General features: G+C 37.8%; 1 long non-coding RNA gene across 1 annotated transcript; it reads left to right on the top strand.

The window, feature by feature from the left end:
- Nucleotides 1-49532: 49532 nt before the first annotated feature.
- On the top strand, nt 49533-126319 carry LOC140500839 (uncharacterized). The gene is made up of 3 exons (XR_011965908.1): nt 49533-49608; nt 50015-50122; nt 126271-126319. It is a non-coding gene; the product is annotated as an uncharacterized lncRNA (long non-coding RNA).
- The last annotated feature ends 8387 nt before the right edge of the window (nt 126320-134706 follow it).

Raw genomic sequence — 134706 nt, 5'->3', positions numbered from 1 at the left:
CTTGTTCAAAGTCACATAGATAACATATATAGTAGAGCTGAGACAAACCCGTTTGTTTTTTTCTGATTCCAAATCCAGGACTTTCCTCTACTCTTCTGTGCTTTAAAGAGGTCTTGCAGTGTTTGCAGAACTTGATGTAATTAGAACAATGCCATCTACAAAAAGAACATCTGGAGAAACTGACCAGCTACATGTACCGGTATACATTCAGATACACTAGGGATTAAATATACTGTTATGAACTCACCTGGAAATATAGTCACCATTTATAGTGTAAAGTTTCTATAAATTTGTATTCCAATGCTTACTAATACTGTGTTCCTTAGCTTAAGATCTGTATGTTTCTGTTTCCTCACGAAAAATTAAGATTATATCTTATTATCTCCCTCAGAGTTATTTTGAGGAATACATTTTATAAACTTCAAAGTACTAGGTAAATTTGAGTTGTAGTTGGAAATGCATTCATTCCAAGTTTTAAACAACTTACTTAAAGATGCCTTTATGGAATACTTCCTTTATATAAATTGAAGGCTATGTAGATCGATTTATATAATCACTGGTACTAGAATACTCTGGTATCACAGATCTTTGAAAATTAGAGTTTATGGTGGGAGAAAAAAAGAATTAGAATGAATTCTCTTGATCTTCTCTCTTTCCCAAGGGAAGAAGAGAAAGGATAGAAGCTGAGGGAGAAGGAACTATGTGGAACATAGGAGTAGTTTTTTAACCAATCAGAAGAAGAGGAAGGAAATTAAAACTATTTTCAAAAGCAAAAGGCCAATATTACCCTTTGTCATATCCCACATGCTGAAAATAGTACTTAGTGACAAGAGACCCTTGTGGAAGCAAACATCTAAGTATAGAATTCAGCTTCTTAATATTATCCTCCTATATTCAAAAACTTCACAATATACTTTTACCAGTTCCTGTCATTATTATTATTACTATTGTTTGCCAAACACACAGACACATAATATTTTTAAAAATACAAAAACAAATGTTATGGTAGCTATTTCTTTAAAATAAAGCCAAATTCAGGTAGGACAAATGTCAGAAACAGAAGAAAAATCTTGCATTTGCCTTTCATCTCTGTAGAGATCTTAAATATATACTTTAAACATAATCCTCAGAGTCAAGAGATTTTCTTTACGTTGAATCAGAGATAAGACAAAATTTCCTTTTACTGAAAATATAATTTCTACAGAGACACTGTAAGATTGAGAGAGCTCATATTCTTTGAATAAAAAGGAAATGAAAATTGCTTGGCATAATTACAAAAGAAAATACAATCTTTTTGATTGCTAATCCTAGAAATTTAACAATTCAAAAATTCTCAGGTCAGAAAATTTCCAAAATTTCCATCTCCCATATATTTAACAGGTTACCAAGTTGAAAAATCAACCATGAGTGATCTAGAGACTTTCTCTACAGAGAGGTGGAATGTTGGTTTCAGATAGGAAAGAGGGGGATCTGCTAACAGATGTACACATATACTCCATCTTTATCTTGTTCCTTCTATGATGTTGACATATCCTCATTGGTAGGAAGTATCATATAGGCATGTTTGGAATTTATAGGACTTCTGTCCCCTGTATCTTTCATCACAATCCTATGTCTCACACACACATACACACATGTACACACATATGTGTATATACATACATATGTGTGTATATATATTTATCTGCACGCATGATATCTGCACACATGATTGGCATCTCCCCATCCCTGATTTCTACATGATCTTGTTTAGTTCAAGATTAAATAAGAAACTCTAAATGGTTTGAATTTATGTATTGTCAGTCAGGTTGGAAGAAGAATTAGGAAAAAGTGATAACATGTCTCTAGTAAAGGAATTAAATTAGCTACTGGGCCATATGTATAAAACCCAAAAGAAATATGACAGGTGGCAAAGTGAGAAAATGTAAATATGCTATCTTTTCTTTTTAATTACTTTTTATTTGGTTTTCATGCAATCTTTGGAATTTAGGGTTAGGAAGTTAGAAATTAGAAAGGAGGATTACAAATCTTCCTCTATAGAGTTTTAGCACAGTGTCATGCAAAATTAAGTACTTAATAAATGCTTTGTTTTCTGATAATAATAATCTACTTAAAACTACTGCTTGGGTTCTCTGAATCTATCAGTGTGATACAGGCACTATCATTAGTATCATCTAAGAGTCTATTTGCTCATGGTATTGTTATAAATTAATTAAAACAAATACATCTCACTGATACACTCATAGAATTCTAGAGTTGAAAAGCATCTCAGAAGACCACTTTGGGTAGGCAGAGCAAAGATGGCACCTCAAGTCTACATTTTTGCCAAGATCCCCCAACTTCCCCTTTGCAATAACTTTTAAAAGTGCATCATACCAAATTCTGAGCAGAAAAATAAACCAAAAAGTCATAGTTAAATCATTTTTTCCATTCAAGGGCAGCTTAGGAAGAGGGAAAGTGAGGTCTGCAGACAATAGGGTGGGGATTGGCTGACAGTGATGTGTATAGCTCAACAGAAGTGGTACTGACTGTGGGGCAGAAGTAGTGCTCCAGGGACAAGTAAGGGAACTGAATACCTAGTCAAAAAAAAAAAAAAAGGATCCAGAGGCACAGGATCAAGTGCCATTTGGCAGCTCTGTCACCTATTACCCAGTTTCAAGTCACAGTTTCAAAGTAGAGTGGAGTGGTCATGATCATAAGGGAACAGGACCATATCTGGAAGGGACCAGAGTACAGACCAAGAAGGCAGTGACCAGATCTCTTCCTAGATCACACCATTTTGGAAGCAGCAAAGCTTGCAAGCAACGGAAGCTCAAAGAAGATAGAAGCTCAGACCAGACATCACTTTTCCTACCCAAAGCCAACCTTCATATTAACCCTCAAGTAAAAAAGTAGACTGGAAAAAAATGAGCAAACAACAATAACAAAAAATAACCTGACCATAAAAAATGTACTATGATGGCAAAGAAGCTCAAGATACAAACTCAGAAAAAAACAAAGACTTGAAGACTTGATTTGAAAACATGTAAAAGCAAAGCCTCAAAGAAAAAGTGCATATTGGACAGTCCTGACAAGAATTCCTTGAGGAGTTAAAGAGAGATTTTAAAAGGAGCAGAAAAATTTATTTTTTTATTTTAAAAATCAAATAAAAGTGGTAGAGAAAAATGGGAGAAGAAATGAAAGCAGTGCAAAAAAATTATGAAAAAAAAGTCAGGTTAGGAAAAGAGGCACAAAAAATACTAAAGAAACTTCCTAAAAGTCAGAATTGGCCAAATGGCATAAAAATTTTAAAAAGGTACAAAATCTCACTGAAGAAAATAACTCCTTAAAAATTAAAGTTGTTCAAGTGGAAGTCAGTGACTAACTCTATGAGCCAACGAGAAACAATTTTAAACAGTCAAAAGACTGAAGAAAATATAAAATATCTTACAAGAAAAGCAACTGACCTAGGAAAAAGAATTAAGGAGAGATAATTTAAGAATTATCAGACTATCTGAAAGCCATGATAAAAAATAAAAAGAGCCTGGACATTATGTTTCAAGAAATCATAAAGGAAAACTGTCAAGATATTGTGGAAACAGAAGGCAAAATAGAAATCAAAAGAAAACAGAGGGGGAGGGGTGGGGGGGGGTGATATGATGGAGGATAAGATCAGATTAAGAGAGGCAGTGGTCAGAAGCAAAACAGATTTTTGAGAAGGTAACAGGTTAAAAGAAGGAAAGGATAAATAGAAGAAGATAGAATGGAGAGAAAACCCCAGAGAGCAGTCATAACTGTGAATGTGAATGGGACAAACTAAACCATAAAACAGAATAGCATAACAGAATGAACAAGAAACCAAAATCAAACAATATCTTGTTTACAACAGACACATTTAACAGCAAGACACACACAGAGTTAAAATAAGGGACTAGAGCAAAATATATTGCATTTCAGCTGAAATAAAAAAGACTGAGTTAGCAATCATGATCTCAGATAAAGCAAAAATAGGCCTAATTAAAAGAGATAATCAGGGAAACTACATTTTGTAAAGGGGACCATAGACAATGAATTAGTACTAAAGATATCTGTACCAAATGGCATAGCATCCAAATTCTTTAAGGTAAAGTTAAATAAATTACAAGACAAAATAGACAGCAAAACTATAATAATGGGGAACCTCAATTTATCACTTTCAGACCTATATAAAATAAACAAGAAAGAAGTTAAAGAGATGCATAGAGTTTTATAAAAATTAGATATGATATACCTCTAGAGAAAACTGAATGAAATAGAAAGGAGTATACATTTTCTCAGTGGTATATGGCACCTACACAAAAACTGACCATGTTTTAGAGCACAAAAACCTCATAGATTATACAAAAAAATCAGGAATACTAAATGTACACTTTTCAAATCATAATTCAATAAAAATTACATTAAATAAAGGGCCTTTAAAGCATAGATCTAAAATTAATTTGAAAGTAACTAATCTAAAGAAACTAAAGAATGCATGGGTCAAAGAATAAATCATAGAAACAATCAGTAATTTCATTAAAGATAATGATGACAACAAGAAAACATACTATGATTTCTAGGACACAGTCAAAGAAGTATGTAGGGAAATATTTTTGTCTTTTAAAAACTTACATCAATGAAGAAGAGGTGGAGCAGATCAACAAACTGGGCATCCAAGTAAGAGAAACTAGAAAAAAAGTAAAAATCTCTAGTTAAGTATCAAAACATAACAATTGAAAATCAAAGGAGAAAATAAGAAACTCAAATTACCAGTATCAAATATAAAATGAGTGAATGTACAACCAATAAAGATGAAATTAAAACAATTATTAAGAGCTATCTTGCCCAACTCTATGCCAGTAAAATTGATAGTCTAAGTGAAATGGATAAAAAAATTACCAAAAAAAAAAAAAAGAAAACATATTGCCTAGATTAACAGAAAGGAATTAGAATACTTAAATAACCCTACCTTAGAAAAAGAGATGGAAAAAATGATAAATGAGCTCCCTATAGGAAAGAAAAATCCAAGACCAAATGGATTTACAAGCAAATTTTACCAAACATTTAAACAATTAATTCCAATATTATATAAATTGCCTGGAAAAAATAGGGAAAGAATGAGTCCTACCAAATTCCTTTTATGACCACAAATATAGAGATCAAAAACAGAGAAGCAAAAGGGCAGACCAATTTCCCTTAATGAATTAAGAGTATTAAATAAAACACTTGCAAGTAAATTACAGTAATGTATCAGAAAGATATATCACTATGACCAGGCTGGATTTATACTAGGAATTCAAGATTTGTTCAATATTAGGAAAATTATAATTAACCATATCAGTAACATAACCAACAAAAATCATATGATTATATCAATAAATACAAAAAACATTAAAACAAAACACAACACCCATTCTTATTAAAAAACAAAACAAAACAAAACAATAAGGAAAGCTAAGCAGGAAGCTCAAGGCGGTCTGGAGCAGCAGCTACACTGTGGAATCTCAAACATACCAACCCAGGACAGGAGTCCAGTGGCACCAAGTGAGAGAAAAGCTCAGAATCCCAGGTACTGCAGCAGTCACTCCTGAGACTAGCAACCCACAGATTAAATATCTGTAAATCACCTACTTGAACTTCCAGGAGCCAAGATGGCAGTAAATGCCCTATCCCTCCCCTTCTATGAAAAACCGACAGAATATTTCCCCAGGAAAAATCCTAGAACAGTAAGATCAGTCAAAAGGGCAAATAGTCTCTTAGCCGTGAGGCTAGGAAAATTGCAAAGGCAGGGGCGGGGGGGGGGGGGGGGGGGGGGGGGGGGGGTCCTTATTGCTGTGGCTGAAGAGGACCAGTGCAGGACCAGAGTTGTCCCAGATAGTCCTACCTCAGCAAACTGGAAGAGATCCTGAGCTCCAGGAGGGTGGAACCTGCAATCTTCAACACCAGGACCCCAGGCATACCTCAGCACAGCCAGAGGAAAAGAGAAAACACTAGTGCAAATGGGGGTTCACCAACCACTGAGACTACCTATGCTCAGACCTCCTGTGGCCAAACTACCCCTCTCCTACACTTAATGCAATTAGCCCCAGGGTATCTCCAGGAAAACTCGGAAAGAGTTCACCTGGCCTCTGCTTTGGCACTCAGCACCAGGTAAGATACAGCATTCTAGTCTATAGCTGAAAGAACCAGAGGCCACAAGACAAAAAACCTCAAGTTTTAAGCACAAGAATGGTGTGACAGAGCTCCCTATGCCCCAGAAGCAGAGATCCACTTTAAAAGCCAGGAAAAGGGTGATCATCATGAGCAAGAAACACACCGGAAAAGAAAAGACCATAGAATCTTTCTATGGGGACAAGGCCCATAACACAAATACCAAAGAGGGCAGCACTGAAACTTGAGAAGGGAATATGAACTAGTCTTAAGCCCAAAGAGCATTCTTGGGAAAGCTCAAGAAGGATTTTAAAAGCCAAATTAGGGAAGTAGAAGAAAAAACTGGCCAATGATTTTAAAAATATGAAAAAAGAAATTGCGGAAGAATGTAAAAGGAAAGTTGGACTAATGGAAAAGGAAGTACAAAAACTAACTGGAGAAAATAACTCCTTAAAAGGAACAATTGAGCAGATGGAAAAGAAGATGCAAAAGTTAATTGAAGGAAACAATTTGATAAAAATAATAACAATTTGATAAAAAAATAAGAATTGGGCAAGTAGAATCTAATGACTCCATGAGAATCATTCAAACAGAATTTAAAGAATGAAAAGATAGAAGAAAATGTAAAATATCTAGTTGGAAGAACAACTAACCTGGAAAATAGATCCAGGAGAGAAAATCTAAGAATTATTAATCTACCAGAAAGCCATGATGAAAAAAAAAGATGAAATCATCAAGGAAAACTGTCCGGAAATCTTAGATCCAGAGGGTAAAATAGTCAACAAAAGAATCCACTGTTCACTTCCTAAAAGGGACCCCAAGCTAAAAACAACAAGGAATATTGTTGCCAAATTCCAGAACTATCAAGTGAAGGAGAGAATAATGCAGGTAGCCGGAATGAAACAATTCAAATATCAGGGAACTACATTCACGGTGACACAGGACCTTTCAGCTTCTAAATTAAAAGATCAGAGGGATTGGAATATGGTACTTTGTAAGGCAGAGGATCTGGAACTACAACCAAGAATCAATTACTCAGCAAAGTTGAACATAATTTTTCAGTCAAGGAGATGGCCATTAAATGAAATAAAGGATTTCCAGACCTTCCTGATGAAAAGGCCTGAGCTCAGTAGAAAATTTGATCATCAAACACAAGTCTCAAGAGAGACATATAAAGGTAAACGGGGGAAAAACTTGTTATTCAATATGGGCAAACTGTTTACATCCCTGTAAGGTAAGATGATACTTGTAAATCTTGAGAATTGTATATTTATTATGATATATAAAAGGGATAGACATAGATAGAGGAAGTGGGTATAAAGTCAATGATGTGATGATAAAAATGTGATTTAAGTGTGCAAAGGGATTGTAATGGGAGATGTGAAAAGGAGGAGGCAGAAAAGGTAAATTATATGACAGGTAGAGGTACAAAAATATATTACAATAGAGGGAAAGGGAAGGAAGATGAGCATTGTCTGACATTTACTCTCATCTGATTTGGTTCGAGGAGAGAACAACAAACTCAGTTAAGTTTAGAAATCTAGATAGCTCTACAGCGAGCAGGAGGGGAAATGGGAAAGAAAATGGAAGGGAGGCTAAAAGGGAGGGAAGAAGTAGTAAGGGAAAAGGGGAGTAAAAGGGATGAGGGCTGAAAGAAGGGAGGGAAGACTGAGGGAGGTGGTGGTCAAAAATTAAAGGTAGGAAAAGAACAAACTGAAAATCCCCAAGTAAATATCAAATTAGAAATACTGAAAAGCAAAGAGAGATTAATAAAATTGAAATTAAGAAAACTCTTGAACTAATAAATGAAACTAAAAGTTGGTTTTATGAAAAAAATAATAAAATTGATAAACCTTTGATCAATTTGATTAGAAAAAAGACAGAAGAAAACCAAATTACCAATATCAAAAATGAACTCACGTCCAATAAGGAGGAAATTGAAACAATAATTAGAACTTACTTTGCCCAATTGTATGCCCATAAGTTCAACAATCTAAATGAGATGGTTGAATATTTTTTTATTTTATTTTTATTTTTTTATGTTTATTTAAGTTTTCAACATTCATTTCCACAAAATTTTGGGTTCCAAATTTTCTCCCCATTTCTCCCCTCCCCCCATCCCAAAACATTGAGCATTCTAATTACCCCTATCATCAATCTGCCCTCCCTTCTAACATCCCTCCCTTCCTTTATCCCCATCTTCTCTTTTGTCCTGTAGGGCAAGATAACTTTCTATACCCTATTATCTGTATTTCTTATTTCCTAGTTGCAAGAACAATACTCAACAGCTGTTCCTAAAACTTTGAGTTTCAACTTCTCTTCCTCCCTCCCTCCCCACCCATTCCCTTTGGGAAGGCAAGCAATTCAATATAGGCCATATCTGTGTAGTTTTGCAAATGACTTCCATAATAGTCATGTTGTGTAAGACTAACTATATTTCCCTCCATCCTATCCTGCCCCCCATTTCTTCTGTTCTTTCTTTTGATCCTGTCCCTCCCCAAGAGTGTTGACTTCTAATTACTCCCTCCTCCCACTGGCCTCCCTTCCATCATCCCCCCCACCCTGCTTATCCCCTTCTCCCCCACTTTCCTGTATTGTAATATAGGTTTTCATACCAAACCAAATGTGCATTTTATTCCTTCCTTTAGTTGAATGTGATGAGAGTAAGCTTCATGTTTTTTCTCTCACCTCCCCACTTTTTCCCTCCACTGAAAAGTCATTTACTTGCCTCTTTTATGGAGATAATTTGCCCCATTCCATTTCTCACTTTCTCCTCCCAATATATTTCTCTCTCACCACTTAATTTCATTTTTTTAAGGTATGATCCCATCCTATTCAATTCACTCTCTGTCTCTCTCTATGTGTGTGCGTGTGTGTGTGTGTGTGTGTGTGTAATCCCACCAACTACCCAGAAACAGAAAAAAGTTTCAAGAGTTACAAATATTGTCTTTTCATGTAGGAATGTAAATAGTTCAACTTTAATAAGTCCCTTTTGACTTCTCTTTGCTGTTTACCTTTTCATGCTTCTCTTCATTCTTGTGTTTGAAGGTTATATTTTCTTTTCAGCTCTGGTCTTTTCATCAAGAATGCTTGAAAGTCCTCTATTTCATTTAAAGACCATTTTTCCCTTGAAGTATTATACTGTTTTGCTGGGTAGGTGATTCTTGGTTTTAGTCCTAGTTCCTTTGATTTCTGGAATATCATATTCCACGCCCTTTGATCCCTTAATGTAGAAGCTGCTAGATCTTGTGTTATCCTGATTGTATTCCACAATACTTGAATTGTTTCTTTCTAGCTACTTGCAATATTTTCTCCTTGACCTGGAAACTCTGGAATTTGGCCACAATGTTCCTAGGAGTTTCTTTTTTTGGATCTCTTTCAGGAGGCGATTGGTGGATTCTTTCAATATTTATTTTGCCCTGTGGTTCTAGAATATCAGGGCAGTTTTCCTTGATAATTTCATGAAAGATGATGTCTAGGCTCTTTTTTTGATCATGGCTTTCAGGTAGTCTCATAATTTTTAAATTGTCTCTCCTGGATCTGTTTTCCAGGTCAGTTGTTTTTCCAATGAGATATTTCACATTATCTTCCATTTTTTCATTCTTTTGGTTTTGTTTTGTGATTTCTTGGTTTCTCATAAAGTCATTAGCCTCCATCTGTTCCATTCTAATTTTGAAAGAACTATTTTCTTCAGTGAGCTTTTAAACCTCCTTTTCCATTTGGCTAATTCTGCTTTTTAAAGCATTTTTCTCCTCATTGGCTTTTTGAACCTCTTTTTCCAATTGAGTTAGCCTATTTTTCAAGTTGTTATTTTCTTCAGCATTTTTTTGGGTCTCCTTTAGCAAGGTGTTGACCCACTTTTCATGGTTTTCTTGCATCTCTCTCATTTCTCTTCCCAATTTTTCCTCCACCTCTCTTACTTGATTTTCAAAATCCTTTTTGAGCTCTTCCATGGCCTGAGACCATTAAATATTTATTTTGGATGTCTGGGATACAAAAGTCTTGACTTTTATGTCTTTCCCTGATGGTAAGCATTGTTCTTCCTCATCTGAAAGGATGGGAGAAGATATAAGTTCACCAAGAAAGTAACCTTCTATAGTCTTATTTTTTTCCCCCTTTTTTGGGCATTTTCCCAACCAGTTACTTGACTTTTGGGTCCTTTGTCAAGAGTAGGGGTATACTCTGGGAATCTGTAAGATCTCATTTCCTCCAAGGTGGCACAATCAAGCATGTACACTGGTCTTGGAGCAGGTAGAGATTTTTGTGCCCAGTTACCTCTCCACAGCCACCTGGTCTCTATTTCAGCCAAGCCAGCACTGGGGTCTGATTTTCAGATAAGCTGGATGGGCAGGACCACCATTCATTGTGAGATAAAGATCAGTTCCCTCAGGGCCTCTACACAGGGCTGAGGTAATATTCAGCTCCTCAGTGCCGCCAGGGGTTTTTATGCTCCAACAATGGATGCGGGCTGCTGCACAGAAGCAGGGGAAGAAAGAATCCTATGAAATCCTTTTTATGATATAAATATGACTCTGATACCTAAACCAGGAAGAGACAAAACAGAGAAAGAAAATTATAGACCAATTTCTCTAATGAATATAGATGCAAAAATTTTAAATAAGATTTTAGCAAAAAGAATACAGCAGCTTATCAGGAGAATAATGCATTGTGATCAGGTAGGATTCATACCAGGAGTGTAGTGCTGGTTCGATATTAGGAAAACTATTAGCATTATTGATCATATTAACAACAAAACTAACAGAAACCACAAGATTATCTCAATAGATGCAGAAAAAACTTTTGACAAAATACAACACCCATTCCTATTGAAAACACTGGAGAGCATAAGAATACATGGAACTTTTCATAAAATAATAAGCAGTATCTACCTAAAACCATCAGCAAGCATTATATACAATTTCCAATAATATGCATTTCCAATAAGATCAGGCGTGAAACAAGGATGTACATTATCACCACTGTTATTCAATATGATACTAGAAATGTTAGCTTTAGCAATAAGAGAAATTGAGGAAATTAGAATAGGCAAAGAAAAAGCTAAGTTATCATTCTTTGCAGGTGATATCATGATATACTTAGAGAATTCCAGAGAAGCAAGTAAAAAACTACTTGAAATAATAAACAACTTTGGCAAAGTTGCAGGCTACAAAATAAACCTCCATAAATCATCTGTATATATCTATATATTACTAACAAAGCCCAACAGCAAAAGATAGAAAGAAAAATCCCATTTAAAGCTACGGTAGACACTATAAAATATCTGGGAGTCTACCTGCCAAAACAAACCTAGGAACTATATGAACACAGTAACAAAATAGTTTTCGCACAAATAAAGTCAGATCTAAGTAAGTGAAAAAGCATCAGTTGCTCTTGGTTAGGTGGAGCTAATATAATAAAAATGACAATTCTACTTAAATTAATTTAATAATTCAGTGTCATACCAATAAAACTACCAGATAATTATTTTCTAGAGCTAGAAAAAATAATATCAAAATTCATCTGGAAGAACAAAAGTTCCAGAATATCAAGGGAATTAATGAAAAGAGATGCTAGGGAAAGTGGCCTAGCCCTACTAGATCTCAAATTGTATTATAAAGGATCAATCATCAAAATCCCTTGATAGTGGCTAAGAAATAGAGGGGTAGATCAGTGGAACATGTTGGGGACTCAAGATACAGTAGTCAATGAATGTAGCAATCTACTGTTTGATAAATCCAAGGACCCCAGCTTCTGCAATAAGAACTCAATGTTAGACAAAAATTGCTGGGAAAATTGGATAGCAGTGTGGCGGAAACTGGGCATAGACCAATGCCTGACACCATACCCAAGAATAAAGTCCAAATGGATACATGATCTAGATTTAAAGACTGATACTATAAACAAATTAGGGGAGCAAGGAATAGTGTATTTGTCAGATTTATGGAGAATGGAGAAATTTTTGACCCAACAAGAGACAGAGAACATTATGAAGTGCAAAATGAATAATTTTGATTACATTGAATTGAAAAGTTTTTGCACAAATAAACCCAATTCAACCAAGATTATGAGGGAAGCAGAAAACTGGGAAAGAATTTTTGCAACTAGTGTCTGTGATAAAGGCCTTATTTCTAAAATATGTAGAGAAACGAGTCAAATGTACAAGAATACAAGTCATTCACCATTTGATAAATGGTCAAAGAATATAAACAGGCAGTTTTCCAAGGAAAAAATTAAAGCTATCTATAGTCATATGAAAAAAATGCTCTAAATCACTATTGATTAGAGAGATGCAAATCAAAACAACTCTGAGGTACCATATCACACTTACTAGATTGACTAAGATTACAAGACAGGAAGATGATAAATGTTGGAGAAGATGTGGGAGAGTTGGAACACTAATTCATAGTTGGTGGAGCTGTGAGCTGATCCAACCATTCTGGAGAGCAATTTGGAACTATGCCCAGAGGGCTACAAAAATGTGCATACCCTTTCACCCAGCAATATCGCTTCTGGTATTGTATCCAAAAGAGATCATAAAAATGGGAAAGGGTCCCACATGTACAAAAATATTTATAGTAGCACTCTCTGTGGTGGCCAAAAACTGAAAATCAAGGGGATGGCTGAATAAATTATAGTATATGAATGTAATGGAATACTATTGTGCTATAAGAAATGATGAACAGGAAGACTTCAGAGAGCCCTGGAAAGACTTATATGATCTGATGCTGATCAAAAGGAGCAGAACCAGGAGAACTTTGTGCACAGTAACAACCACAGTGTGCAAGGATTTTTTCTGATAGACTTAGAACTTCACTGCAATGCAAGGACTTAAACAATTCCCAGTGGTCTTTTTAGGTAAATGCCTTCCACATCCAGAGAAAGAACTATGGAATTCAGTCACAGAATGTAGCAGATCATTTTCTTTTGTATTATGTTTTGATTATATGATTTCTCCCATTCATTTTAATGCTTCTAGGCAACAAGACTATGGTGAAAATGTATTTAATAGGAATATATGTATAGAACCTATATAAGACTGCACACCATCTTGGGGAGGGAGTGAGGACCATGGCGGTAAAAGGGGGAGGGAGTGGAAAAATCTAAGATATATGAAGTGATTGTAGAAAACTAAAAACAAATAAAATTATTTTTAAAAACACTAAGAAGTATAGGAATAAAGGGACCTTTTCTTAAATGATGAGCACTGACTAACTAAAACCAAAAGAAAGCATTATTTGTAATGGGGATAAAATAAAAGTCTTTTTAATAAGATTAGTGGGAAGCTAAAATGTCCATTATCAAAGTATTGTCCAATATTATAATAGACATACTAGGTCTAGTAATAAGACATTGAAGAAATAAGCATAGGCAATAAGGAAACAAAATGGAATGTTGATCATCAGTGAAGGGCTGACTGAAGCTTTGTTGCATAAATTTGTATTGCATAAAATTGGGTTTGTATTTGTTCTTCCGTTGATCATTATGAGATAACCAAGCAAATAGAAGATGGCTCAGAATAGAATCTTGGGGTATATCCATACTTGGAGATTGGATATGGATAATGATACAATAAAGGCAACTCAGAAGGAACAGTCAGACTGGTAGAAAGATAGCTTAGAGAGAGTATCTTGAAAATCTAGAGAGGAAAATAGTTCATGAACATATAGATTATTCTCATTCAAATTTCATTAAGATAAGAAAGTGGAGGTATGTATTCGTAGTTATTTCTGGCCTCTTGATTCTCTTTAAAAATGGAAATAAGATTTAAGTTATCTTCCATATTTCTGGTATCTTCCCCTATTTCCAGATACTTTGAGAATTTATCCTTCAATGCTTTACAAAGCATTTTGCTTTCAGGACAGAACTCTTCTCTGATCCTTGTCTAATGGAAGGTTTGAAGCATAGTATATTTCATGGAACATACATAGAGATACAGCCATGACTATCTATCTCATGAAGAATGCATTGATTCCCCTAACAACTCCCTGTGACAAATATGCTCTGGCTTATGACTGAAGGACTTTCACTTTGGGTCACTTGGTCTCCATGATGACAGTGGTGGGATACTCATAGGATGATAGGTGATTTTTAGAAGTGTTATTCTAATTTTTCCTGTTTTCTCTCCTGTTATTAAGCTTTTGGTTTCTTTGTTCATTTTTGAAAGCTTATTTTAATCCTCTCTTGCAACTGGAATTGTTAGTGAGATTTTTCAATTTTGAGTCAATTTTTAGCCTAGTTTTTATTGCGAGCTGCCTGGAAGAAATTTACCTCATTCACTTTTCTTGTACCTTTATATTTCAAATATGCAGTTTTGAGTACGTTAATTCCTATTCACTAATAACTTTTTTTATTTTGATGTTTAAATCTTGTTTTAGTCTTTTATTTTACCTTTAGCTTTGTTTTGTTTACAATGGATTTCCTCTCTTAAATACTTCCTCCTGGACTTTTTATTTTATTTTACTTCATTTTCTCTCTATTTTGACCCCGCTATTATTCTAGCTTGTTTTGAATGCATTCTCCATTTCTGGTTTTATTTTCTAGATACACATATTTTTATGCTTTCTGCTTATCTACTTTAATTTTTATACTTTTGATTTTAGGAAAGTTCTACTTTTTTTCCCAATATTATGTTCAATTTTGTTTTGGTTGTATTCTCAGTCTCATAGGGACAATACTTTTTTCTCCCTACTGTCAATCCATTGCTATATAACATATTATTTACACAAAATATTTTGCCTGATTCTCTTCATTGATGTACTGTGTTAATGAGGCATTGTGTTGAGATGAGATGTGAACAAGTGTTTTTATTTTCAGCTTGCTGTTTGAATAGTTATTTGCCAGAATTATTGATATCGTTTTTCATGATTTGAATTTATGTTGTATTGATATCCATTTGCATATTTGCTTACTGTATATTTGCAATGGATCAATAGCATATAGCTTTGAATATTGTACTACTGATGTTTACTGCTCAAGTAAGCAGTATTGGTTTTGTTGAATATTTTAAAGATGGAACAATTTTTTTTAAGAAATGAGTAACAAAGTTGTTGAAATATATTGTCACCATGTAGGTACTGAAATGGATAGAAATCTTCTAATAACAGGAGCAGATGCAGAGTAGGGCCAGTAAGGGAAATTTTACGTCATCCCAAAGTGAAAGTTTTTCAGTGCTGAGCAAGAGCAGATGTCACCAGAAGGGGCCAGGACAGCTTGGTCCACCACCAGACATGTACCACGTGGGGTACACTAATCCAGTCCCCTGTTATACTGGATCTAGTCTGGGTTTGCCATCCTTATTTCTTCAGTGTCAGTTTCATTTCCTCATGCAAGACATCTAGCACACTGAAGTTTGAGCCCAAATGTGTCAGCTGCTCTCAATGGTGAAATAAGTTTGTTATGAGAGATCTTTTAGATCTTTGCCAATTTTTAGAGACAGTAAAATTCAGTACTGTAGTGAAAGAAATAACAAGGTCATTAGAGTTAAAGAGTTTGAGAATTGTAACATTGGTTTGTTAGGAGGGTCATCAAAATGTTAGAAATCACTGAAGGAAATAGCATTGGATGGAGTAGGGCAGGAGACTGAGTTAGGTGCTAAAATTATCAAGTCAGTAGACAGAAGCAGACAGCATGGACTTGAGAAGAGAAAAGGTCGTCAAAGGAGAGTAGTAGAATTATGACCTGTAAGTGACAGTGGAAAGCAAGAAGTACCCATCACTCCTCCTGGCTCTTGGGACAGGGGAGTAGGATGCAGGATGTGATGCTGTCTAGAGATCATTAGTTCAAATGACAGAGTAGAAGGAATATTTGGATCAAAAGTTCAAGGATTTAGAGGACTATGTTGGAAATAATGATTGATTTTATAGTCATAGCAAGCCAAATAAGTTTTTCCCCTTGGAATCTCAATAGAGGCCTAGTTTTCCATATTAGTCTAATCAAAACCAGATTAGAGGGATCTCTAGCATGGATATGGTAAGAATATTAAACTGTGATTAAGAAATCTCAGAACTGGAAGGCACCTCAAAAATTCCTTAGTCGAATCTTGTAGCTGATTAGGAATACCTTCCATAGCACCCAACAATGGTCACCTAGCATCTGCTGAAAGATATCATCTCCCAAGTGTGGTTTCATAAAGCAGGCTCAAATATTAATATTTACATAGTATTACGGGTAGTTGGAATGGAGCAGATAGACTTAGGGAATTTAAGAAGCAGGGTTCTGTCATAGGCTGGAGAAAACCCCAGGCACACGCAATCCTAATGCACAGGATTGGGAGGGGGAGGGCAGTAGGAGATAACAGTGAGGAAAAGAAAGTGGGATATTGCATTTGTTCTTAAGTTTTTTCATTCAATGACTGTTCTGAAGGGCACTGTTACCTTTAATGATATTCTTTTTGGTGTGTATATGTGTGTGTGTGTGTGTGTGTGTGTGTCTGTCCCATGAAAAACACAGTAGCTGGGCAGTGCTGATAATTATATCCCATTATTGATCTCTCTCACTTTAAGGTAACTCACTCTTTAGATATCAGGTTCCTCATAAGTAAAATGAAGGTGCTGAAGTAGAAGATGCCTAAGATCCCTTACAGCTCTAACATTATATGGAATTCTAAAATGAAAGAGGTAATAAGCATCCAGTAGAGGTTCAATGTTGCTGACTTATTCCAAGAGCCTAGGCCTTGATTAAGAAAAAATTGCCTATACTCCTCAGACTGACAAAACTGACCAAAAAAGGGAAAATGACAAATGCTGGAGGGGTTATGGAAAAAGTGATTATATTAATGAATAGTTGGTGGAGCTGTGAACTGCTCCAGCCACTCTGGAAAGCAATTTGGAGCTATGACCCCAAAAGCTATTAAAACGTACATTCCCTTCTAACCCAACTGATACAAACATGTATGTCTTTACCTGAAAGAGATCAAAGAAAGAGGAAAAGGAATATGTACAAAAAATATTTCAAGTAGCTCTGTTTGTGGTGACAAAAAAATGGGAAGGAGGTATCCCTCAATTGGGGAATGGCTGAATAAGTTTTGGTATGTGAATGTGATGGAATGCTATTGTGCTGTAAGAACCGATAAAGAGGATGGCTTCAGGGAAATGTCATATGACTTGTATGAACTGATGTACAGTAAAATAAGCAGAAACAAGAGAAAAATGTATGCAGTTGCAACAGAAATATTATAAAGACTTTCAGCTTTAAAAATTTCACAAACTTTGATCATCACAATGATGAGTCACAATTTCCAGAAGTTGAATGTTGAATGTTGAAACAGGGTTACACAGCTCCTGACAGAGGTGATGGACTCAACATACAGACTGAGACATAATCTTTTTGATATGGCCAATGTGGGTATTTTTTTACTTGACCATACATATTTGTGATAGGTATTTTGTTTTTCTTGCTTTCTCAGTTGGGGAGGAGGAAAGAGGTGGAAAGGAGAGAAGGCAGATCTTCATTTGAGAAAAATAATAAAATTTAATTAAAAAAAGATAGCCTCGAAAGAGGAGATTTCTCTGACCTGCTGCTTGCTGTCAAAGAATTGTTCAGAAGATTTCCTCATGGTTCCCACTGCTCCCCTCCCAGACCTGTGTCTTTCATGTAGACGGAAACACTAAAACTCTTTTCCTTGAATGAGGAGTTTCATGAAATGTCCAGCAGAGGGTGCATCACCCTCATTATCTGTGGTGCACTTTTTAAAATGGTCAAAAGAAAAAGTGAAATTGTCCATTGGCTATGTATGATGACTTGATTGTTCCATCTGAAGTGCTTTTGTGTTGCAATACTGGATCCAGTATTTAAGGTTTCTAGTGATCCTGCCTTCTAGGCGTATATATGTATACACACACGTATATATGTATGTATATGTATATTATATATACATATATATTTATATACAATATATGTATGTGTGCATGTGTATGTGTATATATGTATGTGTGTATTGTATGTGTATGTGTACGTGTGTATGTGTGTGTATATATATATATATATATATATATATATATATATATATATATACACACGCACACATACACATATAGTACATGGAAACCTTAAAGTACTAGCTGGTTGGTTGGTTGCCATCCTTCATCCTCAAAGAGCACCAAAATGACATTACTATGTTAGAGTCAAGTTACAATGTGCCCGACTGTGTCTGATCAGACCAATATGAGCTCAGAATGCTCTACCACAGGTTGGGCACAAATAATACATGTGAACATTTGGAGTGGATTCTCTAAATTTTCACATCTCATGGTCCTTTTGAGCTACTTCAACTGTGCTTTGCTCATAGAGTGTAGCTTCTTTTCTGATGTGGACACGCCATGCTGTATGATCCTGTGTCAGTGTCTCCCATGCCATACAATTCCGAAATTCTTAAGAGAAACCTTGAGAATGTCCTTGTATTGCTTCTTCTGACCACCACGTGAACACTTACCTTGTATGAGTTCTGTATAAAAATAGTATTTTAGGGAAGAGTACATTTGGCATTCAAAAAACATGGCCAGCCCATTGGAATTGTGCTTTCTGCAGTAGAGTTTCAATGCTTGGCAGTTTGGTTCAAGAAAGGCCCTCAATGTCTGGTATCTTATCCTGTCAGGTGATCTTCAGAATCTTCCTAAGACAATTTGAATGGAAGTAATTCAGTTTCCTGGCATGGCGTTGGTATACTGTCCAGGTTTCACTGGCATACAACAGTGAGGTCAGCACAATATCTCTGTAGACTGTCAGTTTGGTAGTCAGTTTAATAACTCTTCTCTCCCACATGTTCCTTGGGAGCCTTCCAAACACTGAGCTAGCTCTGGAAAGGACACTACCACAGCATTCAAAAGGTCTCCATTTGCTATAAACAATGGTTCCACCAGTGGGTGTTGTGATGCTAACTGATAGAGTACTTGGATTTTCTTGGTGCTAATTGTTAGAAAACCTTAAAGTATAAGTAGTTAGCTATAATCAGCTTTAGCTTGAAGTTTTACAAATATATATATATATATGTATATAATATATGTGTGTACGTGTGTATGTGTATGTATATGTGTGTATGTGTATGTATATGTGTGTATGTGTATGTATATGTGTGTGTGTGTGTGTGTACTTACTAGCTGGTTGGTTGGTTGTCGTCCTTCATACTCAAAGAGCACCAAAATGACATTACTATGTTAGAGTCAAAGCTATATATGTATTCAAGGCAGCAAGGTGACATAGTGGATAGAATGCTGGGGCTGGAGTCAAGGAGACTCATTTTTCTAAGTTCAAAGCTGCCTTAGCCATGATTGTTGGGTAAATTGTCAATGAAAAGATTTCTTTTAAAAAAAAGGTCCAATGACTATGCCCAAAGGGTTTTAAAAATGTGCATACCCTTTGACCCAGCAACATCGCTTCTAGGATTGTATCCCAAAGAGGACATAAAAATGGGAAAAGGTCCCACAAATATTCATAGCATCTCTTTGTGTTGACCAAGAACTGTAAATTGAGGGAATTCTCATCAATAGGGGAATGACTGAACAAGTTGTGGCATATGAATGTAATGGAATATTATTGTGCTATAAGAAATGATGAACAGGCAAACTTCAGAAAAACCTGGAAAGACTTATGTGAACAGATGCTGAGTAAAATGAGCAGAACCAGGAGAACATTATACACAGTAACAGCCACAGTGTGTAAGGACTATTCCTGGTAGACTTAGCCCTTCACAGCAATGCAAGGACCTAAAACATTCCCAAAGAACTCTTGAAGCAAAATGCTATCCACATCCAGATAAAGAACTATGGAGTCAGAATACAGAATGAAGCAGACTATTTTCTCTTGTGTTGTGTTTTCTTTTGTTTTGGTTTTTCTCATGGTTTTTCCCATTCATTTTAATTCTTCTATGCAAAATGACTAATGTGAAAATATGTTTAATAAAATTATATTGTAGAACTCAAGATTGCATGCTATCTCATGAAGGGAAGGGGGAAGGAGGGGGAGAGAATTTAAAACTTTTGAAAATGATTGTTGAAAACTGAAAACAAATTAATTAATTTTTTAAAAATGTCCAATGGCTATATTCGTCTAAAGAGGTTTTTCTTCTTCAGTTTGGTTTCCTTTAGAGAGCTGAGCCTGGAGTCAGGAAGACCTAATTTCAAATCTGGCTTTAGACACTTTCTAGTTGTGTGATCCTGGACAAGTCACTTAACCCTGTTTGCCTCAGTTTTCTCATCTGTAAAATGAACTGGAGAAGGCATCGGCAAACTATTCTAGCATCTCTGTCAAAAAAACCCACAAATGGGGTCACAAAGAGTTGGACATGACTGAAAATGACTGAACAGTGACAAATTACTTATCTCATTTGATCCTTACAATAACTACATAAAGTAGATGCTATTCTTCTCCTCATTTTACAGATGAAGAAACTAACACTGAGAGATATTAAATGATTTGCCCAGGGTCACATAACTAGTAAATGTTTGAGGCAGGATTTCAGCTCAGGTCTTCCTGATTCTAAGTCCATCACTATCCATGACACCACCTACCATTATCATCAGTATCATTGTCAATATCATCATCATTATGGGGAAGAGAGGATATTAAAAGGATAGATGACATGGCCTCTGCCTCCAAGGAGTTTATAATCTAGTTTTGGATAGACAAAACTAGTAGAAGCCACAAGAAAACAACTGCAAAGTAATTTTGAGCCTTATTATAAAGGCAGCATAATGAAATTTAATTATCTTCAATTTTTTTGATCATCTCATCATAAAAAATTTGAACATACTTCCCTATTTTAATATATATTTATAAATTATGTAATACTATTGTAATAAAATATTATATATATATTATAAAATTAACATTACAGAATATCCACAAATGTAACAAATTTTAGAAGATGAGATAAAGAGAAATATTTTAAACAAATTTTAATTTAGTTGGTAAGAGTTCAAAAAATTTTTTTGCTCTCACCATTATCATCAATAGTGAGGAAAATGGCATTGAATATGCTGCATTATTTTTTAAAATTTTACTTTTGCCATATAATGATACATAACAATAAGCTGAAAACAAATGATTAAGGGAATGTATCACTGTTAAACCCTCAGTTTTGTGTGGAACATCCTCCTCTTTCCTCAGGATACTTTAAGTCCTGTATATATCATGGGACCATCTTACATACAATCTGAGGGAAATTGTCATTGTCATATATTATCAGTAAAAAAAAAACAAAAACCTATTTCATTTTCCTAGATATATTCAGGCACCACTCATCCCTAGCTCTTGTCACATTCTATTAAAAGGCAGCACCTGATTCGCTGTAAGCAAACACTGAGAGTGAGGTAAAATCATGACTTGAATGTTGGTAGATGCATATGAGACAGCATTCCTCATGCTTAAGGAAATCAGGTTATTAGAATCCTGGTCCAGAAAGGATAAATGATGGGAATGACCCTCTATAAATTTTTAGGTCATCTGTCATTTGAAATGCAGAGGTCAGCATACTGAAGTGAGTCCGCTGGAACACAGACTTGGGTATACTTAAGAAATTGCTTCTTGGAGTATTGCCTTGTTCTGCATCCCCCTCTTTAATTTATCCACAAATAACAAGACAACAGCAATCCTTCAGGCACTTATTTCCTTTAGGAAATGATGCTGTCCATGAAGTTTTAAGGATCTTCCACTAGGGTTTTTGGAGGTTCTTGGTAATTACTCAGATTCCAAATTCTCTTGACACAGAAATTTTATTGGACCAATTTTTTTCTCTTGAGTTGCCTTTCTGTCTTTCTTGAATTTGGGGGACCTGAGAGCATCAGTGCCATTATCTTCCTCTTTAAATGTAGCATCTAAATTTCAACAACCAAATTTTTCACTCAAATGGTCCACAGCTGGCTGCAATGGGGAGTGATTGTCAGATAAGCCTGTGAAGAACATAGCTCAAGTCCATCTTTACTTGTGGGGACTGGAGAGTTGGGATTATCTAAGACGACATCAGAAACAGCCACCAAAGGCCATCTCATCTGCATGACATCTTCCATTTTCTTTGGTGAAAGCTCTACAGAAGCTATACCCTAAACTAACTCAGCAGTCCCAAATAGCTAGAATAATAAAGATAGATCTTGAGGGACCAGTGATATAGTCTACATAGAGGACTGAGATCTGTCTGGTGTATGAAGCTTAAGGAACCCATCCTTTTTCCTCTACAAAATAAAATTGTGAGAAGGAATTTTCAGTGAACTAATCAGGACACTGAAATCTGATTCCCTTTGTGATTTTTAACTTCTGTTTTTGGCTTCTTTTTCAGTATCTTCATATCCATGTCAGAGGCAATCTTTCTTTTGGAAAAACATCCCCATTTATTGTTATTTCTTTTATAAATTTCTGGATCATAGCTGTTTGACATTTAAATTTCTTCACTACCTGGCTCCAACATTCCTCTCTAACCTTATTACAGATTGTTCCACTTCATGGTCACAAAACAATTAAAAGTGACTGTTGTAAAATTACAAAGAACAAGCATGACCCCAAAGGAGAAAAATGAGAAGACATCCTTCCTCCAACCCCACCCATCCCTACTTCTTTGGAGAGTTGGTTGTTTTAAGGGTATGAAATGTCACATATATCTTTGTATTTTTTCAATGTATTGATCAGTTTTGCTGATTGCTTTTTCTCCTCTTTCTTTTTTATTTCTTTTTCTCTTTAAAAATGTTTTGTTATGTGACATAACTCTCTGGGAAAGAAGAGAAGAAAGGACACAGGAAATTTAAGCAATAGAAAAATAGAGATGTAAACAAAAATTTATTGTAAAAGCATATAGTGGTTTGGAATTTAGGGTTTCTGCTAATATTCTGCTAATAAATAGGTACCAAGTTTTGAAAATGTAGTTTCTGAAAACTGTCCAAATGCAATAGAATATATAACCCATATCATCCAGGGCCTGTTCTTGAAAAGCTGAGATGCTAATTTAGAGACTTGAGGGGAGGGAGGAAAAAAACCAATTTACTTCAACTTCAGGAAATTTTGGTTGCAATTATTCATATAACTTGTCTCAATTACCCATTTTTGCTTCCTGCATGTTGAATCAGCCTTAGAATCATAACATACATTGATGCCCTTGCTTTGTCAGTACAGTGGGTTTCTTAGTTGAAGATGTGAACAGCCATTTGTCTTCTTTTTTTCCTTTGTAAAAGACTAAAAATGTGTAATTTGAACTTGTACATTGAATCCATCAGAGTTCATAAAACTAGGACATAATGATATTCAACACCCAAAGAAATGCCAAGTTCCTCATTTCCTCAGCATTTACATTGCTGAGTGCAGTAGCAATCACACTTGGCAACGAGTATGAAACAGATTCAGTTTCCAAGGTTCACAGAAAAGATTCAATTTAAAAATTCTGTGTGAGAAGTTACCATATATCAAATCTAACATACTGACAGTCATCAGGGTCTTTAATAACCACATTGAACTCTTGAGGAAGGTGACAGAATTTTAAAAAAATTATAGGATTTCAGAATTGGAAAGGATCTTGCTAGCCATCTAGTCTAACCCAATACTTAAAACAGAATCCCGTCTACAATACACCTGAAAACTGATTATCGAGCCTGGGCTTGAAAACCTTTAGTTAAAGGGAATAATAATCATTAACGGGAACAAGCATTTATGTAGCACTTTATGCTTTATCCATGTAATCATACTGGACACAACAATCCTGGGAGGTAGATGCTGTAACTGTCCCCATTTTATCATTGTGGAAACTAAGGCTGAGAGAATAATTGTAATAATATCTATATAGGACTAACTTCATTTCAGGCACTGTGCTAAGAATGTGGCAGGTAGTTATCAGATGGACTGAAGGAGAAGAGACTAGATGCTGGTCAGTAAATCAGGAAACTAGTACAATAATTCAAGTGAGAAGGAATGACAGTCATGGGAATACAGAGAAAATATACTGATATACTGAGAGTTGTGCTTGATAACCCAAAGAGGAATATCTTCCTTAGCATAATAACACCAAAGGATGCAGAAGATTAATTGTGAGAAGACAGCAGTTATTATCTCATTTTATCTTCACAACAACACTGGGAGGTAGGTGCTATGATTGTCCCCATTTTGTTAAAAAGGAAACTGTGACTGAGATGATAAAAATAACAATAATAAATAACATTTATATAGCACTTATTACCTTTGCTAAGCACTTTACAATTATTTTCTCATTTGATCCTCACAACAACCTTGGGAGGTAGGTGCTATTTTCCCCCTATTATATAGATGAAGAAACTGAGGTTAAAAGAGGTTAAATGACTTGCTCAGGGTCATACAGCTAGTTAATATCTGAGGCCAAATTTGAACTCAGGTCTTCCTGACTCTATGTTGAGCATTCTATTATATCTCTTAGGAATCCATTGAATCACCATTAAATTACCATTATACCTCTGGATAGCTTTAATTCTTAGAAGTCTGTCTTTTTATCAAGCCTAACTGTCTCTTTGCCATTCCAATCATCAATTTAGATTATACTTCCTGAGAGAACAGCTACTATGTCTATGTAATTCTCTTGGTTCTGCACCAGTCATGGTCAGGAGACAAACTACATGCCCCAAAATAGAATTGGGGCTGTGATGTAGGACAGGAGCTGACTGAGCTAAAGATAATAATATAACAGAACACCAAAGTCAGGAAGGGGTAAGTCTCTGTTGGATGCCAACAAGAATGCATGAGTCACAGAGAAGATTAGCTGTCTTCTCAGAACTAATCTTCTGTATCCTTTGGTGTTATTATTCTAAGTAAGATATTCCTCTTTGGGTTATCAAGCACAACTCTCAGTATATCAGTATATTCATCTCATAGCCATCCAGTTCTCTGTATTCCCATTACTATCATTCCTTCTCACTTGAATTATTGCACTAGTTTCCTGATTTACTGACCAGCATCTAGTCTCTTCTCCTTCAGTCCATTTGATAACTACCTGCCACATTGTTATCACAAATGAAAATCCACCTCCCAGAAATTTTCATTCATAGCTCATGGTTCTGTCCTATAGAGCCAAACAAAACAAATCTAATCCTTCTTCCATAACATAGCCCTTCAAAATCATCAGGATATCCTGCTATATGACTATCAATTTATGTCTTTGGATTATGATTTAAAGCTGGAAGAGACCTTACAGTCACTGAATCTAACCCCTCCCCATTTTTCAGATTAAAAAACTGAGGCCAAGAAGTTAAGCAACTCACCTACAGTCATATAGATAGTTGTTTTTGAGTCATTATTTTTACTCACATCTGACTCTTTGTGACCCCACTTGAGGTTTTCTTGGGAAGGATAATAAAGTGGCTTGCTATTTCCTTCTCCAGTTCATTTTTCAGATGAGAAACTGAAGCAAACATAGTTAAGTAACTTGTCCAGGGTCACACAGCTAGTATCTCAGTCTGAATTTTAACTCAGATCTTCCTTTTTCCAGGTTGACTTCTCTGTCTACTGTGCCACCTATTTTAGGGAATAGTGGATGGATAAAACAATCAGCCTGAAGTCAGGAAGTTTACAGGAACCTTTTAGATTTGAAGACCAAGGAAGAACCTTTTAGAATGAGGAGTCACAGAAATGGTGAATGAAGTCACAAGGCAGTTGATCATCAGGTTCTTTCCAGAATGATGGTAGTATTGACTTGACTACTGTTCCTAGATCAAAGGATGGAAAGTGTGGGGGGGGACAGGAACACAACAATACAGCAGATGCCAAAATGTCTAGGGTAAATGGATGTGAAGTATTGTCTGAAGCCAGCTGGATAGAACATAGGTCAGTTTGCATTCAATTTACTCACCAATCAATACAGCTCAGTACCTGGATGAGGTTCCAAAGCTAAGTGGATTAATTGATTCTCCTGGGGTAGGAAGTATGGTCTCTGGAGGTCTGATCCAGAGGATCAGGTGGGGAAGGGGTCAGTGATGGATCAGATAGCAAGATGTCTAGGATAGGTGAATGTGAGATATACCTAATGTATCTTCATGGACTGTTTGGCTGAATTAACGAAAGATGGTGGTCCTATTGTCCTTTGCTCTGATCAAATCACAGCTGCGCAGCTGTGTTCTGCTCTGAGAAGCAAGTGGTATAATGATAGGACCATTAGTTTTGGAATCCAAAGACCTGGTTTCAAATCTCACCTCAGATACTTATTGTCTATGTGACTCTGAGCAAGTCACTTCTCTCCTTGTACCTTTATCCTGCCCCTCTCCATTTTCTCCAGTAGATTCACTAGCAGTACCCCACCCCAACCTTCCTCTGAATCTTTGATCTCTTCAGATCTACTGCTTCCTCACCTGACGTTTACATACATGCCTATGACTTTTCCATGTTTATGAAACAAGCGTCACAAGATTCCCTTCCCCTCTGCCAGCTATTGTCCTGTATCACTAGATGGCATAGCAGTTAGAGTGCTGGACTTGGAGTTAAAATGAACCAAGTTTAAGTAAATTACTAGTTTTGGTTGGGGCAGCTAGGTAGCCCAATGAATAGAGTGATGGACCTCAAGTCAGGAAGACTCTTTGTGAGTTCAAATCCGGCCTCAGACACTTACTAGATATGTGACCCTGGGCAAGTCATTTAACCTCAGTTTCCTCAATTGTAAATTAGGGATAATAATAGTACCTACTTTTCAGGGTTGTTGTGAGAATCAAATGAAAAAGAAATTTATAAAGCACTTAGCCCAATGCCTGGTACATAGTAAGCACTATATAAATGCTAGTTATCATTATGAGCTATACATATTATCTCTTCCTATTGCTCGTTGAAGACAACATTATCTCAATTTTCTATTTGTATCCCTAGTGCTCAAGGCACATTGTAGTCACTTAATACATGTATTTGTTACTCATTCATTTATTAATCCTCTAGTTATACCCCAGAGTAGTGAGAAATAACAAGTTTTCAATAATAGATGGATGAAAATATTTCTTAATATTATTCAAATCTCTTTGCTATGTCACCTAACAACTTTCTGACCATTTATCTCTCAAGCGGCCTTGATAGTGGAGCGTCCTGGCCAACGAACACAAGGATTTTGGTCTTTGAGGTAAGTGTATATCTTGCCACAAATTAGTAAACTTATTCTGGCTTTCAAAAAAGCTTTTTACACTTTTCATAAATTATTCTCAATGAGCCTCCAATGGTTTCTATGATTACCACTTCCCTTTTGGTGTGCTCACAAACTAACCATACTTTCTAAATTTTGAGAGAAATCAATGTAAAGCTCACCCACCTACTGCTTTCAGAATGCACTGCCCTTTTCCACATTTAAAAAACCAGAACATTTTCTTATCTATGGTCTCAGTACATTTCTCCTATTCAAAATAGTTCCTTCAGGGTCACTGTTAGTTCTTATAAAAGTGAATGTTGAAAACTATCTTTGCACATAATTGAAAAAAAATTACAAATAAGTGAAAAAATTTTAAAAAATTGAAAAAGATCATTATTAGTAATTCAATAATCACATCTGCAATCTCTTTGACTGCCATAAAGTACAGTTCTCATGAATCTGACATCTTCAGCTCAATGAAGCCAGGGAAGATTAGTTAATGTGAGTCAGTTAGGTGAGTGGATCATCAGTATTTAGGTCTTGCAGGACTGAGAAAGTATGGAAAGATACAATATTAATCCCATCTGACCTGAAACAGCTTTCCAGCCTAGTCTAATATAGTCACTGTTCCCAATGTGACATAGTTTAAAAAATATATTTTTCAAATAATCTAACCCCCCAAAGTTATCAAAATGTAGACTCCCCTCTTTTCCTTTGTGATCAAGGGATTTGGTTATGGATAATTATAAGGTCTTACTATCACAAATGTAAAGCTAAAAGGGATCTCAGAGGCAAATTTGTACATTTTACAGATTAGAAAATTGAGACTCAGAGAGGTTAGGTGACTTGCCCATGGTCACAAATGTTGGCAGTATCCAAAGCTGGATTTGACCCTGAGTCCTTTAACTGTAGAACAAATATTTTTTATGCTATCCTTTGTTTCTACTATATATTATATTTTAGTTATGTGGCAGAGAATTGGCACAGCAAACAGAGCACTAGATTTGTAGTCAGAAAGATCTGAGTTCAAATTCTGCCTCAGATATTTTCTGTGTGACCCTGGGAAACTCATTTAACCTTGCTCCACTTCAGTTTCCCCCTCTGTAAAATGGGGATAACAGTCTACATCTCAGGCTTGTTGTGAGAATCAAATGAGATGACCTATGTAAAGTTCTTTGCAAACCTTGAAGTGCTGTATAAATGCTAGCTTTTTAAAATTATATTTTAAATTTTTTAAACCACAGTAACTCCAAGTAGATCTCAAAAGAGGTGGCATAATCAGGTTCCAGAACTCTTAGGCTTCTTTCCTACACAAATAACCCTAGTCTTGAAGAAATCAAGAGAATTCATTACTTGCTGTTTTGATGACTGAAAATGACTCCTCCTTCCTTCTGGTCTGTCACATTGAGAAAGGGATTGTGGATGCTGTGGAGGCTCTTCTTGTTCCCTTGACCTCAAGCATTTCAAGTCAATTCAATAAACATTTATCAATCACCCCCTTTGTGTCAGGTTCTGTTCCAGGTACTGGGAACACAAAACTGCATAAGAAACTAGGAAAGACAGCAATCCCCTGATTACTTTCTCACTCTCCCTGGATGGGGGATGAGTTAGGGAAAACTTCTTAGGGGAAGAGGAGGAGGCCTATAATTTGAGCTCTGAAGCAAGGAAGAGATATCAGTAGATGAGAGGGGAGAGGAGGGGAAAAGTACATTCCAGGCATATAGATGGGAGAAGTCAAAGCAAGAATGGGGCAGAGGCTAAAGTAGTTTATCCAAAAGTCAGAGAATGTAAAGGGAAACAGAATTGGATAAAGATGGCCAAATGTCATAGTATCACAGATTTAGAGCTGTAAGAGAGCTTAGATGCTATCTAGTCCTGACTCTCTCATTTTACAGATAAAGAAACTGAGGCCTAGAAGGACCTAAGTGACTTGCCCAAGAGCCTACAACTAGAAATAGACAGAGCTAGGATTTAAACTCAGGTTCTCTGACTCCAAATCTAGTTCACTTCCCACTGTTTGACCTGCTTTTCCTGACTAGACTGTGAAGAACCTTGATGGAGAGTCATCATTTTTTAGTAGAATCATGACAATCAGAGCCATGCATTAATAAGATTACTCTGGCAGGAGTACGGAGGATGAATTGGAAAAGGACTAGACTAGAGGCAAAAAGCAAAACCAAAGATGATATTAAAATAGGCTAGATGAGAAGAGATAAAGGCTTGAATGTAGAGCTGTTGCAGTAGAATTGAAAAAGAGACAGATGTGAGGAATGTTTGAGAAGCAGAAATGACAAGACTTGATTATTCACAAATTAGAGGTGAAGGAAAGGAAAGAATAAGAAATGATTCCAAGGTTATAATCTAGATGATTAGTGAGGGGAAAGTTGCTGGTGCCATTAATAGAAATAGAACATTTGGAGGAACTGATCTAAGAGCAAATAGAATGAGTTTAGTTTAGGATATGCTGAGTTGGGGATGGTGATGGAATAGACAAGTGGAAATACACAGCAGGCAATTATGAGGTCAAAAGGGAAAGAATAAAAAAAAAAAAGAAAGACTATAAAGACATAAGAGAAGAGAACTCAGGACCAAGTTATGCTGCATGAAAAATGCAGATGTTAGTGAATTACCATTTACTTAGCACTTAATGATGTGCTAGGCACAATGTTAAGCATTGGAGATGGAGAGAAAGGGAAGCCATGGGAGGAGGAAAAAGAAGAGGAGGAAAATAACCAAAAAGATAAAAAGGATTAACCAGACATGTATAAAAGAACCTGTCAGATTGTAGTATACCCGACCTCAAAAGAGGAAAAGAAAGGAGAGGGTAATCTACAGTGTCAATGTTGAACAGTATTATGTTGCCCCTTCTCCTCAAGCACTCTCCTCTGGAAACAGAAACCTTCCAGCAAGCTCAGCTGTGCCCACAATTCAAATATGCTGAACTACAGAGAATTGGATCTTACAACCTGAATCACTATTCATTCTCTGCTGGTGTATACTTGGCAGGAGAATGAGGAGAAGGAGGTGAGAAAGGGAGGGATGCTACTAGAAACCAGGCCACAAGCCTTACCCATATGCACACCCACACCCACATCATGATGAATATATAGGGTAAGGAACTCCATGACAAGGCCTGTTGTAATGAGGGCTCCTTTGTTCTGAGTATATTATTCTGCATTTGTGGTAGGATGGGAATTGACTTAAACATAGCAACAATGCAGAAGGAAATTTTCCTTGAGTCACAGGTGTGAGTCCTTGGAAGTAAGGAAGGACATCTGAAGGAGAAGGGCCTCTCAGGAGCATAAAGTGGGTGCTCTGCCTGCTCCTCAACTATATCTAAGACCTGGCAGAATGAACCTTTCTCTTCCTGTAGGTTGCTTTTGCTAGAGGCTATTGGGCATGTTTTCACAGACAAAAGTCCCGTAATTCTCATACATGATCATGAATGCTTTCTTGCAGTAGGAGAGGGCAAATTTTGAGTCTCTGTTGAAGACAATATTATAGTTTTCTGAGGATTTGTCTTGTCCCCTGTTAGGGGGTGCCCATGGGGTCACGAACTGCATCTTACCTAACCTTGGTATCTCCTGTAGTTCCTCACATGGTATTCTGTGCACAATAATACATTTGTTGTTGTTGCTGAATTGAGTTGAATTAGACTGAATCCTTCTTTGACTTTGGTCTTTCTGTTAGCACTGTGGTTCATCCACCCTCCCAAATCTGAAGCCTTCATTGCTGCTTTCAGTTCTTCGTTTTTCTTCAACTGCCATAAGCAAGCAGTTTTCAAGTCCTATCAATTCTGTCTCTAGGATAGCTTTCCTTATCACACTGTCCATCTCTGTGGCCAACATTTGAGTCCAGGACCTTGTAAGCACCCATCTAGTCTACTGCAATTGCCTTCCAGTTGGTCCTCCTGCCACTATGTTCGTCATCCTCCAGTTTATTTTTCACAGAGAAACCAGGCATTTCTCTTATACATAGATCTTGTCCCTGTTATTGATTCTAGTTCAAAACTACTTAGTGACTTCCTACTACAATAAAGTCGAAATTTCCTTCAACTTCATTTGAATTCAAGTACCTTTGCAAGGTGGTAGCTTTTTTTCTAGTCTTTTTCCCCCTATACTCCTATCCATATATTTCAACCAAATTGGCTTTTCTCCATCCTCCACATATATCGTGCATTTTTTCCTTCTTTATACCTTTGCTCACACTTTTCCCTCTACTTGCAAATGCCTCATCTCCATTCCAGTTCCATCAGTATAGTTTAAAATAATAATAGGTAATATTTATGTAGCAATTATAGGGTTGCAAAGGATTATATATATATATATGTATATATATATACATATATATACATATATATATTATCATATTGGCTCCTCACAACAATCCTGTGAGGTAGGTGGTGTTATTATCTCCATTTTACAAATAAGAAAACTGAGACTGAAAGAAGTTAAATGCCTTGCTTAGTTTCACATAGTTAAGGAAGTATCTAAGGCATCTCAGGTCTTCCTGACTCCAAGTCCAGCACTCTATTCAATATGCCACCTGGCTGCCTCTCCTTTATAGCCTATCTCAAATGTCACCAACTGTAGAGAGTCTTCTCTAACTTCCTCACTTGGTAATAACGCTTGATAGAAACACACATTTGGAGCTAGAAGGGACCCTAGAATTCCTCTAGAACAACTCGTTCATTTTACAGATAAAGAACTAAGGCCCATCGAGTTTAAATGGCTTGCCCAAGATCTCACAGATTATAGGCATCAGAGGCAAGGTTTGAGCTCAGATCCTCTTTCCACTGCTCTTTCCACTGTACCACACTGTCTCTATCTCTCCAGCCCCTCCCCCCATCCCTTTAGATTGGAGATAGTGATACATGTATGTGATTGTATGTATGTGTATGTGTGTGTAATATATATGTGTATATTTTATTACTATTTGCATAGGCACATATCATATCTCCTTAATACAGTGCAAGGCCTATGATGGCTGGAATGGGTCAGAGCAGATCAAAATCCACCCATATGAGCTTATTTTCAATGATTGTTGCTTATATTTTCCATAAAATCAAAAATCTTCACCCAATCACATTCCAGAATGCATACATTTTCCCCCTCCTTAGCACCAGTAGCACCGAAGAAAGCTCAATCTGTCAATAGATTTCACAATCTGATGTTTGAGACAGCTAAGAAAGATAAGCTCCAGGCATTGGTAATCTACCCAAGACTACAAACAGAAGTTTCATCAATACCTAATATAAATTCTCATAGAACCACTATCCAACGAGTGCAAAGAAAAGTGGGAAAGTTGAGGACATACAACCAAAGTACCCTAATAGCAGTCATATCTCATTTTGAATGAAATAAGCCGGGAAGGTTGTATACAGATTGTGAATAAGTCCTATTTTGAATTGGACTGAACACTTTAGATGCACTACAAAAATTGGTCATGTAAAGAAATTTTAATGGTGAATCCTTGGGTACAGCAAAGAATTCTTTGTTAATATTTTTGCAAATAAATAATCCATCCATGAGGTATCAATTTGGAAAATACTTATTTTCATGGGATTTCTTTGTTCTTTCCTTTTTTAAAGCAAAGAATACCTGCACAGTCTTGTTTTCCCCAAGTCAGACGGTACTCATTATTGCCTTTAGGCACAATTCTACAATACAAACACCAGGGGGCACCAGTTCCTAACATTTTACAGGACCTACATCAGACCTGCCCTCAATTTCTCAAATATATTTTGAAAAAGCCATCAGACAGGGATGGAAGGATCATAGATCTTTGACCTGGAATGGACTTTAGAGATGGCCAAACCCTTAATTTTACAAATAAGGAAACTGAGGTTCACAAAGATTCAGAAAAATTAAATGATATGCCCTAGGTCGACAGGTAAAAAAGTGACTGAGCAGGGATTAAATTCAGCTTCTCTTGACTCTAATCTAAAAGGTTTTGCCTTGTACTAGACTACATATGGAGTCTTATATGGTTGCATAGTTGCCTCTTGTACTTTTGCTCCTTGCAAATAAGGTTTTCCTGGCAGGAGAGATCTTATTGGTAGAGTGGTAGGAGTCAGTCTTCAAGTCAGGAGAGACTGGAGTTCAAATCATGACTGACATTTACAAATTGTGTAAGCAAAGTCATTGAATCTCAGTTTTTTCCACTGCAAAAGAGAAGAACATCTACAGTACCTCTATCAAAGCACTGCTATGAGGGTGTCAGCCTTAAAGCATTCCTAAGACTGTAATAAAAGTGACATTTACATAGTGTTTCACATATATTGTTTCTTGTCTCTAGAAGTTCACTCCATCCACTCTCCAGTCCAGTCCACTGCACTCCTCACTCTGTGAGTTCAAATCCTACCCCAGACACTTTCTAGTTGTATGACCCTGAGCAAGTCACTTTTTGTCTCAGTTTCTTCATATATACAAGAGCTGGAGAAATGAATGGCAAACCACTCTGGTCTCTTGGCCAAGAAAACCCCAAAACGAGGTCACAAAGAGTTGTATACAACTAAAATGCCTCAACAATATCATCATTTTCTTAAATACAATCCCCCAAACAATAATTCAAGCCCTGGTTTATAGCATTTGCTGATTTCCAGGGGTAAATGATCACACTGAAAATTTAACAACCAGTTCTAGCTCTCCCGAGTTCACAGGAGCTGACTTCAGGACACCAGTGACTCTACCCATGGACTTTACACCCTGGGGAATTCATTCCACTCCCGAGAGGTTCGCTCCATCCTCTACTTCGCACAGTGGAGCTACCATGTGCCTCCGTGGTCTTTTCCTCTGATTGGCTGGTTCTTCCCAGAACCTCCATTTCAGGCAAAGTACTCAGGCTTCACTCCTCTCCAAGCTCCAACACTTTCTCTACCATACTTCCATGTGCCCATTCTCCTCATCCTGCTTTTTAGCTTCCTTTAGAAGCTAAATGGCCCCATTAGAATATAATCTCCTTGATGACAGGTACTAGCTTTTTTTTTCTTTCTGGTTTTATTGGTATTCTCAGAACTCAGCATAATACCTAGCACATAATAAGTACTTAAGAAGTGCTTGTTGACTTTCAAGTCTCTCTCATAATAACCACAGGGTGGGGATGAGGGAAGACACTGCTAAAATTAATAAGATTAATTGCTTTTTAATTAAACTAATATTGGGGGGGGCGGAGCCAAGATGGCGGAGTAGAAAGACACACATACACATAGCTCCGAACCCACAACCCACAGAACGGCTAGAGGGGACCAACTCATGGTGAATTCTGCACCCAGAGGCCACGGAATATTGGAGCGAGGGAGATTTCTGTTCCGGAGAGACCTGCAAACCTCTTGCGGGGGGTCCTTCGCACTGCAGACTGGGCGCCGGGACTGGGAGCTGAGTGCAGCCCTGCAGCGGCCGCGACACCGTGAGGAAAAGATCCGAGCGGGCTACGGGGACGGGATCTCCAGCGGCCACGCGGGTCCCTCCACCCACAGAGGGACCTGCAAACCTCTCACAAAAGGTCCGTCGCACTGCAGACGCGGAGCCCAGCCCAGACCTGCAGCGGCCGCGGCTCCGAGAGGTACAGATCCGAGCAGGCTTCAGGGACGGGATCTCCAGTGGCGGCACAAGCCCCTCCACCCACAGGTGACGGGGGTCGGTGAGAGAGTCTCTTCGGCGGGTTGAGAGGGGAGTGGGGTGCCCCCATGGCTTGGGCCCCCCCGGGAGATAGAAGCTGAGAGGCGGTTGCAGACAGGGGCTCCCCAAGCGGGGCGGGAGCCTGGATCCAATGTGGAAGGTCTGTACATAAACCCCCTGAGGGAACTGGGCCTGAGAGGCGGCCCTGCCCTGACCTGACCACCTGAACTTAATTCTCACACTGAATAGCAGCCCTGCCCCCGCCAAAAGCCCTAAGGCGGGAAGCAGCATTTGAATCTCAGTCCCCAAACACTGGCTGGGAGGACCAGGAGGTGAGGTGGGTGTGAGAATATTCAGAGGTCAAGTCACTGGCTGGGGAGAATGCCCACAAAAGGGAAAAGAAATAAAACTATTGAAGGCTACTTTCTGGGAGAACAGACATTTCCTCCCTTCCTTTCTGATGAGGAAGAACAATGCTTACCATCAGACAAAGACACAGAAATCAAGGATTCTGTGTCCCAGCCCACCCAATGGGCTCGGGCCATGGAAGAGCTCAAAAAGAATTTTGAAAATCAAGTTAGAGAGGTGGAGGAAAAACTGGGAAGAGAAATGAGAGGGATGAAAGAGAAGCATGAAAAGCAGATCAGCTCCCTGCTAAAGGAGAACCAAAAAAATGTTGAAGAAATTAACACCTTGAAAACTAGCCTAACTCAATTGGCAAAAGAGGTTCAAAAAGCCAATGAGGAGAAGAATGCTTTCAAAAGCAGAATTAGCCAAATGGAAAAGGAGATTCAAAAGCTCACTGAAGAAAACAGTTCTTTCAAAACTAGAATGGCACAGATGGACGCTAAGGACTTTATGAGAAAGACAGATATCACAGAACATAGCGAAAAGATTGGAAAAATGGAAGATAATGTGAAATATCTTACTGGAAAAACAACTGACCTGGAAAATAGATTCAGGAGAGACAATGTAAAAATTCTGGGACTACCTGAAAACCATGATCAAAAGAAGAGCCTAGACATCATCTTCCATGAAATTATCAAGGAAAACTGCCCTGAGATTCTAGAACCAGAGGGCAAAATAAATATTCAAGGAATCCACAGAACACCGCATGAAAGAGATCCAAAAAGAGAAACTCCTAGGAACATTGTGGCCAAATTCCAGAATTCCCAGGTGAAAGAGAAAATATTGCAAGCAGCTAGAAAGAAACAATTCAAGTATTGTGGAAATACAATCAGGATAACACAAGATCTAGCACCCTCTACATTAAGGGACCGAAGGGAATGGAATAGGATATTCCAGGACTAAGGAACTAGGACTAAAACCAAGAATCACCTACCCAGCAAAACTGAGTATAATACTTCAGGAGAAAAAATGGTCTTTCAATGAAATGGAGGATTTTCAGGTTTTCTTGATGAAAAGACCAGAGCTGAAAAGAAAATTTGACTTTCAAACACAAGAATGAAGAGAACCATGAAAAGGTGAACAGCAAAGAGAAGTCATAAGGGACTTACTAAAGTTGAACTGTTTACATTCCTACATGGAAAGACAATATTTGTAACTCTTGAAACATTTCAGTATCTGGGTACTGGGTGGGAGTACACATACACACACATGCACACACGTACACATACATAGAGACAGAGTACACAGAGTGAATTGAAGAGGATGGGATCATATCTTAAAAAAAAAATGAAATCAAGCAGTGAGAGAGAAATATTGGGAGGAGAAAGGGAGAAATTGAATGGGGCAAATTATCTCTCATAAAAGAGGCAAGCAAAGACTTATTAGTGGAGGGATAAAGAGGGGAGGCGAGAGAAAAACATGAGGTCTACTCTCATCATATTCCACTAAAGGAAAGAATAAAATGCACACTCATTTTGATAGGAAAACCTATCTCACAATACAGGAAAGTGGGGGACAAGGGCACAAGCAGGGTGGGGGGGAGGATGGAGGGGAGGGCATGGGGAGGAGAATGCAATCCGAGGTCGACACTCATGGGGAGGGAAAGGATCATAAGAGAATAGAAGTAATGGGGGACAGGATAGGATGGAGGGAAATATAGTTAGTCCTATACAACACAACTAGTATGGAAATCATTTTCAAAACTACACAGATTTGGCCTATATTGAATTGCTTGTCCTCCAAAGGGAAGGGGTGGAGAGGGAGGGAGCTAAAGAAGTTGGAACTCAAAGTGTTAGGATCAGCTATAATGTTCTTACCACCAGGAAATAAGAAATACAGGTTAAGGGGTAAAGAAAGCTATCTGGCCCTACAGGACAAAAGAGAAGAAGGAGACAAGGGCAGAGAGGGAGGATAGAAGAGACAGCAGATTGGTCACAGGGGCAATTAGAATGCTTGGGTTTGGGGGGGGAGGGGATAAAAGGGGAGAAAATTTGTAACCCAAAATTTTGTGAAAATAAATGTTAAAAGTTAAAAAAAAAACAAAACTAATATTGGTATTCCCATCTACAAAGCAGGAAACTAAAGCTGTTCTGACGAGGTCAAATTATTTGCCCCCAAAACAGTAGTCTTTACTGTTCCACAAATTAAAAATCAAGGGAAGTTTTTAAAAAAATTTCTCCTTCCTGAGAAAGGATAGAAATCTGCAAACTTATTATTACTTAAAGGACATTTACATTTTCTTTGCCCCATCTAGAGTCTGAGATGATGGTATAGTGATAGTATAGTGTCTCTCTTGATAGCAGGTTTATTTAGTCATCACCTAAAATTTTCACCCAAAGGGTCATAATTCAACTTGTACCACCAGTTCATTTTATTTCTTAATATTGGAAGTGAGACTTTTTTTCTGCTTGTTTTGTATAGTGAAATAGTCTACTTTCTGTGAAACATGTGCAGTATTTCCTATTGCAGCAAATTAGACAACTGGATTTTTTTGGAAAATATTATTTAATTCCAAATGAGCCAAATACACTCTAGGTTGTTAACTTAGTTCCCTTTCTTCTATTCCTTTCTTTCCTTCCTCCTCATTAATCATATTACTCAATAATTATATAAATGTATAAATAAATAAGTGATAAAATGAAAGACAACACAGTCCCTACCCTCCAAAGACTTTGAAACACCTGACTTAAACCAACTTCATCTCCTTGAAGTAGGTCACTAAAGAAGGAAAAGATGGCCATTAGTATTTAAGATTTTGTCAATTTGTTGTCTTCTTTGTGTACAAAGATGCCTCCTACAGTCTGATTAAGGAGTATAAGCTTTCAGCTAGGTGGCTCAGTATATAGAGCTCTCGGCCTGAAGTCAGGAAGTCAGTCATTTTTTCAGCCATGTCTCACTCTTTGTGATCACATTTGGAGTTTTATTTTCAAAGATACGGAGTGGTTTGCCATTTTCTTTTCCAGCTCATTTGGCAGATGAGGAAACTGAGGCAAACAGGATTAAATGACTTGCCCAGGGTCATGAAGCTAATAAATTCCTGAAGCCAGATTTGAACTTAGGAAAACTCCAGGCCCAGTACTCTATCCACTGTGCCATCTAGCTGCCTCAAGTCAGTGAGTCAGGAAGATGCGACTTCAAATCTGATCTCAGACACTTACTGTTTGCCCTAATTTACCGCAGAAGGAATGGTAAATCACTCCAGTATCTTTATCAAAACTCCATGGACAGCATGGTCCAGGAGGTCATGAAGAGTTAGACATGACTCAACAACAATAACAACAAAATATTTGAGTAGTAACACTTTTTGTTGTGGTTGATTATAATAGGATGATAATGACAGAATATTAGAACATGTTGTTGATTAGAACACAAGACCGAGAGTATGAACTTTACTTAGGGCCATTCCTGACCCATGGTCATAGTATACAACTTCACCCAAGCCAGTAGCCTTGCAAATATATACATTGACCTCAAGAGGGACTAGGAAGAAGAATGGGGACGAATGAATTAAAATTCATGTCTCACTCATGGTGGCTATGCAGTATCAATTTGGCTTGTAATTGGACTATAGAGCAGTGAGAATATGACTTTCCTGAAAATAAATCTGATGACTTTATATGATGTCATGTATACAAAGAATTCTTCACCATTTTAATGATCCATGATCTCATCAATTTGGGTACAGCCTGCAACTCCCCATACCTTCACATACCGAATGACTCTTGTTCATGTCCTCCCATAAATCTCCATAAAAGTCCACCCCATTGCTGGCGGCCTTCTTCCGTATCCCTCAGCATCATGTGACTATAAATGGAGTACAAGAACTGCCCATCTCTTGGATGCTATATACATGGAAAGCAATATATTTTGATCATTTTGGAAAAGATTCAAGTTAAGGTGAAACTCCATGGACTTTGGGAAGGAGACCACTAAATGATAAGTGTGACAATCAAGGTATTAAGTGACTGGGCAGAATTTTCAGGGGTATTGTAGACCTCTTGGAATAAGACAATTTGGGTAAGGGCAGAAGCAAAAAGAGCTATGAGGCCAATGAGTACTAGGTTCTCCTATCCTTTTATTTGAAAAAAAAAATTCAAGCTCCTTTACATGGAGGCCACAGGATAACTGTGTGAATACCCTCTGATATAGTCTAACTTTGTTTTTAATAACAGCAGCTTACATTTACATAGCACTTCATTATTTACAAAGAGATTTATGAATGGGGTTCTTTTCCTGGTTGACTGAGCCCTGCCTATTCCCTTTCATTTAACTAACAAAGAGGCCATATGGAGTCATTCTGTCAGTCAAGGGCTTTTTTCCAAGATCTTGTAGTAACAGTTTCTCAATAATGTGGCAGAGAGTGCTAATGAATTGGATCAGATGGTGACCACCTGGATAGGGATTATTTTCTCTAAGGACATAGCAATCATCCCTTTTCTTGCGTGATTCCTTTCTCATATTCCTCCCCTCCTCTACCTGTTCCCTAGGTTAATATTTATCTCCAGCCCCTAACCTGCCCTTCTGTGTAAATGACCTAGGCACTCTGTATGTGCATTTTCCTACTTAGAGCTACTCAACTGGCTTTTTAAAAATACTGTTAAAAGTTAAATATTCACTCTAGAGGGAAAATGTGCATTTAGTATTTTTCCTATGTCTTAAACATGAAATAAATTCTCTGATGGGAAGAATAGATGGGAAAGCTAAAGAGTGGAATTTACCAAAAGAATCTCATCTCTGAGACCACAATTGGGTATTTGGAAGAGGAGGCATTTTTAGTTCACTAGGCTACATGTGGCACTGGTCCTGCCAGATGACCAAGAACTAAGTGACCATAGAGTATTTGCGGAGAATGAAAGAGACCACACCTACACCTATGGAAATGTGTGTCTCTTATGTGTCAGCCCCTCAGGCATTGTGTTCTGTGCCTTTAAATATATGGTATACTAATAAGAAAAAGACTAGAATGGAGAATTTCAGGTTCCCTCAGGTTCAGTTTTCCCCTCTGGAGAATCTATGCATTTTCATTTTTCTTCTGGAATAGAGAGGCTCATGTCTTAGTTGTCTAACCCAAAAGAATCTCATTAAATTTCAGGGATTGAGAGGGTGTCATAGCACCAGTTTATAATTGCAAAATCTATCTTAAGGCAGGAGCGAACCTGCATTCCTCCCCACCCAAATCATACATATCATCTGGGCTACAGCCTATGAACATATCCTTTGAATACATCTCATTCTCAGGCCTACTCATAAGATACATTCATCAAGCCAGGGTCTTGTACTCAGGCCATCAGTGGTCCACTCTCATCTAGAAGATGTGTTTTTTATTAAAATACCATACTCAAGTTATAATTGTTCCAAGTTAAAGCTCACCATGGGATGTTCAGGAGGAAAACCAAAAGTCCATTATTGCTGTTCAAATGGGCAATTTGTGGAGAATGTTAAGTAATGGCAATGAGGTCATGGTCATATAACATTTTTGCTTAAGTACACTATTTTTACCACTGACAATTTGTTTAGAGTTGGTTCTGTGAGAGCTGCTAACAACATAACACTGCTGTACGTGGTTCCCTTCATAGGCAAGCCAGTAAAAATGTACATTCATAGTGTTGGAACCCATGTTACATACAATAGATTCAGTCAGCACAAGTGAGTCAAGTCTGGTCTGAGTAGGGCCAATGGAAAATCGTGAAGTAAGGGAAATTTATCTTCCTCATTCATTGCCAATACTGGCACATACAATACAGTACACATACCCCAACCCCACAACAAAGCTAAGGTCCTCATACTGCACTGGAGGCAACCCAACTAGACAAGACCCCCTCAGGCAGAAACCCATTTTTAGATCTTTTTTGACTCGATCACTATTCCCTTCCCATCATTAGATCTGATCTAGGTCCTATATTCATTAAAGCATGGAATAAAGAAACGGAAGGGAATGCCATCTGGTTCAACTTCCCACAAAAACACATGAATCCTCTTTATAATATTCCAGTTAAGTCATTTTTAGGGAATTTTGTGTATGTGATGAAGGAAAGTCCCAGAGACACAATTTCTAGGTAATTCATAATCAATTTATTAATTTTGACAAGCAAATGATTAATAGATTGAGGTGAGTGGCTTTCTCCCATAAACCAAAGAGAGTCATGGAAGCCATTCAACACATATACCCTTGGAAGAGAAGGTATTCCTGACAGGTGGAAATCAACTCTGATTAGTTAATAACTAATGAGAGAATGAATATTATAATGAGATGTAAATTTATTCAAATGAGGGGCTGGGGGATGTGACTTTAATTATGTCACTCTTGAACAAAGAGATTATTTCTACACTCAGACCCCTAACTGCCCCCAACCACTCACATACCCCTCCACCTCCAGAAGTCTAGACTAAAGGGATCCATCCAGTCCTGCCTGAGTAGGACACAAAGGGCTGGAATTCACCTAGATTAGAATTTCTTCATGCTGTCTTCTAGATGTACCCAGAGGATTGGGGTAATCTTATTTATCAGCAATGTCCTTCACATGACTGTGCTTTGAATGAGGGAATGGAAAGGGGAAAAAAACACCTGGGTCTCCCCAATATTAGTTGGCTACTAATTTTCTCATTTTCTTGAATGCCTCTACTACTAAGAAGCTCACTACATGAAGCAGACTTCATTATTGTATAGTGTTAATTGTTAGACAGTCTATCTATTAAACTAAAGTCCATCTCCCTATAACTTCCCATGGTCCAAGTGCTCTACTAGAAGAAATTTCATAGCTAGGAATGTGGTATTGTGGAAATAGCACTGAACCTGGAATTAGAGATGTGGGTTCAAGTCCCAACTTATGACAGTTAATAGTTTAGTGAACTCAGGCAAGTCAATTAACTTCCCAGGATCTAAATTTCCATGTCTATGAAATGGAGTATTTGGATCAGATGATTTTAAAGGTCTTTCCCTACCTTAAAATTCTCAGATTTCATCCATATAAGAACCTTTCAGAGGTTTGAAGACAGCTATTATTTTCCCACCAGATCTCTTCTCCAAGCCAAGCATCCCAGACCTTTTAACCATTCCTCATATAGCATTGTTTCCACTGTCCTCTGAGACATATTCAGTATTATCAATCCCCAGAACCAGGTCAAAGACTCTGGGTATAGTTTGACCAATGTAGAGAATGATAGGGTTAGTATATACAGTCCTTATTCTGTACTCTATACTTGTGTTTCCACAACTCAAGTTCACTTAAATTTTCTGACAGCACATCACCCCATTGATAGAGCTGTCTATTTGATAAGAAAGGCTAGTATGATGACCTAATTCATACTAATGGGCACTGATAAGTTAACCTGTGTTAACCTTTCAAAGGTATTTAAAAATGGATGTCTGTGTACTTAAAGAGGTTAATCTAAGGTCCATTAGGGGATTTAGATATTCTTTAAATCAAACTGTGAAGAGAATCTTCTCTGACTTTTCAGAGAACTAGTCCCATGAAGGTAACCACTGAAATGGGGGAATCTGGTTTACTTTGGAGCCATGGCAACAGGTCTGCCAATCTCTATCAAAGCAAATGCTATTGACATTCCAAAAACTAGACCCTCTCCCACCCAGTGCACAAAATAATTCCTACATTCTCCCACACTGACCCTAGACTAGAGAATGACTGGGGAAAACCTATCCAAGATTCCAAGACTCATGCAATATTTAGCCCATACACAGTGACACAGATGAACTGCATTGAGCTAGAGAGTTCTCTGGAGCTGAGATTGATTAGGAAAGTAATTGTTGTTCCAAATGTTTGGGGTCCAATAATAACTTTTTCCAAGCACCTCATCTTATCTGGGGATTGGATGACCTTTACAAAATAGTCTGGACAAATCCTCTTAATGCCAGGCCACTGAACACAGTTTTTACAGGCATCAGGCCAATCTTCTTGTGTTAAGAAAAGTACATAATGTATAAATTACCTCATAGGATAAAAGCTAAGGCCTCGTTGTCTTCTGGGATTAGCCTTACCCCCAAAGGGTAAATGATTATCTGTAACAACCTAGGCACTTACTATATTTTTGAATTTGCACAACACCTCTCTCTCTCATTTTCCAGCTTCCACCCTGGCTATTTTGTTCCAGCATGTCTCTTTATTATTTCTTCTCCTCCTCCTCCTCTTCCTCTTCTTTCTCTCTTTTACTTCTTTCTTCCTTCCTTTCCTTTCTTCCTTTCCTTCCTTCCTTTCTTCCTTTCCTTCCTTCCTTCCTTCCTTCCTTCCTTCCTTCCTTCCTTCCTTCCTTCCTTCCTTCCTTCCTTCCTTCCTTCCTTCCTTCTTTCCTTCCTTCCTTCCACCAGAACAATGAACCTGTGATTTCTTCGGTGTGAAGAACTTCTTTTGCTGTAGGAAGGCCTTTGAGTCTTCATGAGCTCTCTGGGGAATGCAATACAGTCTGTCTCAAACTTGATATCAAAAATAGACCAATTTGGAGCTGCGAGCGCATCCAGCCATTCTGGAGAGCAATTTGGAACTATGCCCAAAGAGCTACAAAAATGTGCATACCCTTTGACCCAGCAATATCGCTACTAGGACTGTATTCCCAAGAGATCATAAAAATGGGAAAGGGTCCCACATGTACAAAAATATTTATAGCAGCACTCTTTGTAGTTGCCAAAAACTGGAAGTCAAGGGGATGTCCATCAATTGGGGAATGGCTGAATAAATTATGGTATATGAATGTAATGGAGTACTATTGTGCCATAAGAAATGATGAACAAGAAGACTTCAGAGAGGCCTGGAAGGACTTATATGACCTGATGCTGAGTGAAAGGAGCAGAACCAGGAGAACTTTGTGCACAGCAACGACCACAGTGTGCGAGAGTTTTTTCTGGTAGACTTGGAATTTTGTAATAACGCAAGAACTTCTTAAAAAAAAAAAATCCCAATGGTGGTTCTCTAAGGCAAAATGCCTTCCACACTCAGAGAAAGAAATATGGAAGTCATTCGCAGAATTTAGCAGATCATATTTGTGTATGTGTATGTTTTTGTGTATCATGTTTTGATTTGTTATATGATTTCTTCCATTTATTTTAGTCCGACTACATAGCATGACTATAGTGAAAATGTACTCAATAGGAAAGTATATGTAGAACCTATACAGAATTGTATGCAGCCATGGGGAGGGAGAGGGGTAGTGGGGGGTAGGTGTGGGGGGGATAAAATCTCAATTGTATGGCAGTGATTGTTAAACATTAAAAAATAAAAAAATAGACCAATTTTTGTGGAAAGAAATCTCCACCAAGGTAACTTGACACTCTTTCTGCAACTTACGTAGTCTTAGAGATTGGTCTAGGATATTGAAAGGTTAAGTAACTTGCATAGAGTCATGTAGCCATGCTATCAGTAGGTAACAAACAGAAGATTCAGTGACTGTCCCTAAGGAGCTTACAGTCTAGCTGGAGGATCCAAGAGATATAAACAAAGCAACTTATTGAGAAAGTAATACATCTTAAAGACAAAATCCAGAAATACTGAAGGGCAGAAAGTCAGAAGAATCATAATAAGTCATTTTGATGCAGGTTTTGAAGGATATTATGGACAAAATATTAAGTGGAAAGACAAATATGGAAGCTGAAGCATAATTATTTTGGCTACGTAATGAGAAGACAAGATTCATTGGAAAAGACTCTGATGTTAGGAAAAATAGAAGGCTAAAGAGAAGAGAACAGCAGAGAATGAAATGGATGAATATGTCATAGAAACAGTGAACATGAGCTTGGATAGACTTCAGAAAACAGTGAAGGACAGATGGGCCTAGGGTACTATGGTCCATAGGGTCATGAAGAGTTGGACACAACAGATCATTGAACAACAATGACAAGAAAAGAAATGAACAGTAATTAATGGAGGTGAAGGAGAAATTAGAAACTACATTTACTAAATTACAACTTGAGGTCATGTACCATAACAATCTAAATTTTGTATCTCCTTCAACGCACATGGTAAACATATAATAAATGATGGCCATATTTGCATTTACACTCATAGTGTTTATTTGGAAGAGGCAAATTGGTTTTCTTTAGCAGATAATGTACTGGGTTTGGCATTAGAAAGATCTGAGTTCAAAACCCATCTCTGACTTACTAGTTTTGTGACCATTCCTTATGACTTACCTGCAAAGTGAGGCAGAATAGTACAATGGAAAGAGCTTTGAGCCTGGACCCAGGAGATCTGGTTTCCAGCCTCTCTCTAATACTCATTACCTATATGACCTTAGGCAAATAATTTAATCTCATTGACCCTCATCTGTAAAATGAAGGGGTTGGACTAGAAAGCCTGTGAGACCCCTTTAATCTTCAGTGCCTTCCTAAATTGGTTCATATTCATTTAGAGCTAGAAGAAGAATTCACTTAAACAAAGGCCCCACAGAAGGGTCTGGCAAAATCCTATACTGGAAATGACAAAACATTTCTTCACGTGCAACCCCTACCAAGTCTGGGCTATTTCACTGCAAATGGCTGCTATTTTGCCTTTCTTCTGTTCAAATTTGCCAGTCTTTTCCCCCTGGTATTGAAAATTGATTGGAAGCATTCCAATCCAATCTCAGACTGACTTGCTTTTATTTTATATATGAACCAGGCCCAAGTGATCAGTCTAACAATTTACTAAATAGATTTTATCTTTTCCCTTGACATTTCCATCTCTAATTCAATGATACCCTACCCTGTCCCAAAATCTCATTTTTTTGTGTGGTATTTGCAACAGCTATTATGTTAATGATGGTTTGGCTTTAAACTTGGCCCTTTCTTCAAGGACACTTGATGCTTTTCAGTTTTGTTAAGAAATCAGCTGACCTTGGGCTTCCTCACCTCCTTGTCAGTTTCAATGGGGAGTTTTTGAAAGCATTTTCTGTCTCGAGATCAGGAAGCATTAAGCTAAGTCTTATCGCCTTCCTGTCCCCTACTGCAAGGTGTTGTTAGATTCCTGGGAGCACTAAATCTCCAACATCCCTCTTAGACTGATGTCTTCATCTTAATACAGAGATAACTGTAAAGCCTTTTGAATCTGAATGGTGCATAGTTAAGTGAGCTTATTCTGCCAAGAGGTTTCTCTTGAAATTCCTAGCACTAACACAGAACACACCTAGAAATTGTTTAAGCTTGTCTCCAAATACCCATCATTCCTCCCACATTTCTGCAGGTTAAATGAAAGCTTTTCCATTTTGTTTCCACCTAATTTGAGCTCAATTTCCATTATGCCAGTCAATGAACACTTACCGCAGTTTTTTTGTAAAAAGTAATAAGCATCTATTCCTGCTAAGGATACCAACGTGTACAATTAGGCACACATCTCTCGCTGGTTACCTGGCTCATTCATGTTACTGATCAGAACCCTGGAGGCAGCCATATCTCTTCATTGTCTCAGGTTTGTTTTGTTTTGTTTTGTTGTTTACATATGGGAAAAAGGAATCTTTTATTCCCAAAGTTTTATTAACTGGAAAGACCTATAGCAATAGGACCTAAGATAAAACTTTCTAATCCAACTTTTAAAAACTGGTGTCATTCAATGTGTCACAAAATAGATTGTGGAGCAGAATATCTATTATTGCAATCTATTTGAAAAGGAAACTTTCAAAGAAAGTTTTGTCTAGGTCTTGTTTCCTGAAAAACATTTAAGATTAGGCCTTCCTTACCAAAAAGTGACATGCCAACAGTCAATGAAATAATTCAAATGTAAAAACAATTAGTATAGTGCCTGGCACAGTGTAGGCATTCAGTAAAGGCTTATTCTTTTCTTTTCCCTTTTCCTTCCTTCTGTCCTGCATAGAAAATAATATGAAGCACTTGCTTGTTGTTACTATAATAATTAGGTTCAGATAAGCTGTATGATATTAATAAATAATAATAGCCACTATTTACATAAGACTTTAAAGTTTGCAAACCACTTTACAGATATTACTTCATTTTATCCTATAAAAACTCTTGGAGCTAGATGCTGTTACTACCTACATTTTATACATAAGGAGACTCAGGAAGATTGAGAGGTTAAGTGATTTACCCAGGGTCATACAGTTAATATGTGTCTAAGAACAGTTTTTAATTCAGCTCTTCCTGACTTCAGGTCCAGAATGCTGCTCAGTTCATTAAAATGGATAAACTCTGTCCAATTCTTTAAGCAGGACTTTTCATGACCCTTTTCAATGAAACCAGTTAACCTACAGAAGAAAAAAATAAGAGAACATTTTTTTCTTAATAATCTGCTACTTTTTCCCCATAGAAATTAGATTATGAGGAAAAATTCTTAGCAAAATACTCAGTCTGTCCTCTTTGGCAATTACTCAACTTTTGGGAAGAACTTTGTTCCATTTTGGGCTCCACTTTTTAAAATTTTTGGAGAGCATTCAAGGGAAGGACAGCATACATGAAAAATAGTTTGGAAAATGAAGTTCAAAAAGAAAGCCTGAGGAGAATTGGGAATGTTTAGTCTAGAGAAAAAGAGAATGAGTGGAGGGAGGAATGCTTTTGCTAGCTGCCATAAATGGGACAAGACAAATTCTTTTCCAAGAGAGAATAAAATAGCAAGAAGGAACTTGATGTTAAATAATATGAATTTCTTTTCAGTAAAGGTTCATGAAGTGCTAGTCCTCTGGGGAAAAATCCTGCAGAATCCTCCTTTCTTTGAACTCTCATAGCCCAGCATTTTTTTTGTACCATTCATAAAAGTTGCTGCCATATACTGGAAGACTTTTTAATTCCTCAAAAGGAATGTTAATGCTTCTTTGATGGATTGCCCATTCCTAGAGCTCTTTTAGCTCTTTTGTCAGTCAGGCCTATAGCTATCCCCAGTCAGCACCAAAAGGAGTTCCTTTCTTCCTTCCTTCCTTCCTTCCTTCCTTCCGTCCTTCCTTCCTTCCTTCCTCCCTTCCTTCCTTCCTTCCTTCCTTTCTTCCTTCCTTCCTCCCTTCCTCCCCTCCCCTTCCCTTCCTTTCTTCCTGTTTTCCCTCTTTCATTTTTTCCCCTTTGTTATGGGCAGTGGAGAAACTACCCTAGACCTTACAGATCTTAAAGTATGAATACATTCCTTCAGGTTCCATAATTCTCCAGATAGCTGACTCCAGAGCTACATAAGTTATCCCATGGTTTCACCTAGCAACACTAGAAGAAAAGAGGGAGCTGGCCTAGGTCTATGTGTCTAAGGTCTAATCCTTCAGATTCCTCTGCCAGGTTTCTTTAGAAGCTGGCAGAGAGATGAAGAGAAAGTTCAAGTCCTTAGTGATTGTAAGCACAAGATATTGAATCTTGTTTACTCCTTCCCTTTCCTTCCATCCCTAAATGGCTGTCTCCTCATTGAGCCTTCTTTTCCCCTCCATCGTTTCCAGGGATATAAGCCTTTCCTGATTCCCTCCACAAGAAACTATACACACACCACACATACATACATACAGATATATAGATATAGATAGATATGGATGTAGATATATATACACAAACATACACACATATATAAATACATATCCACACATATATAGATACACATATATTATATTTATTTATATGTATATGTGTGTATATGTATGTGTGAATGTATGTGTATATATAATATTCTTAAAATATTCAACAAAATTAAAGAAATAAACCAATCATCCTATTTTCCTCAGTCATTCTTTATTCTGATGCTTAATCTCTCTCTCAAAGGATTTAGCATCCTGATCATAGATTTTGTAACTAGAGAGTATATAGTTCATCTCCTAGGTTAATTCATTTCTCTCCGCTCCTTCAGCCCCAGCCATTTGTCACTACATAGAACTGCAACTCTTTCCTGAGAGAGAGGAATAAGGGAAGATCTTGTCACTTGGTTATACCTGGGGAAGAAAAAGGATACACCCACCACATGGGAAGAATTCAACAAACCAAATTAAAATGGAGAAGTATGGAATTTACAGGGAGAGAGGACAGAATTCTCACTTAATACAACCTCTTCATTTTATAGACGAGGAAACTGAGATTCATAGAGGTTAAATATTTTGCCCAAGGTCACATTTCTAGTTAATAGCAGAGCTGGGATAGATGTCATGCTATAGAGAGTGCAGAACCTGGAGGCAAGAAAATCTAGTCTCAGATACTTACTAGTTATAACATAAAATGCCATATATTATTCTTGTATGACCTTGAGCAAGTTACTTAATCTCTTCATGCCTCAATATCTCAACATCTTGTAAAATGGGGATAATAACACCACTTATTTCAAACGGTTGTTGTGAAAAATCAAATGAGATATTTCTAAGGAGCTTAGATCACTGTGGTGTCTGGTTTGTAGAACTATCTTAATAAATGTTTATTTCCTTTATCTGATCCCAGATCCAGTGATCTTTTACATCACAACCAAATAATGTACACCTAACTCCTTCCAATGGTTCCAGAACAAAGTTCTGGTAAGTCTTGAACCTCTGAGTAAAGTAATTTTGTGGAAGGGAAGGGAAGGGAACTGCCTAGAATACCTGAAGCCATGACATGCTCAAAGGCTGAGATGCCAAAACACCACTTCAGAGAACAGTGACTCTGAGGGTTGATAGTAGTCCTGTAGCTAAAGTCAATCTGGTCCTTGTTAACACCCCTTACAGTGGAAAATTACTAAAATCATTTTCATCTCAAGTAATCATCAGTAAGATGCTGTTTACTTTGAAGAACAAAAAGAACTTTCTAGAAGTGGTTGTAATTACTCAGGAGAGGTTCCTAATTGAGTGGTTTGCACACTATATTTTTTATAATTTGCACACTATATCCAACTATTAACACTCCTCAGTCCACGATGAAAAGATATATTCTTTCTCTTATAAGGAAATGAGGGAAGCCAGCGTGGAATTTTGGAAAAAGTACAGGATTTGATATCAAGAGGACCCAAGATCAATCATGTCCCCAACACATTCTAGCTGTCCTCTTTTACAGGTAAGTCACCGCATTTCTAGAATCCTCAATTTTCCTCATCTGTCAAAGTGGCATAATAACAGCACCCCACACTTCACAAGGCTGGTGTAAGACTCAAATGAGATAATATATGCAAAGCACCTTGTAAATCACAAAGCACAATATAAATGTTAACTTCTTTTGAAAGGGAGATGATAAGATTTGGAATAGGGGATGAAAAATGCCTCACTAACAAAGTGCACAACATCATGTAGCTTAATTCCTCAGTCAATTCATGTTGCTTTTCCCCTAGTTTTGTGGCATCAAACTTTACAAAATTACTGGGAGATTCATTTTGTGAAATAAAATATAACAGGAGAAGTCAGGAATTTCTTGATGAGATGACATAGGGAACTCTTAAGTGGTGTCCTTGTGTCTGGGAGCTACATCAAAGGTGATGGACAATTGGGGTCAAGATGATAGAATCTTACTGAATTTTTCTTGTTATTATTGTTGGTTTTATTCCTTGTGCATAAACTGAGATGAAGAAAGGTGTGTGTTTGGGGGTGGGGAGGATGGATTTCTGTCTCCAAACATCTACACCCAGAAACATCAATAGAAACTTGCCACAGAAGCACATGGCGGCAGGAAACGTGCTAACATAGGTGAACCTGAGACTGGACCTTTAATCCAATCTCAGCAGGCTATCTTCTTTTATCTCTTTCTTTTTCCATCGATGGGTTAGGGATCAGCAATTTTGAGAAGCAGACATTTCCAGCAATGGGGGGTTACCTTATGGGGTGAGAATTTCTGAGTTTGAGAGTTACATGGCAGCTTCACTGTGGAAAAAGAATAAGACTCAAAAATGGAATTTCCTTAATAGAGTCCTATAGCTAAGACAGGAAGATCCTATAGCTAGGACTATCTAGCAGTAGCTAGTTGATACAATGGATAGAGGGCTGAACCTGGAGTCAAGAAGATCTCAGTTCAAATCTAACCTCAGACACTTACTATCTGTGTGGCCCTGTACAAGTCACTTGACCTCTGCCTTGGTTGTTCCATCTATAAAATTGGGATAATGATAGCACTTACCTTCCAGAGTTGTTGTGAGACTAAAATGAGATAATATTCATAGAGTTCTTTGTGAGCCTTAAAGCACTACATAAAAGCTATTAGTTACTATTAGCTGAAGCACTAAAGCCACACAGATGGGAAAAAAAATCTGGACTTTGCTAAATCTCCATGATAATTACCTTTAGTTGCTCATCTAATACAGATCTTCTGAAGTATATGCAAAATAAATATTTAAAAGTTTCATAAAAAGTCTATACTTTGCAGGGAAAGTGTAATTAGTATAATGAGCTATTTGAACTTTATGTATTTTCTGTGTTTGTTCATGAATGTTTTTGAGCTCTTTAAGTCATGTATTACCTATGGGGTGAAACAAAGACTTTCTTAAACCCAATACCCAAAACATGCACTGGATACCTTTGTGGCAGCAGATCCTGTCACCCATATTTGAAAAGACCATAAGCCATGTAAGTGTCTGAGTAAGTGTCTGAGGTTGGATTTGAACTCAGATCTTCTGGACTCCAGGTTTTAGATTTTTCTGGAGAAATTCATGTCAGGGAGGTCCCAGAAAGAGAACCTAATTCTCTAGAAAGAAGAGTCAGTACTCACAGGATGGACTTGAGCTCCTTTGAGCCTCATAATCTTTTGAGGCATTGTAGGCCATGTATGACGCATCTAATGTTTATAACTTTGAAAATATGACCTATTGTTCATTGTAAATCAACTGAATTTGACATTTTATTGGGCCCCATGAAGAGAGGGATAAGATTTTTGGGAGTAGAGCAAAAGTAAGTTGACTAAGTATAAATGGTTATTGAACTTCCAGCTTGGGCACAACAGAAAGATTCAGACTAAAAAAATCAAAATAAACAAACAACAACAACAATGAACAACAACTAGGTTGAGCTTTAAGAAAACTAATTTTAATGATAAATTATTAGGGGAGGCAGGAATGATAGCTGAGACTTTAAAAGTAGGCAGGTAAGACTTGCTCTGATCATTTCTTTATGGTTCTAGAAAATGGAGATTAAGTTTAATCTCAAATAACATATTTATGGCATACGTATTATTTTGAATACAAAAAAAGCAACCCAATTCTCAGGTATTTTAGGGCTATCTATCTGACATGGGTTTGCATCTTGATTTTGTTACTGTATCTCAGATTCTTCACTCTCTGAAATGAAAGTGTTGAATTATGTGACCTCTAAGGTTTCTTGGCAACATTCTCTATGACCTGGTGATACAGTTCTGTGCTTTATCCAGGCTTTTCACTTTCTTTTTTTGCTGTCTCTCCTTGGTAATTTCCTTCTTCACTAGAGGGGAGGTTTTAGTTTGGTTCCATTTGGTTTGACAGAAAGTTAATGAACTTGGCTAAAATGAGACTTTGGTTGAGTTATGGCTTGTACTTATATAACTCTTAAAGGCTCATAGCTCATCTGGGTGAATTTTCACATTTCTCTTGTCTTTAGAAAACTTGGAATAATTTCTTAAGTGAACACCTGGATACTGGTCTAATTTTACAGTGATAAGCATCTGGCCTTATTTGAAGGGAAAGAGTAAGCAAAAAGAATCTTACCCTTTGCATCAGGTGAATTACAAGATAAACACTACCCATGGTGTCCACCTTAAATATTCCCCAGCATCACTTGAAGTTCCAATATGAAGGTTGGTCCTTACTATGACAGATAATTATTCTCATCCCTCTAGTTATTTTGGCTACAGTTTTTTGAAGACCCCAACTAAGGTGTTTATTCACAAGCATCCTCCATTAGCTATTATGGGACTTTCTCTCTCAGAGTGATAGACCTTCTGTTCTTAAAGTTCTGTCCTTAGACCAGTTGACACTCCTGATCCTTCTATATGGAATTCCTAAGCACAAACTCCATGGTGAGGTAGAGTAACCCTAAGCACTAATATTCTTCTTCTAAAATCAGAAATTTACCCAATCTCTATTCCATTGGTAAAGCTGCCCAATGGTACCCTTCTCCATCCAATGATGTCTGGGCAATTCAACAACATACACCAGCTATACCCAATTTTCTCCCTTAATTCAAATCCCACAAAGATGTTAGCTACCAGGATTGTTTTTCAGTTCCACTCCAGGTTGGGGCTATATCTAACAGTTTTGAGGCTGGACCAATCTCCTAAACCAACTTAGATGAAGAATGGAAGATCCCAGGATCATAGTATTTAGAGCTTAAAGGGATGCTAGAAAACCTCTAGTCAACACTTTCCATATTGGCCAAGTCCTTCATATTTATTTCTCCATCCTCAGTAAATATATTTTACCTTACTTGAGTATGGAGTGTGGCCATAGCCTCCTACACTGGTAAAGCTATTGACTAGATATGAAGTAGCTGATAAATGCTAGCATTTATCTTTGAAAATAGCAGAATCACTTCTTATACAACATAACCAATGTGGAAATATGTTTAATATGATCATACATGTATAGCCTATATCAGATTGCATCCTGTCTTGGGGTGGGGAAGGGAGAGTGGAAGGAGGGTGGAAATTTAGAACCCTTATAAAAGCAAATGTTAAAAACTAAAAATAAATAAATATTTTTAAAAGAAAAAATAACAGAATCAGTCCTAAGACAACTAGGTTCTGTTCTCCACGTTTTTGAAACCTACAAAACTACTAAACAAAGCTGCTGATATGGAAATTATTATAACAGTAACTTACAAGGAAAACCCCTAGCTGTTAAACCCTGACATAATGCCATGAGAGCATAATGAAAATGGACACAGGATTATCTTATATATGTTGCTATTTGCAAATGACATCATTTTTTAAAGAAATGCATTTTCAAGAAATAAAGTTGCAATTAACAGTTGTTACTATAAACTCCCAGCCCAGCAGCCCCTAATACTTACTTACATGAGGCAAGTGCTAACACATTTAAAATAAACTTAAAATAAAGACAACCTGAACTTTGGGAGTAAATTGATAATAAAGTTAAAACTGTATTGACAAAGCAGAAAGTGTGAGAGTAAAGAGAGCTACCTGACCAAGATAGCAAGCTTGGTAAGAATGGGAAATAAGGTTGGCTAGGTAGGGTTGTGAAATTAACAATCAATCAACCAACCAATGAGTATTTATTGTATACTGTGTACCAGGTACTGTATAGGCATTGAGACTATAAATATACAGAATGAAATAATCCTTACCAGCAAAGTGCCTACATTTTAATTTTGAGGAAAAAGGTAGGTATGCATATAAATATACATAGCAAACAAATAAATCAAGTAATTAAATTCAAGCAACTTGGGAGGGAAGCCACTCACAGTTGGGAGCACTAGGAATGGTTTCATGTAGAAGATGGTGTTTGAACTGCTTTTTAATTTTTTTCTATTTATTTTTTAATCAACACAAAAATATTTTTCTCCCTCCCTGTCACCTTCTACCATTGAGGGAAAACAACAACAACAACAAAACAAGCAAACAAAAAAAACCAAACCTTGTTACAAAAAAGCATAGCTCAGTAAAACAAACCAGCATTTACCATGTCCAAAAATATATATGCCTCATTCTCACCTCTGTCAGGAAATAGGTAGCATGCCTCATTATTAGTCCACTGGAATTGTGATTCACCATTATGTTGATCAGAGTTATTAAATCTTTGAATAGTTGCTTGTCTTTACAATGTTGCTGTCATTGTATAAATTCCATCCCTGGTTCAGTCCACCACATTTTACATCAGATCATTTAAGTCTCCTCAGATTTCTACGAAACTGCACAATAGTATTCTATTACATTGCATGCCACAATCCGTTCAGACAATCCCATGGTCAGTCCAAATGATGGGCACTCCTTTAGTTTTCCAGTCTTTGGAAACCACAAAAAGATCAACTATAATTATATACTTATATATATGTATATGTGTGTGTGTGTGTGTGTGTGTGTATATGTATATATATAAAGTCCTTTTTCTCTCTCTTTGATAGCTCCACCAAGGAGCTTACCAAGACCAGAATTCAAATCTAGCTTTAGACATTACTAGCTGTATGTCCCTGGGCAAGTCACTGTATTGATAATACATTTTTGTTATTGTTAATATAATTTTGCTTCTTAATGGGAAGATCTTTCCCAACCATTAATAGGCTCATGTGATCTGCTTAAGTCACATGGAAGCCTGAGTCACATGAGTCTGAGTCACATGGAGCCTGTGGTGGGAGGAGTTTGCTGAATGGGTGCAGCAGGAAAAGGCGGAGCAGGAAGAGGCAGGGCTAGAGCAGAGCTGAGAAGTCAGAGAGCAATCAGAGCTAGGAAGGACGCAGGTAAGTAGGCACCTGGCTAGTGTGAGTGAAAGAGCTTGTCCGTGTTGTATTTAATGGAGCTGGTTTGTGGGAAGCCCAGCAGGAGGAAGGTTTGGGGATGGTGTGTTCTCTGCATTGGTATTGTGTATAGATTTTTGTTACTATGTTGCATTTGGCTTTCTGGTGTCTGAATCATCATTTTGGTTCTGTCTTCCATGTGGACAGTCTGTGGTATTTCAAGGTTCAGAACTGTGCTGGGATATTCATGGCCACCATAGGCACTGCGAATATCACATTGGTGCTACAGTCACAAATCTCTGTTTGCCTCATCTGTAAAATGGGGATAATAATAGCAGCTACCTTCCAGGGTTATTGGGAGACTCAAATAAGATAATGATTGTAAAGCCCTTATCACAGTCCTTGGCACGGAGTAAATGCTATGTAATGTTAGCTATCATTATTATTAATTACTAAAGAAAGAAAGGATCTATGAATTTCAGGTAAGAGAAGGAGTGTATTCCATACATGTGGTTTGGTCAGTGGCATGTTGAGGTTTATAAATTGCTTTCTTCAAAACAATTGTGTAAGGTAGGCAATGTAAATACTATCACACCCATTTTACATATGAGGAAATTGAGGCACAAAGAGATTAAGTGACTTGCCCAGGATCATACAACTTGTAAATATAGCTGCCTATTCTTTGCTACTATAATACTCTACCAATACCTGTTCTCCAAGACCATCTGGTCCTATCATCCTCTCTTTTCAATATCAATCTTATAATTAACATGTTCAATTATACACTGTTCTCTGCCCCTGGGTCACATGTCCTCTTAACCTGTCAGTGCTCCCACTTTGCGCAGACCCTCTCCTGGGTTTTCCCCATCATCTACCTTCTCTGTTTGCACATTGCTGAATACCTCCAGAAAAAATCTGCAACTGTATTGACTGGTCTATTACAAATGTGTTATCTAACTTTAACTAGGTTTTCATAAATCAACAACACTTTTTATTTTTCCCAAGTTGACATTCACATTCCCTATAGTGTCCTTCTTTTCCTGTTCAGGACCCCTATGTTGTCCCTACCCCTTTTCCTCCTAGCAAGGAACATCTCCTCTTATTCTATTGAGAAAAATGAGGCCATCTATTATGAGCACTTGCTTCTCCTCTTCCCTGGAAGTCATCAAAAAAAGCAATTTTTGGTGCCTGCACTGGGGGTAAGCTTCATAGAACAGGCCTAAGACAAGTAGCATAAAATGTGCCCAAGTGAGGAGAGATCCTAGGACACTACCAAGAGGAGAAAATGGGAGTACAGAAAAGCCAGGCTAAGGAAGAGCTCATGTAGGAGAGGAAGTGGAGTATATAGTTGCTTTTTATTTTAACATTGGTTAACTTTTGCTAAAAAGGTACTAAACTCAGTTGTTTCTATGTTGCTGTCATGTGCTATTAGCACTTCTTAAATTTTCATGCCTAAGGATGAAACCCAAATTACCATGCCCTAGTTACAGTCATTCAGCTGCACACCCCGATCCCCAGTATACATCTTCCTTTGTTCCAGTTTCTGGAGGTTATTCCTTCTATGAGGCTGCTGATCCCACCCTCTCCTTCTCTCTCCAGATTATTTCTTTGATAATTCTCTCTCTCTGTCTCTGTCTGTCTCTCGCTCTCTCTCAATCTGTCTGTATTTCTCTCCCAGTCTCTCATTTACTGGATCCTTTACTATGATTATAAACCTACCTATGGTCCCTCCTCCTAACCCCATCCTAAAAAAAATCTTACATGACTCTACTATTCTTTCAAGCTATTTTCTTTTGTTACTTCTCCATTTATTGACCAAACCCCTTAAAAAGGTCATTGATAGCTATTGCTTCCACTTCCTTACCAGCTACTCACTTCTCAGCAAAGCCAACATTACCAATATTCTTTTAACCTGAAGGCTTTTCTTCAGTCCGCAATCTTGGCCTTTATGTAGTTTTGGACAACGACATCCCTCCCTCTCCTCCTAGTCATTCTCTCTTCCTTTGACTTTGTAACACCACTTAATTCTTTCTCTAACACCTCTTCTTTCTGATTCTCCTACCTATCTGACCATTCTTCCTCACTCTCTTTTGCTGCTTCATTACTCATTTACCACCCCTTAGAGTGACTATTCCTCTAGACTCTGTCTTAGACCTTCTTCCTTCCTTTCTCTATACCCACTCTTTTGGTGATCCCATTATTTCCATGAAGTCAAATGTCATCTCTATGCAGATGGTTCCTAAATCTCTATATCAAGCCCTAACCTCTCTTCAGTTCTAGTCCTTTATTGTTACCTGCTTGCTAAATATCTCCACATATATCCCTTTAGGCATCTCAGGCTTGACATTTCTAAAAAGCTATTCATTATCTCTTCCCCTAAGTCTACCCATCCTTCAAATTTCCTTATTCTGTTGAGGGTACCATGATCAACAGAAGAGGATACCTCCCAATTACCCAGTTCACAATCTCAGAACCATCCTTGCCTTTTTCCCCTCCCACTCTCTCACCTTCCATATCCAATCAGTTGCCAAGTCCTATTGATTTTGGTTCAATCATATCTCCTTTCCACTCCCATGTATACACCCCTAAATCAGGCACTCATCACTTCTCAATGGGACTGACATAATAGTCTCTTAACTCTTCTTTTTGCTTCTGGTCTTTCTCCCTTCCAATCCGTTTTCTACACCAAAGACATCAAAAACATGGCCCGATGGCCTCATGCATCCCTCATCACTCCTGAATGGGCCCAAACCTGATTAAATGTAATTGGGAAATATTTAACAAAAAAAATTAATAAGAAAGAAAATATATAAACATGTGGTTTTCTAAGTCAATATAAGGCCCACATGGATTGTTAGATCCATGGATTGTGAGTAGCCATTTTTATTTGAGTTTGATACCACCACTCTATACAACTGCCAAAATAATCTTCCTAAAACATTAGTCTGACTGGGTCATACCTCCTCTGCTTAAAAAAAAAAAAGTCCTTCACTACCTCCCTAGTGCTTCTAGAATAAAATGCAGACTGGTATTTAAAACCCTTTGAATGTTTATTTAAAAACGTTTATTTAAAAATCTCTGACTGGTATTTAAAACCCTTCACTGCAGGACTCCAACCTACATTTCCAGGCTTATTTCACATTACTTTCCATCACACAATCTACTTTTTTGACAATATGGTCTACTTCCTGTTGGTTGAACCAAGTATTCTGTCCCCTGTTTCTGTGCCTTAGCAGAGTCCATTCCCCACGTCTGGAAAGTATTGCTTCCTCTCCCCTGACTCTTAGATTCTTTAACTTCTTTTAAGACTCAGCTTATATACATCTTCCTATGGGGCAGCGAGGTGGTGCAGTGGATAAAGCACCAGTGCAGAAGTCAGGAGGACCTGAGTTCAAATCTCACCTCAGACACTTGACACTCACTAGCTGTGTGACCTTGGGCAAGTCACTTAACCCCAATTGCCTCATCCTGGGTCATTTCCAGTCATCCTGATGAATATCTGGTCACTGGATTCAGATGGCTCTGGAGGAGAAGTGAGGCAGAGAAGTGAGGCTGGTGACGTACACAGCCTTCCCTCACTCAAAACAAAGTCAAGTGCAAGTCATGTCATCATTTCTCTGATGGCATGGTCTTCTTCGGCAATGAAGTATGAACACACACACACACACACACACATACACACATACACACATATGCATCCTCTTACATAAAGCCTTTCCTGATGCCTGAGTCACTAGAGCTCTCTCCTTCCTCAAATTACATTATATTTACTTATGATATGCAAACACACTGTATTACTCTGTATCCAGTTGTTTTAAGAATACATTCTGTTTTAATCAGACATGCAACTGTATTCCAAACAGATAAAAAACAAAAAGGAAAAGGACCTAGATGTACAAAAGTATGTACAGCAGTTCTCTTTGTGGTAGCAAAGAATTGGAAATTGAGAGGATGCCCATTCACTGGGGAAATGGCTGGACAAGTTGTAGTTTATGATTGTGATGGAATAATATTGAGATATAAGAAATGACAAGCAGGATTCTCTCAGAAAAACCGGGAAACACTTACATGAACTGATGCAAAGTGAAATGAGAGGACACATTGTATAGCCATATTGTATGAACAATATAACTTTAGCTATCCTCAGTAATACAGTGATTTAAGACAATTCCAAAGGACTCGTGATGAAAAATGCTATCTGTCTCTAGAGAAAGAACTGAAGGAGTCTGAAGGTAGATAAAAGCATCCTTTTTAAAAATTTCTTTATTATTCTTGTAGTTGGGTGGGGTTTTTTGGTCTGTGTTTTCTTTTACAACATGACTAATATGGAAATATGTTTTGCATGACTGTACATGTATAACCTATATCAAATTGATTACCTTTTCAATGAGGTGAGAGGAGGGAAGGAGAGAATTTGAAACACAAAATTTTAAAAAAATGTTAAAATTCTTTTTCATGTGATTGGGGAAAATAAAATATTAAATGTATATGTATATATTTAAAAGAAGAAAAAATTATACATGCACATTTGCTAGATCCTTGAAGCCAGGAACTGTTTTTGTCTTTATCTGTGTATTCTCAGTGCATAGCATAATGCCATGTAGAAGGGAATCTCTCAATTTAGAGTCAAAGAACTTCATTTTGAATTCTAGCTTTGTCACTTGCTGCTTATATGAGCTTAGGTAATTTGCTTGACTCCTCTAGGCCTCATTTTCCACATTCATAAAATGAAAAGTTGAAATAAATGACATTTCAGGTTTCAAACAACAACTGTAATGTGAAATCTTGACCCTAAGACTAATGTTCCCTCCACTAGTATGCTTAATCCAATGAGAAAAGTTTAAACTTGTGAGTGGACAATAAAAGAAGCCATAGGATGTTCTTGAGCTGAGAAGAAAGATGATAAGGGATGTCGTTGTATGATTATAGTGGTTGAGGTCTGCAGGACTAGGACTAAAGAAAGGAAAGGAATCAGATAACAGGATCCCAGATATGAAGTGGCAATAGGGCTGAATTAGGATAACAGCAGTTTAAATGTAGAGGAATGGTAACTCCAAGAAAGATTTTAAAGAAAGAAAGAGAGGTCTTGGTGATAGATTGGATGTAGGGGATAAAAGAAGGGGAAGAATACAAGTGTTTAAAAAAAAAACAACAGCCAATCATATAGAGATTTTATTCTAAAGTTTAAAGCCTCTGAAATTAGAATTGTTTCATGTATATCCATATGTCAGAAACACATGGAAAGATATGAACTACTGAGATGATAAACTGCAGGTTTTTTCTTTTTGATAGATACATTTCTGACATTAAGAATATATTTTTAGATCACCTGGGATTTTCTTAGGTTACTAAAATGCATATTTATGGAAGGAAAAATTTTGACTGTTTAAGTAAAAAAATGGTGCATTTGTACTTGGTTTACACCCAAAATTTACCTCTAGTTGGATGTGCCTGTTGGCTCTTAGTACTTATAATTATACCAGAAACTTCTAGGCCAAAGTGAGGTTATCCTAGGTCTCTTTTAAACAATAACCCAGTCACCAGAGAAACTTAGGGAAAGTCTCTTGAGAACTGAGAAAAATGCCATACTGAGCTGCTTAGAGAGTAATAGGAAGGTCGAAGGTGGAAAGAATGGCTCAATATTTAGATCACAAAGAGAAGCTTAACTCTTTATGATAAATTAATTCTTTATGAGAAAAAATGAAGCACTTATCTAATCTCCATGACCCATCAGCACTCTGAAGCTGGGTGTTTTCCCCCACTTCAAAGTAGGTATGAAAAAGACATCTCATGCTTCTCTGTCTTAATGAAACTCTTGCCTGAACTGCTGGGCTAAAGGAAGGTCACAATGCATTTGTTCCAGGAAAGTAAACTGGCATCAGCATAAATGTTAGTGTCTATGACCCTTGGATTTACCAGTATTCTCAGCTGGTGGGGACTCTGATCTTTCTCATTTTAGCAAATGACTGGGCATGTATGATGTGCCTTAACACTATAAACATATATACATACATACATACATATATATGTATGTATATATATATATATATATATTATATATATATATACACACACACATATGAGGGGGAAGACAGAGGAGAGAGAGAGAGAGAGAAAGTTTCTCTGTACAAAGTTATCTCAGGTTGGGGGTAGCTATTTATTTCCCGAGCCCGAAAAGATGCGCTTAAGAAACAAAAAATTCAAGGACGCTTTAACAGATGTTAGCAACATGAAAAGAAAAAACATTTTATTGTCCTGCTGAGCAGACATTTTATGTTTATCTTGTATTTGCCTGCTTAAGCAACACATAAGGTCCAGATCTCTCAATCCTCCAGGGCATAGCTTGAGTTGTCTTCATCCTTTCAGCTGCCCCATCCTGCAATATCCACTTGGTGGTGGTATTTTGTGAATAGCAAAAGCATGATGTGAATTTGAGCTATTTTAATATTATTATTTTATTAACCCATAGTTGTAAAGGAAATCTAGTGCTTGATATGGAATCAGAGAACCTGGATTTAAATCTTACGTCTGCCACTTACTGCCCATGTGAGCTTAGGCAAACTAGGTGACCTTTCCAAATTTTATTCTTAATCTATAAGATGAGGAGTTAGAACTGAATGCCCTCATGTCCCTTTTAGGCCTAAATCAATGATCCTTCAAACCTACAAAATTCCTCTATCTGACCTACCTAGGAAGAAACACAATTATAAAGAAAAGCAGTCTGTTCTCAGTCTTAGGTGACTTGAGAAAACAGCAGCAGGACTTTGTATACCCAAAGTAGTATGGGAAAAAATTAGTTTAAATGGAAATCCCTGTTATTCTCTAGAGTGTCATTCTACAACCTGCCTATGCAAAAGAAGTAAAACAGATAATTTTCATTGAATACATGTAACCAAGCTCTCCCCACCTTTCATTACTTCATTTTAAGACCACAGACTGTCTATACTCTTAAGTGAAGATTGAATTTCATGTATTTCAACAAGTTACAAAGAGACAATGCCTTTCCATTGATCTCTTGTCAGGTGGGATGCAAGATAGGAAAATACCTTATTGATTGGACCTTCTGTCTGTGAGGTCTTTAACCATATCTCTCTATTCCATCCATCCTTCAAGAGGTCTTTGGTTGTTGTGGAACACACAGTAAATAAGCTGCATGTATCAAATACACCCTCTCCATTTACCTCTTAAGGAAATTCCCCAGGTGTATTGGAATTTATTCAAGATATCACCTCTTTTTCTTTTGCATTACTGCATCCTTTTACATCTCCTGCACCCTAATCCTTTCAGGATTAGGTATCAGTTACACCAAGACCAATTCAATCAATTGAAATCAGATATTTCCTTGGACATGGATTGAGGATTGATAGGTAAATTTGCTCAGAAAAATTGAATATGATTTTTAATGTGAAGTATTTCCAGTGTACTGTTCAGAATGATCCCAAATAAAAACTTTATAGTAGCCCAAGATCAGGCTTGTTCAACTTATTTATATCTTATTTTAGAGGAATTATAAATGGGTTAAACATGAGAGCCAACCTGTTATTAAAATGATTTACACAGAGCTTTTAGTTGATTGATAAGCCTGGCACTTCTGCACATCTGCCTTTTTACTAATGTGAGTATTCCCTTCACAAATACAGACTGCAAATCCCCCATACCTTCTCATTGACATTGATCTTCATCTATGGTTTGTTTTTTTTCATAAATCCTCCATAAATGGTGTACCTCATGCCCTGGAAGCCTTTGATCTTGTTATCTCCATGCCAGGATGTGGAGGGTTTTAGTGGAGAATAAGATAGGTACCACACCTAACTAATTTCACATACCTTCAGGCTACCAGCCTATACCTCTTCTCTCTAGCCAAACTCTTTGAAAGGGTTTTCTACGATAGCACCTGCCTTTCTTCCCTTCCTACTCATTTCTTAGTCCCTTACATTCTTGTTTTGACCCCACTATTCACCTGAAACTTCCTTATCCAAGGTAATCCCCAATGATTTCTCAGCTGCTGAATACAATGATCTTTTCTCAGTCTTCCTTTTACTTGACCTCTCTGCAACTTTTGACATTATTAACCACTGGACATTTCCTGGACACTCACTAACTACTCCCTTGGCTTCCATGACACTTTTCAATCTTGATTATCCTGTATGATTTTTGTTTCTTGATCTCCTTTGCTGAATGAATCATCATATTCTTTCTGTTTCTCTCTGAAAAACTTTGGAACTGATTATGTGACATGGGAGACACATGCCTGTATCAAAAAAGGTGCTGTGTTCCATGAACAAAGCAGAATTTCAGGAGCTCAAAAGAAATTTGAGATATGTAGATTTAGAGAATCCACCCCAAATGTCCACAGAGACTATTTGTGCCTGACCTGTGATAGAGCATTGTGAGCTTGTATTGGTCTGATAAGCCACAGTCGGACACATAACTTGACTCTAATTTAGTGATGGCATGTTGGTCCTCTTCAAGAACAAAGGACAACAACCAACCACCAATCATATTTTTCTGTCCCCACTCACTAAGGTTAGTGTTCTTTCAAAGATCTCTCATGAACCATCTTTTCTTCTCTATATTCCCCTTTTTAATGACCTCATTGTCTCCCATATGTTTATCTACTCTAGGTTAATGCATTTCCAGATTTATATATTCTGTCCTAAATTCTCTCCTGATTTCCTACATTACAAACTACCCACTGGACATCTCAATATAGATATTCTGTATGTATCTCAAACTTAACATTCTGAAAATGAAGCTTATTATATTTCCCCTTAAACTCATCTCTCCTTCCAATTTCCCTATTTCTCTTCATGGTAACATCATCTTTCTGGTTACCAAGGTTCCAAATTTTATGGTAATCCTTGACTCTTTCCTCTCCCTCAATTCCCATATCCACTTCATGACCAACTCTTGTCAATGCTATCTCCACAGTAATTCTTACATTCATCCCCTTCTCTCCACTCATACAGTCCCTATATTTGTGTAAGTCCTTATTACTCCTCCTGTAGAATATTATAATAGCCTCTTCTTTGATTTCTCTGCCTCTAGCCTTTTCCCTCTCTAAAATCTATCCCTCCACATGGCTGCCAAATTGATATTTCTAAAACAAAGAACTGACCAGCTCACCCTCTCCCACACTCAGAAGTCTTCAGTAGCTCTTACTGCCTCTCGTATAAACTACAAACTCTTCAGCTGGGCTGTTCGAGCCTTCCATGATCTGGTTTTCACCTACCTTTCCGAGTTTTATTTCATATTATGTGTTATATTATTATTATTATTGTTAGACATTATAGTCATCCTGACATGATCGTTGTCATACAGATGAGGGATAGACTCGTTCCATTTGGCCCCAAAGGCCAAACTTGTTCCATTTAGCCCTAAAGGACTAAATCAGGAGAAATGGTCAGAAGTTACAAAGAGTCAAATTTAAGCTTGATTTCAGAAAAGAATAAAAATTTCCTAATGATTAGAGTCATCCAACATAAGAATGGACTGCTTCAAGAGGCAGTAGGCTTCCTTTCCTGGAGGTTTCAGACTTAGGCTGAGTGGCCATTTGTTAGGTGTGTTATAGAAGGGATTTCTTTTTGATATGGGTTGGACTAGATTACTTTCAAATTCTGTGATTCTCTGTTACCCCTTTTGCTTGTACATTCTTTATTCTTACAGTTTCCTGTAAACAACATTTTATCTGCTACCTGTGAGGTGTCTTTGGACAAATGGTCCCCCATGTTTAGAACAACCTCCCTCCTGCCTTCTACTCCATAAAATCCCTAGCTTCCATCAAAGCACAGTTAAAGCACCACTTCCAATCAGCAGCCTTGCCTGATCATCCTACCCCTATTGTTGCATGGACTATTAGTATCTGACCTGTGGCAGACCCTTCTGAGCTTATGTTGGTCTGATCAACCAGAGTTGGACACACTGTGCTTTGACCCCAACGTAGTAATGTCATTTTGGTCCCCTTTGAGAATGGAAAACAACCAACCCCTATTATTAGCGCCCTCTCTCTCTCCTTCTTTTAATTATTTCATATGTAATCTGTATTTGCACATTCATATACATATCCTCTAGTAGACTGAAATTCCCTCAAGGGCAAGAATTGTGTTATTTGTGTGTGTGTGTGTGTGTGTGTGTGTGTGTATATGTGTATGTGTGTGTGTATGTCTCCCCAGAACCTAGCATAGTACCTAACACATAGGAGGCACTGAATATATTTTTTTCAATTGAGTAGAAGAGAACTTCAAATTTGAAAATTATTTTCTTATTCACCCCTCTTCTTCTCAGTAACAATCAGGAATAAGCATTTATTAAGTGCCTACTGTGTTCCAGGTGCTTTAAAAATACTGTATCATTTTCTCAAAACAGATGACAATTAGTTAATTTCTCTTACATTTTACCATCTAAGCTGAATGAAAGGCTCTCGGTATAGATAAGTGGCAGTAGAATAGACATTCACACTAACTGGCCTTTCTTCCAGCTCTGACCTAAAGGAGACCCTAGTTTTGCTCATTTGTCTGTTTCTATTTACATCTGTGGTGTTTTGTTTTTTACATCATGATCATGCTATTGAGTCAGTTAAGACTAAAACAAACATGATGTCAGTGAAATGCCCAGCAGTGCCCTCTGAGGAGATTAGATTTCTTTAAATTACAGAAACTCTTTCTTTACCCAGAGCAGCAAGCCTTTAAAGGCAATACATACTCACCTAGGCCATGCTTAGGTTTTGGTCCCTCTGCCTATAAAAACAAGGCAGTCAAGGTGACCTCAAACCACCCGAGAGGAACTTGACCCAGCTGTGAGTGGTGTGCAAGAATTAGAGAGCATTTAATGAAAGAACCCCCTAGCTCTTGGGTCTAGGCCAACCCTGGAAAATTTGAGCCTCACTGATTTTTTAAAGGAATGAAGAGTATGATGAGGCCTGTTAGAATTTCACTTAGAAATTAATCGTCTTTATTTGTTTCATAGTTATGAGTGTTGCCCCCAGTAACTATACTAGGGAAACTATTATATATTAAATTATGTAACAAAATGTATATTGTTTGGGAGTTTAATATTATATATAGTTTTAAAATGAAAGATGGGGGATAAGGAATGGAGAAAGAGGCAGGTAAGTTGGCTTCTGCTACTTCTGAGCAAAATTATCTCTGCTTTGAGTAATTTGTTTTTCAATCAGTATTGGTTCCATTTAAAGTATAATCATGATTTTAATTAAATCCATTCTTTGCCAGCCTGTCAGGCAGCAAGTTATCTGTCTAGTAGACACCACCTTATGTGAGAATACTGATTAAGGAAGTAATCACACTGAGAAACTTGCTACAATGTTTTAGTCATGTCCTAAGACTTACCCAAATGGCAAGAGAATAAGAAACTGGACAAAGGTAGAGAAGCAGGGACACAGACTCGCAGGAACAAAAAATAAGCAATTGAGAGACACACAGAGATTTAGATTGTTGTTTTTTCTCTTACAATGAGAGATATAAAGCATTAAAACTAAATCGTAAAAATGTATTTCAACTCTCTTATTAAGGCTAGCTAATTAAGGCAGCTTGGTGGCACAGGGCATAGTGTCCTTGGCCTGAAGTAAGCTTCTCTTCTTCCTGAGTTCTAATTTGACCTCAGACACTGACTAGCTATGTGACTCTGGGTCAGTTACTTAACCCTGTTTGCCTCAGTTCTGAATCTGAAAAATGAGCTGAAGAAGGAAATGGCCAATCTAGTATTTTTGCCAAGAAAACTGCAAATGAGATCACAAAGAATAGGACATGACTGAAACGACTGAATAACAACGATTTATACTGACATGGAAGAGTTGAGGCAGATAGGAAAGGAAAATAGGGAAAGGGATGGAGAAGAAGCAGAAAATGGAGCAGGATAGAAAGGCAAAGATTAGTGAGAAAGACAGAGAAAGAAAGGAGTTTGTCCAGAAGAAAAGAACTGAAGAGTAAAGACAAAACAAAGGCGATTTTGTAGGCTGTGATACAACTGTGTCAGGAAAGTGCTTTTTTTCCCTTACATGCTATTGTACATTTAGGCTTTGGGCTTTAACATACGATCTTTGCCCCAGGAGTCTCCCCTCTTCCATCCATCCTCCATGTTTCTGCTTAAGTGATATTCCTAGCCTACCCTGTGTGGCCAACCCCAGACCATCCTTCAATATCCTATTTGGTGGTCCACCAAGAAACAAGAAGCTGCGAGGCAGGATGTCTTACCATCTACCCTGCCACTTCAAGAACAACTCCTCACCCTTATTCTTGCTCTGGGAAAAGCAATCAAATTAATACTATCATTACTACCAGAAAGTGTGTGCTCTGCTCATCATCATCGTAACTCCCCAGATCAGAACTACCTTCCCTGGCCAATTCTCCTCTCTGTGTGTGGCCCTCCTGTATGCAGACTGGGAGCTCCTTGAAGGCAGGGAATGTGTAACTTTTGTATTTGTATATTTGTACCCATAGCACTTAGTACAATGATCGGCATATTGTAGATACTTCATTTATTACTAAGGTACAAAGTTGACCTTGTTATTCCCTTTTTCAGTAAACTCCAATGGTTCCCTATTTCTTCTAGGATATAATACAAACTCCTTGCCCTGGTTCTTCAAGGTCTTTATAACCTGGCTTCAATCTCTATTTCCAGTCTTATTACACGTTACTTTCCTTAGTACATTCTGTGGTCCAGCCAAAAGGTTTCTTTGCTGTTGCTCACATGCAACATTTCATCTCCAGTCTTCATGACTTGGTACAAAATGTTCCCCTTGTCAATCTACTTCTTCATCTTTGTCTCAAAAAATCCCTAGCTTGGTTTAAAAGTTCTGTTTGAGACCTTTGCCCATGACCTTCTTAAGCCTCCTCAGATATTTACCTTGTATATCCTTGTGGGTATACATGTTATTTCCCCCTGCAGAATGTAAGATCCTGGAGAGCAGGTACTGCTGCATTTTTGGTTTTGTACATCTTATACGTCCGAAAAAAATCTTATTCTGATGCTTCATCATGAGATGAAATTCACTTGAGCTCTTGAAGGCTTTGTGATAGGGACATAAGCCTTGAAAGCACCTACCAGGCTTGGCAACAGATCAAATCTGATTTAGTGAGACCCAATATCACTAAGTATGGAGAGTTTCATCACCAGTAAGTTGGTCATTTAGCAATGATCTTTTTCACCATGGTGATTCATGAAAAAAGAAAAATAAAAAATGTTCTTCAGTCTTGTGCAGTAAGTTTTCATTTCTGCCTTGACAGATACAGAGTGATAGAAAAGGATGATATGATGAAGGATGGGGAAAGAGGCAAATAAATGGCCTTCAATTACTTCTGAATAAAATTATACCTTGAATATTTTGGTGTTCAATCACTATTGGTTCCAGTTAAAGTTGAATTATAACTTCAATTAAATCCACAGTTTGGAAATTTGTCAGGCAGGTAGTTATCTGTCTAACAGAAGCTACCTTAAGCAAGAATACTGATTAAAGGAGTGAACACACTAAGCAGCTTGCTAAAATATTTCAGTCATCTCAGAACTTTCCCATGGGCAAGAAAATAAGAAATTGGGCAAATAAAACGTAAATGCTTTCCTTTCCAGGGACATGGACTCACAGAAACAAAAAATAAGCAATTGAGAGACACATAAAGGTTTTAGGGGTTTTTTTAAAGCTATTTCTCCTCTTAAAAGGAATATGAAATGTCAAGTACTTCTTGCTATTAAAGTTGGAAACATAGATTAGATTGTTTATAGGTCTATAAATTTTTACCTGACCATTGGTATTCTAAAAATGAGATCTCTAAATCAATGAGAAGAATTTTCTACTGGAGGAACTAAATTATACTAAGCTTCACATTCTTGCCATAAATAAAAACAACACAAAAGTAAAAATGGAATTTACAGGTAAATTCAATATGGCTTACACATTCTACTTGGAAAGGAGATGGCAGAGTTAGTTTTATTGTACACCCAAAGGCAACAAGAAACATTATTATTGCATGGAGTATTGGGTCATCTTATATTGTAGAACTGACAAATATTTACAAAAAAAAGGATCATAATGAAAATAATAGCAGCATATGAACCAACATTGATTACAGAGGACCAAAAAAGGAGAGACCTTTTATGAAAAAGTCAAAATGTAGAATGAATCAATGTACATTGTGATATTTTGTGATCTCATCACAAAGATGGGAAAAATGATGAGAGTGAGAATCAGTGGAGAAGCGTGGTTCAAGAAGGAAAGAGAGAAGCCAAACATAGAAACCTCTTGCTTTATGCTGGGAGCATTTTTTTAAGAAAAAAGAATTAGTGGTGGTGGACATGATGAATATTAAATAATATCACAAAAATGGAAATTCACAGACAGTAAAAGACTTCTTATCAATGTGAAATTATTTCGGAATCAGCATCTTTATGTAATCAGACAACTGATTTGTCAGAGCAAAGGACAGAATTCATAAAATGCCAGAAAAAATAACAATGAGAAAAGATATAATCAACTATGAAAAATGGGAAATAGACAATAGAAAGGATATTGACACCAACTGCATAATTTTATATAGAAATTTAACCAATGTAAAAGTATGGCCACAACAAAAAGACCAGCAAAGTCCATAAAGCACCCAAGTTAGCAAATATTTGACAAACTTGCCACATGAGAGAGATGTCAGCCAATTGTGACACTGGTTCAAAACATCAATGCATTTGTAAAAGCTTACAGAAGATACTGGACAATTATATGTAGTAGCATTTCCTAAATTAGAACAAAGCAGTGGAGCATAACATCAGTTTAAAGAAAGCTCACCAAGAGATCCAAAAGCAAAAATCATTCCACGAATGTTTTAAGGTTTAAAATGGAGGGAAAGACAACAAAAATAAAAAATGGAAAAGGTCTGCACTAGCTGTATGACCTTGGACAGTTTCTTACCTCTGCTTGCAATAGTTTTCTCAGTAATAAACTAGGGATAATAATAGTTCCTATCTTCCAAGGTTATTATAATGATGAAATAAGATGATATTTGTGGAGCACTTAGCACAGTGCCTTGCACACTTTAAGTACTACATAAATGATATTAATAGTTATTAATATTATTACCTATATAAGGTCCATATGAAAGTAATTTATACATTAATTGCAAGTGGCATTTATAAAGGTATGACTAGAGAACATGCAAATTATTGCAAGCAATATGTGTAACTTCATGTATATTATGTATTGTATAATTTTATTGTATAATTAATGTGGTCAGTATACCACATCTTTACCTTTTTGTAATCTATTGATGTATATGAAGAATACAAGAAGCCATTGTGCTTATAGATTATGAGAAACCATTTGATTTGGTAGAATAAAACATCACCTTAAATGCCCTTTTCTAATGAAAAAAATATACCTCATCTATACATCAAAATCACTCAACATTCTTTGAAAAATATAGTAGAAATAATTTTATCTAACAATGAGACAGGCATGAAACAGGGAGATGTAAATATCAAAAATGTTTACCACCGGGGTAAAGGACACACATTACCACAGCACACATTTCAAGCTGAAGAGAAATTCCCTGAGGAGAGTAAGACTCTCCAGATGTTTCTCTTTGTTAATGATATTGTGCTAGATGTATCAAGTCCTATAATGCCACAAAGCCTCCTGGAATAGATCTATAACTATACAAGAGAGTTTGTCCTGATCATCCACATAGGAAAGACCAAGTGGATAAAGAATGTCTAGTGCAGGGTGGGGAACTTGTGGCCACGAGGCCACATGTGGCCCTCTAGGTCTTCAAGTGTGACCTTCACAGAACAAATCCCCTTAATAAAAAGATTTGTTTTGTAAGACTTGGACGTAGTCAAAGGCTGCACCCAAGGACCTAGAAGGCCACATGTGACCTCAAGGTGGAAGGTTCCCCAACGCTGGTCTAGTGCCTATATTGCAACATGTATTTGAATAGACAGTCTATAGAGTTTGTCCATCAATATGTATAACTGGGACATAGGATATCAGTAAACAGTGAATTGGGTCTAAAATTGAAATGGAACAAAAGAACTGATCAGAAAATTGCAAATGCCCTTAAGTTACCCCTACACTTCAGTAGAGGTCAAGCTTTCTACCACCAAGTTTCTATCAAAGTTAATGAGATGTGGAACATGACAATTTTCAAAAAATTAAAAATGAATATCACACAAAGGACAATGGTGAGACTTGTTGGTGTGACCAAGCCCTAACATATAACCAATGAGGAACATGAAAGAACAGGAATAAAAGACATCATCAGGAAATATCGGATAAGAAGAGGAGACAAGTTACAGATGAGGGTGAAGGGTAACAGGACCTAACGTGTTCCATTGGCACCCCTGTAATGTCAGGAGAAATCAAGGAAAGACTTGAGGCTCTTGGGTGGGTATGGCTGGGTTGGGATCTACATCTTTGGAAAGAACTTCAAAAATGAATGCGATCACAGATCCATTTGAAAACTATATCCTCATTACCTACCACAGTTCCTGATGGATAATAAGTGCTTGTTAATTGATTTATTGCCCCCTCCTTGAAATCCAGATTAACCACTGTTTGAAGCTTTGCAGCTACTCTTTATGCTTAGATGTTTACAAGTACCATTTTTAATTAGATTGCTAAAGTAGTGCTCCAAAGGGGAATTATTCCTTGGCCAAAATCAGTGTAACCAGTGCAGTTAAGTGGAAAGAGTCATGGACTTTTGAAAGAAATAGGTTTAAATTCTACCTCATACATTTACAAGACGTAATCTCGTCAGTTAATTCCTATGAAACATGGTTTGTATATCTGTAAAATGAGGATAGTAATGCCAATTTCACAGCACTGTTCTGATGCTCAAATATATATTAAAACCTTAAAGCACTATATTCAAATAAAGTACACCTTTTATTCTAGTAAGAGTGCTTTTTTAGCTCTGAAATCAAGTGAAGGGCTTACTTTCTGCTGTTTGGATAGGAAGAGAGACTAGGAGTTTGGACTAGGATAGGAAGATAATAGGACAGGACAGGAGGACTCTAGAACCCAGACTTCCTTATTCTCCTCCTCCCAACACTAAGAGGACAGACCTTAATAAAAGTAATTTTTTGTAAGGGAAAAAATGATGAACCAATATAGGAAATTAAAAAATTCTAGAAAGCCCAGAAATCAGTCTCTTCAGTGACAAAAGTCATTTAAACTCTCTAATTAAATGAGCTTGAATTTCTCCTGGGGCCTAGTTTCATTTTGATTTTATCAGGGTTAATCCTCATGTCTTTCTGGCATGAAATCTACAGTACCCATGCTGAGATTCAAAGTCTAACAAGTGATCGCTAAGGCTGTAAGGAATGGTGGTTTTCCTAGTTTTATCAGATTCCTAGTTCAAACACTCAAGAAACTTGAGTAGTATTAACCACACACAACAGAATTAATAAATGATAATGTAGGGGAAATGGCTGGTCTTAACAGGGTCAACAACAGTGGCAGTCAACCCACCAAGAAGAAGGCAGGCACCCATCTGCTATTAATCCCTAGCATTGAAAGCTATTGTTTTTATTGTCATGAAAATAGATTGACTGAGGCTAATTAATATAATTTTCTGTGGTGAATATGGGTATTTATCTTTTCTTCCTCTTTCTTCCTTCTGAGTAACTAGTGAAAATAAAATATGTCTGCCTCCAAGGGACATGCATGCTGATGTGTGGGGCTGGTAGCCCAGATTGGTTGAACAAACCTAGGAACTGCTTTCAAGGAAATAATGACATCATTCAGAAGAAAGATAAGAATTTGTAAGATTTTTTTTTGCACTTGTCTTGTCCCTTGATGGTATAAGAATGGAGGGTTATTATTGGCCTTTGCACTGGGAGACTAGGGCTGTGCCACTGAACCATGAAGAAAGGCATGAGAAAGGGAAAGGGGAGAGATGCCATCAAGTATCCCCTGCTTACCCACTCCACCCCCATCTCTTCAATCACAAATACAACTATCAGGTAGCAGCAAGCCATGACAAGATCTGTAAGGAAGGGCTTCTACCAAAGGAATCTGCAAATGACTCTGGGGTCTTATGTACATCAATAGTAGTTTGTTTATTCCAGTATTTCTATTTCATTTTGCTCTTTTAAACAAAACTTTCCTCTGTGATATCATAACCTACACACTTTAAAGTGAGATAACAGCCTCAGTGTACTATGGGCTACTTTGCATACCGCTCCTGTGGGGAAGGGTGACAAGTCAAGAGAGTGAGAAAATCTCCCAGTGTATACCTGGGACCAAAGGATCTGACACTAAAGTGCCATTTCTGGCACCTCACAAAAGTAGGATCTTCATTGAAGCAACAAAACCGTGGTGTGGGATTTTCCCCATACTCACCCTAGCCACAGTACACACTTTTTTCTTCCTCTCACCACCTAATGTTATTCTTTGCTGTAACACTCTAATCATGGCACATGATTGGAGAGTTGGAAGTCTCCCACTTGCGTAAGTGATTACAGGCATAACTTCCCTATAATTCCTGACACATTTAGCAAAATTCCAGGCACATTCTTTAAGAACCACTGGCTCGGAGATGGGTCTTATGTAGGAACAGTAAAATTGGGATCCTCAGACCCTAGATTTAGACCTGGAAAGGATTTTAGAGGCAATTGAAGATAAGGAAATAGAGGTACAGACAGAGGGTAATTGACTTGCCCAGGGCACAAAGTGGGATCTGAAACAAGTCTACCTACTGCCAAGTCCAGTTATCCATGCTATCCATGCTATCATTTGGATTTTTGTTTCAGAATACAAATTGGTATTTTTGATAATGCTTTGATCTGGTTATCGGATTTGATTGGAGAAAGAAGTTTATCTATTTGTTTGAGTCCATAATCTCACTAATGCAAGGAACTCCCCAATCTGGAAACTCCCTCCCATTGCAGACTGGTAAATCACCATTGCTCGGGGTCCCCGAGAACTGAAGTGATTTGTCCATTATCCCACCACGGCTATATATAAGGGGCAGGGTTTGAACCCAGATCTTTCTGACTCCGAGACCTACCCTTTACCTACTATATAGAATACTACCTCTCTCAGAAAAGGAATAGTAAAAGTAAAGTCTATCTATAACATTCATGAAAGGAAAACTGCTTTTCCTCATTTTGTTCGTTGACTTATAAAATCCTCACTCTATAAATTGATGAGAATTCCCCTCCATATTCTCTAGTATTGGCATTGATAAAGATGTAATGGCTAAATAGGTACCACCTGGAGAGGGAAAAAAATGAGAAAGAAAGTACTGGTAATTTTAAAAAATCCACTTTGGAAAATCATCCATTTGATCGTTGAGAATTAGCTTTGAAATTTTAGGATTTGAATGCAAGTGAGGTCATGTCAATTCATAAATGCTCCTCATTCTTTTACTTTGAAAGTAGTTGTTCTTACTGGCCCCATTTTATGGATTGAATAAACTATGAAGAACATAAATATGACTTGATTTTACTAAGGTTGTAAAAATCACTGCCAAAAACAGTAATACCCACCTTGAATCCCAAAGCCAAATAACACAAATGTGCTATATTTATATAGATAGCATCAATCTCTAAGACTGTCACATCACAAAAAAGTGGATTGATTTATTGATAAATCTTTTGAGCTTTTAACAACTCCTTAGTGAAGTTTTTCTAACTTCCAAGTTCACTGATCTGTTCTAGACAAGTGGTCCCCAAAGTCGGGGCTGACCATAGTCTGCCTCAAGGAGACCATGGGTGTGTCTGATGAACTACTTGGGGTGGAAAGACGGTCCTTAAAGTCAATTGTTGGCCTTTTCTCCAATGAATTCCTACCATTGTCCTTTAATACTCCTCTACTCTACCCCCTTCCTCTTCTGTGCAAAAAATTTCCCAATCTGCCTTCTTCTGAGTATTGCATCATGAGACTAGTGACTGGTGAGTTAAAACTCCACCTTCCCTTTAGTCATTTTGAAAGGTACAGAGTCCTATAGGAAGAGTTAGCATGGATGGGTGGTGATCTGCATCTCCAATCTCATTACATTACTTTTTCTTCCAAACCCACCATCTTCCAAATCACACTATTTCTGCTGAAAGCAACATTTCTAATTTCCTGGCCATTATCCTGGACTTTTCATTCTTTGTGACCCAGATATCCAATTAGTTGTCAAATCTTGACATTTCCACCTTAATATCTCTTGCATCTATTCCCTTCTTTCTACTTATATAGCTTTAATTCTCATCACACTGGGTGCATCTTCTCTTCTGGACTATTGTTGGAATAACTACCTTATATCTCTGCCCTCCTGAATCCATCCCTCATAAGTCTGCCAAAAGGATTTTCCTAAAATGTAGTTCTGTCTGTGTCATGTGCCTGCTCAGTAAACTCCATTAGCTCCCCACTTACTTTAGGATCAAATGGCATTTCATCTTTATCATATCCTTTTTTAATTTCCATTTTTGTGCAGATTTCATATTATATATATATCATTCTTAGTACATTGATATATTTATATGATTTATAAATAAGTATAAAATTTATAAATAAGCATAAAACACTTTTACCATTGGAGTGACAATCAAAAAAGTTTGGAGACCACTGCTCTAGACTACATTTAATCTTGCAAATTATTATGTGTTCATCAGTTTCTGAAAATGCTGAGCAAGTTCCATGTCCACTAGCAAAATTTTATTAAACGGCACAAAACATGAGGCAGCATTTGGGGGTGAGGGGTGCTGAGAAAGAGAATGAATAACAGAGTTTGTGTGTGTGTGTGTGTGTGTGTGTGTGTGTGTGTGTGTGTGTGTGTGTGTGTGTGTGTTTTCTAAATCTGTTAATTTGTTTTTCCCATGGTCCTTCCTATCTTACCTCCATTCTTGATTCTGGTAATACTGTAGATTGGAGTCCTAACAGGAGACCAAGGCTTTCCTCCTTGGTAACAATAAGCATTGTCACTCAGTAAACATTTATTAAGCACCTGCTACATTCCAGGCACTGTGCTAACTATTGGAAATACAGAGAAGGGCAAAAGACAACTCCTGTTCTGAGAGACCTTATAGCCTAATGTGGGAGATGACCTAAAAACCACTATATGCAAACAGGATATATAACTTAACAGGATGCCAGAATTTATAGGACTTATATTTCAGCAGCCTCCGTGAAAACCAAGCTTAGCAAGAGTAATCAGTTAATGTAGGGAGTCATCAGGCACTACTTTCTTGTTCTGGTTGTTGCACCTCTCCCAGAAGAGGTGCCGTGTCCCAGGGTCTCTTCCTGGGGCTAATGTGTCAGGATTTCTGTCTCTCTCCGCCTGCTTAACAGAGTTGGTCTTCTATGGGGTACTGGAAGGAACACTATGGGTGACTTCCCCAGCAGCTTCCTTTGAAGCTGGCCCCAGGATATGGCTGTATTCCATAGAGAATGATGGAATTGTATGAGAATCCTTACTGAAGGTTCCAGTTGCAACAGAAGCGATAGTGAACACATGAATTCTCATACTGAGTTAGAATTTACTACCAGACTCTGGATACAACTGCCTGTCTCACCCAGGGTTATGTAGGATCAATAGTGAAATATAACTATTTTATTGACAATGAAGAATGACTAGAAAAAGTGACTATGGAACACTTTAGAATTATCAATGCTAAATGATATTACCATATTATTCTGCATATAGGATGCATTCCCCTCCTTCCAGCCCCACCCCAAGGCTTACTTCTAAATTCTGAGCAATGATCTTAGTACCAGATTTACTCAGCACAGTGCCTGGTAGTAATAAGTGCTGTCTAAATGCCTTTCCTTTTCCTCCTCCCCTACTAAGTAGGAAGAATGAAAAAAAAAGCACACAAGTAACAATAATAAAACTTAGACTGTAATATATAGATAGGAAAGGTGAGAGTCCTGGAAGACATCCTAGGAAGACAGAATCATTTCTACCTGGAGGAATTGGGGGAGATTTCATGGACAGAGTAGTACTTCATTCAGTGAGCATTTAACATAGAAGTGTGGTACAATGGAAAGAACTTTGTCTTTGGAGTCAGTGGTAATGGGTACAAAACCTGCTTCTGACTCCTACTACCTATGTAACATTGGTTAATTACTTTACCTTCCTGGCCCTAGCTTTCTTCATCTGTGAAGTGAAGTTGTACTAGGTGGACCAGGTACCTTCCAGCTCTGTATTTATGATCCTGTGTGCAAAGAACTGTTCATACAAAGAAAACATTGAAAAACCATTTTTGCTTTCAAGGAGCTTATGTTCTATTAGAAAGTCCCATGAGGAGAATTAAAGAAAATTTCAACAGGTAGAGAGGTCAGTACAGTCAAGGGGACACTGGGCACAGATGCATGGAGGTGGAAGAGGAAGTGAATGATGAAGGTTTTAATTTGACTGGAGTGTATTATGCTCTAAGTCACTAGTGTGAAAAAAAAAATTGAAAAGAGAACTCAGAGTCAGCTTATGCTAAGCTGTGAATGTCAAGCCAAGTAATTTCTACCTTTTGATATGAGGCAAATGTGAGTGGGACAATATCTATCACCCTTCTGATCCAAGACACCTTTCTGACCAGGCACATTTCCATATGGAAATTGGGAAAATAGGCTGTGCCTGTCTGAGGCAATAGTGTATCTTTGCTGAGTATCCTTTCCATGTTACTACAAAAGCATGAACTTTTTTCATTGCTAGATGGTCATTTCCTTCTAATCCTAAGGTTCCCTCATCAAATGGGCCTGGGTCAGACCTGGTCAACAACAGGGATATAGCATGTAAAAGAAACCAATGTTGAGAGAAGACTGGTTTCATGTCATTTGAAACTGTACTTAATTCTTTTACCCTCTGGCTCAAAATCTCCAAGAAATGTGTATGACAGAACTCTTTTCAGTGGAGCTTAATGAGGCTGTTTAATCTGAACAATGGCAAAGCAGACATCGTCCTCGTGACAGCTCCAGAGTTCTTTCAACTTGCTTAAACATGCCCCCATTTGTCCCTTGTTTAAACAATTCCATGTCAGGTTATTGCATAGCTTGACTAACTCCTATAACTGAACTTCAAGCCAGTAAATTTAATTGGGACAATTCACTCCTTGCTGAAAGGGGGGGAAATACACAAAGAAGAAAAGGGATAATGAAAATCCAGAAAAGCTATATACTAGGTATATGTGTGTGTATGTATGTATGTGTGTACATACATATGTATATATATATATACATTTAAATTTAGAAAGGCAATAAGATAGGTCATGAAAGGCTTTAGAGGCCAAACAGAATTTGTGGAGGTGATAGAGAGCTACTAGAGTATGCATGTACATGTGTATGTTTATGTGTGTGCAGACATACATGTATGTCTATATGTATTATACACATACGTGTGTGGTGTATATATGCATGTATACATACTTACATATATCCCAGTAGACTATATGGATATCGTGGGTTGTATACTGTGGGTTATTGAACTTATTGATGTATATACTCCCTCAGACAGGGCAGACTGCAACTGACCTGTGGCTTCCCAGCCTATGTGACTATGAGGATCCATGGTCTCCATAAATTCCTCATGAGGAGATCTACCTAGTATGAAAGTGCACTCATGTTATAAACGTATGATACATATACAAATGAATGAAATTAGATATGTGCACACACGTATGATCCAACATGTACCACTTTGATGCTACTTGCATATTTTCAGTGAAGCACACACTTTGACTCAGAAGATATATTTGTGCTCATCTGTCTATTCTCATTTAATTGGTTCACATTGTGACCAAAAGCCACACTCTGGTGTTGGCAATGGTCAGAGACTAGAGTTATTCTCTGGGCAGGCCTGACTAGCTGGTTTGGGTATTTAAACTGCAACCTTGGCCTCACTGGCATCGTGCCCTGAGATCAACCAGTTCAAATTGCTAATGATGTCTTAACCTGGTAAGTTAAATCTCTGAGTCTCAGTTTCCTTATTCTTCCAGGAAGCTAGACTAGATCTTACCTCTGACACATACTATCTGTGATCTTGGGAAAGTCATTTAAAGTTTCCTGGACTTCAGTTCCCTCATCTATAACATGGTCAACATTATCTCTAAAGTCCCTTTCAGCCCCTAATCTATGATGTTATCTTGTTATGAACTTTAATGTCTACCTGCTCTAAATCTATCATCCTTTGAATATCAACTTGTATGTAGACAAATGTATTATTTGAGTAATATAATGATGAATTTGAGAGATGGCAGGCCATAGACAATAGAGAGCTGAACGTAGGAATGTCTGAGTTCAAATCCTCTCAGCAACATATACTCTCTGCATGACCCCATCAAGTCATTTAACATCTCAGTAAGTCAAGTAACTATTGTTGTTCAGTCATTTCAATCATGTCTGACTCTTCGTAACCCCATTTGAGGCTTTCTTAGCAAAGATACTGGAATGATTTGTTATTTCCTTATCCAGCTCATTTTACAGATGAGGAAACTGAAGCAGACAGGGTAAGTGACTTGCCTTGGGTCACATAGCCTCTAAGGCCAGATTTGAACTCAGGTCTTACTGACTGTAGGCCCAGTTTTCTGTCCACCGCACCACTCAACTGCCTCCATACAACTCTGTAGGACTTATCTATTAAATTATACTGTAGCTAGGTTGCCTATGAAATCACACTTATATCCTTTCACATCCAGTAATGATCAATGCTGAGTGTCTAGAGATGTACTAGAAACAAAACAAAACATCTAATCTTTTGTATATTGAGGGGAAAGGGGCATAACTCAAAAACTAATGTGTCTGCTCTAATGCCATTCAAGATATAATGATAACATTGATTTCCCTCCTCACCTCTGCCTCATTGAATACCTCACTTTCTCAAAGATGTAGTTTAAGTAACACTTTCTGTATGAAGCCTTTCCCAATTAGCTCCTCATTCCACTGCCATCTCTAACTACCTTGAAATTATTTTGTATAGTCATACATATTTTGTTTTTCCTGATAGAATTTAAACTAATTGAAGGCAGGGAAGATTTGATTTTTGTCTTTGGATCCCCCAGTGCCCAGCACAGTGCCTGGTACTTAACTTGTCCTTAATAAATGCTTGTTGATTGACTGTCTGAAGTCTTGAAGCCAAAACTTCTCAGTACTGATCTGTTGACCCTAAAACTTTTCTAAATCTTAGACGAGTATGAGTATTAGTAGTTTGAGGAGAGGAGGGAGACAGGAGGGATGTAGGTATGGCCCATTAATGAATGGCTGGCCCTACTGTACCCTTTATATCTACTCCATCATCTGAAGTAAAGACAGAGTTGATGGTATCAGGGCCCTAACTCTAGTACAGTGACATAGAGGGTATGTGGTATCTGCTCACAGACTCTGGCAGGCAGCCAGACAAGGATCCAGTCCAACTCTTAAGTGCCTTAATACAAAACTGAACCAAAATGGGATTTAGTATATTTATCCCTATGTAAACACAACTCTAGTTTAAGAGACAACATAACTGCTTTCACGCCACACATTGCATTAGTAGCCAAACATTTTCCCTCTCTCTTGATATGCCAGATACCTTTCCCCAATATCTCCTCCTTTACCCCTGGTTCCCATGGTCTTAATTATTATGTCTACAATCACGATTTTCAAGTCTATCCTCTCTGCTGAGCTCTGGTCTCATATTTCCAAATGCCTATTGACCATCTTAAACTGGATATCTTATTGACATTATCAATATATCCAAGGCTGAACTTATTATTTTTCCCCCAAAGTCTCTGCCCTCTTCCTAGTTTTCCCTTTGTTGCTAATGGAATCACCATCGTACTAGTCCCCCAGGTTCACAACCTAGCATTCATCCAGGATTTTTCCACTCCCTAACACTCCATATACAATAGGTTACCAAGTCCTGCCCATTCTACCTTCATTAACAACCCTTGTACACATCTACTTTTTTCTGTGATCTCATCACATCATGCCTGGACTATTGCAATAGCCTGCTAGTTGGTCTCCCTGTACCAAGTCTCCAAGGCATCCTCCACTCAGCAGTCAGATTGAACTTTGTAGAGTGTAGATCTGACTATAATAATCCCTCCCCTAGTCAATAAACTCTGGTATCTCCTTATCATCTATAGGATCAAATATAAAATCTGCTGTTTGAAGCTGTTTTAAATCTGCTGTTTTAAAGTCCTTCATATACTGTCTGCCCTCCCCCATGTTTCTAGTCTTCTTATGCCATACTCTGCCCCCACCCATCCCACAGTATACTTTGTGATTCAGTGAAATTGGCACCCTCCCACACCTCTCCCTCTCTCTCTCTCTGTCTCTGTCTCTCTCTGTCTCTGTCTCTCTCTGTCTCTGTCTCTCTCTCTCTCTCTGTCTCTGTCTCTCTCTGTCTCTGTCTCTCTCTCTCTCTCTCTGTCTCTCTCTCTCTGTCTCTCTCTCTCTCACACACACACACACACACACACACACATACCCACACACACGCACACACACGATACTAAGTCTCCTGACTCAGGCACATGTTCCCTGACTGTTCCCTCCATGCTTGGAATTCTTTCCCTTCTCGTTTCCATCTCCTGCCTTGCCTGGCTTCCTTTATGTCCCAGCTAAACTTCCATCTTCCATAGTAAGCCTTCCCTGATCCTCCTTAATACAAGTGCCTTCCTTCTGTTGATTTTCCCCAGTTGATCCTGTATCTATCTTGTTTGTATGTAGCTGTTTGCGTGTTGTCTCTCCCATTAGACTGTGAACACTTCGAGAATATAAAGTAGTTTTTGCTTTTCTTTCTGTCCCTAGCACTTCACACAGTACGTGGCACATAGTCAGTACTTAATAAAATGCTTATTGACTAACTGGGATAGTTTGGAAAGTATTGGGGAAAAATTAATGGGGTTCCATCCCATAACCATTGAGTTAGGAGTTCATAAGCAAGAAGGTAGAAAAGTGATTTGAAGTCTCATGGCTTTATCACCCACATGGAAGAGGTCTCTGGTAAGATCTATCCTTTATTGCTTTGAAGGACTTTTGGGAAGTCTAAGTTCCCCTACTTCCTTCTTTGTCCTTTTTTTTGTGAAGATACTGAAATGGTTTCCTTCTCCAGGCCATTACAGATAAGAAAAATACTGCAAAAAGGGCTAACTGACTTGTCTGTGGTCGCATAGCTAGTAAGTATCTAAGGTCAGATTTGAATTCAGGAAGATGAGTCTTCCTAACTCCAGGCCTGGCACTATATCCACTGTGCCACCATAGGTTGGCACCTTTGAAGAAAAATCACACAATAATTCTAAAGGCAATCAAGCAGTCCTAAAAAGAATTTAGCAGGCTGACAGACTCTCTCTTCTTTTCATTTCCTTTTTGTTTGGTTTTCATTAAAGTATGATTGTAGGAGGAACATTGAGTATACAAACTGCAAGGAGCTATTTGTGATTTTTTTTTTTTGCCTAGCAATGAAGGGAGCAATGGAAAGAGGGAAAAGGGTGTCACTACTGAACATTTTGTTGATCAAATAATATTTGAAAGTTGTTGGCAAATCTATGCACTGTTTCATCTGCAAAAGGACTCTTAAGTAACATCTTCAGAACAACCTTGGTAGAAATGCTTCAGCCCTATGGATCGAGGGCTATTTGAGCATCGTAGGTTTGATGCCTAGAGCGGGTCAAGCTCTTTCATAGACCCTGTGAAGCCCTCGGGTTTCCAAGACCCTCAGTCCTATATTTTTAGAGATGGAAGGGACCTTGGAGAACTGTAGATCAATTCCTTTATTTGACAGATTTGGGATTCAACCATGAATTAACTTTTAACAATAGCATGAAATGAGAGAATTCAAACCTGTACTAATCATCTTCCCTCAAAAATTCAACTTTTCTCCATGCTTCCTTAACTGCTGATAACACTAAACACCCTCCCACATCTGAAACCCCAATCATCTTTGACTATTCCCTTTCAGCCCTATCTATATCTGATCGTTTGCCAAGTCTTGTTGATTTTACCTCCATGACATCTCTCATATCCATCCCATTATCACTCACTTAGGCAGTACCCCAGTTTAGCCTTCTCATCACATCTCACTGTTGTAATAAGCTTCCTAAGTGAATTTGGTTTTCTAGTTTCTCCTCTTTCCAATTCATCTTTCACAAAGCTGTCAAAATAAGAGACAGGTCTGACTTTGTCATTCCCCTGCTGTAGACCTTTACTAATTCATTATTCCCTCCAGGATAAAATATAAACTCCTAGTTCTAACATTTAAGAGCCTCCATGAAAATATTCCAACCTATACTCCTATACATACTTGGCTCTATTCTCTTTCATTCACTCTACATGGCAGTACTATCAAATACTCCTTGAACTAACCAGGCTATTTTCTGACTCCATGGATCCTTACCATCCATTCTCCATGCTTAGAATGCATACTTATCATAAATTGGAAATGGAAGGAGTTATAGAGGGAATGAAATCCAGACTCCTTCACTTCATAGATGAGGAAACTCAGAGAGTCATGAAGACAGTAACTGAAATATCTAAGAACTCAAGCCCTGTGAGTCTTCCATTATTGAGAATGCTCTTATTGTCTCATCATGTTGTCTCTCTTATGCATCCCCAGCCTTCAGAATCATCTTCCTTCAGATTCACCTTATGTAGTATATCTTCCATGAAGTTTTCCCTGATCTTCAGCTTCTTTCCTCCCAGATGAAAGTGTTCTTTTCTTCCATTTGGATTCTCAAAGATATCTCAAACTCAATAAGCTGCAAATGCAAATAATCTGTCCCCCACAAGAAAGAAACCTCATTCCTCTACCAATGCCCAGTTTCTGTCCAGGTTACCACCATTCCTCTATTCTCCCAAGTTCATATCCTGGCTGTAAGCATCTCATCCCTTTACGTCTTAGAAACACTTATTTTTTTAAAAAACTGAATGACATGTCCAAGATCTCTAGTATTGCCCTAGTCATCATCATTGTCGTCATGTCCTCAGTAATGACAAGAAACATTGATGAAATGCATTCTAAGGGTGGGGTACTGTGTTAGGTCCTGGGGGCACAAGCAGTCATTAAGAGGAAGGTAAGGAGGAATGAAACAGCATTTACTAAGCACCTACCATGTGTCAGGTATTATACTAAGCACTTTATAAATGTTATATTATTTGATCTTCACAAGAACCCTGGGAGGTGGAAGCTATTATTATTCTTATTTTACAACTGAGGTTGTTTAAATGACTTGCTCAAGGTCATATGACTAGTAAATATCTGAGACTGGATTTTAATTCAGGTCTTCCTGACCCCATGCCCAGACCTGTACAGTGGTACCATCTTTCTACTTTGGGGCTTATAATTTAGTTTAGTAGATGAGGCAGATACATAAAAAGATAAGTAATTCAAGGCAGCATATTGTCTATGCTTCACGGTACTGAAATTTTTCCATTGAGAGGTTAATAATAGCTCATATTTATATAGCACTTTGACATTTATAAAGCTCTTTCCTAACAGTAATGTTGTAAGGTAGGCAGTACAGGTATAGTTGTCCCTATTTTATGGACGAAAAAACTGAGACTTGGAAGGTTGGCCAAGGGTCAGCTCCAGACTTGAATTCAAATCTTCGGATTCCATGGCCGTTACTTATTCCAGCTCACCATGTTTCACATGTACAGATATACTCACATTTGATAAGGTGTTTTTTTTTTTTACACATCATAGTAATGATCGTTGAAAGAATAAAGCATTCATTTTCAATATCCATTCCATGCTTGTTTCAAAGGGCAGTTTTCAAGCAACTTCTGAATGGTGTTAAAGGAAATGATGAGGTGAGGAAGCCAAAGGTCAACTCAGGACTGAGTAAGGTTGCCTTGTATCACTTGCTGCTGTAGTCACTTAAGAATCCCTAACCCAAATGCTACAGGAAAAGTCAAATGCACCATCTGTGCTTTTCATCAGCACCTGCCCCACCCTCCAGGCCCCAACTCTAAAGCAAAGCATAGTAAAAGGGGGAAGACCCTATGCGGTGATTAAGAGCATAGGATTTTTGAGCAAGAAGCAGAAGTGTGCTGGTAAATGTTTAACAATGGGCCCTCTGGAAGGGAAAATGTCACAACACTTTTAAGTTTAATTTGCATTGTTAATATTTTCTTCATCACTTTCTCCAGACAATCAGCAAATCAATAAACCAAACTCCTGTTTATAGCATTTGGCAATCTCTGCAGAATAAATGCTCAGACTGAAAATTCAAAATTTAACAAATGATTCAAAATCAGCAGGAATTGTCTCCAGCACCATAGAAGGGACCTAGAGACCCTCCTTTTAAAAGTTAGGAACCTTTCCAGACTGGGGGAGGGTAAATGAAGATTCTATTTTACTAGGGGGAGTAAGTAGCTAGAAGACAGACCGCTTCATGCTGCTCTGCCTGTAAAATGAGTAGCTAAAATTCACAGGCTTGGTTCAGTGAAGGATCTTCAGGCCAGACGCATGAGCACTGGCCAGCCAAAGAACCACATTCAAGGTTCTTACAGTCAATGCCCAGGGGTGTGGTGTCCCAGTCCCATTCCCACCTGGCGGAGTTGAGACAGAGCGGTGTCAACATCAACATGGAACACATTCAGTTGCTCATGTTGGCAGCTATAGAACCCAATGGTTGGTTTTTTTTCCTTTTTTTCATGCAACAGCCCCCTTCTATTTTATTGTTGGACATTTTCACTGCCAGTTTTCCCCCCATAATAACAACTTACTACTGGTTCTCAGGCAGCTTAGCTTATGAAATTGAAAATGTCATGGGAGGAACTATTTTTAACCAGGTGTCACTTTTTATGCCATGAGAAAGGGAAGCAGGGGCTTTAAACCAAATTTCCCTTTTGAGCCCACCCTGAACAGGTGCTTTATCTGCTAAAAAGAGAATTTTCACAGGGGGTGATTTCATGCATATCTAAGGACGGGTTTGGCCCACAAGCTCACCAAGGTCCAAATGATTGGTTTAATCATAGCTACAAATTACTCAACTGATATCTTTGCCATATCTATCTATCTATCTATCTATCTATCTACACACACACATATATATACATATATATTATATGTATATATATGTATGTATAGAGATGCAGTCTTTTGTTAACCTGTTCTGTATTTGTATTCACATTTCTTTAAGCTGTCTCTGATTAGATAGCCAGCTCCTCTAGCACAGGGTTGCTCTTTTTCACTGTTCTCAACACTGCCAAGAATGATGCTTTCTGCAAAGAAGAAATACAAGAATTCATATTAATTGACTCATTTGGCAACACAGTGTAGAGGGAAGAACATTTGGCTTCAGAAACCAAAGATATAATCCAAAGACCTAGGTTTGAATCTCAACTCTACTATCTAGTTCTTTTGTGACCTTGGGCAAATCACTTCACCTGCTCCAGGCCTCAATTTCTTCCTTTGTAAAATAAGGAGGTTGGCCTATATCATCCCATCGTTTGAAGACAAAGCGAGCATTGTAGAAGGACAGTAGTTTTTGTTTTAAGTGACGTAACATCTGTCTCCTCTGGATTGCTTTCAAAGGAGGGCGGGCATCTTGAAAAATACTTCATCAGCACGGCCCAATTTCACTAGGAGTTACAGTTTGTGAAATGTTATTGTCACTAGTTGAACCGGGGCATTTTTCAAAGCAGCCTGGGAAAGTCCGAGCCAGATCCCATGTCACAGTCATGGTAGGATTTAGAGGGCCATGAACTGGCAGCTCGAGTGTGGCAGAAGCAGTCACAAGCCCTGCACTCTAAGAGGTAAAGAGCATAACCAACACCCAGCCGGTGAGGGAGATTGTTGCTCTCAGCTGTACCCCCACAGTTTAGGGAAGCCAGAGTCAACCATCTGCTCATGCCCTAGATTCACCTCGTCTCTAATACACTGGGTACCTGGGTCGAGGTCATGGTGGTGGGAATAGCAAATGGCCCCCAATTTTAAGCCCCTATACTGGGTACCTGGGCATAGGGAAAGATGGGGATATTGCCAGATTGGACTTAACTGCCCTTCACTTTGCTTTGCTAGGTCTTATGCCCCCTCTCATTTTCCCCATGGATGAGAATGACATTGTGTAATGGGAGGGAATTGGCACTGAGAGCACTATCCCCTTCTTCCTTATCTAGATTCTTTCTCCTTTGCAAGAAGAAAGAACATTGGAGATGGTAACCAGGACCAAGAACATTGGAGATGGGTATCCAGGTTCAAGTACACATACTAGGATGATCATGCCTACTTCTTATGTCTGTGTTCATCCTTCATTGCCAAAGAAGACCATGCCATCAGAGAAATAATGACATGACTTGCACTTGACTGTTTTGAGTGAGGGAAAGCTGTGCAGGTCACCAGCCTCACTTCTCCTCCAGAGCCATCTGAATCCAGTGACCAGATATTCATCAAGATGACTGGAGATGATCCAGGATGAGGCAATTGGGGTTAAGTGACTTGCCCAAGGTCACACAACTAGTGAGTGTCGGGTGTCTGAGGTGAGATTTGAACTCATGTCCTCCTGACTCCTGACTGGTGCTCTATCCACTGCACCACCTAACTGCCCCTTAGGAAGGACTTCATAGAGGTTTAAAGGACTGGATTGTATTGAATTGGAAGCTCTAGATATTCTGTAGGGGTGAGCTTCCCTTCCTCTCTTTTCACAGGCCAAGTGTCCCTATATCCCCTCTAAAATCCACAATAGGTGGTATAGGCATACTCCTTTTCCCATTAGGCTGAACTTCTCAGGAGATCTATATCACACTTCCCATTATGCACAGTTGTTTGCATGTTACTGTAATGGCAAATAAAGTAGGATCTTTTGCTATTTTTTTTTTTTTTAGTATAACCAAAAAGTATAATGCCTCTATTTGTTCCAGGATCCATGACCATTTAGATTATAAGGTCAAGGATCCTAGAAGAATGAATTATAATGGTAAGCAAAGTGGGATCTTTTGCTGTTTTTGTTTTAGTATAAAGTGCCTCTGATAGAATCTTGTCTTTATGAACCAAGAGTCTCTACTATAAGTACAGAAACAAGAGTTTCTTTAACTAGAAACAGTATATGTATTTGTATTGTTAATGTGATTAAAGATCTTCCCCATCCATTAATGGACCTGCTCCTTAAGGGGAGTTTGATTAGAGAAGATTTGTAAGAAGACCCACATTTTTTGTTAAGGAGGCACTGGTTCTCAAGGGTTGAGATGCCCTCTGGCTCTAAAAAAGGTATATATACTCTGAATTGAGGTTTTACTTTGGGGCTTACTGACTCAAAGTATTTATTTGGCCAGACAAGACTCTGGGAAGCCACTAAGGAGTCCCCCAGCTTTGAAAACCTAGATGTTGGTGCTTCCTTCTCTGGTGACTATGGTCAGACAATTGGACCTGTCTGTTGATTTATGATATATGTATTGATTATGGTCAGACAGTTGGAAGCCATGTCTGTTGATCTTTGGTTTTCCTGTATTGTCTCTGAAGTTCAGGGTGCTGAGATTTTTCCCTGACTAGGTGAATAATATATGTGCTTGATTAAAGTGATTGTTGACCACTCAAAAGTTGCTTTCCTTTTAGAAGAGTAGATCAAAGAACCTGTGATAGCAGGCCTCTCCTGTGTATGATGGGGTGCTTACTGATACAGTTGCATGTGTATATGTTATTTCCATTAGACTATGAACCTCTTGAGATAAGGGAATTGATTTCTGGCTCTTCTTTGTATTCTTTGTTCTCCACATAGTGCTTGATACACAATAGGAGCTTAATAATTGCTTGTTGACTTGACTTTTGAAAATAGGTAAAGTGATACAGTGGAAAGTGAATTGTCCTAGGATTCCAGAGATTGGGAATTTAGTCCTAGCTCTGCCACATTTCCGTAGATCCCAAGTAATCTCTTAAATTCTCTGAGCCTCAGTTTTCTCAGAAGTTGTATCAGATAACTTCTCAAGTCACTTCCAGTGTTCAGATTCCGGGAATCTATTGCTATAGAACTGTTCAAGAGACCAAAAGCTGGAGAAGTTTCCCTTTGCTTTTCACTTAAAATGGATGCCAGACCTAACTTCCATGGACAATATTATTCTATTTGCAGACTACAGTGCTCTTGGTGTATGTAGGGTGGAAGTTCAGAAATAAAGAAATTGCGTTTCTTTTCCTAATACAAGTGAATTGGTCAATCAATCAGGAAAATATTTGTGAGTCATCTAGCATTCTAGGCCCTATGGGGAAAGAACAAAGTGTAAGACATGTTCCCTGCCCAAAAGGAGAAAGAAAATCCATATATACATTGATCCAAATAATTTAAGAGAGTTCATGATTAAGTTCATGATAAAGATATATGGCCCAGGGTTGGAGATCATTGTGGACAAGAGCAGTTAGGGGAGGTCACAGCAAAGGGTTAGAACCTGAACTGTACCTTGAAAGATGGGTAGAAGTTGAATTAATGAACAACAGGAATAAAGGCATAATTGAAGGCTGAGTGAAATGAATGAAGTTTCTTCAAGGGACCACAATTTAACCAGTTTAGACCTGTTAAGTGTTGTTTGTCCTTTGTATTTGATGAGGACTAATGACATCACAATGTTGGGGTTAAGCTCAGAAGGCTCTAACACAGATGAGGCACAAATATTCCATAGGAACATTTGGAATGGAGATGTCTCTAGATTTGTGCAGCTCACGTTTCCTTTGTGCTACTGTGATTTTGCTTTGCTTGGGGAGCACAGTGCTTTCTTTGCTATGGGCACGCCATGCTGGGCTGCCCTATGCCAGTGTCTTCCATGTGTCACAAATGATTCCAAAGTTCTTCAGAGAGACCTTAAGAGTGTCCTTGTATTGCTTCTTCTGACCTCCATGTGAGTGCTTGTCTTGTGTATATTCTCCTTAAAACAGTCTTTTAGACAAATGTACATTTGGCATTTAAACAACATGGCCAGCCCATTAGAGTTATACTCTGCAGTAGAGTTTGATTGCTCCACAGTTCGGCTCAAGAGAAGACCTCAGTGTCTGGTACCTTATCTTGTCAGGTAATCTTCAGAATCTTTCTAAGACAATTCACATGGAAGTGGTTCAGTTTTCTAGCACAGTACTGGTAGACTGTCCAGGTTTCACAGGCATATATATAGCAATGAAGTTAGTTCTATAGGCCTTCAGTTTGGTAGGCAGTTTAATGCCTCTTCTCTCCCACACTTTCCTTCAGAGCTTCCCAAACACTGAGCTAGCTTGGGCAAGTTGTACATCAACCTCTCATCATCTGTGTAGACATACCTAGAAAGTATACTGCCAAGGTAAGTGAACGTGTTCACAGCCTTAAAAATTTCTATGTTTGCTGTAACCAATGGTTCCACATATGGATGGTGTGATGTTAGTTGGAGGAGAACCTTTGTTTTCTTGGTGTTGACTGTCAGGCCAAATTTAGCACAAGCAGCTAAGAATTGATTCCTACCTAGTTCAGCACATTTTTTTGAGTGCACAATCGTCCCTGAGCAAAAGAGTTACTCACCAGCTCTTCCTCCACTTTCGTCTTGGCTTGTAGCCTTTTCAGGTTGAATGTGTTGTGCGAGGAAGGGAACATGGAAAGGTTACGTTCGGGTAAGAGGCAGAGACAGAGAGAGACAAAGAATTCTCTTCCATATGTATTTAATCAATGTCAAGTTTTGAACATGGCCAGGCTTGAAACCTTAGAGTTCCCTTTAACTTTTATCTTCTATATCCAATAAGTCACTATGTCTCATATATTCTACTTCCATGGTATCTCTTGCATATCTCCTCTCTCTTCTCTGTTCAAACAGTTAATAATCAGTTAGTCAATCCACAAATATTTAAGTATGCCAGGCACTACACTAAGCACTAGGGATTCAAAACCAAAAATGAAACTGTCCCTTCCATTGAGCAGCCTTGTAATGTCAAGGTGAGAGTTACCATAAACATGCATGTTTCTAGCACAGGTCTCTTCATGCAGATTCCCTGGCCACATACCTTCCCTCTCTCTGTGCCTTCCACGTATATTCTCTGGTCACAGATATTCTCCACATGTGTACTCTTCCTTCTTGGTGATGCAGGAACCTGTGGGACAATTATCTCCCTTCTCTACATGGAGGAAAGGGAAACATCTATTCTTGTCATTTTATTTGCTAGACTCTGTGATTAGACTATGTCTTGTTTTGAATTAGTATGTCCTCTGCCTGACTAGTAAAAGGAAACAGGTCAGTGAGGGCTCAGGAACTTTTGATTTTGAGTGAATACTTTTCCAGAGTATTTCAAAGTCAAAGACATGAGTCTCTTATATGAAAGGGGTTACTTCAGGTGCTACATTCATATCATTACACTCATAGGCCAATTCCTATCCCTTAGTGGGTAGATTTAGTCTCATAAAAGGAGATCATTGACTCCAACCTCTACTTCTTAACTATCTGCTTGCTCTGCACTAAAGACAATGATATTCCTTAGAGTAAAAGAAGTAGCGAAATACGGAGCTGTCATCAGATTTTCTCATGTGAGCTAGGAAATTTCTCATCATTATTCCCAAAGGGAGAACACTTAAGAACCAAATCACAGGAAATGAAAGGTTTTACTGAAAGAACTGTTAGCTATACATCCTGCAGGGTCATGGGATACGTTGTCATTAGGGTATCTCCTATTCAGCATTTCCCTTTCCTGAGGAAACTTTTATTCTTTCTAGAGATGAAGTGTGGTGGTTGGGGATTTTAATCCTTCCTTGGAAAAGAATATATTCCCTTCAAATCAGGAAGAAAACAGCAATAGGAGTAATAAATGTAATTTATTTGTATGTATTTGGGTCTCAGTTCTACTACCATTTTTGCTAGTTATCAGGAAAGAATGACATGCATGAGAAAAATCTTGTTTTTTATTTTCTAATAAAGACTTATTGATGACAATGGGGGAAAAGGAGTATGTAAATTAACTCTCAAATCAAAAGAGTTTAATTGGGGAATTAATGCTCAAAGACTATTCCTCCAACATTTTTCAGTTCAATTTAGGTTTATCCATTGACCCCTTAGAGACTCCCCAAACAGGATTGTTACAGATAGATAGATGGATAGATAGATAAGCAAATGAATGAATCAATTAATTAATTGATAATAAATGAATGGATGGGTAAATACATATATAAATGAATGAATGGATACATGAACAAATAAGTAAATAAAAATGGATGAATAAACAAATAGTTGAATAGATTATGTAGTTGGATAAATAAATGAATAAATAGATTTAAAAATAAGTATTCCTTGACAACAAGCCTACGATTTCTTACAGATTCATGCTTGGAATACATTCTCTTCACCTTTGCTTCTTAGAATTTTCAGCTTCTTCCAAGGCTCAGTTCAGATTATTATATCCTATAGCCAATCCTTTTCTCATCCTCCCAGTCCTTAGTCTTCTCTCTATTTTCAAATTACCTTGTATTATGGTTATGTGTGTAAATACTCTGTCTTCCCAGTAGGATGTCAACTCTTTGAAGGGGAGCGACTTTCCATTTTTGACTTTGCATCCCCAGCACTCAGCAAAGTGAATTGTACGTAGGAGTCACTAAGAGTTCTGTTGAATTGAATGAAATGATGTGGCATCAGTCTCCTGATAAAGAAGATTCACATTACTGGTATTGCCTGGGAGTAACAGGGTAGTGGTATGCTGATATATGTATAATAACTAGATCTTGGAAAGAAAACAAATGCATACAGGACACACTTTTATTACCTCCATGTAGCTGTGCAGGCTGTGTTCCATTCTCAGAATGTTCTCTGTCTTCAACTCTCAGAAGAACTGATTTCATTCAAGGCTCAGTTCTAATCAAAGAAGCTTTTTCTAGTTCTTCAAGTTCCCAGTATTCTCTTCTTCCTCAAATTACTTTGTTATATTTCTTCTCCCCTTCCTATGCCTCCTCTCTTTCCCCAGGAAAAACATGTAATCTCTTTGAGGGCAGGAAATGTATTTTTTTATTATGTATTTTATATTATATTATTTTATATGTTTATTTAATATATTATCAGCATTTGCGTGCTCCATTGATATTCACACAATATGGAGAGATTTTAGCAGAACATTCTCAGAAGGTTAGGTTGGTTCCTTAGGGAAAATTTATGGGAGGCCATGGGCAAGAATTGCACAGGATGACCTGGCCTGGATATGATATAATCTGTATCTTTAAAGGATATGTCCATGTTGATGAGATCACATGTTCACTGAAGTAGCTGCAAAGTCTAATATAACATTTGGCATTTAAGTGATGCAGTGGATAAAGAGCTATAACTAGAATCAGGAAGACTCAAGTTCAAATCTAGCCTCAGATACTTATCAACTGTGTGACCCTAGGTAAGTTGTTTAACCTCAGTTCTTCCATCTGTAACATGGGAATTATAATGGCACCTACCTTCCAGGGTTGTTTTGGGGGTCAAATGAGGCAGTATTTGTGAAGTGCTTTGCAAACCGTAAAACACTATATAAGTGGTAGCTGTTATTATTGCTAAATATTTAATAAATATTTTTTAATTGCATTGATTTGAACTGAGCTTCTTTACAACTTCTTTACAACTTCTACCAATCATCTCTATTTTTTTCCCTTTAGGGTCACATAAAACAAATCCAACCCCTATTCCATTTCTTTCTGTGATTTCTGTAGACTGCAACTTAACATTTATTTGCACGAGCAGTGCGCATTGGCCGTGTGAATAAATGGTGATTGACTTCCTTAAGATTGATACATTTCATGTCGTGCATATGTCTCACTATTGTATGGACTTCAGAGGGACAAAAAGTTAGCAAACTACTTTCTAAAGTTCCCATGGATTTTAAGGTACAGTTTAAGAGGGAAAAGAAAGCCTTGAACTTTTGCCATACAGCCACTACTTATATTGCCCTGACTAGGTTTTATTTGGCGGAATTGATGTGGTATGCCTGTAAGATTACAGCTCAGATAATGCCACACTTTCCACTGGTGACAGAAAAAAAGAGGGAGGGGTTATGAGGAGGAAAAAAAGAAAGATCTATAGGACAAGCTAAACCCTGTTTGAAAGATAAAGGGGGAAAAACAATCCAAAGAGCAGCAGGATTTACTATACCCCATCTAATTGTGGCTGATAGACTCCTGATAGTATTCACTTTGGTTCCAAGTGAATGACATCAAACACCCAAAGCAAAGAATGACTCATAACTTAGAAAAAACAGTTGAATGAACTTACACAAATGAATCAGAGTTCTATCTTTAGTATTAGCAGAGCCGTTAGCTTCTCTCTTGGGACTGGCTGGGTAGAGGCCACAGTCATTCTCCAGAGAATGAAAGAGATGTTTAAAATACAGCCAACACTAATCTGAGAGGATACCCTCTTCTATCTCCCCCTAGATAACTGACAATCACAGTGAGTCCTGTGATGACACCCTACACACATTCTACTATGTGTGATAGAATCATGCAGCTCAGCAAAAAGAAAATCAGACACAATTGTGGCAATAATCAGAAAAGTAAAAATAGAGATCAATATCCTGGTAGTGGCATCTGCCATCTTTCACCGTAGTGTTCAGTTTTTATTTATTGCCAGCATTCCCGAGAACCATTGTGATCAATTATTATGTTGGGCCCATCTCTTACTGGGGCCATCTTTATTAACCCTATTAGTCTTGCCCCTCCAAGTAGGCCCCTCTCCCTTTAACACTTATTCACTTTAACCACATAAAGATAGCAAACCAAATTTGATAATTGGATGAAAAATACAGAATAAGGACCATGTAATCCCCAGTACTTTGCCAGTTCTGTGCACACATATTACATACGATGGGAAACCTTAGTAATTTTCGATCTAGTCTAATTTTCAGCTGACTACAAGGAAAGTCTGAGGTCAGGTTTTCTCTCCTCTATTATTATTATTACACATATCCATATTTGTCAGGAAACCACATAAATACATCACTACAATTTCAATGTTTTTGGAGGCCCTGATTTGGGAGGAGTTGGAAGATAAATTAAGCAAAAGAAACCCAAAACATTACACAATCTAGCTCTCCAAGTTCTTCTGTTCATCAGAAACGAACCTCAATGTAATATGAATGTTATATAACATGAAATGAGAGTTCCTTGTAAATGGCAGGGTCACTTAACTTCGAGGGGAAGAAAGAGGGAAGAAGGCAAGGGCTGAGGACATCCTGTTCCAGCACAGCCAGAAAAATCCTCATTACCAGATGGTCGTAATAGAAACGAAGAATTGTGTTTGTGGCTGAGCTCAGGGAAGCAGGAGATATGGTTGCAAGATCACTGCTCCTGGGTAAAATAATGAAGTAGGCAAAATATATCTTTAGCCTTCCCAACCACCCTACTCTTACTTACAGTGATCATTCCCTCCTATTCTCCTTTCAGGGTCTCAAGACTCTCTGCTTTTCCTTCTCTTTTTCTTCCTTTTCTCTCTGGTCCCTTCCTACTCTGAACTCAGTCATTTAGTCCTGAACCTAAGTCAGGTGTAGTTACTTCTCTTCCAGAAGTAATTCTATTTTCAGCCTTACTTTTAATTGTGAAAACAATGGTTTTGACCCCAATTAAGGCATTTCAGGCATGGACTAGCAGGTGGGGAAGGTATTGGGGAAAGAAGGAACATATTTTCCTAAAGCAACTGAAATCATGTCATGTCAGTGGTTTTCTTTTCCATTTCTGCATGAGGTAAAGCTTATGTGGTTGTTTTCCTGCCAACCACAGACCTGAGAGAAGAACCAAGAGAACTGAATTTACTGATTTAAAGTGGGATTCCTCTATTGAGGAATGTGGTAGTTGTGTGACTTCGGAGACCATATTTCTAGATTGGAGTTTGCCCAGCTAATAGCTATGAGAAGGTCCACCACCTTCAAAGTACATTTCCAAGTGGTTATTGTGGAATTGTCTGATACACTGAATTATGATATCCCTAGGCATCCCTTTGTTTCACATTCTGAGCCATGACCTCTGGGTAGGACCACTGCACCAAATCATTAATTTCAAGCCTAGCTTTCAAACAAATGAAGGTTTCCCTTTTCAGGCTGACACTGATCAGACAAAATCAAGAAATTCTTTGCAAATTTGGATAGCAGAAAAATCAAGGATCCATGGAGTAAATCCCATATTTAAATGGTTAAACGTCTTTAACATCAACTCAGGAAGCAAGCGATACAAAAGATCAGAGCAGAACAAAACTCTCCAGTGATCTGAGGATTTAGAAACAAAATGAGCTTAATTTTTTATCACCTTCCTTGTCTCTTGAGAGGGTATTAGTAACACACCCTTCTCAATATTAGGGTAAAGAGCCTTGTACTATAGTGACAAGTATGCTAGATTTGGTATACTTAACTTGGAGTCATGGACCAGAGTTTGAATCCTAGATCTGTCATTGTGTGTCCTTGGGAAGCCAATTAGCCACTCTGGGCCTCAATTTTTCTTCCTTTCTTTTCTTTCCTTCCCTTCCCTCATTCTTTCCTCCCTCTTTTCTTCCTTCCTTCCTCCCTCCATCTCTTCCTTCCTACCTAGGACAGTGCTGGCACATAGTAAGTGCTATATAAATGTTAGCTATCACTAACTAACTGTTAATTAGCACTAGCTAGCTGTTATTAAAAGGTGGCTGTAACTGTAAGCTCCTTGAGGGTAGGGACTATTTTATTTTTGTCTTTGTTACCTCTGCTACCTAGAAGAGTGTCTGGTTCATAGAAGGTGCTCAATAAATAATTATTGATTTTTTTTGGTTGGTTAGTTGATTTAAACAAAACATAAACACTTGGAACCATTAGTGAGACAGTATAAAATCACCTACTTAACAACAGTATGTGCTTCTATAATGAAGTATTACATTGTGCCATATTGACAATGGAGGAACAGAGCAACTACACAGTGAGGAAATACCTCTGGAAGGGTCGTAATAACTTCCACCATTGTATACAAAAGTCCCTGGTCCAAAGTGCAGACTCAGTGCTCATTCTCCAATGCTATTTGTTTTACTGTCATGGAAGGAATGTCGGTTCTCCTGATTCTATTGGCTAGTTGTCAATAAATCTTCTCCTTTGGGTTTAATGGCTACATTTCTTGCTCAAAGAACAAGCCTTAAGCCCAATTCACCCTGGAGCTCATAGATTAGACACGAGGTCCCCGCCCACCTAGCACTGAGTGAATGTAGTTTCTAAATAGATACTGTTTCTCTTTTACCCAGGAACCCTGAAGGTCTTTCCCTCCCAGTTTGATTTTTGGTTTTTTTCTTTTATTAAAAGGGGCCATCCCTTGAGTAACTCCTTAAAGTGGCCTATTCATTGAATGGGTGTATCTTACTCAAAGTAAGAATCTGATAAGACCTTAGCCTAAAGTGATCCAAGTCCCTCATTGCATCCTGGGCTGTTTTCAGTTCAAGCCACTGGACCCAGATGGCTCTGGAGGAGGAGGTGAGGCTGGTGACCTTGCCTCCCTCACCCAATTCAAAGTCAAGTGCAAGTCATGTCATCATCTTGATGTCATGGTCCTCTTCAAGAATGAAGGACAAACACAATGACAACCTTCCCTTAATTCAATTGAGACATGGTTGAAATGAAAAAAGTGTCACAGAGAAATTAAGGGAAAAGTAAGATGAAACAAAATTATGGACAGAAGAATAGGATTGGCATAAGAATAGGCATAAAAACAGAAGACCAGCCTGGGAAGTTATATTATCCCTCCTAACCTGTCTCTGTGTCTGGTCCAGTAATCTAGCATAGTTGTTGATCATGAATAAGGTTGGTTTTCCCTTTCATGGAGGTCAATTTGCTTAATTCTTTTCTTAATTTATTTTTCTTAATTTATTTTTAATTTATGGAATAAAACAAACTTTTCTGCAACATAGTACAATAAAAAGATGATTGTACATGAAGCTGCAAATTAATTATATACAATTTGCTATACAACAGAATTATCATGTAAATTTCTTTTTCTCATCTTCCCTTCCCCTACCCACACAAAATTCCTAAAACTTCATTTGGAAAAGTAAAAAGTCAAGAATATGAAAGGAAATCATGAAAAAAACGTATAAAGAAAGGAGATTTAGCAGTAACAGATCTTAAACTGTTTTATAAAGCAGTGATTATCAAAACTATGTGGTAATGGCTAAAAAATAGAAAGGGAGATAAAGGTAGATATATAATTTAAAGCAGCAAATAAACACAATTCATTTACTTCTATCCAACATTTTTGACCTAACTTTGATCTTGGACACATGCTTTCCAGCATCGATATGATCTTAACAGTACAAAGTTGCTCAAGGTTCTGTCTAATATTCAGTATTGACCCACTCTGAAAATGTCCCTTTTTAGAATATCCTAGCTTTAGAGTTAGAAAGGACTCTATAAATCATCTAGCAGAATTCATTTGGGAGGCAGAACCAAGATGGCGGAGTAGAAAGACACACATATGCAGGGTCTCCCCACACAGCCTATAAAATACCTGTAGAGAGGAACTCTCAACAAATTCTGGAGCAGCAGAAGTGGAGAACAAGAGAGTGGAGGAGATTTCCAGCCCAGGGTGACTTGAAAGGCCCACAGGAAACTTCAGTTGCATGGGAAGCAGAGCTAAGCGCTGAGCTCAACCTAGCAAGCCTTGGCCGCTTGGCCACAGCTAGTGAACAGCCCTCAGGGGTTGTCCAGTCTCGGAATCCAGCAACAGCAGCAGCAGGTCCTCAGATCCCTCAACCCACAGGTGCCAAAGGTCAGTGACGGGTTTTTTTCAGCTGGCCAGGAAGGGAGAAGGGCCTTCTCTTAGCTCCGGCCTTAGGCAATGGCAGAGGCCACACCAGGCAGGCTGCAGCAATTCTCACGGCAGCCCCTATATCAGCCTGCATACATTGTTGGATCCTAAAACCCCTGGGGGCACTGAGGAGCTGAGTCTTACCTCAGCCCTTTGTAAAGGCCCTGAGGGAGCTAGTCTTTGTGTCACACTGAATGGCAGCCCTGCCCATCCAGCTTATCTGAAAATCAGCCCCCAGTGCTGACTCAGCTGAACTAGAGGGCTAGGTGGCTGTGGAGAAGTAACTGCTAAGATTCTGGACACAAAAATCTCTTTCTGCTTCCAGATCAGTGTACACACTTGACTGTGCCACCTTGGAGGAACTGAGATCTTACAGATTCCCAGAGTATACCCTACTCTTGACAAAGGACCCAAAAGTCAAGTAACTGGTTGGGAAAATGCCCCAAAAAGGGGGAAAAAATAAGACTATAGAAGGATACTTTCTTGATGAACACATATCTTCTCCATCCTTTCAGATGAGGAAGAACAATGCTTACCATCAGGGAAAGACATAAAAGTCAAGGCTTCTGTATCCCAAACATCCAAAATAAATATTCAGTGGGCTCAGGCCATGGAAGAGCTCAAAAAGGATTTTGAAAATCAAGTTAGAGAGGTGGAGGAAAAACTGGGAAGAGAGATGCAAGAAAAGCATGAAAAGCAGGTCAATACCTTGCTAAGGGAGACCCAAAAAAATGCTGAAGAAAATAACACCTTGAAAAATAGGCTAACTCAATTGGCAAAAGAGGTTCAAAAAGCCAATGAGGAGAAGAATGCTTTAAAAAGCAGAATTAGCCAAATGGAAAAGAAGATTCAAAAGCTCACTGAAGAAAATAGTTCTTTCAAAATTAGAATGGAACAGATGGAGGCTAATGACTTTATGAGAAACCAAGAAATCACAAAACAAAACCAAAAGAATGAAATGATGGATGATAATGTAAAATATCTCATTGGAAAAACAACTGACCTGGAAAATAGATCCAGGAGAGACAAGTTAAAAATTATGAGACTACCTGAAAGCCATGATCAAAAAAACAGCCTGGACATCATCTTTCATGAAATTATCAAGGAAAACTGCCCTGATATTCTAGAACCAGAGGGCAAAATAAATATTGAAAGAATCTACCAATCACCTCCTGAAAGAGATCCAAAAAGAGAAACTCCTAGGAACATTGTGGCCAAATTCCAGAGTTCCCTGGTCAAGAAGAAAATATTGCAAGCAGCTAGAAAGAAACAATTTGAGTACTGTGGAAATACAATCAGGATAACACAAGATCTAGCAGCTTCTACATTAAGGGATCAAAGGGCGTGGAATATTATATTCCAGAAGTCAAAGGAACTGGGACTAAAACCAAGAATCACCTACCCAGCAAAACTGAGTATAATACTTCAGGGGAAAAAATGGTCTTTCAATGAAATAGAGGACTTTCAAGCATTCTTGAAGAAAAGACCAGAGGTGAAAAGAAAATTTGACTTTGAAACACAAGAATGAAGAGAAGCATGAAAAGGTAAACAGCAAAGAGAAGTCATAAGGGACTTACTAAAGTTGAACTATTTACATTCCTACGTGGAAAGCCAATATTTGTAACTCTTGAAAACTTTTTTCAGTATCTGGGTAGTTGGTGGGATTACACACACACATACACACACACACACACACAGAGACAGAGAGCACAGGGTGAATAGAATAGGATGGGATCATATCTTTAAAAAAATGAAATTAAGCGATGAAAGAGAAATATATTGGGAGGAGAAAGAGAAATGGAAGGGGGCAAATTATCTCTCATAAAAGAGGCAAGTAAATGACTTTTCAGAGGAGGGACAAAGTAGGGAGGTGAGAGAAAAAACATGAAGCTTACTCTCATCACATTATACTAAAGGAAGGAATAAAATGCATACTCATTTTGGTATGAAAACCTATCTTACAATACAGGAAAGTGGGGGAGAAGGGGATAAGCAGGGTTGGAGGGATGATGGAAGGGAGGGCAATGGGAGGAGAGAGCAATTAGAAGTCAACACTCTTGGGGAGAGATAGGATCAAAAGAGAGAATAGAATAAATGGGGGGCAGGACAGGATGGAAGGAAATACAGTTAGTCTTACCCAACACAACTATTATGGAAGTCATTTGCAAAACTTCACAGATATGGCCTATATCGAATTGCTTGCTTTCCAAAGGGAATGGGTTGGGAGGGAGGGAGGAAGAGAAGTTGGAAGTCAAAGTTTTAGGACCAATTGTCTAGTATTGTTCTTGCTACTAGGAAATAAGAAATACAGGTAATGGGATATAGAAAGTTATCTTGCCCTACAGGACAAAAAAGAAGATGAGGATAAGGGAAAGGAGGGATGTTAGAAGGGAGGGCAGATTGGTGACAGGGGTAATTAGAATGCTCAGCATTTTGGGGTGGGGGGAGGGGAGAAATGGGGAGAAAATTTGGAACCCAAAAATTTTTTGGAAATGAATGTTGAAAACTTAAATAAATACATTTTACAAATAAAAAAAGAATTCATTCATTTTACAAATGAGGAAACAAGCCTAGAGAACCACTTTCCACAATAGGAGAAATTATATTACTTGCCCCAGGGTCGTAGTCAGTGAATGCCAGAGACAGAGCCTGAACTCAAATTCCCACTCTGAATCTAGTGCTCTTTCTACTGCCTCTTGTTGCATTTACCATCAAATGTTAGCTTCCATTCCAAGACTATGTTCCTTAGGATTAGATCCAACTATGGAGAAGCATCATGGAACCAAGGAAAGAGTCTTGATTCTTTGTTGTGAAAGAACTAGTGTTGGAACGCATGTTTAGGGTTAGGCTTAGGGTTAGAATTGGATTTAGGGAGTGCATTTAGGGTTAGGTATGACCTTCGACAAATCACTTATATTCTGTGGTCCTTAGTTTCCCCATTTATAAAAGAAGGTGGTTGGACTAGATACCCTCACAGTCTAGCCATAATTGTACTATTCCAAATATTTTGTGCTTTTCTCCTCTGGAGCCACTCATTAATTATCATATGGTCCTACTACAGATGTTGAACTTTTTCAATGTATTAATTTTTTTTTTAAAGCCAAAGAAAACAAAGTTTATTAAGGATTCGCCAAATTGGGTTGCCTCTTAAGGAGCCTAAGCATTTGTGACTTGTATTCACAAGCGGGCCAGATAGAATCTCAGCTAGACAGAGTCTGAGCTGGATTGAATCTGAGCACCTTCATGAAGGCGAGATGGAACTTAAATACAGAAAAGAGTATAGGAGGGATCTGGGGGGTGGTCTGGTAGTCCAGGGTGATGGGAGGAGGGGTTTAGGAAGGATCTTGAAGAGAAGTCCAAGGAGGGAATCCAAGGAGGGTCAAAGGCTGGAAACAGCTGGAGGTTATCAGGAGATATCAGACAATGGAGGGTTTTGGGTGGGAAGCAGGTGGGGCAATCTAGAGATCTTGATAGGGTATGGGAATAAATACATATCTTGATGGGAGTGGTCAGCAGCCTGGGGAATGGGGTTTTGCTGGGATCAAGGGTGGGGGATGCAACAGAGACCTGAATAGAATGATAATGAAAAGCCCATGGGCTTCCCAAGACAGCGGGAACAAAGGGGAAGATTAGATTTGAGTAAGAAAGGCCCGATTAAATGGGAAGATTCAAGGGGAGCTCAAGGAGGCTCCCAGAGTCTGAACCCCATCATTCCCCTCTCAAACAGATTGAACCCAAATTCTTTAAAGGTAAAGGGCAAAGGTCTCAGCTTCTGAAACTTCTTCCTGCTGGCAAGGGGCATAGAGCTGTCCCTGCCTGATGAGTCCTGTTCAAGGGTTCAGAACCTGGGCGGTGCCAGGTCCCATGGGCTGGAGTGGAGACCTTGGATTCAGACGGAGGTTGGTATATAGCCTGGGCTGTCATCTGGAAGTTGATGGCTTGCACTCTTCCAGTTTGAGGAGAACTTGAGATTAGCAGCCTTTTCCAGTCAGGGAACTATAAATGAAGAGGTTGAGGGGTGATGGGGGGCCCCAAAATACCAACAGTTCGGGTTGTGCTCGAATGAATTCGAGCCAAGCCTTCTTCAAGCCAAAGAAAACAAAGTTTATTAAGAATTCGCCAAATTGGGCTGCCTCTTAAGGAGCCTAAGCATTTGTGACTTGTATTCACAAGCGGGCCAGATAGAATCCCAGCTGTACAGAGTCTGAGCTGCATTAAATCTGAGCTGTATTAATTTGTTTTGTTGAACTTTTTTTTCCTTTCTGTTTCTTTGTTATAAGAGACGGCTTTCTGGGAAGGCCAGGGGAAAGGTATATTTTATGAAGTGTAGGTGATAAAAAAGCAAAATATGTTAATAAAACTTACTTTAAAAAACCATTGTATGGCCATTAACTATCTAGTTCCTAACCCAAATGCCAGTTCCACCTATTTATCTCATTTCCTAGCATGGCCATGTTTCAACACATCGAAGACTGACATCTATTTTTCAGCTAGCTTAAGACTTCTGCTAGAAATCTACTAGTTTGCCAGGTTGATTGTCATGGAAACATGCCTCATCATTTCTCAGGCAGTGGTTGTAATAGCCTAGGACCAGATAGGCTTAGGAAAGTGGCTTATTTTCTACCTTTGTTTATACATGACTCAGAAGACATGATTATTCTGTAGCTATGGTGACCTTATGTCATAACTACTCCAGCAGTCTATGATGTAATGCCAAACATATGAACAGGAAATCTATCACATGTTTTTTGCTTCCCCTCACAGGAAAACTATTCATTCTTTGTGACTTTAGAATCTTCCATGTAGAAAATGGGCATTGTACTATCCAGGAGACCATAAAATTTGAGGAGTCTCACTGAGTATTAAGAACATTATGGAGATATGAGCAACCCGTTTTCACAGAACTAGAACCTGGTTTTCAGAACCAGGCACAGTTTGCATGCCAAAATGTATTATTCACAATGTTAATTGGGTTTAAATTAATTAATTACAATATTTAAAAGTTTTAATTCCCTCCCAAAAGGAAATGGAAACTTGGACATTATGCCATAATGATGATCAGTGTAGACAGCTGAAAAAGAAATTGGTCCAAGAGGCAGACTTTCTTCATCTAAATAAGCTCTCCTAAATTATGTTCCATACAATAGGAATAGAGATTCTATGATAGAATTTTAACACCAGAAACATTATTTGCTCTAAAATATTAAATATGAAATTATATATGTGTTGGCAATACTTACACATAATTTTTCATCATAAAAGTAAGTTTAATTTCCTCTATTTTGCATCAAGATTTTCAGGATCACTTTTACCCAGGACACTGTCCAGGATAGGACAACCATTTATGTCTATTTTCAAAATGTCCTGAGACCATATTAGTTTGGCAAATGCTAACCAGTCAGACATGATAGTACATACCAGTAGTCTCTGCTAGAGAGGAGGCTGATCACTTGAGTTGAGGAGTCCTGAGCTCCAGGAGGATAAAGCCAATCTGGTGTCCACACTAAGTCTAGCACCAATAGGATGAGCTCCTGATAAGAGGTGGCTACCAGGCTGCCTAAGAAGGAGCAAACCAGTACAGATGAGAAACACAGCAAGTCAGTGCTCCTCCTAGACATTTCAGAAGGAGAGTCATCTACGAATGACTGACTATTGCATTTACACTTATAGGCCCATAGTCTCAGTGAGATAAGGAGATATGGAAGAAAGGAAAGAGAAGGGGGGGGGGGGGAGGAGAGAGAGAGAAATGAAGAAAGAAATAAAGAAAGAAAAAGAAAGAAAGGAAGGAAGGGAGAAAGGAAGGAAGGAAAGAAATCCCTAATCTACATGATAATTTAAGGTTATTTTCATTACTCCAATTAAAATAGATGCATCACTGTGCCATATAATAAAATCCCTATCACTATCAGAAAGAGGAAACTTGGTTTCTTTCATTTTTGTTTTAGAAGCAGGTTCTTAACATTTTTGGTGTTTTCCTATTCTGATGAGACAGTGGACCCCTAATCACAATTACATTTTTTCTAAAATCCATAATTGAAGAAAATGCTAAATTTAAATTTGAAGTTTATGAAAATAAACATACCCACAAATAATATCAATACATTTGTATGTATGTATAACCATCCAGATTCATGACCTTCTTGAAATCTATCCATAGCCTCCTTGAGGGTTTGTGGACCCCAGATTAAGAACTCTTATTTTAAAACTTCAAGAGCGTTGAGAGTTTCTTATGTTTCAGCAAAAAAAGATTGGCATAAGTATCATTAATCATCATTTTATTCTAAAATAGGCAAGAATAGATCTTTAGTGGGAAGGAATTTGGAAGACCAATTAAAAATCAAATGCTGAGACCAGGGCTGCAGCTCTAAGGGAGAGATGTGTCTAAGAACAAGTTCACAATTATTGCATTGTTGCTAGTCTTAATTTGGTTTCCAGGTTCAAGATTCTGGGCCATTTAGGCAACTATGTTGCTTTTCTTCTAAGTAAATGTGGTTTCTCTTTCCTCTCAGTCCTTTTCTGAAGGCTTGTCCGCTGTACAGGCTTCTGGACATTTCCTTTGCTTCTCACAATGGCTTCATTTCCAAGAAATAAATAATCACCAGATTTACCCTCACTCCCTCCTAAGGCAGAAGAGAGATTGGTATTTCCCAGGTCATGCTCTGGAATTTAGCAATATCCCCCAGAAAGCAGCAAAGCTGTTTACAGCTGCTGTCTGTTTCTTTTTAGGTTGTCTCCCTGAGATATTTTGGTAATCATGAAATACCTTCACTACTTCATCCATGACAAAGAAAACAGTCACCTGAAGAGTCAAGAAAGAACTTAACTTCAGTTCTTTTCCATTTTCATTCATGCCTGGTTCTTTAATTGGGTTGATAGAATGTAAACTCCTTGAGAAGAGGAACTTGTTTAATTTATGTCTGTATCCTCAGCTACCTAGCCCAGTGTCTGACACATACTAGGTGCCTAATAAATGTTTACTGAATCAAATTGAGTTAATTATACATTTGACTCAAATGATGCAGGGAACTAAGCTATGAAAGAAGGAATTCATTCATTCATCAGATATTTATTGAACACAAAAATGCTAGGCACCTAAGCATTGGGGGTGAGAATTCAGGAGAACAGAGTCCCTGTTCTTTATGATTTTGCAATCTACTTGGAAAGGTAATCCTACAAAAATAATAACTGTATGATACAGGGAAACATGATAAATTCCTTATGAATGACAAATCCATTTGTTCTCTCAACAGCTACTTATTAAACGTCTAATAACTCACATTTATAATAACTCACATTTTATAGGATTTTAAGTACAAACTGCTTTCCTCATTAAAAGTTTTGTGAGGTAAGTAGTGCGGTATCCTCATTTTTTGGATGAGTCAACTGAGGTTCAGATAGATTGATTGATAAGCTCAGAGCCTCAAAGTTAGAAATCAGAACATGTCAGAATCAGGAAACAAACTCTGGCCTGACTTGACAAGCTAATGTATAAAACACTATATATATATGTATATACATCTATGTATGTGTATATACATACATACAAATATGTATAGGTGTATGTATATATACATACACATATATTTTATATATATGTATACACACACACACACACACACACACATATAATAAATGTTTTAGGCATTCAGAGGAATAAAAGATTATTTGACATCCAGATGATCAAGAAAACTTTAACAGACTTTGAGCCAGGTCTTAAAGGATAAATAGAGCTGTTGCTAGACAAGGAACAGGGTGGGACATTTCAGGTTGAAGAAAATAAGAAAGTAAATGGAGAGAGACACAGAAAGTATGCCTGAGCATACCAGTGGAGCTGGAGTGGAGGATCTATTTAGAAATCACCTGCCCAGGTTAGAAAGATAGTAGCCAATGGGTGAAGCAGCTAGGTTGCTCCAGGTGCTAGGGTGCTAGGCCTGGAATTTAAATCTGGCATCAGACACTTCCTAGATGACCCCTGGCAAGTCACTTAACCTCTGTCTGCCTCAGTTCTTCATCTGTAGAGTGGGAATAATAATATAACTCACCTCCCAGGATTGTTGTGAGGATCAAATTAGATGATTTTGTAAAGCACTTAGTATAGTACCTGGCACACTGTAGGCACTTAATAAATGCTTATTCTCTTCCCTCCCCATTGAAACAGGTTGTAGAAAATATTGAATGTCAAGAAAAATTTGTAATCCAGATACAACTACACACACACACACACACACACACACACACACACACACACACACACATTCCAGCACAGTGTAGCAAACAAAGGGAAAGAGTGTTGGATTTTGAGTCAGACAAAGTGAGTTTTGAATCCCAACTCAGAATCCCACTTTTTATCTTTGTGACCTTGGGCAAGTCTGTTGAAATCTCTGGGCCTCATTTTCTGTCCCATAAGAAGAGAGGGTTTGACCAGGTTAAGGCTAAGCTCCCTTCTAGTTCTAATTCTTTGCTCCTACAATTCCTGATGATTTACACTTTGATATTAAATATTTGAAAATTGTTTCCCACCATGCCAACAAAGACACACTCACTTATTCATGACCTGATGATTTATCAGAAGGCATTACCTATACAGACAGAGGACACACAGTAGGCAGGATTAATGGTAAAAACAAACAAAAAACACTAATAGTAAAAGTATTTTCATTCTAATTTTAATTTAATTCTGTTTAAGTATATTTTAAGGGTAGAGGGCAATCAGGGAGATCAGTTACAAGAAGGGATTTATAGGCATATTGGGTATGGGACAGATAGAGAGGTCATGAACTTCTCCCTGATTAATCTGAGACTTCCTCCAAAGAAATTAGGATTTGGGAACTATTCCAGTGACCATGAGAAGGACTGGCAGTACTTAAATATTCTGAAGCAAGTCCCTAGATAAATTAAAGATTCATAACCACTTATTTAGTGGGTTTTATCTGTACTCTGGTGTCTAGCTAAAAGTAAATCAAAAGTGTGTGAAACCTGTTTTCCAACTCATCCTTCACCCCACTGCTGATATAATGTACTGATCTCATCCCATCCCTCCTCCTTTCAGAATACTTCAGTTATTCTCTGTCCAATCATAGCATTTTAGTGTTGAAAGAGGCCTCAGAGATCATTATTCTAACTTGAACCTGAGAAGGAATCCTCTCTCTACAAAGCACCTAAAAACAACTAGTCAACTAGCCTCCCTTTAAAGCCATATAGGGATTGAAAACTCACTCCCTGTCAGGGCAGTCCATTCCATTTTGAGACAGCTCTCAATTCCTCTCTACAAGCCTCTCTCCACCATTATATCCATTGTTCCTAGTTCTGCTGTCTGAGACCAAGGCCAATCTACTCCTCTTCAACATGACAGACCTGCACATACTTAAGACAGCTGTCATATCTCCCTTGCCTACCAAATAAAGTATCAGCTCCTTATCCTAACATTTACAGCTCAGTATAATCTGGCTTCAACCTACCATTTAACATTATCTCATAATACTCCCTTTCATATATTAAACACTCCTTCTCAAATTAGACTATTCACCCTCCTCTCTCTCACTCTGTCCTCCCCTATCGTTTTGCCTTTGATCACATCGACCTTAATGCCTAGAACGGACTCCCACACGCTCTCCCCCCTCAACTCTGTCTGCTGAAATAGCTAGATGACTGAACTCATGCATGGAATCTTCCCTGGTCTCCCCTTCTACTCCCCGTCATGAGCTATCTCTTCCCCAAATATTGTGTCGTTTAAAAAGTTTGAGAGATGTAATTTTTGAGTAATCAGTCATTTATTAATAAAGCTCATTGTTTGTCCTTCATTCTCAAAGAGAACCATGATACCAGGGAGGTGATGCCATGACATGCAAGTGAACTGGATTTAAGTGAGGGAGGGTTGGCATTTTAATAAAAAGTCAGTGGCATCCTCAAATGCCAAAGACAATCATGGCAATGATCCACGGTTTTTATGCCCTTGGAAGAGGAGTGAGTGTTTCTGAGGGTGGCAATCAACTCTGGTTGACTAACAATTAACGAGAAAATGAATACTTTTGCTTCTAAATTACCCCCAGCCTTGGGAGATTTATTCACATAATTTATCCCCACCCAAATCTGAGTAGGGCACAATAGCTTCCCCACCTGGAAGGGATCTGGGACAAAATTGTTTAGAAAGTTAATCCAATCTCATCAGTAATGTACTTCAGGAGACTGAACTTTGAAATGAGGACTACAGGAAAAGGGGAAACTCTGGATCTCCTCAAATCATTGATTATTAATAATAATTTCTCTCAATACCTTACAATGTTTTTAAAAATTCCCCTTTGCACATCTTAGATTTTATGTTAGGCATATTTGTGTCCTCCCTGTTATGGTTTTCCATCCTATGTGACTACGAACATCCTTGTACTCTGTAAATTCCTGAGAATCCAACTAATGTGAAAGGGGACTTGTGTTATAAACATATGATAAATATATAAATGCATAAAAAAAGTTTATTGGTCTCTTTTTAAAATCACAATCCTGTCCCAATTTTCATCCCTCCCCCACCCCAAAATGTTCCTCTGTAACAAAGAAAAGCAGTTAAGCAAGAACTCAATTATAGAAAAACAAAAAGTTTACAAAACATTGAAAATCATGGTAATTACAGAAAGACATTAGTCCTTCTTATGATTGAGAATATTTGCTCATAACTATTCTTATTGAGCATCTACCTTTGAGTAGCTACTACTACTTGTTCTTTAGTCATTTTCAATTTGTCTGACTCTTCATGAGCCCATTTAAGGATTTCTTTGCAGAGATACTGGAGTGGTTGCCATTTCCTTCTCCAACTCATCTTACAGATGAAGAAACTGAGGAAAACAGAATTAAATGACTTACCCAGGGTCACACAACTCATAAGTGTCTGAGGCCACATTTGAACTCAGGAAGATGAATCTTTCTTATTCCATACGCAGCACTCTATCCACTTCACCACCTAGCTTCCCTAGATACTATTATACTACACTACTACAGTAAGATGTTATTATACTATACTACTATAGTAAATGTAATCTCAATAAAAATAGTTACATGGATCCAATTAGATAATGTACGTGAAGGATAAAATTAGGATAAGATAAAGGAAGGATGAAATTAGGCGATATACATAAAGCACTTTGTAAATTTCAAATTGTTATAAAAAGTTACCTATTTATAATTATTATTATTGTTATTATTACCGTGCTTTGATAATGAGGGTTTCTAACTAATTCATTTCATGACCATCTTTGAAGTTGTAGGATTTAAATGCTGACCAAGGCTTACTTCAAATACCAAAAGATAAGAGAGTTTTCTCCCTAAACTCCACTGAATGTGGTTCATCAGGGTCACTGCATCTCTTCTAGGAGGACAGCTATAACATGACAGGCAGGATGATAAATCATCCCTGTTCTGAGCTTACCAGCTTTATTCAAGGACAATACTTTAGAAGGCTACATTGGAAGCAAGGCAACATAGGAAATTTAGAGCCAAGAAAACCTGGGTTCAAATCCCATCTCAGAAATTTGTTAGCTATGTGAGCCAGGGCAATTTGACTCTAAGATTTATTTTAGCTCTAAATCTAAGATCCTAGGATGTGGCCATTCAGCAATCTTTGTTCCCATGGTGGTAGAGGAAAGAAGATTTCATTGAGGGAGTGCAACTTTCCTCTCATTACATGAAGAGTTATAAAGCAACCCCATGGACTCCTTGGACAGATTGTCCTGTTTTAATTTTATATAGAAGCATCATAATAAGCTACCATCTATTTATGGGACTAACGATTTTGTTTTCATTTTTCAAAGGCAAAGACTAAAAAAAATGTCTGAATAACTTGTTCATTGTCATACAACTGGGCATAACTGGGAAGGAAGCTAAAAACTCACCTCTCTGTCATCCCACTATGGTCCCTTTTCCAGGTATGTCACCAGCCTCCTTCTCCAATTTAATTGTAACATCATTCTCTCCTACATAAAGCCCTGTACTATAGGCCTTAAAGTTGTCATCAACAACAGGAAGAAGACCCTGGACAGTAAAAAATTAACATTAATGTCATATTTCTCATTTCCTAAAGAGTGAAATGCAAGCTTCTTGAAATTACATTCAAAACCCTTCACAATACAGTTCTAATATACTTTTTTTTTGCATTATCTCCTGCTATTTGCCTCCATGAGCCTTCTATACCAGTCGCATATCTGGACTTTCTCTTCTATGCTACAGGAACCTCTCTCCCTGGGAGTTCACTCATGCCTGGAATTCTTGCACTAGTACTAGAACTTCACCCCCTGCAGTCCCTTTCTTTGGTTTTCTGTTTAAAATGCCCAGATCAGCTATGTCTTCATTCCTATCCAGGCTGTGCTGCATTCTTTCTCTCCTGGTGTTCCAGTGTGGGTCCCTTCTACACTCCCCTTACTTCTTCTTCCTTCCCCTATTCAGCTTCCTTTTATTTGTTATCTTCTGCCATTAGACTATGAACTCCTTGAGAACAGGGATTGTTTGGATTTATATTCCCAGTGCTTAGTATAGTGCCTGACACATAGTAGGCACATAGCAAATGCTTGTTGACTCCCCATTCTTAAAGGAGACTAAGACAGCTTTGAAGTTCAGTCCTCATGGAAACTTCCATCAAAAGAGAAGGAGCCAGAAAGTAAGCAATAGAGAAATATAGAGGATAAAGTTTGAAAATATCAAAGATCTCAGGAAGAAGAAAACTTAGTTCCAAAAAAATGAAAAAAGAAAAAAAACAACAACCTTGAGCACAGATAAACCAAGAAAGAAAATATTAACAGCAGAAGAGAATATGACCTCCAGATCATCAAAGCAAGTCCAAATACACTTAAGTAAATATTATAAGACAAAGGAAAATAATTCAACTATAGAATACCTTTGGATTGCACCCCACCCCCAAATTATGGAGCCACAATAAGATATTTTCAAATGGTTTGAAGGAAAAGTAAGTAGAGTGAAACCAAAGGTTGTGGTCTACTGAGCAAAAATAATTGACAGAATAGAAAAGCTTGAATCTATGGTGACAAATATCACCAAAGAAAAGAGAAAATAACTGATTAGGAATACATTGAAATGAAGGACAAACTGGAAGAAGTGAAGCAAAAAGCAATAATTTTAATAGAAAACATGATTTCTGTGCAAGTAAAACATGGTAGAGACAACTTATGTTTTCCAGATGAATGTGACAAGTAAAAAACTTAAATCTCAAAGTACAAGAAATAACATAAGGAAGCTGCCCAGAACTTCAGAACATAGCAAACAAAAGACAATCAGAAGAATATACAAATTGCCTCCAGAAAAAAAATACTATCCTGGGGACTCCTATGCACATTATGGTTAAATTTGACATTTCCAGTGATAAACAACACATTCAACAAGTAACTAAGAAAAAAACATTCAAATATAAGGGAAAGAAATTTGAACAATAGAAGACTTTTTGTACCATGTAGAAACTACAAAAAGTAACGTAATGTGTTAGTGAGAGCAAAGGAGCTCAAAAGCAGCTCAAGATGATGTAACCTACAAACCTGAGTCTAATAGTCAATGAAAACATGGGCATTCAATAAAAGAGATATGCGAAGAATTCCTACAAAGAAAACCAGACTGAGGAGATTGTTTTGCAAATACCCCAGACTACTGCGATTATTAAAATAAAATAAATGTCTAGTCAATTAAAATTTTAATTTAATTTTAATTAACTAATTAATTAAAATAAGTAAATTTAATTAAAAATTAAAATTAAATGAACAAATGATTAAGGCTGATTTGCTTACAGAAGTTAAGAAGTTTATGATGATGTGAGAGGTAGATCTAATGTTAGCATTCTTTTATTTCAGGTTTTCTGTTGGAATGAAATGGGGCACTCACAAGTTAAAAAATGGATTACTTTGCGCTAATACAGCAATGATATACAAGTGGCTGTGGCTCCACTCTTTTCCAAATAGAAATACATATTATCATCAGGACAGGATATGATGAAAGATCTGGTGACTCGGATGGTCTTCAGAAATCTACCAAGTCAGGGGCAGCAAGGTGGCATAGTAGATAGTGCACTAGCCCTGGAGGCAGGAGGACCTGAGTTCAAATTTAACCTCAGACACTTTCTAACTGTATGACCCTGGACAAGTCACTTAACTCTGATTGCCTCCAAAAAAAAAAAAGAAACCCACCAAGTCGGCTGGGGCCCAGAAAGTATATGGGTAGTATTTTTACTCCCTTTGATAACCAGCTATTTGCATCAGAGAAGCAGAGCTCATTCAGGTCTTGAAACTGCTTTGTCAACTTTTAGGGAAAGCTAATTCATATCACAGATTAGAAGAAACAATAGTGAACCTGACCTATGTTGTGTGGAAAATTGGTAGATATTAGTCCTACTACAGATGGCAATTCTGGATCAGATTATCACTACCAGAAATTACAGAAGGGTTAAACTTAAGGAGTCTTTACTTATTGATCAACTCAGATTTTTTAAGAAAAAGGTAGAAACATGTCACAACAGGTAGCAAAAAAATAGCAGCTATGGAATACCAAGCAAGATGCTATCTAATAGTTGGAATTAGACATCAGAAGCTCACTATGTCTCATGAACTACCAAATGACAAAGCCCTATACTGGAAATATGCTATATTATGTTTATGATGTGTATTTTATGCATTTTAAATATGAGATTTGGAGTTAAGAAGTCCTGAGTTCAGATTCTACTTCATGCATTAACTATGTGACTGTTGGCAAGTCATTGAACTCTCACATCATTGGTTCTCCATCTGTAAAACAGAAAAGATGATAACACCTACCTCACAGGGTTGTTGTATGTTAAAGTACTCTATTATCACTCAGTGGTTTTAGTCTTGACTCTTCATGACACCATTTGGGGTTTTGTTGGTGAAGATACTGGAGTAGTTTGCAATTTCCTGCTCCAAAGCACTCTATAAGTGTAAAATAAAATATAAGTATAAAAATACTCTATTGCAAGTCTCATTTGACTTACTCAGTTCTAGCATAGAGACTTGGGTATAGTAGGTGCTTTAAAAATGCTTGCTGGATCCAAGTGAATTATTCCTTTATTTTTTTTTTTTAAATTTGGGGACTCATAATGTCATTGACATAAGAAGCTCTCTATAAGGAAACTCCTTCTATTGATGCAGATCAGCAACTCTTCTGCAATTTATAGTTCTCCAAAGTTGTCTGAAGGTGCAGTGCTGGTGGTCGTTGAGCAGTTAAGATTAAGCAATTTGCCCTGGGTCCTGTCAGGATGTCTCAGAAGTGAAACTGGAATCCCAGTCTTCCTTACTAGGACTCTGGCTTCCTAGACATGATGCCTCACTGCCTCTCCATTACCCAGCAATATCATGACTACGTCTATTTCCAAAGATGATTAGGGAAAAGGGAAAGGAACCTATATTTTCTAAAATGTTTATAGCAGCTCTCTTTGTGGTGGCAAAGAATTGGAAAATGCAAGGATGGACATCAATTGGGGAATAGTTGAACTAGTTGTAGTACGTGATTGTGATGGAATATTCCTGTGCTTTAAGAAATGATGAGCTCAGTGTTTTCGAAAAACATGGAAAGACTTGCATAAAATAATGAAGAGGGAAATGGGCAGAACCAAGAGAACATTGGATATAGCAATATTGTTTTAAGAATGACTTTGAGTGAATGAGTTATTTTGACTCACATAATTACCTAAATTGACTATAAAGGAGATATAAAGACAGATGCTATCTGCATCTAAAGAAAGAACTGATAAATAGATGTATAGAATAATTTTACATATATATAGATATAGATAGATAGATATACGTATTTGTGTGTACTGGTGGCCATCTTGGGATGGCGATAGGGAAGAAAAAAGAAATTTACATAACTTTGTCATATATTTTAAAAGAATAGAGAGTTATACATAGTAGATTTGCAGCTTTGTAGGCAATCATCTTTTTTATTACATTGTGTTATTGAAATGCTTGTTTTATTCCATAAATTAAAAAAAAAAGATGGACTGGGGGACTGACCAGTGAGGGCTCAGTTCTTAGGATATGCGTATTCAATGAGCCTGCTTCAAGAAAGGTCAGAGGATGATTGACTTCAGTGCTCTCTGCTTTGGTGCATGTGTATATATTCTACAAGTATTCCTGTTAACTTGTGTTTGTCCTTCATTCTCGAAGAGGACCATCATCATGATGACATGACTAGTAGTTGACTTTAATTTGAATGAGGGAAGGCTGTGCAAGGTCACTAGCTCTCTTTCTCCTCCAGACTCATCTCCGGCTAACTATGTGAGGATGAAATAATAACCTTTTGATTGGCTGCTGAGCCAAAACTGAACTTAGTGTCAGGGTTATGGTTAAGGTACAAAATGACCTAACAACTAGACTCTGTTTTCTCTTCCCTTTCTTGGAGGTTGCCTTGGAGGGAGGAGGCAAGCATTGCCATAAGCCTCTATGAGGACAGAGAGAACCAGTGCCAGTGGCCAACTCTCTCCATTGGGGTCACCCTGAAGCTATGAGCATGGGCCCCTATTTTGCCTTTGTCCTTGTCATTCTTTTGTGTCCATTCTTTCCTCCCTTAGGTAAAATGATATTAGAGACATGAACCACAGTGTAATTTCATGAACCTCAAAAGGCTACAAAAGAGCAAGTTGCCAGACCCAGTAACAGGGTGCATGCCAGCATGTGGGTAGCCAAGAACCAAAGTCACAACTTGAACCAGAATACCAGAATACCAGAACTTTGTGAAGAGTCAAATGCTTTGTAGGAACTGCCTCTCCCCAGAGACCAAGGTGGTGGAAGGGAGAGTATGTCTCCAAGTGTTAGGGGGAAAGATGATATCTTCTCAACAAATATACTCCTGTGAAATTATTATTTATGTTAATTGGTGAAATGATTTTTTTTTGGTTTGGTTGTTTTAGCCATATCTGACTCTTCATGACCCCAATTTGGGGTTTTCTTGGCAAAGATACCAGTGTGGTTTGCCATTTCCTTCTCCAGCCCATTTTACAGATGAGGAAACTGAGGCAAACAGGGTTAAGTGACTTGTCCAGGGTCACAAAGCTAGTAAGTGTCTGAGACCACATTTGAACTCATGAAGCTGAGTCTTCCTGATTACAAGCTCAGTGCTCTATCCACTGCAGCCAGTTAGCTGCCCCTATTAAGTGATAGTGGGATGCTAATTACTGGTATTTCATATTGAGGAGAATGTATCAGAATGGTATACTGATAGCATTAGAAAGACACCTGGAACTCCTCAAGGGAACCTTAGAACCAAAGTTTTGTTCTGGGAAACCAAATCATCAGTGAGCGTTGGAGTTGGGATAAGAACCGCCAAAGGTTATAAAGGCTACAAAAAAGATTTCACATACCAAAAGAGTAAAGTCATTGGTCATTAGAGGCAGAAACGTCCTTCGAGATCATTTAATAGGGTACTTTCTTATATATTGTAAAAACCTCTGCCATATGGAAGTGTTTAACCACAGATACCCTGAATGACATAGAAAAAGTAAAATTTTGTTTATAGATTTTTTTGATATCTTTTTTTGCTTTTACGATGCCTAGATCTCTCCCGTATGCTTTCCCTTAACCCGTCCCAGAGAGTCATTCCTTATAACAAAGAGTTTGGGTTTATTTAGGATAGAAAAACAGGGGGGAAAATTCAGCAAAACATCATCACACAGACACAAAAACTTGACCTTATGTGCACTGTTCCTCATCTGTGGACCCCAACCTCAGCAAAGGAGTTGGGAAAGGTATCCTCTCATATCTTTTGTGGGGGGGACTAACCTTGCTCTTTATAATTTCATAACATTCAGATTTTGTTCTTGGCCTTTTCATCTACATTATTACAGTCCTTGTGCTTGGTTTTTTGCATCAAATATTGCTCTGCATTCATCATGCTTATTGTTTATTACAACATATTCCCTTATATTCATGTAACAGCATTGATATAATTTGTATAATAATTTGTATATTGTATACACAAATATATATAATTTGTATGATTATCTATCACACACCTCCACTCAATGAGTATCTATTTTATTTCCAATTCTTTGCTACTTCGAGACATATTACTATCAATATCTTGGTGCATATGACTATATGGAAACTTTCTTTTTGTCATTAACTGACATAAGGTATATACTTAACAGTAAAATCCCTGGGCCTCTCTTTCTCCTAACTTATATGGTGCCTCCTCACAAATAAGTTGTGATAGAGCACTGGCCTTAAAGACTTATCTTCATGAGTTCAAATCTGAACTTCAACATTTATTAGCTGTGTGACCCTGGGGAAGTCACTTAACCCTGTTTGCCTCAGTTTCCTCATCTGTAAAATGAGCTAGAGAAAGAAATACCAAACCACTCCAGTATCTTTGCCAAGAAAATCCTAAGTGGGGTCACCAAGAGTCAGACATGACTGAGCAACTCAGTGGCAATAGTAATACTGAAGCCCTCTGAGTCGAGCTTAGAGTTCCTAAATGAAACATACTAAATGGGTAACATTGAGTAATGGTCATAGGAACTCATATGAACTGCCTAGCTTTTAAAGTCCCTTACAGCATAGCTCAAGGCTGTCTGACAAGTCTTACTGTACATTACTCATGCTCCCACTCTCAAGAATCCTGTTTAATTGTCCTCTTGGTTCCATACATAAAGCAGTCAGAAATGAATCAAACAGATGATTCTGAGTATTAATTTTTTAAATTTATTAAATGACTTATCATGAACAATTTTAAATATCAACAAGTCAATGTTTCATAGCTATTTGCATTTGAATAAATGAATTTCAGCACAAGAGTTCAGTTAGTCCCTCAAAATTCCCTTCATTTTTCTTTTAGTTATTCATTTATCTTTACACACCTCCTCTTTATATAACTATATCTTTGGTTAGCATTTTGTTTTCTTGGTTCTACTTTCTTTGCTGCATGTTATTCTATAAAAATCCTGCCAGGTTCATTTTATCTTTCATATTTATACATTTTAATTGCATTATGATATTCCATATATGCCATATGCCATATATGTCACATTTCATTTGAGCATTCCCCAGTTGTTGAACCTTGAGGCAATTACAAATAACATTGCTGTACATTTCACTGAATCAGTAAATCACCTAGACTTTATTAAGCACTTAACTATTAAGCAACATGCTAGGTTCTGGGAAGATACAAATACAAAGAAGAAGAAGATAACTATACTCAAGAGACAGATTCTAATGAGGGAGGCAAGCACATGAAAGAGAATACACAAAATAAATATTAAGAGGAAATATACAAAGTAAAGTGCTAGGTGTATCAAGAGGGGAGAAACCGAGTAATTGAAAGGATGAGAAAAGACTTTATGTAGAATCTGGCATTTGAACTGTATCCCAAGGGAAGAAAGGGATTCAATGAAGTGACAGTAAGAAGGAAGGGACTTCCAGGTATGGGAAGGCTCAGAGACTCGACATGGAGTGGTTGGAGAGTGAGGAGGGTAGACAGTGGAAAGCTCTTCCCAGATCCTCCATTTAAGGAGGGTGCCTATGGCAGCCATCTCATCATTTCCCATTTGGTTACACTCTTTGGGACTTCATCATGCCCCCACCCCAGTAAACCCCTTCCTCCTGCTCTGTAGTCTTTTATGTGTTGTCTTTTCTATTAGATCGTAAACTTCTTGAGGGCAGGAACCATCTTTTGCCTTTTTTTTATCCCCAGCATTTAGCTCAGTGCCTGGCACATAGGCGGTGCTTTATGTGAAGAACTAAACTAGACTGCTGAGTAGGGGAGGGTAAATAAGGTACAATCAGGCCTTGAATCGTGTTATAAAGGGCTTTAAAAACTAAGTAGCTCAAATGAGTCCTTCCATATCTCTTTGAAATCACCCACTACTTCATTTCTTGCGGCATAATAGTGTTATATTATATTCATATACCATAACTTATTTATTCTTCAGTCATTGGACATCTCATTGGTTTCTAGTTGTTTAATTATTTTTGACATCACAAAAAGAGCTGCTGTAAATATTTTTAACCTACAGGACCTTTTCCTCTTTCTTTGATCTCTTTTGGATGGAAGTCTAACAGTGATATAGCTGGATCAAAGAGTATATACTATTTAGGTACTTTTTTCTGTGTAATTTAAAATTACTTTTGCTAGAGCCATTCACAGGTCCACTAAATGGATGTGTGAGGTATTCAGGGAGAACTAGCATCTTTGGTGTGAGGGCTTACCAAGCCATTTTCAGCGTTGCTCATCCATCTTTGGTGTCTACCTACCATCCAACTCTCTCCTCTGTGACTCCAGGAAGCTGTGGCATGTGCACCAGCCATGTCCCTGTAAAGACATCTAGACAGACAGGCTAAACTAGGCTGGAAATGAGACATGTATACACATATGCACACATATAAAACAATATACATATTAAATATGTATAAAATATGCATTATACACTATGGTAAATATATTAAAATACTACAATATATCAAAATATATATTATATAACATATTAAACTATATCAAAATATACATTATATAATATATTAAAATATAAAATGTGTGTGCAACCATAAGTAATTTTCCTTTGTTTGACTATGCAAATTTGGTTTTCTTTCTTTTTTTCAATGGACCAGGGGTGAGAGGAAGAGAAAATAGATTTCTGTTCCTGTAAAAACACAGAGAGAGATATAGAAATGAAATGCTGCATATACTTTTAGATGAGGTCACTGTATTAGTTTCATTTAACTTGTGTCTTATTACAAGAAACTTCTCACAAAGTGGGAGTAATCTGTAAATATATATGACATCAATAAAACATTTTTAAGAGGAAAAAATAGATAAACAATGGAGCTTATCTTTGAGCTTAGAGGTAATAAGAAGGCAGTGAAGTTATCAGAGGGAGGTGGGGGTGGAAGTGACACTGCCAAACTTGTCTTTAAGGAAAATCACTTTGGCAGCTGTGTGGAGCATGAACTGGAGCAGGAGAAACTTGAGGCAGGCAGGCCAATTAGGAAACCATGCGCAATAGTCTTGATGAGAGATTATGAGGGCTTGAACTAAGGTAGCGGCTATGAAAGATAAGAGATCAGAGATAAGAGGTCAGAGGGGAGAGACATCTTGGAAGTAAAAATGATGAGATCTGGCAAATAATTAGATAAGTGGGGCCAGAAACCCAAATGTCAAGGGAAAAGGTTCAAAGATTATGAACCTAGGAGACTGAAAGAATGGGAGTACCTTTGACATAAACAGGGCATTTAAAAATCAATAGACAATAGGTGATGTGAGATTAGAGCTCAGGAGAGAGACCGGGGCTGAATATTGCTATGATTCTGTTAGCCCAAGAGAGCTAATGAGGTAAAAGAGAGAAGAGAGGAGAGAGATGAGAGAGAGAAGGGGGGGGGGGCGGGGAGAGAGAAGGAGGAGGAAGAAAAGATCTATGTGCCAAGCACCATGCTAAGAATTTTGCAAATATTATCTCATTTGATGCCCAGAACTATCCTAGGAGGTAGGTACTATTTTTATCTCCATTTTATAGAGGAGAAAACTGGGGCAAACAGAAGTTAAGCGACTTGCCCAAGTTGCACGACTAGCAAGTGTCTGAGGACGTATTTGAATCCAGGTCTTCCTGACTCCAAACCCAGCACTCTATCCACTGCACCACCTAGCTGTCTTATGTCATAATACTTTCTTTCAATGAAAAAAATCAATTATCTATCAAATATTAAAATAATAATAAAGCAATAGAGATTGATCACAGGAATGCATTGTTGGAGGGAATAACCACATTTGTGAGATCGTATATTCATCATAATTTTAATGTCTAGTCTCCTCTCCAATCTTGTATAAAAAGATTCTCTTTAAAACCTATGGCTTTATCTTAGCAGACTTCCTTCAAAGTCATACTCTTATGCCTCATTGTGTTGTAGTTGTGATCCTGATTTCTGACCATGCCAGAAAAGCCCAAACTCTGCCTCATCCTACCAAACTAGAAAGGCTTTGAGTACAGACCCAGTGATAATTGTCTGTGTCATCCTGGACCAGTTGAGCAAAGTTCTGAAACATTACACAACTGGTCACTAAATGAGAAATTTTCTTTATCTTGATGAAACTATCTTTTTAAGTGAGGAAGCAATGTGGTCTGTGTCAATACAGGGAATCCCAGTCCCAATAAGATTACAGATACTGAGGAAGTCTCAGCTAAGGAAAGCTACCCTACTTCTCATCTTGAAATTTCTGCTTTTACGTACCCTATTTGACATAGACACAGACAAAGAGGCATAGACACACAGACACAGACACAGACACAGACACAGACGCATAGACACACAGACACACACACACACACACAGACACAGACACACACACACACACACACACACACACACACACACACACACACACACACACAGCCTTAGAAGAAGAGGTCTGTGCCTGAAAAGGAAGCGACCTGAACAGCTATTTAAATTCAAGTCTGCTGACTTCAGATCTTTCCACTAGAAAGGAGAATTATAACAACCCTCCCTCCATCACTGCTGCCAAAGGCTAGTGGCAGTAGTGGCAACAGGATTAAAAAAAAGTCTCTCCCCTACCCACCAAACCCAGAATCCAGAAAAATAGCTTTTTTTTTCCTGGGAAGTAGGAAATAGATACATGAAAATGCTAAGCTTTTAATAAAAACTTGTGGATTGACTGAAAATACAGAAAGGAAAATGAAAAGAAAAGTAATGAACAAGGGGGTTGGCATCCCTTCCTGTTGGGGTTTTCCTTAATGGGAAGATAGGAAGACGTGGATGCGACTCTGGACACGTACACTCCAATAATGATTTAGATAGAAGTAAAGATTGTAGCTTTCAAAATAGAAAATATTTATTGAACGTCTACTATACACGACACTTTGTTTTCTCCATCTATCATCTTGATAGATTTAGATCTCGACTTGCAACTTATTTCTTCAAAATATTTCTCTGACACATTGGATATTCAGCAAAACTTTTTTTTTATATCCTAAGGCTTTTCAACAAATCTCTTCTTAGAGTTGACATCTTTCCTAGAACACATAAAGATTATTTTTCATAAAAGCTTGGCATTGTGTCAGTCAAAAGCCTACCCAGTCAGAATTCTTTACTTGGAAAAGAGCACTCAAAATCTTGCCTGGTTAAAAATTAACTTAGCTCCAGAGTTCTTGAATCATTCAACAATAAAGATTGGATTTACATGGGAAAGAAGCAAGGGTACCATGGAGAATATGCCATGAGTGCACACAGAGAGTCTCTTTACTTAGGCAGTTTGCTGGTTTGGGCATCCAAGAGTAAGTTGATTTACACCCATATGAAGCTGGCTGGAAATACCCCAGAATCACTTCAAGAAGCGACAATTAAAATTTTTGAAATTGAATACTTGTGGTTTTGATTAGCTTGGGCAAAGATCCTGAGCTTTGAACTCCTTTTTTAAACTGATTTAGATTCTTTCAACTAGGTCTCCAAGAAATACACCCTCTAGTAACAACTTCACTGGCAATGGAGTGGTGGTGACTAGTATTTTTCACTGAGAACCCTATTAACTCTTTCTATCCAGTGCATTTTGAGAATAAATTGGTAAGGTAATAAATGACCCCTGCACCAACAGGGAGACCCAAACTTAATGTCATAAATGAGGTTATAAAGCTACTTTAATCACTCCACGTACAGAAGGTTGACTACTGCTGGGTCTCCTAAAGGCCTGGCCAGAAATTGAGTTTGAAAAAGAAATGAAGAAGAAGAAGAAGAAGAAGAAGAAGAAGAAGAAGAAGAAGAAGAAGAAGAAGAAGAAGAAGAAAGAGGAGGAGGAGGAGGAGGAGGAGGAGGAGGAGGAGGAGGAGGAGGAGGAGGAGGAGGAGGAGGAGGAGGAGGAGGAGGAGGAGGAGGAGGAGGAGGAGGAGGAGGAGGAGAAGAAGAAGAAGTTGGTGTGGGATAAGAAATGACAACCCTTGTTTTCAAATCTTTTTGTTTTATGAGCTTTTCCTTTAGTGAATTATTTCTAGTTAGTACTACCCTGTGGCTAATATGTACTGTCAGCCTAACTCTCAACCTTTAATTTACATCATCTGGAACTCCTATGTTGGCAAACCCCTTCTACTGTGTCTTCCACCTCAAATCTCTCTCCAGATCAACCCTATGTCCTCCATATTATCCATTCAGTTTCTCACTCTCCTATTAATTTTCATTGTGCCTGTTGGAGTCCATTCTGTCTGTCATAAATTAATTTCCCCATACCTTTGTGGCACAGTGATCATGGATACTAAGGCCCCAGTGACTATGAAGACATTGCACTGGGAGTCAGCAAACCTGGCTTCTAATGCAGCTCAGACGCTGATTAGCTGGAGGTATAGTTCATTTTTAGTCTTTTGAAATCACTGTTGTTCTTTGCTTTGATCAAAGTTTTGAAGTTTCTCAAAGTTGTTTTCCTTCACATTATTATATTTGGGGCATTACACAAATTATTCTCTTGGTTCTGCTTATTTCTCTCTGCATCAAGTCATAAAAATTTTTACCATGCTTCTATAAATTCTTCATATTTGTCATTTCATACAGCAAAATAATGTTCTATTACATCAATATACCACAATTTGTTCATCCATTCCCCATTTGTTGGGCATCTATTTTGCTTCCAATTTATTTACTAAAACAAAAAGAACTGTCATACAAAGCATCAAAGTGTCACAGTCTGGCTCAAACAAGATTATTCAGCAGTTACTATAGAGGAAAGAAACCCTTGAGATGTAATACACCAAAAACCATGATACATAATAAAAGGCCAACAACCAAGAATAAACATATCCTAAAAAACTGAGTATAATTCTTCAAGGGGAACATAGATTTCAATAGAATAAGGAGGTCACTTTCAAACTTTCCTGCTAAGAAAAGCAGAGCTGAGTAGAATCATAGAAATGTAAACAAAAAGGATGAGAAATCCTAGAAAAGTAAATTCATTTTCAGCAATTTGATGGTTTCTTTTATTTTTTCCAGAACCTTACTCCATTACTCTCCTTTTCTCTCTCACATCTTTAAAATAATGATCACTATGTTCTGATCAGCAAACACTGTAACAAACACTCTACGCACCCCCTCTCTGCTCCAAATTCATTCTCAGAGAAGTCACATCAATTGCTAAAAGAAAGGAGATTTAAGTCCTTTAATTCTGATAGCATGGTAGTAATATTGACTATTGTATTTGACCAGAGTTTGTTACCTCCCTACGCTGATTTTTTTAAAATACAATGTTGTCATTGTGTACATCGCTCTTTTGACTCTGCTTTATTTTCTCTGTATTGCTTCATAAAATTCCACCCATGTTTCTCTAAATTTTTCATATTTGTCATTTTGAGTTGCCTAATGATATTCCATAACATTCATGTACTGTAACTGTTTAGTCATTGCCCAATAGTTGGCTATATATTTTATTTCCAGCTGTTTGCTAACACAAATCATGCTGCTATGAATATTTGGCGACATTTAGGTCTTTTCTTGCTGTTGTTTATTTCCCTGGGATATAGTCCCAGGAGTAGAATCTCTGAGTTAAAGGAACTTTTCCTTCATAATTACAATTGCTTTCTAGAATAGTTGAAGTAATTTATAATTTCACCAATAGTCAATTAGTATATCTGTCTTCTTATAGCCCCTTTACTAATGATTTTCCCGTCTGCCCTCTTTGTTAACTTAATCAGATAGTTATTAATAGTTTGTATTTCATGTTTGACAACTGGTTGTTGATATTCTTTGACAGTCTATTCTTTGAGGATCTCTAGCATCTTCAGTCTCCTCCTCCCTTGATTCCTTTATTTCTGATTAGAAAAATAATCAGATCTCCCTTAGACTTAAGTAATCAAACTTTCTCTGTGCCCTTCTACTCTTTCAAGCTGTGAGCCTGTTTCTCTCTTCCCCTTTAAGATCACACTTCTAGGAAGAGCAATCTGTTCTTCTGGTTTGGACTCATTACCCAATTGATCCTCAACCTTTTGTAATCTGCCTCTATCCTCACTATTCTACTGAAACTGCTCTAACAAAGAGTGAGTAATGACTTCTTACTGACAGATTAAATGATACTTTCTACTCCTTATTCTTCTTGACATTGTCAAGAAGACCCTTCCTGATTACTTGAGGGCTGGGGAAGAAGGAGTGAAAACATGTTAATATCACTATATGCCCTTTCATTTTTGTTTGTAATCATATTAACATTTCTATTCTTTGGGATCTACCCCCAGAGAAGAGAAGTCTGACCAAGCATGGATCTTGACTCATCATCCCAAGATAAAGGAGCTAGAGTTAGTAGTGAAGAACAAGGAAACATTTCCAGAATCCATGGACTCAAGGCTTCATTTGTTACCTCAGTTCAATCCATGAGTGGGTAGATAATGATGGACCCACCAGGGCACACAAGTTCAGAATGAAAGGAAAGATTCATCTGGAAGGGGAGACCATTCAAGGAACAGCATATGAAGCCCTAAGGTTCTGAAAGTTAACCATGGACTAGACCACAAATCTTGAGTCAGACTAGAGCATATGTAGCCAAGAGTAATTTTGTCACGTACAGGATTTTGAGTCAGAGGAGACTTTAGAAAGCATTTTGTTTATAGGAAGTTACCAGGTAGGGAATAAATCATTAGATTAGTAGTATGTGCTTGAGATAGACTAACCCAAACATAGAGTGAGTTGAGTTGAGGTGGAAAATGAGAAGGGCAAAAGCCTGCAGATCTTGGGAAAGCAGATAAGAAGCACCAAACTGAAAACATAAAAAAGGAAAGAATGCAGAAGACCAGTTCAAATCTATTTAATTCAACTAACTTTTATTAACTGCCTACCATGCATAAACATTTATCTTAATTGGGAGCCAGGTAAGACAGGAAGGAGTCCTTCCAGATCATAGATAGCAATCTGTAGTGAGGTATCCTATAAAATGACTATATCAGATGGATTGTAAAATAGAGGTAACTGCTCCAGACCTAAAGTCTCTCTCACCTACAAGTGAGGGCTGGGAAAGTAGATTTTTGTGAGCTAAGACATAATGTAGACTTGCTTGCCAAAACCACAGCAGGAGAGTTATAACTAAATTAACATCAAGAACAAGGTCTGTCAGAAAGGAGATAAGGCGTGAGGGAAGAGGAAGTGAAGAAAACTAGGTTATTTCCCTATAGTTGGTCTGAAGGATGAAGAGTAATGAACGAGGACTTTAACAACTTGTATTTGTTCTTGTGATCTGTCATTAAACCTCAACTCCTTTGTGTTTTCCCTACAGGACTTTTTGGTGAGTCTCCTTTTAAAATACCAGAGAAGTTACCGTGGTGTTTTCAGGAATAAAGAAAATGAAGGAGGAAATAAGGCAAATTTTCAATTTTCCTTTAGGTGGTCTATTCAATGAAACTCAACAAAATTTTGTTAAGCATCTACTACATGCAATCATAGGTCTGGATCCAAGAAAACTTGGTAAATTAACTGTAAGCAAGAAAACCAAGCAATGACACTGGACTGTTTCCCATGATAGATTGACATACAAAGGGAAGTTATACTGCTAAACTGGGAAGAGCGCTCATTGGGAAGGTAACAGTATTTCCCCTTTCTCCTAGTCCAGATTTGTGATATTGCACATGTTCTGTACCACATGATCCTGTTAAGCATTAGTTACTTGTTAATTTCTACAAGACATTTGACAAATATCCTTCATGATATTATTGCAAAGAAGATAAAAATATGTATGGCCTGCACATAGTGTCATAGGATTAATTGAGAACAAGTTATAAGGTCAGAAGCAAAATATGGTAACGAAAGTCTTTAATGAAGTACCTAAGGATCTCTCCCTGGGATTCCATTCAACATTTTTTTTTAATTGGTTGAAGGAATGGAATAAGAATTATGGGGAAAACTAGAAAACACAAAGAAATTAGGGTTTACCTTAGACCAACTTTTTCCACTCTATTCCATTATAAGTTTATGATCAATATGTGACCTGAATATTAAAGATCATTCCACAAAAATTAGAAAGGAAGTATACCTTTCACAGATATGGATAGGAGATGAATTCTTAACTAAAAGGCAGAGACAAATATACAAAAGATAGAACAGGCGATTTTGATTGAATGAAATTGAGAAGGTTTTATACAAACAAAATTAATGCATACAGGAAAAGAAGGGAATCAGTCAACTGGGGGAAATTTTTTGTATCAAACAACTTTTGTAAGGGTTTGGTATCCAAAATATATGAATAACTAACACAAATATAGAAAACCAAAAATCATTAGATGATAGATAGACAAAGACAGACAGACAGATAAGATAGATATAGACAATAAATAAGGAGTCCGCAACTATGAAAAATGATTCTCAAAATAATTATAAATTATTAATAGCTATATGAAAAAATACCACAAATTACCCATAATAATATAATCCATCAATCAATAAAAATTAATTAAGTGTAATACACCAAGCACTGTATTAAGCTCTGGGGATACAAAAAGGCAAAAGATAGTCCCTGACCTCAAGGAGCTTATAATCTAATGGGGGAGACAACATGCAAGCAAATATTTACAAGACAAGGTGTATACAAGATAAATAGAAAATATTATTAGAAGGAAGATGGTAGAATTAAAGGGGCTGGAAAAGGCTTTCTGTAGCAGGTGGGATTTTAGGTGGGACTTAAAGGAAGTCAGGTAAGTCAATAGTTACAGAAGAGGAGGGAGAGTATGGGTGGAGACTCAGAGGACGTACCCATAGCTAATATCTCGTTCATGAAATATCCAAGAGTCCAGTGTTTCTGGATTAAAGAGCATGTGCTGGGGAGTAAGATGTACAGAGGAAAGAAAGGTAGGAGGGGGCTGAGTTATAGAGGGCTTTGAATGCCAAACAGAACATTTTGCATTTGATCCTAGAGGGATTAAGGAGGCAGTGGAGTTTGTTGAGTAGGGGGAACACAATCTGACCTGTGCTTTAAAAAAATCACTAGGGGCAATGGATGAAAGTTGCAGAGATAGATTTTTGGCTTGATAGGGAAAAAAATTCCAAAGAACTTTTCCTTTCTCAAAGTGGGAACAGCTGCCATGGGATATAGGTGGAGCTGGGACTCTCGAGGCTCTTCCTTCTTAGAGTTTCTATGCTTCCATGCTTCTGAGAAGGAGCAGGAAGAAGTATGAAAAAAAGTGAAAGAGCTTAGAAGGGAAAAAGAAGAGGAGGTGGGAGTGAAGGGTTGGTTTTAAGGGGAAGAGGAGAGGGAAGAAACAATGAGGTGAAGGAACAATATAGCAAAAGGGCAAAGACTATATTGTCCATTATGGCTTTGTTGTTGTCATTTCAGTCATGTCCACCTCTTGGTGACCCCATTTGGGGTTTTCTTGGCAGAGATACTGAAGTACTTTGCCATTTCCTCCTCTGGCTCATTTGGCATATAAGGAAACTGAGGCAAACAGGGTTAAGTGACTTGCCCACAGTCACACAACTAATGTCTGAGACTGGATTTAAACTCACAAAGATGACTGTTCTTTACTCCAGATCCAGCGTTCTATCCACTGCACCTATCCCCTATATACCTTATGTTAGTAATTTTCTTTAGAGAAAATTCACTTCTAGAAACCCACATGTTGACAGGGCTCCTGGAAACCTATGTTTTCCATTTTAAAGAATATGAAATGGAAAGTATTACGCCCTCACTGATGACAAGATTTTAGCCTCTGTAGGAGTAGTTTAAAATCCCTTTATAATCTAGAGAATGTTTCTAGTGGCCAATAAACAGTCAATTGGAATAAAGGCTAGTTAGAGCTTTAATCACCAAAGCATTTGTGTACTAGACCTTAAAAAAAACCTGCTTTCCTCATTTGCCTCTAAGATTAAGAACATCCAGAAGACAGGTATTGTTTTTGCTCAGGACCAGTGTAGACCCTAATTCTTACTTGTATAGTCTGAACTTAGTCTGTTTCAAGACCAACCAGGATTTATCCATCCAGGGATCGATACTTACCATGCATATGGAGCTTGGTAACCCTGGCCCCTTACCTCCCTTTTGAGCACCTTAATCTTGCTATCCAGGAAATGCTCTATAGGGTGCTAAGACTCCAACACTTCCTAGTAGAAATGGTGTGCTGTATCATAGGTGTTGGATTAAAGCAGCTAAATGCAGAATGATAGAGATAATAAGGGAAACAAAGGAATGGGGATTGGTATATGAGTTGGTTCCAGTGACCATAAACAAGTTCCACAAATAGAGTAAAGGGCTCAGGAAAGCAAGCATGTAGTTGGAAGCAGGAAAAAAATTTCTAAACTATCAGTAGAGGAATGCTTCCAAGAAAGTGGCACTGGGAGACTGTGCACTTCATTTTATTATGCAATAAAAAGGGAAAATGGTGATAGTTTCTTAGGATTAGGCCAGAGGAGTTAGTGGTATGCATTATGAACTCATTCACAGACATACCAACATAGTTGAGAGAGGAATTACCTAAAAATAACTTTATCCATCAGTTCTGGGGAAGTTTTCCATCCTTTTGCCAAGAATTCAATTGATGTGATTGTTGCTTCTTGTACGCAATGTTATATGGCTATCTTTTATCTCCTTTTTGGACTTTTTTATGTGGCGAATTAATGACAAGGAATGTGGGTACTGGAATTCCCCTCCCCCTTCACCCTTACTCTGTCTTCTATTTCATTCCTTTCCCTTTTTCTCTCTCCTCTCCTCTTTCTCTCCCCTTCCTACCTTTTACCTTATCTTTTTTTCAGATGCTACCTTCTATAGGAGCTAATGCCTTCACCTTTTTACCTTCCATCTACTCTGTAGCAATCTTGTATGTACCTTTTCATGTAAATGTTGACCACACACATTAGAATGTAAGCTTCTTGAAGGCAAGGACTATTTCCTTTTAATGCAGTGCTTGCCACAGAGTAAGAGATTAATAAATGCTGGTTCTATTGATTGATTGACTTATTTCTCTACATCCTTTCCTATCCTCTGCTCTCCTCCAATCCCCTTCTCTTCTTTTTTTCTCTTCTCTTCCTCCCCTTTCTTCCCCTCTTCTGGGATCTACCTCTTCTCTCTCCCATCTGAATAATTGCAACTTGACCTTCCCTGATGAATTTGCCCTGCAAACAACACAGAACCAAATGTCTTCACTGTAAGGAAGGATAGTAAACATGGACAGGGAGTTGAAGAATTATCTGCTGTCCTGGATTAGTCATTACAGAGGATTTATTACCATCAGACCAATAAAACCACCACAGGGACATGGAAACACAGGCCACCACAGAACCATGGAAACCATTTTTTAAAATATAGATCTCTTCTCTGTCATGGGACTTTACCTATATTTTATGGTGTTTGTGAACTCTCCTGAATATATGACCATTACATTCTGTGACAAAGATATCCATATCATCAGTGAGGTTCGTATTTTTTAAACTGGCATATCTGGCATGTCACCATCAAAGTTACCACTATTTTTTTAGAGTTGCAAGCTGATGATCAGGTTACATGAGCAATGTTGCTATGCAGTCTGGAACTTGGAAAGTAAGGTAATAAAAGGCCGATTGCCGGGCTTTGTTGTGGAATTGGTTTCTTTAATTTGTAGTTAAACTTTATATGTGTAAGGAATTTACTATTGTAATCAAATGTTCTTCAGACTGGAGTGGGTAGAATAAACATAATTAAGTTTGTGTTGAAGCTTGAGATAGAGGAGGAGAGAGTAAAGGACACCCACATGCTTTGAGCTTGGTCTCTGAGCCCAGATTAATTGTGTCATGCACCAATTACAGAAAGAACTTCTAGATGAGATCAATGAACGTCTATTGGTAATCTTGGAAAGATCATGGCAAACAGAACTGATGTGTAAAAGTCTGGATATGGGCAAATGCTCTGATTTTTAGGTAGGCAAAAGATGGAATCCAAAAAATCTATAATTGCAAGAATGAAGCTGAATTCTCCTGAAATTATGAATGGGTGCTTTGGGGATGCTTTAGAAGGGCAGTGATGATCCCTAAAAGTCGGTATAGGTTAACAAAAAATGAAAAAACCCAAATGTAACATTTACTTTTTAAAAAACTTATCTGACTGGTAGGTTGGAGAAATGCCACAAACATTTTTTTGTTTGGTTTGGTTTGGTTTTTAATTTCAACAAGATATTTGACAGTGTCTTTTATGATGTCCTCTGTGGACAAAATGGAGACAGAGTTGGATGATGAGTTAAGTGAATTCATAGGTAGTTGACTGTCTATACCCAAGGAGTCTCTAGAGTAGTACTATAGAAAGCTTTCTCCCCATCCTCTTACGGTCAACTTTTTTTATCAGTGATTTTGATGAAGTCACAGGTGACACGCTCATGAAATTCATGGATCACAGAGCTATGAGAGAAAGTTGGGACATGTGTAATAAGAATTTATGAACTAACTGGCATTATGAGAATTGTAGTTTAGACTAACAAGTGTTTCCTCTTGGGTCTGAGAGAAATTTGGATTAGTGTGATCTTTGAGCCAGGGGCAAACAAGTAACATTCAGGGGTTTTTATAAGGATCTGTAGGTACAGAGTCTATAAGAGGGCAGGCTGAGGAAAAGGAACTGAAATTGCATAAAGCCAGCATCAGCAAAGTGAAGACAGACATCTTCAGCCCTGCCTAAGACTTAATGAGCTGAGCTCTAGAGAAAGAAAAGCTGAGGACTGATGAGGGTTTAAAGAGAGAAGTGAGCTATGGAGGAGAGGAGAGATGATAAAGTGGCCCAATGGGTTCCTGAAGATATCTGAGAACACACGACTTGGACTGAAGCTTCCATTTGTAATGGCCCTTTCAAAGGACTTAAGGATGTTCCAAAAGGTCTACTCTTTCTCCAATTTCCCCTCCCAATATTTGTTCAATAATAGATGGAAGAAAAGAGAATGGAGTCAGGGGTTAGTTGGAAATATTCAAAATTTAAATTAGCACAGAGAGATGAACCTCTCCCTGTCCAAATGTTAAGACATTTTCCTAACTGGGGATTCCATGCTATTATCAATAAGTTTTCTTTTGACATGTTGTTCAGTGGCGTCTGACTCTTTATGACATAATTTGGGATTTTCTTGGCAAAGATATTGGAATGGTTTGCCATTTCCTTCTCTAGATCATTTTGCATATCAGGAACTGAGGCAAATAGGGTTAAGTGAATTGCCCAGGGTCACACAGTTAGGAAGTGTCTGAGGCCAGATTTGAACAAAGAGGAGTCTGACTGACTCAAGGTCCAGTGCTCTACCCATTGTCCCATGTAAATGACCATTTCTTTGGACATAAATTCCATAAAATATCAGAGAAAGGGACCTCAGGTCCTGAAGGTACTCTATACTTGGAGTATATATATATATACTCCAAGCTAAAAGTGAGCTAATTGTTGTACCAGTGTGTAGTTGATCAAATGAAAAGGACGAGAACTGGGAGAAGAGGCAACCAAAGAAAGGGTCACAACCTGATCCAACCCTATGGAGACCAGAAGTTGAGACCTGGAAGGATTTCAATCTACCCCTTTCCAGAAGGGAGGAGGGAACAGAAGAGAGTAAATATAGGCCATCTTACTGTGCCTTGTGCAATAATATTCATCAGTCTTAGACTTTGAACAACCAAAGTGAGACTCAAAAAGATTTCAACAGGCTGACATGATGGGCTAAATCTAAAGGGAAATGAAAGGGTGAAATATAAAGTGTAAATGCACATTTAGATTCAAAAGGTCATCTCTACAATTCAGAGCAGGGAGCACAGTTATATGATAGTGCATATGAGAAATACAAAGAGATTTTAGCAGACAAATCTCAAGAGGAATCAACAGTGATGAGGTTTCTAAAAGAATCTAATTTGATCTTAAGTTAAATTAATAGAAGTATAGTGATCAGATCAAAAGTAGTAACAAGAAGCTAGGCAGTACAGTGGATAAAGCACTGGTCCTGGAAATCAGGAAGACTTGAGTTCAAATCTTGCCTTATATGCTTAGTAGCTGAGTGACCCTAAGCAGGTCTCTCTGCCTTGGTTTCTCCATCTGTATAATGGGGATAATAATAATAGCACCTACTTCATAGGGCTGTTGTGAGGATCAAATGAGATATTTATAAAGTGCTTTGAAAACTTTAAAATGCTATATAAATAACATTTATTATTAGTTCCATTATACTCTTTGCTTCTTGAATTATATCAAGAAGTCTGGGGTTTGCATAATTAGTTCATCACCTCTCTGTCAGGAAGGAATCAGGCATACCATTTTTGGACATAGTCAATGAAGAAATTTTTTCTACTATACATGTTTGTTTTGCTTTTCATGAGATGGAGGTCAAAAAGAAAATAAATGCTTGTTAATTGAAAAAAAATTTAAAAAGAATACTATGTTCTGTTCTGAGTATCTTGTTTAAGAGGATATGCAGAAGAAGGAGGCCGAGGCAGTGTGGAGACTCAAAGGCATACCACATGAATGAGTGGAAAGAGCTAGGGATTGTTTTCCCTGGAGAAGAGAAGACTTTGAGGCAACATAAGAACTCTCTTTAAATATTTTAAGGGCTGTCATATGAAAGAGAAAAATAAAGTTATTATTGTGCAGCCCCAGAAGGTCTGCAAGTAGGTAAAGCGACAACATTTACAAAAAGGAAAATTTCAAGTCAATATTAGGAATAAAATTTCCAAAAATTAGAACTAGTTTTAACCTTGAAATGTATTATCTGGTAAGATACTGAGCTCTCTATTCAACAAGTAGTATTCAAGCAAAAGCTGGTTGACTTCTGGAAAGGGATGTTGTGAAGAAGGGATTCCCCTATTGGGTAAAAAGACCCTGAAAACTCAAATATGCCATGATGCTATGACCAGATAAACTAAATCCTAGAATAAAGTTTCAATTATATGATATGTAATAACTATTGAAGGTATATAATATATCATGTATATGTTATATATCTATTATAATGATATGTAATAACTATTATTATGCTTATGTGATCAGACATAAATGGCAAAAAAAGTTTCCATTGCTGACTGCAATGAATTAGACTTTACAGTCAAACTAATTTTTCATTTTCTCTTCTCAGATTGCTATTTCTCCAGTATCTGTAATGATCATCAGTATCAATAGTTTTCCCATCTTTCACACACACACACACACACACACACACACACATACATACACACACACACACACACACACACACACTTTCTCACATGGCTACACAAAAAAAGTAAAGATCTTCATCCTATTTTCTAGAAATAATTGGTATTCCTTTGCCCCAAGGCTGACGTTCCTTGTGCCTCATCTAGATACTCTTGTTCCAGCCTTTTCTCCATGACTCCTTACTACTCACCAGCCCCAACCTGAGTGGTTCTTGAGCAGCAAAAACTTTGTGCTGGGAGGCTGTAGTTTAGCCAAGAGAAAGTGGGAAAACCATGGTTTTCACAATGGGCAGGGAAGCTGTAAAGGAAGCCTTTAGCCAGGAGGGTGAAGAGCTTGATATCGCAAACATCAGGAGTCCTGAAACAGAAACATGACAGATTAGGGAGAAGAATTAGGGAAAAACGGGAAATATAAGTACTCTGGCCAGTCAATTATCCTTGTGCTTAGGCAGAGAAGATTGTAGAGTTTGGGACATTGAGAAGTGAGTGAGATCAAAATATTTTCAACAAACAGTTCCTAGAGAACACATCTCTACCAACTACAGCTGAGGTTCGCGGACTCCAGAGCAGAGTAAGACATAAGAAAGACAAG

This window comes from Notamacropus eugenii, chromosome 4 (assembly GCF_028372415.1).
Source record: "Notamacropus eugenii isolate mMacEug1 chromosome 4, mMacEug1.pri_v2, whole genome shotgun sequence".
NCBI classification, from domain to species: domain Eukaryota; kingdom Metazoa; phylum Chordata; class Mammalia; order Diprotodontia; family Macropodidae; genus Notamacropus; species Notamacropus eugenii.
The sequence above is the reverse complement of the archived record's forward strand: the minus strand, read 5'-3'. Positions and strand labels throughout refer to the sequence as shown.